Below are 103,588 nucleotides of genomic sequence, written 5' to 3'. Positions count from 1 at the left end.
GGGTCTTCGCCATAATATGGACTCAAAACACATGCCAGAGGACATATTAATATAATCTCCAGAAGGGAGGTCCATCCTGTCTGTAGCTTGCAACCTCTTTGGGCTCGAATCAAAGAAAGTGGTGGCTCTCCTTTGGTGCTAGGACATATAGCTGCATGCAGAAGGGGCCTGAGCAAGGAAAAGAAGGAATTCCCAACAGGAGAAAATGGTGATTCAGTATAAAGGGATGGGTAAAAGCTCCATGATATCACCCCACTCAAACCAGCCCCAAATTCAGAGACATACCTCAGGTAAAGGCCTCATTGTATATTATATCCTTGCTTAGTTGGGGAAGGGTGATGAGAGCAAGAGAAGAGCAAAGCATTTCATTTCCGTTACCAGGACACTCATGCCGGAGTGAGAATCCTTTGTCTTTAAGTTTACTGTCTCTACAGCGGGTCCTGCCATTTGGGCCCAAACAAGAGCCGAGCTGTGTATAGTGCTGAAGAGTCAAGAAAGGGCTTTGTTACTGCAAGGACAGTGGCCACTGTCAAGAGGATTAAAGTTAGCGAGTGAGAGGATTGGGAAATGGAGCAGAGGCAGCCTTGTGAGAACAGAAGCCCCATGGGTGAGCAGTGCCCCTTGTTGAGATGGCGAGTGAAGAGGACTATGCAGTGCACTTGCTGGTCTCTTTACAGACAAAACATATTTCTACATATATTCACCCCTTCCAAACAGCTAAAGCTATTTAGTTAAAGACTTAAGTGGCGCGTTGTTGTCCTTAGGAGCCATCTCCAGCGTTCTCCCTTACCCCTTAAGGGCTGTTATTTAGAGTTAATGGTGCAGTAACTTTTCCTCTGAGCTAACATAGGTCCAGGTATGTAACTATGGTGGCTGTACACTGAAAGATGGATGACTGGCCAGGTCAGCTGGGGGTGTTATTCCATTATGCATCCCTTCCCATTCCATTCCTGGACACATGCGGTCACATGACACTGATTAGCTGTGTTCATTCACATAAGAACCAGCCTCGCTCTAAGGGGGACATCCTTGGTGAAAGCAGGAGACAAACACGAAGCTCAGAGACATTATCTAAACCGACGCTCTTTGGGGTTGGGCCTGGAAGGTTGTATTACTTTACAGTGCATTTGTTCATGTTAACTTTTAAAAAAAATCCCCCCCGCCCTTCCCAAGGGAATATTAGTTTTAATAAAAAATAATAAAACAGTTTATATGAAGGGAGCTGGACCTCCTATGAATATGTACCATTGATGCTTTGAGAAATATAGTAAATCAAGCACACTCTGGTCCGTGTCTTTTATAAGCTTTCCTTGTTTGTGCTCTGCATTCAACTGTCTTGTTTCTTTCTTCCTTCGTCTGAAGTATTGCTCCATATCATGAAACTAACAGCATCATAATCCCCTCTCAGCTGGAACCAAAATGGATGGAAACTTTTTTGCTTGAGTGGGGAGAGAAATTCTGGTACAAAATGGAGAAAAATGACCACCATGCTCCTGCTTCTCTACTCTGTTACTCCAGCTTGCACTAGTGTAACTCCCCTTTACTTCAGGAAGGCGCTTTGTGATGTACACCAGTGTGAGAGAGTTTACAGTTTAGCCCAGAGGTCCCCAAACTTTTTTTGTCCACACTTCCCCAATTAGCCAGGGGCTGGAACTCCAGGCTGGGAGTGGGGCCAGGAGAGCAGCAGTGGCCTGGAGATAGAGGGAGGTTGGGTAATGCCCCCTCCCTGCCCCACATGGGGCTGGCCTGGGTTCTGCCATGCCCCCCACATGTTCTTCCCCACACACCCTAAGGGGGTGCACCCCACAGTTTGGGGACCACTGGTTTAGCCCAATTAGTCTAATTCTCATCTCACATGAATAGTAAATCAAATGAAATCAATGGAACTATGGTGCTTTAAACCCAGTTTAAGGCACATGGAAGACGGTAAAAAAAGACGGAAGAGTGTTCCCGTCTCAAAGAGATTTTAGAGGCTCCATTTACTTCTAAATTAGTTTTAAGTGGAACTCAGGGAATCTTCAGTATTTTACTCATCAAACGATGCTGAAAGAAAGAAAGTAAGTTGTCCTCTTTATAACATAAGACCAATAAAGATATGGTGGATACAGGCAGGGAGAAAGCCTTTCAAACATCTGTCTTGTAGATTAGGAATACAATGGTGCCTGGAACCCCTGGTCAAAATCAGGGCTTCATGGTTCTAGGTGCTGAACATACACCTAGATAGTCTCTGCTCCCCATGGCTTATACTATAAATAAGACAGTCAGAAGGTGGGACAGAGGAAGCATTTCTAGGTAAAATTTTCATCTAAAAGTCAACGAAGTGACTTGGGTCTTACCTTTGAGGATCTGGGCATAAGTTCCTATTTTCAAAAAGGGCTTAGTTTCTTATTTCCCTTACGTGCTTTTGGAAGTGATACCTATTATCACATTTTCGGGATGGAGAACTGAGAGATACAGATGTGTCACTTGCCCAAGGTCATTTTTTGATTTCAGTTCTCAGTGGATCAAACCCTCAGTACATCCACAGCCTTACTCACCACATATTAAGTTGTTTCAAGCAGTGGCAACCAATACTGTTGATGCAAATGCAAGTCAAGAATGGGAAGCAGTTATGCATACTAAGTACAAACAGGTCAGTCTGTGTGCACACATCCCAGCCATTAATGAGAATTGTCTTCATAGATCAAAAGTCGGCATATAGTCCCATTTTACTTCAGAAACCCTAAATCTTCTATGTCCGCCACCTATGTAGCTTTAGTTTACTCAGAACAGGAGTAATGTAAGAAAGTTACTATAATTTTTTTCTTTAATTGAGGGGCCTAGCAGCATCATTTTAATTAAGACTATGTCAGTATTTTTTCTATAAGCCATGTTTCTAATAGCTTATAACACAGCTATTTTATTTTACATTAGGGTGAAAGAATACAAGAAAAGTAATGAACCTAGAAGCAATAATAAGAGACTGATTTAAAATGTGTTGGTTATTAGAAACATGAATTCCACACAATTCTAGAAGAGGGAAGATGTTTGTAACTTTTTAGAAAGTAAACACTATACGGGGATATTGATTTAGTAGGTCATGTTCTTCAGGGATCTCATGTGTCATCATTTGTGCCAATGCACAGTGAATGTTAAGAGTCAGAAGGGTACCATTTTATGCCCACTTTGCAGTTGAGTGCACATGGTGCAGGGCAGTAAAGAATCTGGTCCATAACTGTTTAGCCCCAATTCTACAAGTTGGTCTGCCCAGGCAGACCCCTGTGCCCACATAAGACCCCTGACTTAAATGTTGACAGGTGGATGAAGCACTGGATTGGAACACAGGACGCCTGGGTTCTAGTCTTAGGCCTACCAGTGGCCTGATGTGTAACCTTGGGCAAGTCACGTCCCCTTCTTGGGCCTCAGTTTCCACAGCTGTAAAATGGAGATCGTGAAAGTGTAAAGCACTTTGAAATCTACTGATGACTGTTGTTATAAATCTGTACCCACGCTGTGAGGCAGCTTGCAGAATCAGGTCTTTACAGTGTAATGATTCCACTCACGGTTCAAGGCTAAGAGGAGATAAGAACAGTGGGTTCTATTCTTGTTTATACTCCAGGCCTGATTCTCATTGACACTAAAGCCCCTTTACAACTCTCTGGCAACATAAAAGTTGTGCAGTAATACATAAAACATAAAAGGCCAGTAAGTTGTGACCCATCCATGCCTGAAAATGGCACCTGAAAATGCCAAGGTCAGGGCAGGCTGCACAAGGATTGCAGATTCTCCCGGGACTGGTGGGTGACACTGAAGGTAGATTCCCAGACCAGTCACAGACAAAGCTCCTGATTTCCCACATTGATTATCAAGAAGCTACAAGAAATATATAGCCCAATTTATGGCATTTCAGTCTCTGGCTCCCAGTCAGGAACTGGGTCCAGTAAAGAGAAGTTATTTAAACTAGTCCCTTTACCAAAAAGGTTTCTCCTGATCCCCAGAAGGTCAGCCACACTGCCGGATCAATATAAGTTTGGATCTTAACCAAACCACTAAAGGATTGTCTGGCAGTAGGGTAACTAAAACTAAATGTTTATTATAAAATGAAAGAAACGTACAAGAAGAGTGATGTTAAATGGTCAAAGCAATCAGATACATGCAAATGACTTCACAGTCCCTATAGATCAGATTCTCAGCAGAATTGTGGAGTTTGTAGGTTTGTATAGTTCCTCTGGTGTACATCAAGTACCTGGATGGATCTCAGTCCTTTGTCTCACAGCTTCAGGTATAGAATAGTTGATCCAGAGGTAGGAAGCAGGAATGAAGACAAGATGGAGATGGTGCTGCTGCATTTTATAGTTTCTGCCATGAGGCTTGTACTTCCTTTGTCCCAAACACAGCCACACAGCACTTGGCATGGAAAAGCTGCCGAGTCCCCTGAGCATGTTCCTACATGTCCTGGTGACCCATAAGGTGCAGCCCCTGGATTCATGAATTTTTCACTGGATTCATTGTACATTTGAGTTCCCTTGATGGGCCATTAAGCAGGCTTAATGCTGCTGCCAACCTGTCGGGGGTGTCACCGAGAAGTTTGAAATTCAAATAGATCATATGTATTTAGAATTTATAATACAAAACTGATACATACATATAAATGTGTTTATCAATCTTAGCGAATCATTACTTTTCCCATCAGGACCTTGCGTGGCATAGCCTATACGATATTTCTTGCAATTCTGTAATAGTGGTATCAGTAATATTATAAATGGTCATTCCTAATCCAGACAGTATCACATAAATTGCCAAAGGAAGTTTTGAAGATTGGAGGTGAGTGGGTGGGATTGTTTGTTTTAAAAAACACTGTGGTCTTTATTTTCAATATTTTCCCCATGATTTTGCTACCACTAACAAAGCAAAGAAAAAAGTCACGTCAATTTTTGCACAAATGTATATGTAGTATAAATATTTAGGTGCACCGGATAAATTATTTGGGTATGAAGTAGGAACTTTCATTTTGGATTTTTCCCCTTTATCATTGGTTGAAGTCACACATGAAGAGGCAAAATCATCACTGAAGTACCCAAATGAAAGTTTGGGCACCCACTGATAACTACCTGTTTGGGCATCAATATATGGGATTTACTCATTAAACTTCAGCCCCCAACCATACAAAACTTGTGCTCAGAGGACTACTCATGTGTATAAAGTTACTTATATGTGTAAGCAGTTGCCGATTCCGGGTTAACATAGTGATGGCCTAATTTTCCAAATATTTTAACATCAGGTGTGAAGTTAAATTTTAGTGGATTCCTTCTCTAGCTGTGCATATTTAAAAAAACTGAAAAGCATTTGGATCATTTCAATTCTGTGCAAGTAAGGAAGAATAATAGGACAGTTCAAAAACTCTTAGAAGAAAGCTGTTCAATTTGTGAGCATCTTGTAATGAAGTTTGAAGCTGACTAAAATTAGATCTTAAAGAGTATGAACATGCAGTAGCGTCTTGCCTGCCAAAGTGGGTTTGTTTTCTAAAAGTAACACTAGCTAACTGAGGACTTGTCTATACAGGGAGCTGTTCCGGATTAACTATATGTGAATACTCTTTGAAAGTGGGTTAAACGGATTCAGAGTAAGGCACTTTTCCAAAATAAGAGCATCCACACACATCAGTCACAAATAGTTAATCCTCTTTAAATTAACACCATACCTTATTCTGGTTTAATTTTCCTGTGTAGACAAGCTCTAAATCTTACTAAGAGGCAGATATAATGCATTCTGCATATTTCTTATCACACAATGTTTAAATTAATTTATGCAGAATATGAGTTAAGAACATTTGGAAAGATAAAGGACTGATCCTGCAAAAAAATACATTAGCACCTTGCACCATAATGCACTATTTCACACGTGCAGCCAGAATGTTATTTGCCAGAGACTCCAACTAAAATTTATGAGTTAGTGAAGCTGAAAGGACCCAGAGACCCCGTTTTTTGTTTTTTGTTTTTTTTAAATATAATTAGCAGCAACCAGGGATTTCTCAAGCTTTATAATGGGTTGATGCATTCATGCATCTCAGACAGTGTTGTACAAGGGTATCATGCACTTGTATTTTTCAGATAGCATTATGTGCTATGAAATTACTCACAACTATTAAGACTGCTCTGTAGAATCTGACAACCACCATTTCTAATGAACAAGACCCAGCTGGTGCACCTTCCTTCATTTCTCCAGTAAACTCTAGCAAGCCTAGGCATGCCTAAGACTCAAAAGAAAAAGCACGGGCTTGATTCTCCTCTAACTCAGGTGTGAATCAGAAGTAGCTCTGTGGAATTAAGTAGGCCCAATTCACTATTGCCCTGCACTTTTTGCAGTCATGTACACCAGTGCAGAGTATAAAACACTATCAGATTAGCATGCTGGCATTTTGCACTGATGTGAATGACTACCCAGCCTGCGGGGCAACAGAGAATTGAGCCCAACCAGGTTATGCTGGCATAAAACTGGTGTAAAAATCAGAAGAGATTAATAAAGCCTTCAGGTTAACCTGGCCTTCCTCCCTTTGATCTAGGGTTACAGTTTTCTCTGACTGTGTTGGTAGAGTTTTTGTTTTTTTTAAATCAGTAAGGCCAGCAATTGAGAAAGACACTAACAAGTGGGATAGGTGATCAATAAGCCAGACAACTTTTTACTCGAGTAACATTAATGCATAACATACATAGGTGTAAATACCATCAGAATTCAACAACTCAGTGTACACTACCAGAAAGGATCCATTCTGGGGGAGGGGAATGATCCAGGCAATGGAAAAACTCCCATTGACTTCAACGGGCTTTGGATCAGGACTTATAGGACTCAGACCAAATGGCTGCATCATATGCAGTTGTCTCCTGTATTGCTTCTCACCACCACGCCCCAACCACGCACAGACTTGGCTCAAGGGTCATCGATAAAGTTCAGAGAGCCCTCTCAAAGGTGATACGAGTATTACCAAAAAGGGATGGGGGTTCTGAAAACCTTGCATATGCAACTCTCAGTTTGCCATCAGGAATGCAAAATAATGCACTAAAACCTAAACTCAGCAACCAGAATCCATTCACCCGTACAAATACACCCTGCATTCCTAAATAATTGCCGATTCCATAGGTTTGTTCTATCCCAAAACTTGAAGCTCTGAATGTAGGTCCAGACTCACTAGTGCACTCTGCCTGCTGGAGTGATGCAAAGCAGCCGGAGTATTTTGGTGCTTTGGACCTGCATTTGAATCACTTGATTGTCAGGTTCATGAAGGAAAACAAAGAAGAACTGTCGGTTCTATTTTAAAAAGCAGGAAGCAACCCTACAAGGCAGGTTCTCCCATTCTTTCCAAGCTCTAGGCTTATCGTGTTGGGCCTTAATTACACAGGATGTTTTAGTCAGAAAACTATGTGATTATGCCATTAAAAACCATGCTGATGTTCACGACGCATATTCTTTCCTATTATGCATTCAAAAGCAGCATATTAGAAATAGCAACATGCATGCAATTCCCCAAGCTCTCAATTTTCTTCAGGAAGTTGAAGCTATGATGATTCATAAGCAGAAAAGTAAACAGAAGCTTTATTTGAAAGGAAAAAGTTTAAATTTTAATTTAAATCAGAAGTTACAGCCATAAAGGCTTTCACATTAAGCTTCCTCAGTCAATTTACACCATTTTGCCCATTCCCCTGCTAAGATTCAGTTTAGTGTGGAAGTAGAGGAGTGAAGGGTTTGGGTCACATCTGTTTTCTGAGTGTTTTCATTTCACATGGGATCATAGTTTCCCTATTTTCATCACTATTTCAGATTCAGATGGACCCAAAACTCCACCCAAAACTACTAAGGTTTACATGGCCTTACACAAGTTTCTCATGATTTAGGCTTTGTCTAGGCAGCACATTGGCCCCAATTACAGCCATTGCTGGCCAGTCACACGTTAACAGAGACCAGGGATGTCTGTAACCAGAGATGTCTGTAACTTCCCCTAAAGGACCAGCACTCTCTGCCACAGTTCTATGGAAGGAAAGCCAGGTCAATTTTGCAATGTCGTTTTTGGACAACGCTAACCTGGCTATGACAAAGCTGCCGAGGAGGCAGAGAAAGGAGAGCACTCTTGTTCCATTCTGAAATATCGGTCTTAAAATGTCTGTATGATGCTAGTTGCATCCTGCCGTGGACTCTGGTGCAAGCTGTTGGAAACCACCTGAGAAATGTGACCTTTGGGAAGAGACAGCACACTGAGCTTCGAGACTTTCTCCTCACTGTGCTCATCACCAGCCTTCATATTTAATTCCAACTGCTCCGTGCTGCCTTATTAATTTTCCATTAAACTCCTTTCTATTGAAATCTATTATTCACTGTTAAGACCAAGCTTCTACTCCACTATAGCCACATTAACCTCCATAAAATAATTAAAGGCTGGATTTTCAGCAGGAGACCTTGTGTCACCTCTCTGGAACCTAATATGTCTTTCAATGGCATGGATTATAATGAGATGTTCAAATATAGAAAATTGAGTTACTGCTTGTTTCAGTTATGACATTTATCCAGCTAGAATGATCCTTTACTTTTAACCTTGGTAGTTGAGAGTAGTCTTTAAAAGGAAGCTATCCTTTTAGTCTCCCTTATTTTATTAGCATTTAATTACTGTAACAAATTTTCAGACATACAAATTCTAAAAGGATTTTAATTCAATTTCCTCCCCCCTCAAAATACAATATGACAAAGGCCAATATACCTGTTTGAACCTTCTTCACATTCAGGATTAGCAAAGCATTTATATCTGCACATTTGTTCTCCCCCGCGTCCCCTTATGGCACCTGTAAAATATATTCTATTTATTTTTAATTAAATGGTTTCTAGCATCAGGACTTGTTCAAAGCTCAGTACTCATGTCTGGATTTACGCAGTTCTATTAAGTTTCTCTCTAATGCCATTTTACTAATAGAGTAACTTTCAGAGTAACAGTATGGGTCCAGGAAAGTGAGAGAATACCACATCAGAAGTTAAATGTGTGGCATGATCACTGTTCCTGGATCCTTATTTTTGTCCAAGGCATATTACATCTATCCCTAAAAGCAGCAAATAGAAGAATTTTTCACATAAAGGGGGTTAAAGACTCCCATAAATGAAAAGATAGGCAATTAAAGTGCATTTTTAAAATGAAATGTTTTATGTAACAGAACTGTTACAGATCTAAAGATTTTTTAAAAAATATTTGAATTAATATGATCCTCCCCCCCCACTCATTCTTTTTTCACATCTTATTTAAACCTTTAAGACTTGCCTGTTCTCTTATTTGAACTATGTGCTGCTCTACTTTATGCAGAACAAAGGAAGACAGGCAACATGAGACTGAAAATTTCATATGAGTAGAATTAATCCCTGTTCAAAGGAGCAACACAAAGGTGCATGCAACACTTTGGCATCCAAAGTAGGCCTTGCATTAAGTGCAAAGGCTTTTGTGCTTTGCACTGGGATGCATTTCCCCTCATGTGAGGAGGGAATCACATGCCATTCTGTAAGGGGAGGAAGAAAGCCAAAAGATTAAACCAACCCAACTATGTGCATCAAAGCAGCTAATGTGATGTTCCCATAAGGGATTCATGCCAGACAGACAGCGAAAGCTACAGATTCACAAGTGTTCCATGGACTTGGTAAAGGGAACTGTGCACAAGTTAGAGCTGAATGAATCATGGGTTTTTTCCAATTTGGGGAGCGAACCAAGAAAATCAAAAAACAAAGTGGTTTGTTTCAACCTAAAACAGAGTTTCCCGTTTCTTGCCACAACAAAACATTTTGTTGTGGATAAAATAGTAGAAGTTAACTTTTTTCCATTGTGATTGAATCTTTGTGAGGGATTAAGTTAAAGATAGATAAATGTCTAAATGTTTAATTTCAAAATAGTTTAAATTTTTAGGAGGAAAGAAAAAACCCCAAAAAACAAAAGGCCACCACACACTTTTTTTGGCCAAAACTACTCATCAAATTTGACCGGACTCCATAAAGAGTTTTGGTCCACCCAAAAGACTGTTTGTGAATTTACTATTCACCAAAATAATTTTTTTTGCCCAGCTCCATTGTTAATTGGGAGGAAGCCTTTAAATTTGTAGCTCTAATGCATTATGAAGCACACACAAGAAGTCACCATTCCTATTTGAACACTTGCATATACCCACCTGGTAAATACTGAAAACATTTGAGTTATTTTATATCACTCATATAGCAAATTCAAAGAGAAACCAGTTTAAATTTAAACTAGTTATTGACAGATTGTGCAGTTTGTATGGACTTAAAAAGCCTAAGAACAATTTGTCAGATTGTTCTAAACTCAGCTGTTATGTTCAGTAAAACCTAACCTGGAACAACTCAGTCCTAGGGGCAGTGGAGAAGAAGTGGTAAATGAACTTTTGTTCAACATTATATCTGCTGGGTATGAAAATCCAGACTTCCTGGAATCTACTTAATATCACTGGAAAGTCAAGAGCCCTTCAGCCACCTAAGTCCCCTGTGGTTTACTGTACTGGCAGGAGGAATGGTATTTTTTCAGATGAAACCTTGAAAGCACAAAGGTATTATTTTGATCTGCTGTAAGTCAGAAGTAACTTCACTGGAATCAATGGAGTTCTGCTCCTGTAAAATCAATGTAAGGTGAGAATCAGGCTCCCAGTTCCTGTTCACTTTGGGTAGGTTGATACAAAAGACCACATGATAGTTTTATGAAAACTAAAACCTTGCCAATGTGCAGAACTTCTCCTCCCATGCCACTACAGTATGATTGCATCTGGTTGTCCACCTGGTTGCAGCTGCGTTTTGGTGGTCGTGTTTGGAAAGCACTTAGCACCTTTCATCCTGAAGACTGCTATGTTATTGTAAACTTATTGAAAGGGAGCAAAATTGTTTCATGCAAACCTAAGTGAAAAGAACTTTCATAGTCACTCTTCCATCAGTGTGGTATGTGAGAAGAAATACTCCAGAACTGGGGCACTTTTTATAGAAGGACTGGATTATAGCCAGTTACCATAAAACCACTGCAAAGATGAAGAAACAATCCTAGTTTCTTTTCTCTCTCTCTCTCTCTTTTTTTTTTTTTTTTTTGGCGCATTAACCTATAATGCTTCTAAAATGAAGCACTTAGCATTTTCTTAGTCAAATTATACAGCTCATTTGATAGCAAAAAACGTTCATGTCACAATGGATAAGAAAACAGATAGGGAAATGATTTAAAGGAAGCACCTTACCAATGACAAGAACATTTCATTGACATGAAGTAAAACTCCATCCTTCATGAAGCATCAAATATGCCGGAAAATAAACCGGATCGTGCATGCTGGCCTACTGTATTAAAATGACATTCTGGAAAATTTTTAAAGGCATGTGTGTGCACACATTTTCTTTAACTATCTTTATCCCTTGTGAAAGGGACTGACATTATGAGCCACATTCATTCCTGGTGTAACAACTTCAATAAATGGATTTACACCTGTGATGAATCTTGCCCTATAATGATACAGGGTTGTAATTTGTAGACCCAGCCCATTCCCGAACCTGGCAGAACAATCTAGCCCTTCCTGTCCATTAGAACAGGGGCCACAGCTCCTGGTACTGAGTGTAAGGATTAGCAGCAGAGCTGGGCCGAATGTGGGGGACTGTTCGCTTACAGAACGCTGTGTCCCGTCCATGCCTAGAATAGCCACCTGAAAATGCCAAGGGCAGGGCATGCTGCAAAAAAAGGAGAGCAGATTCTTCCAAAAGCTAGTGGCTAACACTGAAGTTAGATTCACCACGCAATCACAAACAGTGCTCCTGATTCCCCACACTGGTTATCAAGAAGCTAAAGCAAGAAATACTCAGCCCCCTGTATTGCATTTCAGTCTCTGAAATGCATTTAATTTAAAAACTCCATTCACTTTACGAAAAGGTTCTCCTGCTCCCTAGAGGGTCAGCCACATTGCCAGGTCAATATTGGTATGGATCTGATCCAAAAGACCCTACTGCCAGCCAATCCTTTGGAAACTAAAACTAAAGGTTTATTATGAAGGGAAAGAAAAACAGGATGAGAGATATTAAATGTCAAAGCAATCAGATACATATGAATTGTGAAGTTCATTTGTATGTATCAGATTCTTAGCAGTATGGGAGTTTGCAGGCTTGTACAGTGCCTCTGGAGTATATCCAGTACCTGGATGGGCCTCAGTCCTTTGTTTCACAGCTTCCATTGTAGAGCAGTTGATTCAAAGGTAGGAAGCAGGAATGAAGACAAAGTGGAGGGTGAAGCAGCCTTTTATAGTTTCTGCCATGAGGCCTGTACTTCCTTTGTCCTAAACACAGCCACACAGCACATGGCATGGAAAAGCACTTGCAGTTCCCTAACCACAGGCATGTCCTGATGATTCATAGGCATGACCCCTGACGTCTCTTCCCTGCACTCACTGTATAGACGGTGGCCCGTGACTAGCCCTCAATCAGGCTGGACAGTGCTGGTGCTAATCTCTTGGGGGTGCCACCCAGTAGCACAGCACAAGTTATTGATACAGAAATATCACACATATTCATAGCTTACAATACAGAGATAATGCACACATACAGATGAGTAAGCCAGAACTTCTCCAAGGATACCTTACATGGCCTATTTCATGAGATGTGTTGTAATTTTGCAATATTGATAACATTATAAATGGTCACTCATATACCAGACAGCATCACACACACCATGCCCAATGAACTGGGGTCCGAATCTGACAGAAGGATCAATCTTCCAAAGTCATTCCACAGGCCAATGGCAAAACAGAGAAGTGGATTCTATTCCCATGCCCTAAATTGAAGGCTTCGGATATGTGGTTTCTTAAGTCCCTAGTCATTCATCAATACCAGAAAATTCAGGGTGCCTTCCCCATAGGAGAGAGATGTTTTCCATCTCTATCAATTCCTCACCCCCTTATCTCAAGCACATTGGTCAGCCTTGTTTTCAGAGCTTGCATAATCCAAAAGGTCTCCAAACAATTCTGCTGAGAAGAGGACATACGGATTGCTGTATTTTAGCAATGGTTACGCTGCACAATGATTTTGAGGAGGGTTTTTTTTTGGTAATACTTTGCTATGCAGAACATTTGTTTTCTTAGAAATTGTATCTGTTTTGCAGTCAATCATTTAAATGGATTCCACTGTGCCTGTTTTATGCTTATTTTCATTCCAACAGAGTCTAAACTAAGTTTTGAAGTTTGTTGAGAAATCCCGTTGGCATAAAACTTCAGTGATATTTCCTGAATGTAGGGATTTTAAAAAAGAAAAAGAAAAACAGCTCCTCTTTTCTTACTTTGTTTTCGACAGCCTGATCCCAAAATGTCTGACTTTGAAAATAACCTTAGTACCTAACTTTATGCATTATTCATGCTAGTACAACATGTAAATATGGTTTCTAAAAGGTTAAAGTAAAAACTCCTTTCCTTCACAGGTCACAATTATTTAATATTCTGACACTGAATCTTACTTCGTGAATATTAATGACAAAAGTGACCTAAAAAGCATATTTCCCCCCATATCAAAGATATAAAAACTGCTTGAAAAACCTGGAGCTATAAATCTGTGTAAGATTTGTTTAAAAAAAAAGTGTGAAGTGTGTGGGGGGGAACAAAACATTAAAAATCCATTAAAATTTTGTACAGCAGTTGGATTACCATTTAATAAATATTTAGGCTGCTAAAAAGATCAGTTGGTTATATTTTTCCTGTCATGGTTACAGTCTGAGGGGATTGGGAAGAAGTAGGTTTTAGCCTTCAAGGGGAATCGTTGCAATTTGTACAAATTATAAAAATGAGAGTTTTTTGGGTTTTTTTATGACAACAACCACCAAGATGCACCTGGGAAATATCTTACATTCATGAGCCTAGACTAATTTAAGTTTGCTTTTCCATATACTGTAGACGTGGTGCGTGTGCCAACTACCTTCCACAGAGAAACAGGAGATTCATTTAAGCTTCCGAGTATGGCTACGGGTTCATCAACAAATAGATGAAACAATAGACTTACTTGACATTGGGGCAGTAGAAATAAATGATACAAGAGTGCATTGGGTTATTTGTAGGTAGATTTATTCTCTCCTCTCTCTAGGTATAGCTATCGAGAGGAAAATGAATTAGCACATTGAAATTCAATACTGCAGATCCTTAGGTCCTCAGTTAGTTGTTCAATTGAAGTCAACAGTTCATTGGCAGGCACTTAGACACCATGGTGATGGACACAGTATTAGAATCTGAACAGAATAGCAAGAACCAGTCACATGAGTAACACTTTGCAGGAATAGGCTTGTGTTGCTTCCATGAGGTAGCCAAAAACGAGTGTTATGTGCCATATAGCCCAAGTCACTCAGTCATACTTCATGATGATCATAATATATTGTGGTGGAAGATGTGACAGCATATCTTAGTGATTCAACATGTCTTGAAACAAAATGAATGTATCTATTTACTCAACAGTAGAGACGGAGGGGTGAACAAAGTATTCGTTACTTGAGTAATATATCTTGCTGGGTATCATTCTAGATGATATCTTTTTCAGCCACTTGCAGTGACAGTAAACTGAGTTTAATATTCTGGAGTTTGGTAAGTATTACAGAACAGACAATATACAGTCAAATGTATGCTTAACTTCCCCAATTCTCTGTTTGACACAAAGAAAACACTGCAAATACAAAAGGAAAAAAGCAAATGCAAACATTTTATGCACACCGGGTTTGATCCAAATCAATGGTAGTCCTTTCACAGATTTTAACTGTTATTGGATTACCCACAGTCTAATCCCTTTGGTGCATTAAAGTTATAGGACCCAAGTCTTCTCTTGATTATGTTAGTGTAAATCAGCGTGACTGTATAAGAAGTCAGTTGAAGAACCCAAGTGTAAAATCAAGGGCTTGTCTTCACTTACCTCAGAGATTTGGCGGCAGTTGACCGGAATTATGCAAGCTACGCAAAAAAGCTTGTGTAACTCCTGTCGACTTCTCTTCTTCTGTTCTGCGTGCTGTCTTCACTGCCCTGCGCCGACGGGAACTGCGTTCCTGTCAATGCAGCGCTACGCCACTTGAGAAGGTGGTCTTAATACATCGATTTCTGGATCTACTGAGCAGGTCTTCACTGACCGCTCAGTCGATCCAGAGAAGTCAATCTGACGGCGGCGAATTTGCCCCGTCAGTGAAGACATAGCCCAAATGTGAGAGGAGGAGACTCACCTTCTGACCGATGCTCTCAAGGTGTATCTTTTAATCATGCTTTGAAGGCCATAATGCTCCATTGCAAGCTGAAAGAGAAAAAGCAAACTCTCAGCTACAAACTATAAACAGAAACGTCCAACTCCCTGGACAATGACTTTTTTATAGTCTCTAGAATGCACAGTTTAGTGAGGTTAGCATAAGAGAATGATAAAAGTTATAGCAATACTTGGATCATATTTTGATTCTACCAGAGACATCATGTACTTTGAGGGGAGGAGGGGGAAGAAGAGGCAGAAAAAGAAACAAAAGAAAACCACCACCAAATCAGACCATTAGTTAGAAAACGGACGAAGAGAGGGATAAGCTAAGAAATACATTACTGATCAGAGCCTCAATTGTGCAAATCAGAACAGCTCCATTGATTTCAATAGAGTTATGCTGAGGCTTTATGTAGTAAATTGTAAGGGATGAAATTCACCCGCAAGCAGAACAAGTCCCAATTAAGCACTATTCTGAAGATTAACGTGCTGCAGAGGGCCAGCAAAATTCTACTGACAAGAGTAGATTTCATTTGTAATGCATTAGAGTCCAGCACAAAAAAAATTCTCCCTACCACACTGCAGTCACAAAAAACCTTGCAGCAGTAACCCAAGTTATCAAGAGACCCATTGCTGTTGGGAAGAGAGGGCTCAGTAGCATGTCAAGTGGAATTTAGGCAGTACAGCACTTCAACCTGCAGTAACATTTACAGGTAAAATCCTTCTGAAAGCACACGGTACAAGATTTACAATCCAGTTGGCACACTCACTTTCCTTTCTAGATATTTAGGGAGATCTTCCCTGCCTTCCTTTTTTAAATAGTCTCTTCCTACCGTCTTCATTTGTCTATATCTTGATGTGAGTTTTCATGTGTAAGGGACCTCCTGCCTGGGTCAATAGGATTTGAAGCTGCCATCAGAGCCAAAGGAACAACTCCATTAGCTGACAGCAATAGTAAATTGCTATTCCTAAGCTGGACCATGTGACACATGCTGTGCCAGTATGTACATGTAAACCGTATTAATATCAAAAGCCAGGCCAGCTCACCTTGGACAAGATGGATTTGATTAACTCATTGTAAACACCTCTCGAGAAATTTTTGCCCTTTAAGCGCAAGGGTCTCTGCTCCTATATAACATGGCTCAGACTAGACAGTGATTTTTAATATCATGTGAAAGATCATTCATTAGAAACAAGAGAAAGATGAAGGTAAGTGTAGCTCCTCTACCTACTGGGGAAGGAGAGCTAATAATGGATATCAAGACAACTGAGGTATTTAATGCCTATTTTGCTTCAGCCTTCACTAAAAAGTGAAATCGTGACCAGATACTCAATACAATTAATATTAACAACAATGGGGAAGGAATGAAAGCCAAAATAGGAAAAGAATAGGTTAAAGTATATTTATATAAGTGAGATGTATTCAAGTGAGCATAGCCTGATGAAATCCACCCTTGGGTACTCAAAGAACTAGGTGACGCGATCTCAGAAGCATTAGTGATTATCTTTGAAAACTCATGGAAGACAGGTGAGGTCCTGGAAGACTGGAGAAGGACAAACATTGTTCCTTGTTTTAGAGACAGGTACTAAGAGTACCCAGGGAACTATAGACCAGTCAGCCTAACTTCAATATCTGGGAAGATATTGGAAAAAAATATTAAATACAATTTGTAATCCCCTAGAGGATAGTAGGGTGATAAGTGATAGCCAATGTGGATTTGTAAAGAACAAATCATACCAAACCAACCTAAATTCTTTTTTTCCACGAGGTTACTGGCCTACTGGACACAGTGACATGATACCTCGATTTTATCAAAGGTTTTGACACAGTCCCATATGACATTTTCATAAGCAAACCAGAGAAATGTAGTCTAAATGAAGTTACTGTAACGTAGGTGTTAAACTGATTGAAACACCATACTTGAAGATTAGTTATAATTGGTTTGCTGTCAAACTAGGTGGTGGGGGAAACATACCTAGTGAGGTTCCATAGGGATTTGTCCTGGAACTGATACTATTCAATACTTTTAATAGTTACTTGAATGGAGAATATGCATATAAAATTTGCAGAGAAGCTGGGGAGTGGGGGGCAGGGGAGGTACTGCTAGCACTTTGGATGACAGGATTAGAGTGCAACACAGCCTTGACAAATTGGAGAACTGGTCCAAAAATCAAAAAGAGGACATTCAACAGAGATATGTACAAAGTACTACACTTAGGGAGGAAAAACAACAAATGCACAAGTACAAAATAGGGAATGATTTGCTAGGCTGTGGTACTGCAGAAAGGGATCTGGGGATTATAGTGGATCATAAATTGAATGAGTCAACAACTGATGCTGTTTCAAAAAAGGCTAATATTATAAGGTGTGTTAACAGGAGTCTTGTATGTAAGACACAAGAGGCAATTGTGTTGCTCTATTCAGATGGTGTACTATGTCCAGTGCTGGGCACCACACTAAGATTTGGAGAGAGAAAAACTGGAGATTGTCCAGAGAAGATCAATAAAAATGATAAAAGGTTTAGAAAACCAGACCTCTGAGAAAAGGTTAAAAACAAAGCATATTTAGTCTTGAGAAAAGAAAAATGAGGGGGCCCTTGATAACAATCTTCAAATACTTTAAGTGCTGGTACAAAAATGGATGGTGATCAATTATTCTCCATATCCACTGAAGGTAGGACAAGTAGTAATTGGCTTAATCTGCAGCATGGGAGATTTAGGTTAGGTATTAGGAAAAACTTTCTAACTACAAGATAAGTTAAACACTGGAATAGGCTTCCAAAGGTTGTGGAACTCCCTCACTGGACAGTTTTAAGAACAGATTACACAAATATCTGTCAGGGTGGCCTAGGTGTACTTGGTCCTACCTCAGTGTGTGTGGGGAGGGGGCAGAGGATGGACTAGATGTCTTGTTGAGGACCCTTCCAGCCCTACAATTCTATTATTCTGTGCCTTGCTGGTAAGGAAGTGGGAGGTTTCTGAGAGAGATTTAACTCATGAACTGCTTGACTGGGGAGTTTACAGTGAGATTATGTTAAAATTAAACATGATGAATTTCCAACTTACAGGATGAAATGTAGCACACATTTCCTAATACATTCTCTCCACAGCAGCTTGAGTTCTCACCTAATGGCCATTCTGAGTAGTTTAAAAAAAAAAAAAAAAGGCTCAGCAAACAAAGTGGTACAAACATCTTCCTATTAAAATTTTAATGGTTTGTGAGTAAAAATAAGCACAGGAATACTCTGTATGTAATGTGAAAGTAGTGCCCATATTCTCAGCTTTACCTACACAAGCCAGAATTAGGGCAGGACAGCAAAATAATAATTACAGACATGTACAGTTTCAGGAGTTCTAATTGGGCTCCGGGGGGGCTCCCAACCGTAGATCGGACTAGAACAGTCTCGCTCTTAAACATACACACAGTAGAAAAACTGCATTAAAATGATATGGAAGGACCTCAGGAAACTCCCATCCTCAAGCACTACAAGAAAATAAGGTGAGGTAGGACAGCACTGGCCCTCCTCCTGTTAAAAAAAACCAAAAACACAGTCTTCGTTTTGGCACTGACATGTGAAACTATGGCAGTACGGTAAGTGCTAACATTTCATTGCAGAGTTCCACTTACATCGTACAATGTTAAACTCATCAGTCCTGGTTCATAATTATTTTATATATATCAGACTCCAAACAGGGCGCAATTATACTAGGGATTGTCCAAGCACACAGGGCCAGATTTCAGTGTCTTTTTTCAAGTTCAATCCAGTGGGTTGTGAAACCAACGGGACCACTCATGGAATAAGAGGCTAATCAACATGAGTAAAAACCTGTCATAAATAAACAATCCCTGCCACAAAAAAGTTTGCTAGATTGAATGTACAAAAACACAAAGTGAGTTAGGGCCAAGATTTAACCTGATAAGAAACTTGTGTAGCTGTGGAGAACCTTCTCTTTGTGAGGGACTCATCATGAAGTCGTTACCTGGGCACGTCTCCCTGCCCAGCAAGAAATTCACTTCCAGGGTCTAAATACATCATATTTAGATGTATATAGACATGAGAGTTCCTTTGACAAATATCCAAGAATTCAAGCTGAGAATAAGATTTGCTGGGGATGGACATCCTGATAGACCATCTAGTACAGTAACTTGATAATGCAAGATGTTCCCCTTAGCTGACAGGATATTTTCTAGTGCTTTGTGCAATTTATCTTAAGGTTTTGTGTTGGTGCCCTTCACGAATATCTGAATGCTGCCCCAGTTAATGAGATTGGCATAGCGTGGTCTCTTATAGACATCATGGCAACTTCAGTTCTCCCTGCTCTAGTTCAGTCTCTTTTTAAATGTACCAATCGAACAGGTAGGTAATGAAGATTAGAGCTAGCCCGAAGTCTTGAACCATGTTTTTGTTGAGGGAGGCGGGGTGCACACGGGGTGCTAATCGGAAAAAATACCTATTTGTTGAAATCAAAATGGTTTGTGCAAAAGGGCCACTTTCAATAGGTCTGCTGATTTGGAGAATTTTTTTAAAAAGTTGCCTCACCATCCTATTTCAGGATTGTCTAAGCAAACGTGTTCATTATTCAGCTAGAAATGATTAGTTTAAAAGTTTTAGTTCATTAAAAATGAAATATCAACATCAGAATGAAATATTTTGATTAACCCACTCTGGAGAGAGGGGGGGAGAGAGAGAGAGAGAGAGAGATTGATTATCAGATCATGAAAAAATTTTATTTTTTCCATCTTGAAAATCTCACAGGACAGGACAGATCTCCCTACCCAGCTCTGCTGAAGATAATTTCACAGATGAGTATGTATCTTCATCTTCTAGGTTTGTCACAATCCCCTTCCATTATTTTTGTTTCCTTTTCAAATATAATTTAGGCCAACATTTCCCTGTTGATATTATCTGCTGCCCAGCAGGCTCTACATCTAAATGATCATTTTCAGTGTTGTTACTGCATAATTTGTGGGGACAATTACTGAAATAAGACTAGGCTGCTGGGCTGTTTCCCCAGCCCACAAAAGGCTAATATCACACCCACTTCTCTTTCAGGCTCTTTTCTCAGGGCACACTCCAGTCTCTAAACATAAAACTCAGACAAATCATTCAAATAAAACAGCTCCTCTGCTCACCAGCTCCCAAAGACTTTCCCCCAGCCTTTGAACAGAGAGACACCCCCTTCCTTTCCCAAGTCTTCAGCACCCACTGCAGGCAAGCAAACACCCACTCCCCTTTAGCTGAGTTACTTGTTGGCTTTTATAATCACTTAATCCCTTCCCAGCTGGGTCTGATAACTGAATGGAGCTGACTGGCCCCAAATCCTTAATGGGGCAGACCTCCGTGTTACAAAACCACAGATAAAAGTGAAAGGCATGTGGGGATTCTCTGTTATCTGCACCTGCCTCTCTACCACAATACTAATATAGGAGATGACTGTGTGGGGACTTATATGGGTCAAAGGGCATGAATCAGGGATTTTGGATGTTGACCTAAAGAAAAGTTTCTGCACTCTCAGAAACCTGCTAACCTGATGGTAGCCTACCATTCCTGTGGATGGGTGGTTATGTTCACGAGGAGACAGCTGGCACCCTGCAGCAGAGGCTTAGCTTGGAGTACATGGAAGGTTTGTCATGGACACAGTTTGAATCATACAGCCATAAGTAAGTTCTGACAAGGAGTGAGATGGTTTCCCCACTTCTGGATAACTGGGCAGCAGTGGGGTCTGTGTCAGGGACAGGTGACTCAGAGATTTAACTGGCTTGAATAAACTCAGCAACTTTATCCGTAGCTTATGGCCACAAATCTTACAAGCACAGACCATGTCACTAAACTTCTGGCAGGTCTTGTTTCCAATCAGCCCTCACTGATAGCTGTGTAATGGTGGACTTCTTAAACTGCAGTAATTTATTGCTATCTATTGTATTTGATTAGGTATAAATTATGAGGTAAGGACCCAAACCTTCAATCCCAATGAAGTTAATTTCGTGGTCCACAAAAGAGCTTGTATTTGATGGTTAAGGGTCTCTATGCTTCTGTATACCTGGCTACATATTTCAGCTGGAGTACAATGAAGTCAGTGAAGCTACAGTGATTTACAGCAGCTGGAAAGCTGCACCAGTATCTTCGGTGTTTATTTTATTAGAAGGGGAAAGCAAGCACATTTTCTGGAACAACTTGAGCAATGCAGACCAGGTATTATTCATGTCTAATCTATCCAAAGGTAGAAGTGAAAGTTGAACCCATAATAACTTCCTAAACTATCTTGCAAGTTATATGTAAAATCTTATTCGATTTCTGAAATTTTCCACTGAAAGCATACTCATCTGAGGTGATATGTTTAGATGAAAACAGAATGCTATTAAATTCCTCCTGGGGCTGGTTAATCATATAATCATAAAAACATAAGGCTGGAAGGGACTGTAAGAGGGTATATAGTCCATCCCCCTCATGTTGAAGCAGGACCAAATCCATGACTGGTGTTTGTCTAACCTGTTCTCTAAAACCTCCAATGATATGGATTTCACAATCGGTGTTGGTAACCTATGCCAGTATTTAACTATCCTTGGAGTAGAAAATCTAACTATAACCTAAATCTTCCTTGCTGGAGATTAATCTGATTGTGTCTTATCCTACCTTCTGTGAACATCAAGAGCAATTGATCACTCTCCTGGTTATAACAGCCGTTAACATAGCTGAAGACCATTATCAGATCCCACCTCAATCTTTTTTTCTCAAGCCTAGACCTGCCTGTTTTTTAACTTTTCCTCCGTGGTCATGTTTTCTAAAGGTTACTTTTGTTGCTCTGGGCTGGAGACTCTCCAATTTGTCCACATCTTTCTTAAATGTGTGGTACTCACAGCTAGACATACTGCTCCAGTTTGAGGGGTGGGTGGGGTGGACTTAAAATAACATTGGATAAATTTGGGGAAAGATGGATACTTCTGAGACCAGGACCATTATGCTGGAGTGAGGTTACTTCTACATGTGGTTTGGCTGGGATTATAGGTAGGAGGTTTAAGATCTGGCCATGCTTCCTGGACTGATACAGAAACACTGGGAATGCAATTTTGTTTACTCAGTGTTGGTGTTATGGCTCCAATCACCAGGCAATTCCAAACAACTTAATTTTCCCACTTTACACATGGAGAACTGAGGCATAGAGAGATTCAGTGATTTGCCTAGGGCTACATGGGAAGTCTGTGCCAGAGCTGGTAATTAGTCTCAGATTGCCTTAGGCCCAGTGGAGTGTCTTAAACCCAAGGTCATCTTCACAGGTTAGTAATGTGCAGTTAATTCATACATTTGCTATTTCTAGGGAGGACAGTGGCACTTATGGTGATGACAAAGGGCATGATAGACATGACAAAGGAGATGTCATTTCCCAAAGCCAGGATCCTCTGAGTTACAGAGGATGAAAGGGGGGGGGGGGGGATTCAGTGTTACCTAGAAAAAACATGGCATGACTCTCACTAGAGTCAGCATATTTCTTCAAACTAAAATGCAGAATTTCAGCTTTCATACCATAGGACATATTCTATATTTACATATTAGCAAAGTAGAAATCACTAGATCATTTGCATACTTTCAAATTTAATCCAAGCCGTGAAAAATAGAAATGTAATGATGTCTTGGAAAGTACTATGACTTCCTATTGCATTTCATACAATACCAATTCATTTCATTTTTATTGGTAGTAGTGAACCGGCTACAGGGAAAAAAACCAAAGCATTTCAGTGGGGAAAAGTTGTAAGCAATAAACTTTAAAGTATTAGAATATAAATGTCTGGTAACCCTACCAATTTAATCTGTACAGACGGGAAAAAATCTACAGCAAAAAATATGAATAGCTTCTATTTAACTAATATCTCAAATATTAGCTACAGATTAGCTAGCAGTCAAGGATAACAGAACACAAAATTATCCTAATAATGGCTTTCATTGCATTATTTTGCGGCTAGAATGCAATATTGATTAGAAACTCTTGGAATGGAACTAATTGAATATTTGAACAAATTTAGCAGCAACTGCTTAGTTAGAAATGTAGACACAATGTTAATGCTGAAATCATTCTAGAGGTGAGTTCTGGATGCTGACAGAAAAGGCCCAGTGCTATCACATATTTGATTAAACATTTGGTGTGGCTGATTTTGGACCATTTTTAACCATGTAAATATCTGACTGAGTTCAGCTCAGTTCTACAAGAGGCTGAGCTCCCACAGGAAGCAATAGTTCTAATAGTGACACTCTTGCTCATAGTGGGATGGTGCGGAAGGGGTGACATTTGGCTGTGCTCCACAGTCTTATTGATGAGAAAAACTGACCAGGCATAAGGTTAGAACGATAAAGGTGTGCCGAAGGCTCCAGCCTAGTCATTTACTTCTCCCAGGCAGCAAGAAAGGAACTGAGCTGAGTCACATTCCTTCCTGGGGCTGTTCCTTGGTCGGAGCAGTTATACACTGCCCCTTATTTAGCCTAATTCTTGCTCTAGGTCTAGGATATGTTCACTTTGGTATTTGATGTCCATATGTTTAACAGAACTCTTTTACCTGTGTTGGTCAGCTGTGGCATAGCTCTTGTCAAAAATGACCCACTTGACTCATTCATTTTGCCAATGAAAAGTCATCAGTAAATATGAGGCAGGGAAAAGACCTAGCTCACTGTCATGCTAAGAGACATTTAAACAAATAAGACTGACTGATAACAGCAATGATGCTGACTTAAAACCAAAGAAGTGGACACAAGAATACAGCACAGCAAAGGAGTATATGTTCTGCATAGTGCTGGACATACAATCAAACATGCCTCACCCTTAAGTCTAACATCCACAGATGACGTTAGCGGACTTCAAGCTTATGAACATCTTCATTCAGTAGAAGACTGTATTGGTTTCTGAAAATGGTACCCAGAAAACTAAAGAACCTGCAAAGTGCTACTTAATCTGGGGATATTAAATCGATATCAGGATGGGATAAAAGGCTTAAACAATTCCATATTCTTCATCTGTTGAGATCTCGGAGAATCACTCGCAGTCTCGTATTTTACCTTGTAATGAGTTAATTTTAAGAAACTAATATAAGTAACAACCACGAAGAGTACATATGAAGTCTAACTATCTTAAAGGATTATAAAAAAAAAAAGAGAGAGAGAGAGAGAGATAGGTAGTTCTAACAATGGAACAAAATAAAACTTGTACAGAGTTTCCATTCTAAATCTAGGACCTGATTCACCACTGTGTTACTGAAGTTGTACGGCAGTTGAAGATATGCCAATGCAAAATTGGCGATTTAGGATAATACATTAGTGAATCAGACACCAATTTATTAAGCATATATTGTCTCATTTACCGTTGGCACCATTTGACAGTTTATCATTTCAGCTTCATCTTAGGAATTATCATGGCTATTTGGCAGCTTTATTAAATGAGTTTGAAAGGTCTCATTCCAGTTTCTAAGGGGTAAGAGTCCACATCACAAAAACAGCCACCAGTTCACTTAGCACTGACCACGTAGACAGTCTCAGATGGAAGGTCAAGGACCCAAAAAAGGACATGGAAACTACATTTTCCTTTCCCTGCAAGTAGTGGTCCCATAATGTCAGGATAGAGGCATGTTCATGAGGCAAGTTGAAAGAGTTGGATAAGGAACTCCAGTCTCATGGTGTCTCTCAATGCCACACAGCATTTCTCATCCATCCGGCCTCTTCAGTAGTATCAACTCAGATGAACCAGGCTAGATTTTCAGCTTGTGCAAGTCAGCATAGCTCAGTTGGAATCAACTACTTGAAGCAAATTTATACCAGCTGAGAATCTAGCTTGTCTTCTCTCCTTATTTGTCATAACACTGTTAGCATCCTGTACTGTTAAACAAAAACATGTCAAGTAGCCAAATATTTGGTCCTTAGATTGGCATTTTGTTGGCTAAGGTCTTCACCCATTCACTTCTCTGCTTTGTTCCCCTTTAATCACCCAATACAAACAAAAATCCAGTTTAATTGGCCAGTTAAACTAGGTTTATGGCTGCTTTGCATCTCCAAAAGTAGCACAAAGCACCCCTCTGCTTTCCAATGAGCCTATTTCTAGATCTTCAAATGGCTCACACATTTAAATTAGAAACAAAAATATCATGCACATGCTCATTAGATAGTTTTCAGTGTATTGGCACCATGCTGAAATTTTCAAATGCCATAAAAAGCCCCTGATAAAATATTCAAAGTTACTGTGATTTCGTATCTTTATCTATAGGCTAAAAATCTAAAATTCTCTAAACCATATAAGATTGCTTATTAGATTCAAAGGTTTAAGTAAAAAAGAAACAATACAGCATTGCAGTGGGATGGCACCATTACCTACAAAACTCATCGAGAATCTCTTGTAAATGTGGCCAGAAATAGTGAAAAATTCATTAAAATGAATTCACCTCTTAACAACATGCAGAACTTGAAAAATCACTCCAAAGGAATGCTTGGCCTGATCCAAAACCTACTGAAAATCAATAAAATTTTTTCCACTGATTTCAACATTATAATTTTAAATTGTTCCTATTGTGGTTGCACCTAGGAAACCTAGTCATAGACCAGGATCCCAGTGTGCTAGGCCCGGAACAAAGACAGTCCCTGCACAATTTAAACTATAAGATCAGAGACAATAGCTTAATATAGCTAGACAGATGGGGAAGCGTAAGGAAACTATCATTATTAGTCAACTTTTTTTTTTTTTTTTAAGATTTAGAAACTTGAAATATTTATTAACTTTTCCTCATTTATTGTAAGATAAAATGGTAAAGAACAATTTTAACGGTAAGACTTCTGGTAGCGTGCACGGGCACCAGGTCCACCAAACTTCTTGGACTCACAATGACGAGGATCTGCAACCAGCAGAGTCCTATCATACTGGATTAAGATGTCCTTGATTTCCTTCTTGGAAGCTTCATGAACATATTTCTGATAGTAAGCCACCAATGCTTTGGAAATAGATTGACGAATTGTGTAGATTTGTGCTACATGGCCACCACCCTTAACACAGATTCTGTCGTCAACACCAGCAAAGCGTTCCTTGCCCAGCAGAAGAACAGGTTCAAGCAGTTTGCACTGAAGAGTTCTAGGCTTAATCATTTCCAGGGGTCTTCCGTTCACTTTAATGAGACCATTTCCTCTTTTGCAGTGAACTACAGCAGTAGCTGTTTTCTTCTGCCCAAAGACCTGGATGCTCCGCAGGGGCCCCTTGGCCAGCATGGCTCCTCCTACCTTCCGCCAGTGGTCTTCACACACCAACTGCCTAGCTATTGTCAAATATTTTGTAGGCATCACCTCAGAAGGAGATTTTTAAGAATGGATCTGAAGAAGGACCATGAGGTATCTTCGCAAATGTTTTACAAGACGCTGCTCCCACACGTGAGGAGCAGCGAGAAGGTGCTAGTTTGAAATTTTTGGCTTTAGATCAGGCATAAAATCCTTTAATTGCCTTTTCCAGCTACAGTAACTTAGTCTACAAACAATGAATATATTTCTTTACAAAATTCCTGTTCTTATTAGAAATCAAGGAAGAAGAGTGAACAGGTTTTTAATGGTAATTTATCTCAATGTAGGCTTTAAACCCTCCATTTATCTTTGTCACTGCCAACATTTGGATTAATCTGTTGCTCTGTGTTTCTCTCACTGCTGCAAGTCCCAGAAGGTTAAGGAGGAATAGATATACATAGAGAACTGAATCTCAATTAATGCAGGCTCTTGCTAATTTTCCAATACGTAAGTAAGAAACATTTTAATTTGCCACTGTTTTCTCATTGCCAATCCTCAAGGGGAAATACTTCTACATATTTATTTTTTCCTCAAGTCGGTATTTATCACTAAGGGTAGTTGTGTCTATGCCATGTAGATTGCAAGCAATGCCTGGTTTTCTCACCTTCCCCAAAGTAAATATATCAATTAAAATAGGAGGCAATTTAAATATTAGCATGAGGCTTCCAAAGGGATATAAATAATGCCCCAGCAGGTTCTCAGTCAACATTTTTAAAGGGGAACATACAAAATGAATCAAACAAACCCAAGATAGATACTGAAATTATGCACTTAATTGTACAGTAAGCCATGCACCAATATTATTTCCTTCCATTTCAAATAGACTTAGCATATTTTTAAATACAGATATAAAGAACTGATTAAATTCATACTCATCATAACAGTGCTGGCCTGCTAATCACATTATAAACATCCTCAATATTTGTGAAGGGTATAAAATTGATCCACACTGCTATACTGTACTCCTTAAGAAATATTAACAATAAATTTCACCACTGTGTAGAAGGCAGCGCATATACATCAGGACAGCTTTCCCAAGTACCCTGATAAATTATTCCAAATGATGTAGACCAATCACTGAATACAGTCCCTCAAGAAGATGCAATTCTGATGGCCTACTTTTTTAGCAAGCAGGGCTTGCACTTTTCAACAGGGACTATTGACTTACTGTCCTCAGCATTAAAATCAACGGCCAGCAAATCATGTGACTGAGCCAGCCCCAAGAGAGAGTTAAAGGCAGTTTTTAATTTCTTTTTCTAAAATAACCATCTCTAAGCATTGATTTCTTGGCACCAAAGATTATTTAAAAGTTTGTTATCCTTCCCTATTAAGTCTTGACCTCTGTTCCAGCTACAAGCTTTCCTTCAGTTAAAAGTCAAACCAAACGAGAATGCTTTGCTCACAGATTCTTTGGGACGCTTCATTGATTAAATGTGAGATATGGTGTTCTTGTATTTCTTGTTTAGTGGGGGTCTCATTTATCAAACTATTTACTCTTGTTTCCTGAGTTAGGACATTCAGGGAGCCTCACATCTTGGAATGATTAGAATAGGAAAAAAAAAAAGAACCATTTGTGGCTCTCCATTGACTTCAGCAGAGCTATACTGATTTACACCAGCTGAGGATCCAGCCTGTGGTTTTGGCAGCTAAATTAAGATGACATTGTTTAGGGAGGGAGGACCTGCCCTACTGTATAAAGATCATTGGTTTGTATATCAAGTCTACAGATCTTGTGTCTGCCATTGCAAGTTCCTGATGCTTCAGAAGAAGGGGAAAGCCTCCTAAAACGAACATGTTGGAGAATACTGTATGTAAGGAAGAAAAAAATATCTTCCTTATGGCAATCAGTTTACATCTGAAGGCTTGAGATTCTTAGCATCCAGAATTACATCTATATTGTTCTATTGCCTTTGATTATAAAATTACCCAGCTTGCTTTTAAAAACAGCCATGATACTTGATTTAGTAACTTCCAGTGATTGTATGGGCTAAATTAAGCCCAGGGATATGACTGCTTCTACCAGCCAGAAAGATTCAGGGCAGAGGGCCTGCTCACAGGGGCACCAAGGCACCTGTAACTCTTCCATAGGGATCCAGCCATAGTTTGAAGTGACGGGAGGAAACATGATTAGTCCAGCTAGCAGATGTGCTGGCTCAAGAGATACAGCCTTCACCTAACAGTCTGCTTTATGTGGTCTTGAGCACAAGATGAAGCAGGAACTCCCAACTGGAGCTGGTCTGAAAACGAGAGAGGTGGTTCCATGAAAAATTTTGACTTTGCGATGAAAAATCTAAAATTGCAAATCTTTCAGTTCTGAAGTGCTACCACAGTGCCTCAAGAGAACTGTAATTCCTCATGGTACCCATTCTCCTCCTTAGGCAGGTCTCGCTGGTAAGACTGTATCTCCCATGATGCCATTATGGATCTCCCTGCTCCATGTTGGTGGGAGGGGGACAGGCAATGCACCCTGGCGACTCCTGGGAGAGGACTTCCAGCCAATGGAGCTTAGCACATAGGCCAGAATGGGGATGCAAGGTGCTCCAATTATAGCTTCCATGAGGCACTTTGCTGGCATAGCATTTGGAGGCAAAATATTCCTGCTTTTTGATAAAAAAATCTAGATTTTTCCACAGAAAGCAGATGCTTTGTAAAATAAATTGCTTAGTTGAAAACCCAATTTTCCATTGAAAGATAGTTTTGACAGATCAGGGAGTGCCATTAGCTCTCTTTTAACTTGGGGGGAGGGGGAAAAATCACAAGATCACACACTCTTATGGATTACAGATGAGATTATCAAAAGCATCTAAATAACTTGAAAGTTCAAGTCCCACTGAATGTCACATTGGGTGCTGAGCTTATATGAAAATCTGGCCTTATCTGGGAGTGCTCACAATTCATGTTTCAACAGAACTTGTGGGAAGAATTTTCTATATTACCTAAGTGAGTTAGGAGATTAAGTCTCATTGGAAGTCGATAAGATCTATGAGACAGAACTGAAACCTAAAATTTTGGATTTGAATCCCCAGATCAGAATTCAACCTGATATCTTCCATCGTGGGCCAACTCCAAAAACTAGAACAAGCTCCCCCTCCGGCCACCACATACAAGTTGCAATTTTCAGTTTCAGGATACAATTTTCAACTAGAAAACTTTGAAATTTTCATATTAGGACGTATTGAAAAATGCACTTTGGATCTGAAAGAGAAATCCCTTGTAGTTCTGAGCCAACCTCAATGAAAATTATTGAGGTGGATTCTGATCTAGGAGTTCAAATTCAAAATTTGAGTTTCCATTCTGGCCCATTTCTAATAATGACGCACTCTATGTGAACCAAAACAGCTGTGACTAAGGAAAAGAAGAAAACATTTAAACTTTTTTTTAAATAAACGTAAGAGGAGCTGTCACATAGCTGCATTTTCCCTTAAATTAAATATGTCCTTTTGAATTTTCTCATAGTTAACAAATTCATTCTTTTTAGGAAATCACTCTAGAAAGAACCATGTTGTCTCTTTATAAATCTAACAATAAAGGGACTTTCAACCTCTTTCTGGCTTTGGTGCATGTGTTCATTTCTCCATTGTGCTCCTAATTCATTAATCTTCTATAGCTGTGCTCCAGTCAAGAAGTTCTCCTGCTGATTTCCTTACAGAACAATGCTTCGTATCTGATTTGATTGGTGTTTACTGTACAAAATAAAACAAGAAGATTGTACAAACATGATTCATCTTCTTGTGCTTTTGCATCATTTGTTTGGTTGTTTTTTATTTAAATAGAAAGAGTAAAAACAAGCTTTAACCAGGAAACCTGCTATCAAAGATAAAAATAAAGCTCACATGAAAATTGACATCTCCCTGAATTTTGGTCTTTCCAGGACATATTTTCAAAGAATCACGGTAGAGCTGTTTGGGAATTCTTCAATGACTTTTTTTTGTTTTTGTTTTGTTTTTGTTTTTTGTTACTGAAAAATACCAATATGTCAAAACCTAGACTGACTGTTTGCAAAAACAGAGTTGGTTTCAAGACATGTCCCAACTCAAACATTTTTAAGGGGAAAAAGAAAGTTTCAAAGTTGTTGCAATGTCCCTTTTTGGCATTTTTTGAACAGGAAAATGTCAGGGTTTTTTGCACTGAAACAACTTTTTAATTAGAAATTTTAAATTAAGAAGATTAAAAAACAAAAACTCAAAACTGAAACAGTGTTTTGAAGTGATCAAACAAAACATTTTGGATTGACAAACCATTTCTGTTATTTGTCAATTTGTGAAAATATTCAAGATTTCACCTTCTTTTCCCTCCCCAGTCACGTATGGAAAAATTTCAAATTTGCAAAAATTCAAGGGACAGGAAGAACTTTTCCCACCCAGGTCTAGAAAATCTGACCCTAGTCAAGTACCCAGAGCCTACAACTGGCACCCAGAAATCTCATAAGAGCTGAACCCCCAGCATGATGAGCTCATTTGAAAATTCTCAACTTGGTGATTGTTATTGAGGACATGATCCTGCAAGGCATGCTGGGTACTATACCCCAAGTCACTAACATCCGGAAGCACACTGAAGTCAATGATATTATTCAGGTACTTAGAGTATGTGATTAAGGGTATGTCTACTCTGCAATTAAAAGCCTGCCACTAGCCCATGCCAGATATCTCAGGCTCGAGGGTGTAGACGTTCAGACTTAGGCTAGAGCCTGGGCTCTGGATCCTGCAACAGGGGGAGGGTCACTCTTAGGGTAAGTGCTAAGCCCCCTGCTGGATCAAGCCCTTTCCACCCCCGTCTGGCAAAGACTCATGCACAAGCTTAATTTTAAGTACATGGGGAGTCCCGTTGACTTCAGAGGGAATACTGCAAGTATTTAATAACAAAGCACGTGCACAAGTCTTCGTATGATCAGGACTTAGACTGCTTTTCCTTACAGACCCGTGTTATTCTGTGTTTGTACAGTGTGCAGGTACTGAGCAACACTGCAGCACCCTCAGCAATCATTGTCAAAACTTGAATGAAATAACTTTTAATGAGGAACACACAGCTTTCAGAGTCACGAGCATGCTTCTTTAATTAAAAAAAAAAAAACCAATAAAACAAGCTTGAAGTAGCTATGGAAAGACTCCAAACACAGGCGACGATCAAGTTGGATTTCCAACAAGAGTCAGGCGTGTTCACTCTGAATAGGTTTTGGGAAAGAGCCAAGAGGCTTACAAAAAGGTGATTCTATTAGCTCAGATTAGAGGCAATACGGCATGGACTGAGGACCCCAGAGGAAGCAAAAGGACAGGCTGACAATGATCCTAAAAGGGGAAAAGAAGCATTTGAAAATACATTTAAGTATGCTCCTGAGCAGGGAAGCTTTGACGCAAGAACCACTCTGGGACATTAATGGAAACTGAAACAACATAACAACCATTAAGAGGCAACGGCAAAGCAGCAGCAGTACAAACTGACCTTTCTGGGTCTGCAAACGATCACTTCAGTTTTCTCTGAATTTAACTTTCAACTAAAAGCCCATTATCTGCTCCCACTTGAGCTCTGTGGGCTTCAGACTCTATCGGAGGAGGACAATTTGAAGCTTTATTTAGTGCTAGCCAGATGCTTTTGTTTGTTTTGAATTACAGATCCTAACAATTCCTTGCCCAAGGAAATTAGTACCTTCTTGTCATATGTTGACAGCTATGGAACCCTCCTTAAATTCCAGCAAGTCCATGTAGACAAGACAACAAAACCCTAAATTGCAAACACAGTACAGACATATAAGTCACTGCATGAAAATCATCCTTTTATCATATAGAATTCAATATATATTTTGTTTGAGCCATCATTTTTTCTAAGATGGCATTTTAGGCCCCCCCATGAAAATCAGAGGGACTACTTGTAGTAGTAGAGTTAAGTATGTGTCTGTTTGAAGGATCAGGGCCATGTAGTCCAACATATCCACATGCTATTTATTCAGCTGAGGTAGCCGGTGCCTCCCTGTTTAATATAGGCTATATCTGCTCTAGGTCATTATTATACACTATTACTACCACCAAGTCTAATATAATTCTATGTCACTGGCCTGGATTTACAAATAAGAATGTAAAGTTGGCTTCTAAATCCTTATTTAGGATCTGATTCTGCAAGTCCATATGGACAGGTGAAGCCTATGTCTTTGCACTTTTCCTTATTTCCAAATAAAAATCTGTTCTGTATGTAAGAGAAATACTGACTTGCTACTAGATCCTTAAGAAAATCCATGAACTGAATACCCTTTGAGATCCAGTTTTTGAATGTCTTGATCCTTTTTCTATCCTACATGGGCATCATTTCTGAAAGTTCTTCCATTTTGAATAGTTAAAGAATATATGCATGTATAAATGACTTATTTGCATGCAGTAGATGTGTTACAGGATGTATTAATTGTTGCAGTTTCATGTTGCTTGAAGCTAGATATTTAAAGACATGTTTAAAATGTGCCTGTGTTATTGCTGTAATAGCCAAAATGGTAAATGTGAGAGTGAACAGCCTGGCATCAATGGGAGTTTTGCCAATGACTTCAATGGGTCCAAGATTTCACCTAAACCGATTTTAAATGAACACAGTAAACATATCAAATCATATTCCAGGCAATGTACTATAATAAATTATTACTTTTTATTAGCAGAACTTGTTTCAATATTAAAAGAATCATAACATCTGAAAGGTAGCAGATAGCACAGTTTTTTTAAGTATATTTTCCACATCTGAAATCCATCCGTTTTTGTTTTTCTTCTCAATTATTTGTTTTGGCCACTGAATTTTGAACTCACCATACTATCCGGCTCGCATGCTTTTGCTGTTGTTTCTGTAGTTTCTTTGTATTAGGCTCTTAGACCAACTGTTGCCTTTACTCTTGGGGAAATACTAGCTCACTGTGTGCGCTGAGCGACAGTTAGTAGTAAGATAATTAAGGTTTCCCGTCAGCAGTAGTCCGTCACCTCGCCTTATAAGTTTACTTTCCTGTTCCGTTTCCTCGGAGAATTCTACATGAAATTCCACACTTGTCCTTACCAACTTCCACCTAAATGGTCTCTTTTCGTATGCCAATATTGGCAGCCATGGCTGTAGTAAGTTGGAATCAGTCCTAGGTCTAGGGCTGAGATCTGGTACAAAACCAGGGCAAGACAGTGATCTCTCTCCACCTAAGAGAGCCACTCACCACCTACTTTTAGACATTATGGGCTTGATCCCAGCACCCTTCAACTCCACTGGACTTTTCCCCTTTAATTTAAATGGCAACAAGATCAACCCCTGTAAGAATATCCGGTTGCATGTAAGCCCAGCACAAATACACCAAAGAAGAGGTCCCCAAACTGTGGGGCAAGGAGGAATGTTTGGGGGACGAGATAAGGCCCGGGCCAGCCCCACAGGGGGCCAGCGATGAAGCCCACCCAGCCCTGGTCTTTGCCCTGCCCCCAGGCAACATGGACCAGGAAAGGGGGAGCATGACTGAAATTTTGGGGACCAACACACCATAGGGAGGGACCTTGATTCAGCAAAGCACTTTAAGCACATGCTTAAAGTTAAACTTGTGCTTGTGTCCCAAGTAAGTCAAATGAAAAGGGCCAGAATCTTTAGAAGGGAATTCCTCCATACCATGGCTAAGACTTGCTGTTAGAATTTTGGGGAATATTTCATCAAAACCTTTTATTGGAAAATGTCGATTTGTCAAAAGCAAAAAAAAAAACAAAAAAAACTTTTTACTCAAAATGGACCTTTTCATGTAATTGTTTCTACTCAAGTTTTCCTTTAAATGTTTCACTTTGCTGATTTCAAAAAAACTTATGTTTTGAAAGGACGGTTTAGAAAGTAAGCTAATTATAGTAAAAATTTAAAATGATCAAAATCAAAAGAAAAAACACATTTTGTTTGACCCAAATCTTTGTGCGTGGGGTGGGTTTACGCGCGTGAGAGAAAATTTGAGATTTCAACTATGTCTTGATTTGGGATGGGAGCATGTTTTGAAATCTGTAAAATTTTCATAGGATGGGGAAACTGTTTCCCAGCTGTATCTACTACTCTCTTGCTCACAGTAAAAAGCCTAGACCATTTGTCAAATTGTAACAAAGATTCCATATTTGTCTTTGATTATTCCATTTTATTCTAATTTTTCCTTCTGACAAGAGTCCCCAAGTTTGTTTTCTTTAACTTTTCATTTATTTTTTTTTTAATATAGATGTGCTGAAGATGAAACACATGGCTTCTTTATTCCATCTGCACGTATAAAGTTTCAAATGCTTTTCAGAGGTGGCATTGTAATTAGAGTAATTATTATAGGGCTTAATGTAGCTAGAGGCAGAATATCAAAGAGAATATTATAATAGATCCTTTCTTTTTAATGTGGGTTAACAGGTCATTGACAAACCACCACTGATTCCATTAACTGGAAATTCTAATTGGCAAGATAATTATCAGTGAAAATACGGGTAGGAAGAAACAAACAAAGCTTTTATTAGAAATAGGTATTAGCCATTCTCCATATCAGACGATTTGTATATAGGTTCTGGTTATGAATGTAGGCAGGCGAATATATATGAAGACCATTTTAATTGTAGTGCAACTACAGCATCTTCTAACAGGGGGTGAAGTAACCAGGCAGGGGAGGGCAGGTCCCAGGCTATTTGTTTACATGAAGCCAACTTAAAGCACCCATCAATCTTGCAGGCAGGAAGACAGGATGGTAGACCATTAAAGCTAATGCAAAGACACTGAAGCTGAAAAGAAAACTCCTGTCTTGGACAGAAGGGAGTTTTCCCTACAAAAGTGAGCATAATGCCAGGAGAAAAAGGGGGTGGAGGTAGAGGGAAGAGCAAAAACCTTTTAAAAACAGGCTTGGGTTTGGCATCCAGAAACTGAGGGATCAGCATCTAAGTGGAGTCAGGTGCTGTCTGTCTGTGAAGCACTGGATCCCCTCTAGGACAGAGGGTGCACGCTGGGAAACGGTTCAGAGGCAATAGGTAACTTGTATTAGAAAAGGGAATTTAGTGAATATAGAAGGGTACAGCCTGAAATTGCATCTTCATGTTTATTTTCTGTGTAAGTTGCATGAGTTTGCTTTTCCTTACTATTTTTTCTCTGACTCTATGATTATTCTATTAAAGAAGCTTTTTCTTTATTTTTACCCTCAAGCAGGTCTCTCTCTTGAGCAGCCTGCGTGGAGCATGTGCACCAAGGCGAACTGATAATTGGGGGCAGGTTTCATGCCTTCGGGGGTGGAGAACCAGAGGTGGAAAGTCAGTGTCTGGGAGTTAAGAATTCGAAGAGATGGATTTGGAGGGCCACTTGGGCTTAGGGGACACTGTGTGTGTGTGTGGGTGTGTGGAAGTGAGACAACAGCAGGGCACCCTGCATCCAGGTCACTTTTTCCACCTGGGCAATGCTGTGGGGCCAGCATCAGGAGCAGCTACTCTCTGCCCTCCCCTTATGCAGCCCAAGGGGGGGAAGTGACATGGATGCAGGGAGCCCTGACATTGCTTCATGCTTTGCCACTCACAACCCCCTACGGGTGCATGGAGGAGCAGCTGTTGAGGTGGGAGCAAGCAGCAATGCCAACCGCTCCATACATGCAGGTCTGTTTCCCTAGGTGAGCACAGGAGGGGGCAGAGGTGCAGGATGAAGAGGGCACAGTGCAGGAGTTGGGGAAGTGGGGAGCCCACAGGGGCCAGGGCAGGCGCCCACAGGGGCAAAGTGGTCACACTCAGAGGCTTGCTGCATGAAAGGGGTCACCAATACAAAAAACGTCTGAGAACCACTGGCCTGGCCTGACTGCTTATCATCCTCAAGAAGGGCAAGAAGGGGTGTGTGATGAACAGACCAGTGCAGCCTGAAAACACATGACAAATGGTACCTCTCAGCAAAAATTTTAAAGGTGGACATTGGTGCTTTGAATAGATTAAGACCAGAGGTTCTAGTGAAACCATTCACCCCTTTGTCATCTTTAAGGAAGCATAATCTCTAAAGGTCAAAAGATTTTATTACCGAAGGGAAGGGACTCTGAACTCCTCATTTTTAATCAGAGATGTGGATTCAAAACAGTGCATTAGTACATTATCTGTCACGGTGTTTTTTGAAAGCTTAAGGGCACAGAGAGCTTAGAAACACAGGAGCAAACTCTGCACAGTAGCTGTATGGCATGTTATATTTTCAGCAAGCTGCTCCTGAATTTGGTTTTGCCTGGTTATCGGCTACATTACAAAAGCTTCCCACAACTTTCATCCTATTCTGCAAGCTCACAAATGAACACGGACCAGCAGCAAAGGTCACAATAATTGCCAGAGACAAGGAATGCAGGTTCAAGGGCTTAGCAGGCATTTTATTCAATGCTTCCCTTCCAGTAAGTTTGGGAGGCGGAGGGAGAGGTGCATTTGATGCAATGTGTCATTTCCCTGACATTTGCTTTTGCTTAAAGGAGAAGAGATCCCTCTAAAGAGTGGACAGCATTTAGGGCCTATTCCAAAACCCATTGAAGTCAAGGAGCATCTCCATCAGGGCCCTGGTATTGAATTTTACAATTCAGAATAGTAGTATTAAGTGAGAGAATATAAAGGAATTAGTATAGTATGAAATTCAATAATTTGTTTTGTGCTGTGACAATACCAGTCCACTTACTGTACCAACTATGCAGGAATGTAAAGAGAACATTGGATATTGTTAAAGCAGAAAGAAATGAAATTGGATCCTTTACTCAGCTAGCAGGTACCACTGCTGGTGAAGGCACATTTTTAGAAAGCAATGAGCCACATACATCACTGCAGTCTTTTGCACTGCTGTATTTATATATCCACCTCTGACTGTGCTGTGAAAAGTAAGATTATGTTTATCAGCACAAAAGCAGAAAGAACTGTGTTCTGCAGAAAGAGTGCAAGATAAAGTCTGTCTCCCAGTGGAACAAAAGGTAACAGAAGCTCCTGCAACATGCAAGCTTTCTATGTCCTTTAGAGCTAACCCAAGTCAAAACTTGGGGATCCTTTGCTTATGCTTAGAAATGTTCGCATCTACAAATTTCAGACAGCATAGTGATACAGTTCCTTCTAGTCAGGGATTTTTATTAAAAATGTGTTCAAACTGATGGAACAATCACCAGTACCTGCCTCTTCTTCAAGGGGGAGTAGGGGAAGGGGAGCAATCAACAAAGTCATTGTCCTTTGATGCTTCACAATGGCTCATTTGGTTTCAATGGGCCTTCATGAGGGCAAGACCAGCAGTTTACACTAATTGATGCTTCTTTCTTGTTTGGTGAGTTACACAGTTACAGAGATTTACAATGCAAACAAACACTCAATACAACTTTATACCATGGGCTACAGATATTATAAATAGAATCAATACATGCAGCATCCTACAAGCAATTCATCAGGTTTAAAAACTAAACACATTATCAATTTAACATCTCTTTTAAAAATGCCAACACATGGATGAGCCAGACTCGTTTTCAGCTATGCATTGCTCAAAGAGACCTACAGGCCTTGGCATGAGCTGGCACCTGGTCTGCCAGTGTCACATCCCCTTCTAGACATTGAAAGGTACAGGAACAAAAGTCCTCTTTACAGTTTAAAGCCCAGATCACCAGAGCAAGGATCTAAATGTTCTGTTTTTCTCAAAGAGAATGTTAAAGTGGCTCTTGTTCCGTATTTCTTGATGAACTTATTCAGACACTGAGTTAGTGCGAAAAAATCCTCTATTCTGAGAAATATGCACAGCTCATTGTTGGACCAGAATTTGGTAATAGCACCCATTTGAAAATGAGCACTTTTGTATTTTATGATTTTTTGTGGCCCTAAAAGTGTCCCCACAAAAGCGCTTGGTTTTTGATTTTGTAAGTGTCAATGTAAAATTGCCAGATGACACTTACCTATGGCACTAAATGCCCATTCAGACTGGTTGTTATGCGTTCACATCAAACAGAATGCCAGACATCAATGGAGAAAACAAAGACATGTACTGCCTTGATAGCTAGATAGGGCTTACGCCATGTCTACACGAGAGAGCTTACAGTGGCACAGCTGTACCAATGCAGCTGCGCTGCTGTAAGATTGCTTATGTAACTGCTCTATGCTGATGGGAGAGAGTTATCCCGTCAGCACAATAAAACCACCTCCACGAGCGGTTGTAGCTAAGTTGGTGAGAGAGCTTCTCCCACCAACATAGCACTGACCACACTTGCGCTTCTTTCAGTGTAACTTACGTCGCTCAGGGGGGTGGGTTTTTTATATTCCTGAGCGACATAAGTTATATTGACAAAAGTGGTAGAGTAGACATGGCCTTAGAAGGAAACAAAGCCACCCCAACGGCAGATCACTTGGCCTGGGGAAATCTTCTGGCAGAAATAGACTAAGGTATCTGGAGAAGCTACTGACAATCCTTAGGAAAGGCAGTGGGCACCTGCATGGAACTCATTTTGCCAAAGCATACGCCAGCCATATACCAACCATATACTGCAGCCTGTCATACTAAAAAATGTAGCAACTGAACAACATTTTTGAAGTGGCAAAGACAGGGAACAACAGTGTTACTAAGAGGAACATGGAATAATAAAACTAAGTCCGTTTACACCTCTCATTCCTAGCTTTTGTGGAAGTGTCAGTCTAATTACTACCAATAAACGAAAAAAAGGAAAGCGAAAGAAAACCTTTCCTCAGGAAGAGCATCAAGTAAAGGAGGCAATTTTCAACATTTCTGTTCCCCCCCCAATATTCAGATGCAATACAAAATGTGCGACATTGAGACTTGCGTTTCAGCCAAGCATAAGGACAGGACAGACTGCACAGCAGGACCAGCTTACAGAGAAAAATAGATCTGAATGTCATCAGCATAACAGTCATAATTCACACTGTTGCAAGCAAAGAAAAACACCAAAGGAAGCAGTTACTGTAGTGCATAGGGCCTCTATGAGAACCCTGAGGAACTCTAACCAAGACAAGGTCAAATGAGCATTTATTAAAATCCGCAAGAGACCATGGCTGGAATAAATACGATATAGACAGACACCCACTCACTAGATGCAAGGTGGTCCCTGTGAAGCACAAATTCAAAAGCTGCCAGCAAACCTGATAATCCTAAAGCAGGCAACATGCTAGAATGAACTAGACCAAATCCACTACAGATCCCTTAAAGCCAGATCCTCAGTTGATATAAATCAACAGAGGGTCTAGGCCCCAAACCACAATAACGCTGAAACTTCTTGTATAGGTGAAGTCTAGGGTAAGATTATTATAACCAATTCAATATGACCGATTGGTAGAACAGGGTTAATTTCCAATGCTATGAATGAGAATCCCATGGGTGATCCCCCTGAGACTTATTGTGTGCGCTTCCTGGCCCAGTTACTTTCACATAAATGTTCATTTATTGCACCAAGGCCTTGATCCAACAAAGCACTTAACTACATGTTAAAAAACTTAAGCATGAGAGTAGTTCATTGAAGTCCATGAGTTAAGTAAGGAGCTTAAAGTTAAGCACGTGCACAGCTCTGTTGGACTAGACGGTCAGGTGCAGTATATTTAAACGCCTTTTACCTGATAATATCAAAGTCCTCTTCTTTAATCAGCCATCAGTCAACTATTGGAGGAAGGCTTCCTTCACTAAGCATTACTTTCTTGACTCTCGTGACATTCCTATCCAAGCAACTCCCATCTGCTTGTGTGTCCATCTAGCTCACAGATGTCCCATGGATTATAAAACAGAGGGCATTGGGCTAAAACCCTTGTAAATGATGTATAAACTGAGGCATATGTGGTTAAGGACTGACCCAAGGTCACACAGCAAGGCAATGACAGAGCTAAGAATAGAAGATATGCTATAGTGCAAAAAAGTTATAAGCTTGATGCAGAAATTGGGTGAGGATCCATGGTTTGTATTAGGTAGGTCAGATTAGAATACCATCATAATGGTGTCTTCTGACCTTAAGAAAAAAAGAAACACAAAATTCTAAGAATTTTGTAATCAGTGAAATATGCAAATACACCACCAGACCCAAAGTGCATCCTGCAAACTCAAGACTCCAGTGGAGAGATGAGCAAAGAGGTCTGAGTTTACTAATGATCTCACGCATGCATATCTGAAATGAACAGCTGCAATTCAGAATGTGCACCCATAAATGGATTTTATATTGAAGTGAGCAAACTAGAGTGGGTTTAAGGAGGTCAAGAAATAATTAACCAAGAATAAAGAAAGAGAAAAGAGCAAGATGAGATACTCAGATGAGAGACAATGATTCAAAGCAATGTTAGAAGAGAAGATTATGATTAAAATAGCCAGGCCTTGACAGCTGAAAACAGGAGGCAGATAAAAGAAAACTATAGAAAGCCCAAGGACCCAAAACCCAAGAATAGCTACTCATGAAGCCAAGACTTTGTCTAACTGTCCACACTCTGGTCCAACTACAAATCTCTGTCTTAGGTTAAGGTTAGTCATGTGGGAAGCTGTCGCGGGCCCTATTCCCATGTAGGAAGATGCCAGAACACAGAAATGGGGCACTCGCATTGGCAGTCTGCCCAGAGAAGTTTCAGGTGCCCAAGTCTCACTGACCACGTGCACCCTCTCTGTTAACATTAAGAGCAGTTCAAGAACATCTTGGAGTTACAGCAAGGTCCCAAAGAAGTGCTACCATAGTTCGTCCCATTTGTAGTAAACTCTGAAGTTTACTTTGAATTTTTGTTCTCATCTTTTTTCTGTTATGGACCCTTCTTTATCTTTAGATTGCAAACTGCTTGGAGCAGGGACAGTAATCCTCGCGTGTTTAGAAAACGGCTGGCACTATTGTATATAGAATACCATTACTATGGTTAGTGAAGAGTCAGCCAGATCCTCAGCTGGATTCGGTAGGATAGATCCTAAGACAATTGGCACCAACTGAGGATCTACCTCTGACTTCAGAAGAGCCATGCTAGTTTATACCATCTGAAGATATGGCTCTGTATCACTAATGATTGGAGCTGATCAGGAATTTTCTGCTTAAATATTTTTTCATAGGGAAATGGTAATTGGTCAAAATCAAAACTGTTAGCAAAATAGCATTAGGTTGGACAAAACACTTAACTGGAAAAAAAAAGTGTGGTTGAAAAAAAGTTTCAAGATCATTGAAACAAAGTTTCACTTTTTCAAGCTGAACTGACTTTTGACATTTTTGTAAATTTGGACTAAAAAAGTTAAAATTGAAACTTTCAGAACTGATCAAAATGAAATGTCTGACTGTAATCCCAATTTTTTTTTTATATTCAGTATGCAAAAATTTTCCACAATTTCAATTTTTTGTCATGATTCAGAAAAGGAAAACATTCAAAATGTTGAAAGTACCCAAGCTGCTTTTTCTTTACCAGAACATTCACCTAATAAAAGGTGATCAGAATTTTAATAAATGTCTTGTAATCTTCTTGGTGCAATCCATAAACTCCAGCATGATACTCTGAACACTGTATGTTACTGCATATACTGAAGTCTGTTTGTAACGCTTGGGGATTGTATACGATACAGATAGGTATATTTTCTGTAGTGCACACAAAAGCAAAATTACAATACCAACATTTGTGTTTTGAATTCCAAGCAGATAGGTTTAAAAAAACAACCTGATTTTTTGACATTGCCATAGGAACCTATTAGCTTCAAAGGTTTATAGCCCTCCAAATATTTGGTTTCATTTTTCAGGTTCTCAAACGGATATTATATTGCTCCCCAGCATGGTAGCCCTACTAAGCTTTTATTGCTCACTATGCACATTGCTTTTGACATTGTAAAGGTGAATAGAAAATATAAAGTTTTGTTGGATAAAATGCAATTTGTCATTTTATATGGCATATTATATACCTCTCTTTCTGTCATTGCATGATGTATTTGACACTGGGAGACAGCTCCTCAGCTGGGGTAAATCAGCTTAGCTCCATTGACTTATCTGAAATCCGCCTGCTGCGGAGTTTTTAGACCTTGCTCTGAAGTATCCAGTCCATCTGGTCACTGTCAGAAACAGGATACTGGACTAGGTGGACCTTGGGTCTGATCCTATTTTCCTATGTCCCTATGATTTCAGTGGTGTTATGTTGAGTAACACGAATTGAGGATCACGTCCACTGTTTTTTGTTTTACTGGAGTTTTGCCTAATATGTACTCAGGTGAATGGAAGTTAAAACACAGGTGTTTTTTCTCTACAAAATCATCAATATTAGATTATATTTTGTGCATCAGATTTCACAGCACATTGCATTTTTAGGGGGTTTTTTTACACTAGTTTTAAGTGGTCACTTTAGTTCAATTCTACCAACAGCAAGGTTAGCATTACTTTAAAACACACAAACAAACAAAACACCAAGTCAGATAAAAGATTATCTAAACAAACTAACGTGAGAGGAATTCCCATTAAAAAAAATAAATTGCCTTCTTTGTACTTACTTTCATCTGCTTGATCTTAAATTAGTTGGCAGTCTGCCGTAGACTAAGTAGGTCATTTATAGAATTTTTGCAGAATAATAGATATATCACAGAAAGTGAGAATATACATATGTTGAAATAATATGAAGGTCGTGGCACACCATGACAAACGCCAAGTGAAGGAGATATGCTCTTCCCTTGGGATACTATTGAATAAAGACTTTATACTGACTAGGGCTGGATTTAAAAAAAGAAATACTAGTGGTATTGGTCTGTAAATGGAAGGATACAGACTATTGATGCACACCTACTTGAAATTCAACAGTTTTGCATTTTATTAGGTGAAGTCTATGTACCATAGGAAGAACAGGGTCAAGGAAAAAGTGTCCCTTTTTCCAAGTGGAAATAATTAAGTTAAAAAATGGGCCCAACAAACATGCAGAATAGGAACCAAAATATCTCCAGTGCAAATATCTCCGCCTGAGTCCACAGAAAAGCGAAAACAATAGAGTGGTGTGCTGACTTTAACGAATGATCATTTAAAGGTCAGTGTTAACCATTTTGTTGCTGATCAAAGCACAAATCATATTATGAAGATTGCATAGTCTACTGTGAAAGGGATATTGACATTTTGGTATCACAGTAGGTAGAGCTTGGTTTGTAGGTGGAGATTGAGAAAGCACTACTCATTTTTCCCCTGGTTCCTCTGATAAAGAGGAAAATATTAATTTTCATGAAGCATCAGAAGAACTGATTCGGAGCTCAATTACTCTCGTTTCATACTGATGAAACTTTAGTAAAGCTGCTCCTGATTCTCAATGGTGTGAGTTCATAAGAAAGCCATGAGTATAACAAAGGAATCATGAACTCACATGACTTGCAACGGATGACAAATAATGGCAGTGCTAAGACACCAAATATCAGATAAATAGATTTCACTTAATTCATAAGATGAAGGATTTAGTGTCACCTAAACTGTCTGAAGAGGGTGAAGGAGACGTTTAGCCTTAATATTCAAGGGAATTGCTTTTTATTAGGGATTCAGTAAATGTCTCAAGTCTCTGAGTTATCCACCAACCACTGAAGTCAATGGTTCTGTCTATCCGTGATACTACTAACAACAAAAAGCCTTGGCTCACATATAGTCATTTTCATCCGTATATCTCTAAGCACTTTACAAAGTAGATAGGCATCATTATTCCTATTTTTATAGATGAAGAAACTGAGGCACAGGCAGGTGAAGTGACTTGCCCAAGGTAACCAAAAAAGCCAGTGGCTGGGCAGGGAATAGAACCCAGTTCTCTTGGGTCACTGTCCAGTGCTCTATCCATTAGGCAACATTGCCTCCCATTACCATAGTATCTGAGCTCCTTACAATCTTTAATGTCTTTATCCTCAACCCCTTTGTGAGGTGAGAAGTGCTATTATCCCCATTTTACAGATGGTGAGAGGCACAGAGTGGGTGTCTACTCTGCACACTAAGCCTGGAAGCCCCTATTCCGTCAACACACAAATCAGTCTGACTCAGTTCCCATACCGCAGGATCCGGCTGAGGGGTGGATCAGAGCCAGAGTCCCACTGCGACTCAGGTCCAAGCCCTTCATTTTGAAGTACAGCTGCAGATCAAGCCTCAGACCCGAGTCAGAAGGTCTGCATAGTGCAGTGTGGACACGTAACCACGACTGAGCGACTCGGGCCCACCAATTGTAAACCCAGGTTTACGATGCAGTGTGGATGCTCAAGCACAGAACTTAGACATACCCAGTCCACAAGCCTTTGTCCCACACACCCAGACTTAGTGTGCAGCACTGGCTTACCACCTCAGGCTAAGTGACTCTCCCAAACTCTCAGGAATTCTGAGGCACAGCACAGGGAATTACAGGTTGATTTACATTAGCTGAGTAACTGGTTCCATAAGTAGCTTCTCCAGGGATGAAATACAGCTCTGAACACTGAACCTGTCCAAGGCCTATGCACCACTTAAGTCCAATTGAAGCCTTCAATGTAGGATTTAAAAGAGAGACTTAAGTGGAATATTGATTTTATGCTGATCCTCTGCACAGGGATGAATTTCACTGTAGGTGATTTAATTTAGGGTGTCTAGAAAAAAGAAGGGTTGTTTTTCATGTTCTTTAATAGAGTTTTATCAGAGGGAGCTGTGTAAGAAACGCTGGTAAAAACTGAAGGTACAGCCTTACTCGAAAATTAACTAACTGAAATTACAGGTCTTCTACTGGCACAAACTCTGAAGTGATTCTCACAGCTTTATCACATGCTCTACAGAATTATTCTGAGCATGTAACATGCAGAGAGAGACACTGATTTTGTACCCTCAACCCCCCACCCCCACCCCAAAACATTCCACAGAGATCATGTTAAATGGCTTATGATCATGCACCATCATATCAGAAGTGGCTTCCGCGACTGACTTGGTAAAAGGATTAGCAGCTGTGAAATGCATCTGGATGATATGCAAAACCCCACAGGTGATCGTGCCCAATCCAAGTTGTTGCCTCATATTTGACTGCTTAGCTTTTCTCTTTAACATGCACATATATAATCTCTCAGCTATTATATGCATGTAATTAAAATAGTGAAAGCTGAAGAACCTGTCTTTGCCCTTCGGATCAACACCAGCCTTCCTGTCAGGGCCCAGCTGACTCAGACTCTGGGAAAACTTGGCATTCAGCTTATCACTCCTTAAAGACAGCATTTCCGCTCACAAAATGCTGTTCCTTAGGCAACCAATATCTATAGATGCATTGTTCACTGTTTGAAGTGCCGTCCTTACAATGACACATGAATAAAATGATAGTCTTTAAAAAAAACCAAACACACGCATGCAGGGCTCGATTCTCCCTCGCCTCTACCTTCTGCAGTTACTTTACACCCACTCCCCACATGGGGTAACATGCTAATCAGAGTGGCAACATTTTACATGCACTTTGCATTGGGGTAAACGTACGAGGTTCAGGCCAGTGGATTGTCAAGCCTGATCAATGTGGGGCCCAACCCCGCACCCACCTGATGTCAATAGATGTTTTGGTATTGACCGCAGGGAGAGTGGATCGAGATGATGGCAATTCATGCTATAAAATGTGGCTGTGCAACGCCTCAGCCACATGGGCTCCCCCCAGAAAATAATCTCACATTCAAGGTCTCAGAGCCGATTACAGTAAGGACTCTTTAAATCACTCTGGCAATTAAAAGGGACTTTGGTGTAAGTGAGAATCTAGCCCTCAGTCTTTATACTTGAGGCACTTAATGATCTGGGCCCAAGGTACCTCAAACATTTCCTAAAGCTGTTAACAGCTCAATTCTACTGGCACAATGCAACTGTCTCCTGGAAGGGTCAGTTTTATTTATGCAAGAGGGACGGTTCTTTGGGGGGACTAGTCCAAGACAGTGGTTTCTGCAATATCTAAGAACTACAAGAAGCCGCACTCCAGCATGAAATGCAACACCAAGCACCATTCTATGGCTTGTCATTATTCATTCCTTTTCAACTGCTGAAAAAAATCAGCCACACAGAATATTAGTATCTCTGCATATCTATCTCCACACTGAATAATTCTACTAGTAATTATTACGAGTTACCACACGATATTGCTGAACAAAGAAAACAGAGCCAAACCTGCCCCCTGGAAAACCCATAGCACGGGTCTCACCTTCTACCCACTTATGTATTAATCACAAGCTCAGAGCGGATTGAAAAGCTCAGGCAAGTGCTTTCGCTGTGGGTTCCTCTGCTGGGTACATAAAAAATACAAGATTAATTATCACTAACTGGTAAATTCTATCACACCAGCTTACCTGTGTGTGCGTGCAAGAGAGCGAGCGAGAGAGAAACAGGATATAATCAAATTTGTTCTCCAATTATTTTCAAAATTCTCTTTTGCCCCCTCCTTCAGAAACAGAGACTTTAGAACCATTTGGAAAATATAAAAGCTTGTATAATTTTTGCTATTTTTTAATATGCAAAAACAACTCTCTTTAAATGGTTTTAAGTTTTCTAAAACAACACCAGACACATTTTGGCCATTGTTCAGCAAAACACTTAAACACATGTTTAAATCCAACCCTACTCAGCGAAACACTTAAGCATGTGCCTAAAATCAAGCGCTTTGCTGAATGGTGATGGTCTGCTGAACCAAGCCCTTAGCAAAGGGTAGGTGCTGAAGTTTAATACCAAACAGCCAATCAACACCAAATAATCAATAGCTTAGCAATGAGTATTAATTAATTGCATCTACCAACAGCCAATTTGCATTTACCATTTCATTGTTTATTTTAAACAAAGCCCTGTGTACTGTTCGAGTTGGTATTTTCAAAACATTAGACGTGGGGGTCTTTCCACAGACACTGAACTTTGGATCAGATGTTTATGTGGTCACGGCCATAAGGCAGGGATTGAACGCACATCTACATACAAGGTCTTACAACTGGCAGTTGCTTTAGCAGAAGGTGTATTTGAGTTTAGGTTATCAGTTCCCTCCCTGGATCAGGAAGACACAAACTGAAGCCAGTTTAATTAAATGCAAACCCCTCTATGAATATCCTCATTTCAATTTAAAAGTGGCTTCTTTCAGTTTGGCTGAACCCTGCTCCGAATCAACTTAAGCTAAAACTAAAATGTCACTTTTAAACCAAAATAAGATTGTCCACAGAGATGTTTATTCTGGTTTAATTAAATCAGTTTTAAAAATCACATCTTAAATCCTGTTGGTGCAACCTGGAACGTATGTAAGCCTTAAACTAAAACTGAATTAAGACACTCAAACCAAAATAAGCACACAAGTGTATAACGGTTTAACTATGTCAGTTTCCAAACATGCATTAAATTCACTTGGTGCAAGCCTATGTGCAGACGGGCCTGACTCTTTACCAGTACACCAGTGGAGACGTTAGTTTACTCCTTAATAAAAGTGCTCAATGTAAGTATAACTCCACTCTCAGTGAAGCTATATTTGGAATTATTTATTCACCCTGGACAGGAGGCTGGAGTCATTTTATTTTAAAAGTTTGTTCTTTCATCTTGGTTTCAGATACAGCTGCTACAGATTTATCAATGGCATCACGTTTTCCAAGTTTCCAAGGTGCTTGCATTATTCAAAAGATAACCCTTTGTGTAATTCATTCTTTACACTGAACAGGCAGTTTACAAGATTACCCTAAACAAGAAGCAAGAGGGTGACCAGATAGCAACTGTGAAAAATCAGGAGGGGGTGGGGGGTAATAGACACCTATATAAGGAAAAGCCCAGAATATCAGCATCGTCCCTATAAAAATCAGGACACCTGGTCACTGTATGAAGCAATAGTGTATGTATAAGGTGTGTGTGTAGCGTATGTACAAGAGATGACTGCCTGATAACATACTGTGCTAGCCAGCGGAGATGCAGATACAGTAGTACATCTTCAGTCACCAGAAGTACATTAGACTAGGTATTTTGGTAACAGCTTTATGACAGGCCCATAGAACAACGTTGGACAAGATCCTACTCTCTTCTCTCACTGGTTGCATGAGGTTGGGGGGAGGGAGGAGGGGGAGTGAGTGAATGGCAATAGACTCCACACACAACACGCACTAGAGCGGAATCTCTCCCAAGTGAAGGGACCAGCCACTGCACCAATCAGGTCCAAAGTCAACAAGTCTGTCCCATTGTGCGTTCCCTCAGGGTTGCTCCACAGTTCCCTGTCCTGGCCGGCCAGCCAGTTTTCCCCATGTGATGGTTCTGACATTTCTCTTCTAGTCACTGTTCACTGGCAAAGATTTTATTTTTTTTTAAACTATCACTTGTATGCACCAATATACATGTAAAGAAACAAACGGCTAAACGGTCTCAAAGCCCGGGCATTTAAACACGGGGGCACAGTGCAGCAGCACATCAGGAAGGGTTCTACATCAGGAGGCCTAAATCCTGTCTCTGCTCCCCGTTGTGCCAGAAAAGTGAGTGAGCTGCAACGTCCTTCAAGAGGGTACTGCCCGCTCCCGCCTCCACTCCGCCAGCCCCCTCCCTGCCCACTTTGGGATGGATCATACCCCAAATATGCAAAATGGCAGCATCCTCTGTTTCCCATAAGCACAGGGCCTGTGGTTGTCCCTCGCCCTCAGTCAGGGAGTGCAAGGGAGACAGAACATTCCACTGGATTGAGTCACCATTCCTCTGTCCTCTTATTTTGTAGCATTTAACACAAGAGTGAACGGTGCAGGGCAATGGAGAATTAGCCCTTCATACTTTCTCCTTCCTCTTCCACCAGTGGCTTATAAAACCTTGCATACAGTGGAGGAAAATGCCATGTCCTCTATGACGTTTTGAATCTGTGCCTTTACTTGGTACATTTTCTTTACACTGCAATATGACATGTTCCTTTTTATAGCTTGCTCCGTGCAAGAAATAATGGCTTAGGAAAGAGGCTTCTCTTTCTTCATTCTCCACCCTGCCCACCACCCCTCCAGCTTGTTAGATGCTTTTATTAGAAGTAGAGCTCAACTTGATGCTGAATGAGAAATGCATGCTTAAATGCATAATGCACCAAGGTTGAACAAAGATTTAATGATCTCAAAAAGTGCAACAGGGAGCAGAGACAGGATTTAGGCTTCCTGATGTAGAACCCTTCCCAATACTCCCCCTCGTGGCTCCGCTGCACCATACCTCAGTATTTAAATTCCTGGGCTTTATATCTGTTTAACTATTTGTTTCTTTACATGTATATTTGTGCATGCAAGTCGCAGTTAACAAGTTGTAAGTGTATTTTACAAAGCCCCTTTTCTATTTGTAATTGATGCTATTGATGAAAGGCAATCATTATACTGAATAATTTGCCTGTTTACAAAGGTATTTTATTTTTAGTTCTTTCAGAACTGTGCACAAAATACACTTTGCAGGAAGAATGACTTGATATTGACATACGGCAAAACTGCAGAGCATCAAGTTTCCTCATAGGTTCATAGAGTTTATAAAGAGTTACCCCTTTGTGTTCATACATAGATTTTTTTTTTTTTTTTAAATTCACCAGCTGATGCTGGCAATGAACAAGAGTGATCACCAGAAGTGGACCAAACTGATCCTTGGTGTAATGCCATTGAATCTAAGAGTTTCACCAGGGATCAGTTTGGCCCTGTGTGTTTAGTTTTGTCTAAACATAGAATAAAGTTAGGGGGAAGAGGAAGAAAAAATGAATAATTTTTCTGAATGGTAAGAATGACATAACTTCCAAGAGCAGCACTAATAATAAGCATTGTGGTAGCCCCTAGGACTCCCAGCCATAGACCAAGACCCAATTGTGCTAGGCGCTGGACAAACATAGAAGATAGTGGTCCCAAAATGTTTTCAGACAGCATTACATTAAAGCACATTAAGGAACTTTTAGAGCATACCAGCAGGGCCTCCACAGACCGTTAATGTGCAACATGTTAGAAATCACACCTCTATAATGCACATTACCCCACCATGTAGACAAGCGCTAAGAATCAGACTAAGTTGGCCTAATTTTCCCTTGCCCTGCACCTTGTACTGTGCAAAGGGGTGATGAATACTATCATTCTGATTTGGTAGCATTCTGCACTCCATTTACTACAATGGTGCAAGGCAATGGAGAATCAGATCCGCTGTCTGTCCTTTTAGTCTTTATTGAAAATATTTTGTTGTTTATTTCTTCTGTACAATTAAATTAATTGTGATGAATTAGAGTATAAATAGCTCTCTGTGTATATTGTTGTTAAATTGCTGTAGAATTAGCAACATATAGTACTTGGAGCATTTACTATGCTTGATGGTTCTGTCACCATAACCTTATTGTGATCTATAACAAACAAGGATGCAAATTAAAACAATTATATTAGTCACTTTTAAACAGCCGCTGACAGGTTTCCCTCACATTTACAAGCATCGCTTTTACCATGTTCAAGCACATCCATAAACTCAGGCTAATTAGTTTTATTTAACCCCTCTGCTCAGTTTTCTGTTGGTGCAGCAAACAACATCAAGGGACTTTTGAAGGGGGAAAATGGTGCACCTGTTTGATCAGTACATCCTCTGGGCTTGGATTTTTAAAACCCTTGATGCTCAGCTCCCAGTGGGTGAAATCCTGGCCCCATTGAACTCAATGGCAGAACTCCCACTGTAGTTCAATGGGTCCAGGATTTCATTCATTAAATATAAATGAGATTTGCCATTAGTGCCTTTAGAAAAGTGCAGTCCTTACTCAGACAAAAATATCCATCGACGCCAAGGACATTTTTTCCTACAGGCTAGATTTGGGTAGCCATATAAGAAGAAGGGGACGAGGAAATCTTTTTCCACCTTGCTGGACTACCTAGGGTTTATACTGAGTATTGGGGAGCCTGCATCAGGGACTTGTTCTTGCACCATTTAAATGAATGGAAATTTCAATGTCGACATGAATCGGCTTTAGGGAACAAGTGGGCAGGAAGTAAGCAAGGCAAAGCACCGCCATAACTTCCCCCTGCATCCCCTCCTCCCCCCCAGTATGTTGATCTGCAGTGGGGGAGAAGGGGCTGGCTGTTTTTGAGAGGAGCAGGGAGTATGCGGAACCTTGAAGAGGTCTGTAGCAAATAATTTGCTCACATGGCAATGGAAGAACTGTAGCCTCCAGGGGATGTCTCTGATGCTGTCTGCCTCCTGGTCTTCTCCTGGGAGGTGGTACATCCACACATTGCCCCTTGTTCACAGCTGTAGCTAAAGCACAGTCTCACCTTATTAAAGAATGCAAGAGCAGAGCCTCAGAAAACACTGAAGTACAAATCTAGCCACGAGTTTATGCTCCTTAATATTCTTGGACTTAGCAGAATTGTGAGAACTTGTGAAACCCAGCCTGATTAGTAAGTTCACTTTTTGCATTTTAAAGGACACCAGTGGTTCCAGGCTTATCAAGTTAGCAGTTACACTTTGTAATCTTCTCTTCATTTAAATCCCATCCAATCAAACCACCACAAAGTACAAGGAATATTGGGTCTTCCAAAGATGGAGCAGTGGCAGAGAACATAACCACAGACCATGAACCTGGGAACAGCTGGCAAATGAATGGTTTTGCTTGGGGCTTTAACCAGATTTATTTTTCATGAGGATGGAACACCCTACAGCTGCAGGAGAAAGGTGACAAGAGGGTGGGGTTTTCAAAAAACATTTATCACTGGCATACTGCTGCTCCCCCCAAAGCTGATGGGAGCTTGTCAGTAATATCCAAGAGGGCCTAATTGCAGGCAGGTTCCACTGACGTAAATCAGGAGTGACACCTTTGAAGTCAATGGAGTTACCTTGTTATGAAACCAATGTTAGCGGGACCAGAATTAGACCCGCAAAATAAAGTGCTAATATGAATGGCCAAATCCTGAGCCTGTGGAAGTCAATGGAAGTTTTGCCACTACCTGCAGTGAAACTGGGCTATGCCCTTTGCCAACAATATACACAAATGAAGCAGAGCTGTTACACTCATCCATTCCCAGTCTCATGCGCTAATTGATCCTTTCTTTCTTTCTTGATCGTGGCAGAAGGGAATTTGGGCAGCCCATTATTTTGGATGGAGTTGGTTGAGCACAGGTATGATCAGCTGTCTGACAGTCTGCAGGCTTTTAATTCCTCCCTCTGGCTCTTCACCAGTTCAGTTTCTGTCTTTTGGTAGTTTGTTCCTTTACCATAGGTAGGAGACATAGAACCCTGGTGGTAAGGATACAGAGAGAAACACACTGAAACCATTGGCAATAGGAGTGATATAGGTCCGTCCCTTCACCCCTGCTCAAACTGATGCTACATGTAATGTCTCAATAACACTGCAGTTTAAGTTTGCCAAAAACTGGGTCCCACTAGCTCACTCAAAAATCCTACCATTCAACCACTACATTTTGAGGGGTTTCACCATCATTGGTGCCAGCTCTCAAGACAGTTTCCATGCTGTTGCTTTGCTTCAGGTCCCCATGGAGGCCAGAGATAGGGCTTGATCTTGCAGCACTGAAACGAAAGGGAGTTCTTCCACTGACTTGAACAGGAGCAGGATCAAGCCCATATAGAGTAATGAGCAGCAGCAGCGAGAACATCTCACTCAAAGCCTGGTTAATTGCATAGGACAGTAGGAACCAATGAGGATCATTCTGGGGTGGTAGCACCTAAGAAAGCTTGTGCATGGGTGCCCCACGACCTGGCAATGGCGCAATTCCCAGGGCAGAAGGCCTGGATCCAGCCTGTGGTAAGCCTCGATATTCATGCATCTACTGCATACAAGGTGCCTGCAGGATATCCCATTAATATGTCCACCCAGAAATGGATTTCTCAGAGGTCAGGGGTGTGCACAGCATAGCTACTGACCAGACTACAGATGCTTATTAAACCACCACCACCACCGGGAAAACACGCACCCATTTTGCATTGTTCAACAAGTCGGCATGAAGTTTTCAGTCATTACCCAGCCACAGAGACAAGCAAGGTAACATGCATCCATACAACTGCCCAAGAGAACAGAAATCGGTTGTAAAAAAAAAGTCATACAAAAATAAAAATGCCAGCATGTGGGCATTTTCTTCTCATAGTAAGCCTTTCAAGGTTGATAAGGTAAACTCACAGCCACTGAGGCCTGGTCTACACTGGCCGTGGATTTAAGCAGCAGTTGACGGGAGATATGCAAGCTACGTACAGTAACTTGCATATCTCCTGTCAACTTCCTAACATCTACTTACCGGGGCGTCTCCACTGCGCTGCCCCAACAGAAAACGCCCTCCTGTTGACGCAGCACTACGCTACTTGCCGGGGTAGATTTACGGAGTTGACTTTCCAGTTCGTTTGAGCGAGTCTTCACTGCCGCACAATCGAATCCACAGCGTAGACATAGCCTGAGTGTAGTATCCTCCTTCTCTTGAGAGGTCTTATAGTTAGCACCCCCTCAGCAAAAGAAGCTGGAGCTCACATAGCTGGATGTGTGTTCCATATGAGATCCTATTTGCCATTTAGGCTTACAGCCATAAGGACTGGATCCAGCCCATGGTAAGCCTCAATATTTATGCATCTACTGCATACAAGGTGCCTGCAGGATATCCCATTAATGTGTCGTTTAAACACTAAAATTACATTCAGCAAAATGTAATAAAGTCTTCCATTTTTCAAATGGAAAAAGGTAGTTCATTGGAATACGGATTGGCTCGTCTTTCCTTGTAAGCACGGTTCAGATTTGTAGTCAGATATCGAAGAAGGAGAAAGTAAAGTAATGACCTCAGTTTTGACAGCCAAACAATTTTACTAGTTCAAAAGTTATTGGAACTTTTCCAAGAGTAATGCCCAATAATATGCAATCCAAGTACCTTCCTTCTAAACTCTGGATTGTTGACGATTATGTATCTCAGTTTTTATGCCTGTGTCTTTTCCTCAAATTAGTGAGGCAATCAAGCACTGATAAGATCATATTTTTGACTCGGAGCAAAATTCAGGTAACATTCATGAGTTATTTTATCCAGTAGTATTTCTACTTCTGTGGGATTACAGAAGAAAAGGAAATCCCATTAAATTGTATTAGAGAAACTGATATTCAGCCTCCAGCAATATGAATATATTTGATCACTACACAGAGAATGCTGTGAAAAGAAAGGGTATGAAATGAAAATTCAGAAAGAAGAAAAAGGAGTTTAAGCAACTATGGAATATAATCCAAGCCACAATGTAGTGCTGATTATAATTCTAGGTCTTGGACATGAGTGAAGAAGACTGAATGAAGTTTTGGAGGCGATGTATGGATAACATGATTTGAAATTGTTCTTACACGAGCTGAGGATCTGGCCCCATCTGAGTGATCAGCAGGGACTATGATTATGACTATGATTGCCTATGATTTGTAAGTGTCCAAAATGCATTTAGATATTTCTTCCTCCCTCTTACGGGTCAGAATAAATTTACCACAAAATAAAAGGCATGATCAGGATTAATTGTAAGACTTCATGTGCATATGGTATTTCTAGAGAACTGCTGGAAGTATACAGGATGTTGGAAAGTTAACACTTTAAATATACTACATACAGGCTCAAAGAGGTGACAAGAATTTGTGCTGAGATCATTCAAAATCCCAATTCTGTGAGATGCTGAGTTCTCATAATTCCAGACATCCTCACCTTGAAGGATCAGGCCCTATTTGAGACTGTGACTGATGCAGAAGAAATCAGAAGAAATCACTTTAGTTTAGGATAAAAAGAAAGGGTCACAGGGAGCACATTGTGTAATATAGCTCAAATGAAGGAAGAGCTTTTCAATCCTAAAACACCCAAGGAAAGTCAAGTGTCAGCAGAGAAACAGAACAAGTTGGAGGAGGAAAAGCAATCAGAGAAAATGCCCTCCAGACACCATGTTTAAGCAGATTTACTAGGTGTCTCATGTCTAGTTCCCAACAATCCAGGTCACACCACAGTAATGAGAGATGAGATCTAAATTCTTAGCATGTACCCATCACCATGGTACTGGATCCCCTTAACAAGGATATTAAAGCAAACGTACAAAAATCTTCTTATCTTCTCTGTTTCTCTTTCACCAGGATTCCTTCCAGGTAGAATATTTCAGTATGGACTAGTAATAAAAAACAAACGCAAAACGAAGCACAAAGGCAAAAAAGTATTGAGATGCTCAAAAATGTTCAAGTTTAAATTCCCCCCACCCCCAAAAAACCCCAGCAATTTCCTTTTTCATTAATATTTTCACAGAAGTGTTTTCATTTTGCATCCCGCTCTACCAATATCAAATGGAAGAAAATCACTCTCTCATTTTCTTCTAGACAAAGAGATAGCTCTCACAAAAGGCAGGGCTGTGGGATTATCACACAGTCAGTGCACAGCAAACTGGGGTGTAAAGCTACCCCACACTATCCTGCCACACAGTGTCCATGAGTACTGCTATGTGCTAGAAATTCCCTAGTGCGCTTTAATCTACTCCCATTTGGGAGAATAAAGCGCACTATGGAAATGTTAAGTACATAGCAACCGGGTCCACATGGACACTTAAAGTGTGGCAAGCTAGCATGGGGTAGATTTACACCCCAGCTTGCTGTGAACCAAGTCTCAGAACAGACAAGCCCTGTCTGAAGACAAATGACCATGTTTAATCTTAGTTCCAGATCTAACAGTCTGGGTGGATTCCTGCAGCCATATAAAGCCCCACTGGGTCCAGCAGGATTCCATGACAGCACTAGGGATCAGTGCATAGATCGGATTGCAAGTCTGGTACCTTAGAGGTCTCGTTCACGCCACCTGGTGAGCTTCCTCACACCCTATTGGCCAGAATTTTCAGAAAGGCTCAGTACAACCAGTTGGAACCAGATTTTCAAGAGAGATCGGTATCCACTTCAGCACTAAAGTAAATGGCTGGGTTTCCAAAAGAGTTCAGCACCCTGGGGGCAGACTCTTCCAAAAATCTGCCCGTATATGGGAGCTACTGAGCATTTCTGAAAGTCAAGCCCTTATTTAGGAACCCAGTGGGAGCTGAGCCCTTTTAGAACTCTGGACCTAATTTTGAGCACTTGACATTTGGTGTATAGTCACCGAGAGAATGCAGCACGTTGTCTGCTCAAGCCATGGAGTTGGCTTCTTTATTACTGTTGGAAGCTGCTATTTTAACCACAATTGTTCTCCCCTGTTTTGCATTTCATTAGGACTTTCCAAGTTCTTATGACAGCAGCAAGCATAAAATTCCACAGTCCTGCCACGAGTTTGCTTCGCCTGCAATACTTAATTACGCTATTCTACTGCCTAATGGCGCTATGTAAGACAGACTTAGGTTTGACTGAAGAGGAATAAAAACACATCAGGGTCATGTCACAGCTCAAGTAGGGTTTAGGAGTTAAACAAAGCTACACAGGTACAACGAAACGGGCTGGTTTTCATTCTGAAGTTCTCTTCTCACATCTACAGTCAAACTTATAATATTCTGAATGACTATTTGGAAAAGAAGTCCACAAGCGTATTCTGTAAATTGCAGAGCACAGTAACTGTATTTATTTTTCTATAAGTCCTTGATTTAACTTCTCACAGAACAGCAGAGTCTAAGTGATGATAAAATCATAGTAACAATGCACACAGTATTTTTAACAGTTTAATTGCAGAGTCATAGTTTAAGGTGTTAAGTATTACAATCTATAATTTATGAAAACATCTCTTATAAGGTTACTTATAAGCCAGGGTTTATATCTATAAAATCTATTGATTTCCCTTTTAGCTATCTCCATCATCATATTCCATTTCCGTCTAACATGCTTATCACATTTTGATAATTTGTTAGCCCCCCTAACAGAAAGGGCAACCAAATCTTGTACAGGTTAATATTAAAAGAGAGAACCTCTCTCTCTCTTGCATGTTCTCCCCCCAAAAAATCACTACTCAGTGCTAAAAATCTAGGGTACACTTGGAACATGGCAGAACTGAGACATGATGTTAGTGCATGGTACATGCAAGCCAGCAGGATAGCTAACCAGCTCAGGAAGGATCAGTGCTACACCGGAGTCTTGCCTTAGCACCACAATTTATTGGTTAAATGGAAACTTCAGCAACATCCCAAAATAAAGCAGTTCCTGTGTCCCATTCAGCCTGCAGTTCCCAGAGGCTTTTCCCTCACCTGTTTCAGTCAAATGACCTGTCCGAGGGACTCCCACAGGAGCTTTTCTACTGCTTGCCAGTCTCAACCCCCAGGCCAGCTGCCTGGGAGTCATGTAACAACAAGAGTTTTCTCTCACCCAGAAGTTCCTGCAAGAATCTACCTGTTCTCTAGTCCAGCTGACCACTTGCTGGCCTTTATAAGGACTAGGTGCTCCACAAGGTCTCCCCTGACTCCTAACCTCACAGTCTTAGCTGGTAGGCAGGTGATTAGCGATAGATGACTCTGGGCCCATCTCCCTCTGAGACAGTCTAATATGTGAGAGACTAGTATGCTAGAGGAACTGACTCCCAGGTACTTAGGGGGTCGCAGTGCCTGACTTTTAGGCACCTCGCCACCCAGAGGAATCCACAGCCCCGAGTTAAGCATCTAGGCTCCCCTATACAAAGCATGGGGAGAGTTAGGCACCTAAAAATGGGATCAACAAAAACCAGCTCAATGGACCAGGAAATCACCTCAGCCAGCCAGTAGGAAATGCCACCAAGGGGGGTGCAGCCTAATCCCCAACCTTCTCAGGGAGTTGAGCATCTTAGTCCAGACCAGAGGGAAGTGTTTATCTCTGCTTGGGATTCTCCACTGTGAATCCTTTCCTGGAGTTAGGCACCTAAGCTGTTTCTCCCTCCCTTCAAGAAACACCAGAGGAGGAGCCTTCCCTTATATCATCAGCCCACGAGTTAGTGCACGCAGCTGGGATGTAGGAGACCCCAGTTCAATTCCTCCCTTTACCAGGTACAGAGAAGGGATTGGCACATGGGTTTCCCACCTCTCAGGAGAGTGCCCTAACTATTGGGCAACAGTCATTCTTACCCCCTTGTGGCCCACTGCATATTTAATAATTTATAGAGAGTGGAACAGCTTCAACCAGGGCATTTGAGAGAGTCACACCTCTCAGCCCCCCCTTTCTCCTCCAATGCCTAAGAATATCCCATAGCCCCGAGATTAGGTCACACGCCTAAGAGATGGGAAACCCACATTCAAATCCCTTCTCTATATCCAGGAGATGTTGATTACGGATCGCTCGATTTGAGGCCGGAGGTGCTGAGCTAGTATGGTGATGGAAACAGTGCAAAATTTTAAGACTAGAGAGATAGACAAGGCATGCTTGTGTAAGCTGGCAGAGCCTGTTGGCACCAGCAGCAATTTTGGCCTCTGGTGTCTATGCAAAGAGACAGATGAACAACTCATACATATCAGCTGTGATTTTCAAAGGAGCATAAGGGAGTTAGGCACCAAATTCCCTTATGCTCCTTTGAAAATCCCAGCCGGCATTACTGTGTTGAGCAGACTGTTTAAATGATAAAAAAGCAGCTTCCCTCAGCACCACCCAGTGAAAGCCGTTTGCTACCCAAATCTTTGCAAATAGAATTAGCCATTAAAAGCATGTAATTTCTTCACTACTTGTGCATAAAACGGGGAGGCAGGGTTTTCCAATCCACTGCATCTCTGCCATTAGCCTGCTGTTTTTACACAGTGCCTCCACATGCCAAATGATTCAGGCTGTGATTCCCCTGCCCAGATCTTTACAGCTACGCAGTAATTGCAGAGTTGGGAATGAAAACTTTACACAACAACATGCTATGATTGAGGCAACTAGATTAATGCCAAAAAATGTGGGCAAAGCACACACACATGCTACACATACATGCAATTGTCTTTTTTATTTAAAAAATCCACCTTTTAAAAAGTAGAATCTCATTTTATTTTAGCTGCTGATAAAAAAGGATGTGTGAAATAATTGAGGTGATTCATCCAGAGTCTGTGGTCAAATTCAATTCTTAGCATCGCTAAAAAGCACAAGAAAATTTTTTTTTCATTTTTTTCCTAGTTATTTTCTTGCAAATGCTAATCTAAACACACACAAAGATGAGAGAAGGTAGCTGGACAGATAAAAATACATAGCCAGATCCTCAGCTAATATCAATAAGCACAGCCCTAATTCAGGAAAACAATGGACACATAAGGAATAGGGCAGTTATAGATCCAGCATGGATCTTGTATTTGTTTTCTGTTTCCATTGTATTATTTGTGTGAATCTGAGCTCATAACAGACTCAGACATTCTGAAATGTCTGCAAGGGTTTCATCAATATATATTAAATCTTTTTCTGGTGCCAAACCTCCAAATATTACAGCATCATCTCTGGGGAAATGGGTCACTCACTGATCATAGCAGCTTCTTTATTAAGTTGCCTCCAATAAAAGAGTGATGAAGGTATGTACAGGTGCTTATAACTCTACATGTGTATCACCAGCATCTCAGGAATTGTAAGCCCTGAAGGAACTAATCTGGGAGGGGTGGGACCCCTCCTTTCTCTTGAGGATAAAGAGTAACATTGGTAGATGTAATGTAGGAGTATTCATTACCCAGGAGAGTGGGGGCCATTACTGAATAATTGAGATGCTATGCTAGATGTTGCATTAATCTCAGAGGACCCTGTTACAGACATTTTTAATCAGTACTGAGTAAGCATAAGAACTTTTGGAGCATCTCTCTCCACAAGGATTGCAAAAAATGAAATGATGGAAGATAACGGAGTGAATGAATGTATTATTTCATTATTTTTCAAAGCTAAAGTCAGTCGTCGGGCTATAATTCAGATCTATGCCACAAGTACTACAGCAGCAAGCGAGAACACAAATGTTTTTTGAAGTGAATGATAGAACCCCAAGGCAAGATGTAACCATAGTTATTGGAGACTTCAGCACAAGAGTTGGAGCTGAGGCATATAATAGAAGATCCCTGGACAATATGGACAGTGGTTGTAGTTCTTACTTATAGCATATTAAGATCATAATTCTCAGAGCTTCTCACACCGACATCAAGTACAGTGCATATAAAAATCAGTGACCAGGAATATCTAGTGCCCACAGACAATCTTAGTAAGAATGATTGCTGTATACATTTGTGGTACTTTGATGAGTAAGGTCATGTATATTTGACGAATTTACATACCAACCAAGATAGATTAAATTATTTGCCTCATTTCAATTCCCCTCAAACTGTCTGTGTTCAAAATTCATGTCTTGTTTCAGGGAGTTTGTGAAAAGGGAAAGGTGAGGAAAAAAATCCAGTGTAAAATTAAGCAGACAGGAAAAAAGAGGAAGTTTAATAAAAATAGATATTGTCCAAAATTTTCAAAAGTGACTGTCAGTGCCTTTCATTTATACACTATAAGACGCCTGATTTTCAACAAGCAGATGCTCTAACATCAATGAAAATGAAGATTCGTTTAAAGGTATCTCAGTTTGGGTACCCCCCCCAAAAAATCTAGACACCCAAAATTACTAGCTACTTATGGAAATTTAGGGCAATATATATATATATATATATACACACACACACCATATATGGGCTACTAGGGATGCTAAATACTGTGTCAAAACTTTGACATTTGAAAATTCTCCCTGTGTTGCTTTAATAGTTTGCCAAACAGCTCTACAGGTGCACTTAAGGAGAGGTGTGACATTCTGTCTCCTTCCATTCATCCAGGGTCTGAACATGCTGCCTCATCAGCCCCTGCTAACCTGTGGAGTAGATACTTTGTGAAACAGAATCTAAGTCCCTGCTTGGAGAATGAGAGAAAATACAAATAGTCTGCTCTGAGACTTGTCTGTGTCTTTGACATGATGGCAACCTTTATCATCACTAACTGGATCTGTGTCAAACTTTCACTCTCCGTTTGGTATGTACGGTCCTCCGAGAGAAATAGAATTATAGCTAGGTAGAGACATTTAAAAAATACGAACACTCTTTGCCTGTTAAGCATGTTCAATATTAAAAGATGGGGCAGGTAGAGTGGTATGAAAGAGAATGTTATTAAAACTGAGAGATCAGTCTTGTGTGCTGAAGCTTTATTATTTGTCCAGTAGCATCCTAGCACTAACTTGCATTCCTGAGCCACTTATCCTTCACTAATCTAGGTCCCTCCTGAAGCCTGTCCCTTTTACTCCAGTGCCACTTATCCTATGCTCATGAATAGTCTCACTAAAGTCAAAAGGGAATTCCCACACGCTTGAAGTTGACTTCAGTGGGATTATTCGTGCTTTAGGCTACACAGGTGCTTAAGTACCTTGGGGTCTAATTCACAAAATTGAAAATCTTCGTACATAGCTGAGGGCCATATTCAATTAGAAGAATCACACGTAAGGTCATATGAGCCCCTGAAGCATCAATTTTGATTTGGTGGTGCGGGGAAGAAGCTCACAGAAAATGGAAAATGAACCAAATCTTCACTGAATAGGTCTGTATTTATCCATTCTTACTAGGTTTTGTTTTTGTTGGTGACCATAATATGCTGAAGGGTCCTTGTCCTCTCTGAATTAAAACTCCCTAATACCTATTCCATAAAAACTTCATTGTTAGATGTCCCAGTTTTGTACTGAGGAAGGAGCTATACATAAAACCAAATAATTAGATAGCCTTGCATGATAATAGTTATTCCAGTATCCGTGTAGCTGAGGAGGTTAGAGAATTGCAGGGGACGGTCAGAAAAGTAAAGTACACCCCGTAGAGGATTAGAAAAAGATTAGGATTTGATTTATACCATTAATAAAGTGTAGTTTCCACAGTTTCATGATGTGCACAAATGCTAGGTGGAATAAGAAAGTGAGGACTTCAGCTATGACGTTTACAGAATGTGAAAGAGAACAAACTCATAACTCAAGCAAGCCAAAATATATTACTACTGTCCTTAATTCTATAACTGGGAAAATAGCTTGATGCAGTGGAAGACACTTGCCAAAGTAGGTGCAACCTTCAGCTAAACCAAGGCTGGGTGAGGTCAGTAGGTGTGTATTAGCCCATTAGCTTTTAAAACTTTGAAGGACTAGCATTCATATTTTCTTTAGGCCACATATGAACATAAATTTGGTAGTCTTACTCTAATATCTTGGGAACATTGGGCCAGAGAAAAAGAAAACATACAATGGAAGAAGGCACTGCCTGAAATTCCAGCTAAAAAATAGTAGGCAGGGTCACTTCTGAACAGTGCTACTTTGTCCCTCAATGATGTCCAGATCAGATGTGCTTAGTTTACAAGTTCTTACTAAGCGCCATCCCTGCAAGATCTACCTGGGTTCTGAGGGTTTCCTTCATCCATGGCTTCTCAAATGAAGTATAGATTGCACAGAACTTCAAACCTGTTTAAAATTGGGATTACATGAACCCCACCCAGATTTTTGGATTAAAACTAGCCTGTTTTGGATTAAACCATTTTGCCTCAGTTAAAAGGCTCTAAAATTGGAGGAAGGCAGATAATACTTCATGGCTCGTCACTTTTCCTTCCCTCTTCCTCTCCATACTTTACTTGAAAAGAATTACTCCTAATTTAGGCCCTAATTCAGCAAAGCATTTGAGATTAACTTGAACCATTGGGACTATTCACATGCTGAAAGTTAAACATATTTCAGTGATCTGCTGAACAGGGCTGGATTTACTCCCATGCTTAAAGTTATGAATGTGCTTAAGTTCTTTGGACTTGTGCATAATAGAGAGGCAAATCAGGCTTGCTGTCTGTGAGGGTTCAATTATTTTAATAAACCTAGGGCCTCTTGCCTATACATTTACATAACTTGGTCTCAGTCGTCACTGATCCTTGGCTCTACGCAAGGTTGTAATTTCACATACTCAATTTTCAGAGGAAAAACTACTTTAAACAAAGGATTGAAATAAAAGGAGTGAAAAACCACTGATTTTATCAGATCAGTACAGCTCCAACGGCAACTTGCTATATTTCCAGATGTCTACTACATATTTATAGAGATAACACTTAAGTATAAATGTTGCACTGCTTTTAGAAAACAATCACTGCAAGCCATTAAGTTTCATAACCTGTTATGTAGGGCAACTATCTATCTCCAGTCTAGGGGAGTCCAGACCAAAGCAGAGTCACACCAAGAAAATGAGAGCAATATTTTTCCTTCATTACTTATTGTTGTAAATGGCTGACCTTTCTAAAAGTGAAGGATAATTTGATTTTCTCCTTTCACTGTTTGCTTGTATTTTCTGAAATTAGCTTATCCAATATTAACGATCCAAGATTCCCTCTTCCTTCCCCCCCCCAACCCGAAAAACTTACCCAGCAGGTGTAATGTGTTAAATATGTACATTTTTTTAAAGGGAAAGAGAAAGAAAAATCAGTTATTTGTTGTTCTAAGAATTAACTGTGAGGAGAATCACAAATAGACAAATGCTTTTTTTCTTCTAGACAGCAAGTCCTGAAGCAATAAAGAGGAGAAACTTCCATTAATTTCAGATTGGAAAGATCAATACTAGTGACACCAACTAAAACAGATCCTTTTCTCTTAAGATCCAATCAAAAGCTGAGCAAAAACACTGTCACTGGAAACAAAGCTGTAAAAACATTTAAACCCCTCTTTGTAATTATTTTCTCTTCTACTGGAGCCAAGAGATAGCTGGTATCAGGATGCAACTGGACATCAACTTCTGTCATGACAAAGACCCTGGTTCTGAAAGGTTGTATTGATTTTGTTGTGAAGTGTTGATGCTGTGTTTTGGCCCTGTGAGGCTTCTTGTGGGGTTCCTGTTCGCTTACTCAGCCCAGGCCAAGGGAAAGCATCAGAGAAACAGAAGTTGGCAGGCATTTAGCCTCTGCTTCCCAGGATACTGACCAAATCTTTAACCCTTTGAATGCTAAAAAGGAAAAAAATCTCTCAAAATATTCTCCTTTACATTTCCTGGAAACTAAAAATAAAAATTATTTACCATTTGTCAAATTCCAGGGTGCAATCTAACCCAGTGATAGGTGGTGTCACTGCCTGCCCTGCCAGCTGGGTGCCTCACAATGCTTTGCTTCTGTAGCTCCCAACCTGGGTCACTCACAAACACCTGCGAACATTCAGGTCACCCCGAGTGTCTGTGTGTAGCTACAGCTTTGGTCCAGCAACTCTGACTTCAGCAGCCTGTCAGTAACACCACCCAGCTTTGATTGGGCGAATATTGTTCTACTGTACAAGTTCTAGTGTAGTGGCAGTTAGGTGTGCCAGACATGGATCAAGACATTGTATTAGGTGTCATGCAAAAAAACAGAACAAAAAGACAGGACCTGCCCCAGAGACGATACCATCTAAGTAGACAGAATCATATATGATCCTTTAACTACAGACCAAGGCTGTTGTGGGATGTATTTGTTAAATCTTAAAACAGTAATTCAGAACCTGAAAGGTACTATAGAAAAGCATGGTTAGTGTGGGCCAAATTTGCAGCTGGTATAAACACGCTCTGTGTGATGCAAGAGGCCATGGAGGAAGTGCGTTCCTCCACATAAGGAAAGAACTCATCCCTCTTTGTGCAATATTTCCTCCCTTTACCTCAGCATGCAGAATGATCTGCTCCCTGTTTTCATCCATTGCTTATTAATTTTAGGGCTATATTTTTGGTCATTTATACTTAGGAAAATGTATGTGTGCTTAGTACGTGGCTTATAGTCACTTTATATATTCAGCTCCTTTCCACTTCGATTACGAAAGGCTTCCATGACCAATCAAGGGAAAGGCACTTGTGTGGATCCAACCCAACCCCCTTTGTCATGCTTATTACATTAATTGGAATTGATGCAGAGGTGTTGTCAGAGCTGATTTCCACCGCTCTTTATGACGCCCATTGCTCAAATGAGAGCTGATCTGCTTTGAAAATGCTTTCCCCTTAATGCGGCTAGTGATGTTTTGTTAAAGGACAGACATCCATTATTTAATGCTCTTCATCTTTCAAACGTGAGCAAATACTTGCAATTAATTTCATTATGGTAATCATGCGGGAATAGCGTGCTCTGAAAGATGTATTTTGATTTTCAAGATACAACCTTCTAAGAGGGAATAGAGGATTCCCTTGAGAGTGGAAAGACAATGAATTACAGATACTGCTATTATTTATTAATGAATATTGCACTGCTGGGACGGCAGGGTGTGCTCTCACCAGGCATTGATTCTGCTGGGAAAGCGTTCCAGAGGCTCACTGTGGTTGCTGGCTCATTGCCCTTCCTAGTTGTAAAAGAAGTGGGAGTAGAGCTCTGAACAGAAAGGCTCTCCTGTGTATGGACTGCAGTGCTCAGCCAGCACGGAAGTCCCAAGAGCAGAGACTCAGATCCGAATTAGAACCTGTGTGGGAACCTGAATTTCCATGTTGAGGGAAATGCTGCATTTTTTTGAAAATTTGTTTTTTTGTTTAAACTGAAACAAAATTCAATGCTGAAAATGTCCCACAAAAGCACAATTTTCAACCCCCCAAAATCATTTCAAATCAAAGTGTTTTGATTGGCTAAAAACGTTTAACTTTGTAATATAATATAAATTTCAAAGCAACTTTGTTTTGGAATGAAGAATTGAAACGTTCCATTCTGCTGAGATCAAACAACATTTTGACATTAGTGAAACATTTCATTTGGAATCTTTTTCAAATGAAATGTAATAAATGTTGGTGAAGTGGCATTTTCCAATGCAAAAAGGTTTTGTCACCCAGTGTTTCACCCATTCTCATGAGAATGCAGATATTTTGACTGACTGGCAACTAGAGAGATTGAATGGTATTACCACAGGGATTTCCTTGTGGACAGCTCTAATGTCACTGGGACTCACATCCTAATTTCACATCCATTAAGGCAAAGTGCTAGTTAATACAGATTCTGTTGTCCCAACAGTCAGAGAGAATGGGACTGGGAATTACTGTCTATAGTTCCACTCAGGATGCTGGATGTTTATTGCATGTGCTGTCTAATGTTAGTGGGAGGAACCATATGGTGCAATTGTAAATGGTCTTGCTAGTTATGTTTCTCTGAATGTATATTCAGGTAGAGCTAAGAGAAATGCTTAATGGTGCCATTCTCTTTCCATGTTTTGGGTATCACCAAAGTCTGTACAGCTGATATCTCTCTCTAAGGAAGAATACATTTTAGGTATAGCTAGTATCTACAAGTTACACCATACATGGTGCCATAACCATGATATGGTGTCAGAAGCACTGTAAGGTCTTGATACTGCAAGTTTACAGGGGCATTTTAGCAACCAGCTAAGTGTCCAAGCCTCTGCCAGTTATTGGGATTGATTATTATTCGGTTTGTTGCTTTTAGCCATTTTCAGACCTTTGCAAAAAACTTAGCATAACCAAGGCAAACTGTGTTGGGGGGAGGGAGGGTACACTCTGACCCAATCATACCACTGTTCCATACCCTTGAAGAATGGACACTGCTCCCCTTTGCTTGCAATAGGAATAGGAGACTAGCAGATTTGAGGCTCAACTGGGGAAAAAACCAGCAAGAGCAGATGAACACGGATGCCTCCTGGGAGTAACCAGGGTTGCAAGGCACCTCACTACCATGTGCCCTTAGCATGAGGAAGTCTCATCTCGGCCACTTGTTGTCAGTTCCCCAGCACCACCTGCCTCTGGCAATACAAGCCTGACCTTCCAGGTCCCGCTCTCTTTACAGGTTAAGGATAGGCACACTCCAACTCCAGTGTCTGCTGAGCCTCGCCCCAGAGTACCAACCCCCTGAGGCATTGGACGCACTCAGAATCCCCAGATCTTCTGCTCCCAAAGGAACAGCACACTCCCAGTTTACTAGCGACATCTTAAATCACAGCTCCACTTAGCACACAGCACTTAGAGGTGTTAACTATAAACAAGAAGTTGCTTTTACAGAGATCCTTATGCACCCAGGCCCTTTGCCAGTGGGAACCAGGAGGTCCCTAGGCAACAAATGCCTAAGCAACAAAAATCCTGACGGTGCACAAATATTTCTCATAATAAAACCAGGAATACCTGCACTCCTCTCTCTTCCCCCCCCCCCCTGTGAAGTGGGATAAAGGTCACTTCTCAAAGAGGATGTTTTTCTAAATTTTGCAGGAAGTGTCAATAGACAGGATGTCTGGGCAGTGGTGTAAAGTGTTAGTTTCACTGCCTTTGGGATCAGAGACTAGGATCCTGTTTTTGGACTTTATGCGTTAAAGACGTTATGAGCGGGCACCCTGTCAACCTATTAAGGAGGAAGTTTGAGCTCTTCCAGGCTTATACACACCTGCAAAACTTGCAGTGCCTAGAGGGAGGAAGCTTGAAAAGGAATGCCTGTCACAGGAAGAGGCAATAACTGGGGAAGGCTGCTGTGCTTCGGAGATGGCTGATCTGTCCCTGAAATCAGCAAAGAGGGAGATAGTCGCTGACCCAGCCACCCCAAGACTGCCTGGACTAGGCATTAGCAAAAAGTGGGAGGGGACTAACTCTGATCAGGACATTAAAAAAAAAAATCCTACAGAAAAACCAGGACCCAGAGGGGTGACAGGAAAACTGAGCACCTCCCCACTTTATTCCTCCTTGCCCTCAGAGGGGAAAAGAGATGCTTTTCTGAGAGACAGACTCTTGACAGACCCTGAGCAAGGGGAAGGACTCAGCATCAGAGAGGGAAGCAATCCAAAACCGTGCTCTGGTGGGGCCTCAAGGCCCCACCCCCACAGATACTGTCCCTTCAACTGTTCATTTCCTGACCTTCTTAAGTTCTCTCCTATATCTCTCCCCCCCCACCCCACCTCTCTCCCCCCTACCGCCTTTGGGACTTCTCACCCATGGCCATTTGCTAAGCTGCCCAAAGAGTGGTGTGTTCAGGATTTAGTTGACCGTCTTATGCTTTACTTCCTCACTTATTGTGAAAGAAGGTCAGAAAGGTTTGGAGAGCTCTTCTCCACCTCCTTTTTACAGTTAAAGACAAAAAAAGCCACCACTTTGCAAACTTGTGTTGACGCCCTCAAGGAGGAGGAAGTAAAATGGACATTCAATTAAAGAATGCCAAACCTGACTGGATTACTGAGCTGTGAAAGAAAATAAGTGGACCATAAAACATGGTAGCATTACACCATCCCATACTACTTAGCTTTAATTTCTGAATTAAGAAATAGATTTTCAATTGTTACTCACAATGACTAATTGTTACCGTCTGGTAGTCCCATAAAGGTACCCAGTAGCCAAATTATTGCTCCTTTATATTTCAGTAATAGCCAGTCTCTTTAAACAAAGACCTCAGATCACGGGGAGCTCATCAAGGAGTTTAATGCTACATTAAATGATGCTGAATTACATCGGAATTTGCATGGATTTGCATTTTACATTCATATTAATGCCAGATGAGTTCATTATGATTAATGTAACAATAATGAACGCTAAAGGAATAAGTAATGATCATTATGTTACAACTGTGTCAGAATCCTGTCTCTGCAGTTTCTTTTTGTTTTGGAGACTAAAAAGAGCCTGAAAGAAAAAAGGAAGAATTGGTTACTGTTGCTCTGAGCATTGTAATGATGTTCTACTATTATTGCGGTGTTGGCTCAGATCTCTCTTCCAGAGGTTTACTAGCTGATGGCTAAATTTTTAAAACCTTTATCAGTTTGCTGTGTACATTACCTCAAAATTGCTGGACAAACAAACAATCCAGGCAATTTTTTTCCTTCTTGTTCTACACCATTTAACCATAAGTAGGATGAGGTCCTTGACATGCTCTTCTCACTATTTTCATTCCCAGATTTTAAGCCTGCAGTAAGCTTTATTGTTGCCCAGCACTACTCTTGATGATATTTTGAACTGGACTGCCTGGGTTGTTAGTTGCCAGTACATTTTAGATCATTCATGAGTGTTTTGGGCCTCTCCCTAAGCAACAATACAACAGGAATAAAAAAAAGTGTCAGATAATGACTAGTGTACTTTCCCTGTACAAATTTCTGAATAAAATAATTCATGGTAAAGATCCATGAAACCACTAGGATTTGCAAATACGTATGAAAATCCAAGCAATTTGCCAAATAGTCTAGATCCTAATGAAAGAGTCCTATAATTAATAAAGGAAGATAATTTTTCCATAGGTCTTTTGGCGCACCCTCCTTACAAAAAGGATAGCATTTCTATAGAATTATAGAAGGTGTGAGGGGGGAGAGGGGGAAGCAAGAGAAAAGCTCTTAGGATATTTTATAGGATTTTCCATAAGTGGAAAAGGGGAAATCCTGGCTCTACTAAAGTCAATTGGAGTCTTGCCATCGGCTTTAACAGAGCTAGGACTTCAACATAGGAAGTCCCAGTGGAGTGGTCCATTTGTTACTAGGTTATTTTTAACATCCAACCAGCTCTAACTACAGGGATACTCCTTAAGGGCCCAATTCAAAGATATTTACTCATGGATATCTTACTCCACCCAGAGCCCCAATGGGTGTCATTGGGCTCTTTGAGGGATACTATTCAACATAATTAAGTGGATCAGAATCTGGCAAAATCACTGCCTTTGGTTCACATTGGTAATGTCTTGCTCAGGGAATTGCACGATTAACATACATATCTATGTATCATTAGTTAAAATTTTATTATATACGCACACAAGCAGACGTAGAGCATATATATACACGTACAAATATCCAGAAGAAAAGAAACCACCTCACTAGTTCTCCCCAGCAAACCACACAAGTAATGGAGCAGAAAGACAGAAAACAATTGCCATTTAGCAAGACATCAGACCGGATTTCTCAGCAGGTGTCAAAGGAAGCCAGTCCTAAAAAATCTGTTTTTCTCTCCCAGAAACACATTCTAGCGTGCATGTTGATTCTAAAAACTTTATTTTTAGTTCAACTGTGTCAATTCAGAGCCAAATACCTCTCTCTAAGTCATCTTCCTAACTGCCGACATCCCTAATTATATAGATCGTAATTTTCTAAAGATAGGAGTGCTGACTGTAATATCAAAGGTAAAATATTAATGATGCTGAACTTTAAATTAAGACATGTTTCTGTCAGAATTCTTCATTGAAACACATTCTTACTCCCAGAAGTACAACTATTTCCTGGCGGTGTATAAAGTACTGCCATGTATCTGTCAAGATTTACCTGGGGGGAAAAAAAACTTGGAAGCAAGTCTTAAAGCATTGTTTTATGGTGGATCAACGAAATTACTTGTTTGCAACAAAATTATGGCCAAGTGTTTGCTACTTATGTTGATACATATAAAAAGAGCCAAGACCAAAAAGATGCTAAGCATTTTGAGCATTTGCAACTCATTTGCTCTGGGTGTTCAGCCTCCCTCAGGATTCAACCCAAAAAGGTGAAATCCTTGGCAAAATTCCCATGGATTTCTTGGTCAGAATTTCACCCAACATGTTCATACAGAATGGGATGGGAAATAACAGCAGATAAGATCTGGTGCATTGTGAACAGGAAAAAACCCCTCTGCATTCAAGATCTATATTGAAACTTCTGGCCCAGAATCCATCAGAAAAATGAGAGGACCTTTTGCTGCTAGACTTCACACAATGGTATCTCCTGAGGAGCATTATGGGAGAAAGTGGAATGGGTGGAAGGACTGATTTGGCAATGAGAGAGGGCAGTCTTTTGGGGAAGTTGATGGAAAGACAGCGAGGCACTGAAAAGAAAGATGTGCAGGTCAGTGGAGGGAAGGACGTGACTTCCCAATAGTGTTGCACATTCATATAATGGTGTAATTAGTAATGATTATTTACAGGAATTACTTTGGAATTTAGCATGCACCCATTGAAGTCAGGAAGAATTTTGTCACTTACTTCAAAGAGGGAAGGATCAGACCCATATTTTACTGCTCAAAATGAGTACAAAGGACCCAATTCTGACCTCATTACACCTGTTTTAGAATGGAGTAAATCCATTGACTTCCTGTCTTGCACTAAGGTGAGTGAGATAAAACTCAGGCCAAAAGATTATGGTTGTCCCCAGGGCTAAAATTCACTTTAAAACGAGTCTTAAAAAAATGTTATATTAAATATTGGCCATATTCTACAACTAATCCAATGAATTGTCCCAGTGGGTGCAAAATACCAGATTGAGAGGACTGGAAACAGAAGCCCTAGTTTTAAAAAAGGAAATTTTGTAAAGACTTTACAAGCACATCATTAATGCAGGATTTAAGAGAAAATGCTAGATTTTCACTTTTATAAAATGTGGGCTGGTAATGGAATTAAATAGAACCATTTCTTCTGATCTTCCTTAGCGATTCCTCCGGACAGTAATTTATCTTTCTTGAAATGCAGTCAGCCTGGGTGAAGATTTAAGCATTATTCCAACACAGTGCAAACTTGGAAGCCAATGGAATTACTCTCGAGAGAGTCTGTGTGAAGAAAGGTTGAGGGACCGGGCCCCATGTTTGGCATATGGTTGGTGAGGAGGGAGAGAACTGTCACAGGCTTAGCTGAGAATGTCCTCTTGGCCACTCTCAAGACTGCTGAGAGGGATCCAGCTGCTAAATTCCCCAAAAAATATCTATAAAGTGGCAAATAATCTTAAACAATCTGCCAGGAAGCTCATCATACATCCTGTTTCCTTGAATAATGTGTGCCTAACATGCTTGATAGCAATGCTGACTTCTTTTGTTTCATAGAATTAGACATTGTGTTGTCTCGGAATGAATTTTGGAAGATTAGATTATTTTGCTCTCTGCTGGCCCTTTGGGGTGGCTTATGGTTGAATGGATTTACAAGTTGACATTGCCCTAGGTTTCCATCAGGCTGAGTGTGTCTAAATGTCACTCAGCTGGTGGAAGCTGGGAGAAATGAAAAGCCTCATGCGTTTTTCCTCTGGGGTGCTAACTAAAGGTTGATGTCAGTATAAAGGTCTTATATTAATGTCTTATATTAATGTTGAGTATTTCTGCATGGGAAGGGAATAATCAATAATGGTATAAAGCACTTTTATTCTGGGAAAACTGCACCCACATTAGGGGCTGTATTTGTATAACAATGACACCCCTACTTGACATCGTTTTACAAGTGCCAAAACTGTAAAGGGACCAGGACTCAGTCTTTGTCATGGAAGCCAATGGAAATTTAACCCAGGTAGTGCCACTGGGGAGAAGACTGCATACTTTGGACTTATGGGTATGAAAGCAACCCTTTAGAAACATAGGGAATAAGTTGGCTACAATTCCTGTTCATAGTGGTAGACAAGGCAGACGCCCATCCCACAAGACACTGGTGTAAGTGCCAAAGCACTTCAGTCATGGTGTCATGCTGCAGTTTCGTAAGTGGCTAAAGAGTCCCATTTTTGACAGTCCTTGCTACAAATAGGGCCGGCATAGAGTGCAAGGCCAGAGGATGAAGCAGGCACAATATTAGCCCTTCAGGCCTGCTGTACCTTCCCTTTCATTCTCAACCTCTTCTCTCTCAGCCTCTTGGACGCTCTGGTGCGGTGTAGCCCTCCAGCGGGGCCTGTTCCTAGCTGCATCTTCCCAGGTGCAGTGCTGATGCTGAAAATTTTCAAGTGTCCTTGAATCTGAGCTTAGGTTGGGCCCAGTGGCCTTGGAACATCCACTGGGATCCTTCCAAAGGATCTGAGTGAAACCAGAATAATCATAGGAATGTAGGCCTGATGACCTCTCAAGGTCCCTTTCAAGCCCAGGCCCCTGTGCTGAAGTAGGACCAAATAAATATAGATTACCTGTTCTTGAAAACCTCCAATGATGGGGATTCCACAACCCCTTGGAAGCCTCTTTCAGAGGCTAACTATCTTTAGAATAGAAAGATTTCCTTAATATTTAAATTAAATCTCCCTTGCTGAAGATTAAGCCTTCTACTTCTTGTCCTACCTTCAGTGGGCATAGAGAACAACTGATCATGGTCCACTTTGTGACAGCCCTTAATGTAGTTGAAGATTTATGTACTCCTTCAGTCTTCCTTTTCAAGACTAAACATGCCCTAATGTAGATTTAGGGTGGAATTCTCACTCTGCAGAGGCCTGGCACAAGATCTCTGAAGACATAAGTGCTTCATATGAGGATACAGGTGGTGCTTTGGCCTTACGTGGATTCTCCGCACATGGAGGTAAATTTCAGCCTTAGTGTCCCCGTTCTGCCTGGAAGACTAAAATAAGTGCAAAACACTAGTAGTCTTTCCAGGCCAGGTACTCAGTTGGTGTCAGTGTATTTCTATTGATATGAATGCAGCTGCACAAGTTTCCACCAGCCCTGAATATCAAACTAACAGAAATTATGAAGGATTATAGTCTTCATTATGATTATGAACCAAGACCTACATTGGCAACACCTGTAATAAATAACCACTTCTTTAGCATCTTTCATCGGAGAGTCCCCTTCCCATTAATGATAGTGGGACTTGTATTGCTAACATCTGGGCTATATTAAAAACCTGTCCTAAGTTTCCTAATGTTTAGACTTATTTTGTTCCTGGATGTCGCTATTATTTCAGATCCCAGTCAGGAATAGGGCCCCACTGTGCAGAGCACTGCATGGGCACACAGTACAGTCCTTGTTCCTTAGAGATTATATAAACTAAGGCCCTTATCTTCTGTTCCAAACTATTCTTGTGTTCACATTGAACTGAAGACTAAAGTAAGATAAGATGCAACAAGAAGGTATACAAAAACTTGGGGTGAGAGGCTGAGAGTCTGAGTGGAGAAAGTAGTTACAAGGGCTCGTTATGGGTAGCCAGTCAGGTTATTTGGAAATGTTATATAAAATGAATTTATTCTTTAGGAAAGACCATGTAAGTCGTCTGTCACCTCAGGCCAGGTTTTTTTGGTCAAGTTATAAACTTCTGAAGATATTGGCTTATACTGGAATCTCCAAATTCATGACAGTGTTAGCCTACAGATGTTAAATATATTTATCAGCGTTTGCCTCCTCCTACTACACTTCCCTAGGTAAAGATCTCTTTTCAGTAGCAGTAAATGAAGACAGAAGCACTGTATTGCAGTTTCTCATTGATCCATTCTGTATCTATTTCTGCCTAGGGCCTGAATGCCAAAGATGATTCCTGAACTCATGTGTCAGAGCAGACACTCTGCTGGAGACTCAGGAAAAATCTTTTCCTCAATGTCTCAGTCCGCTTGCGTTCCTAATATGGTAGGTATAGTTGCTCTGAAAGCTCTCAGCAGTAGTGTTGTCAAGAAGTATTTCAATACATTCTTCACGTCCTCTCTCTCTTTGGTATAACAGCGAAAGTCCTGTGGCACCTTAAAGACTAACCGATTTCTTTGGACATAAGCTTTTGTGGGCAGAAACCCACTTTGTCATGATGATATGAAATCTGACATCAGGTAGGTAGAGGAAATCTGATCCGACAAGTGATTAATAAATAGAGGCATCTCCCAGGAAGCGGTACTAGGACCAGTGTGGTTAAATAGAAATTACACATTGAAGACTTGGAAGAGGAACTGAAGGGAGTGGGGGGCAACATTTGCTGAGGACCCAAATTAAAGATTAGAGAAGACTAGGATAACTGTGAGGAACTCCAAAAGTTAAGTAATGTGGCCGCAGATGGGAAGATGCTCTGATTTACTGTATGCTCAGTTCTTGGACTCACACCAGCTTTATAAGCAAAGCCACCCACTGTTGGCTTCTCAGGTCCTCCTTTTGGAAATGATTCTGCAGCATTCTCACTGTCAGGTCTAATGTGGCTCAGAAAAGCCAGAGGCCAGTTGCTAGTTAGAAGATAGAAAGTCTTCTATCATTTCTGACAGCCCCTGAGTGCCTAGCTTGTTGGTATTCTGATGCTGCCAGAAAATGAGGATAAAGCCTTTCACTTGCCCAAATACTCACATTGTGTCTCAGTCAGCATAAAGCAAGTTATCTTTCTTACCAGAAATTAGCAGAGGCACTTTTGTTTGTTTCTTCTGGACAGCTGTTTTCTGGGTTGTGACACTTACCACACACCTCATGTAAACAACCATGGCTTTCCGCTCCAAGGGCCAGATATTCCAGCTATCCAGGCAGGTTGACATCTTCACACAAGATCTCTCACCATTTCAGCTTTATTTTGAGGGCTTAAGTGGATCTTGTTTACCTTTTGTATTACACTAGGACTTAGAGTTGCAGAGTGAGGATAATGAAGACAGTTCTTCCAGGGAGCTTACAATCTAAACAGAGGGGAAATGACTTGGTCTTGGTCATACAGAAGGTAAGCCGCAAAAGCTGGGACTTGAACCCAGATATTCTGATCCGTGGTCTAGTACCCCATCCACTAGTCCTTAAAAAGGAGGAAACAGGAGCTATATGAGCTCTTTGGACAGGAGTGAATTTCACCCAAAAGGATCTGTTGGTTTGACTGTCCTGTAATGGTTCATCCTGTCCCTAGGAAAAGGAGTAACTTGTTATAACTTTCCTTCCTGATGGAATATACTTAGAAACAGCCTTCCAAAGGCAAAGACTCTTTCTTGAGTATTCCCTCTGATGTCTTGCCCTTTAAATGGTTGGCTACTCTGTACACACTGCAGAGCCTCACTTTCATTTGTTCCTGTTTGTTGCCAGAACAATAAAGTTTCCACAGCAAATAGGTATGTTTAAATCATCTCCTTCTTCTCAATCTGATTTTTCAAAGGGTGTCTTCAAAAAGTTCATGGGGAATAGAGGGAGGGTTTAAAAAAAAAAAAGAGAGAGAAGAGGAGGAAACAAACTAAGTTTATCCTTTGAGAATCATTTCCCCATTCCCCACATGTATGTATTGCTTGAAGATTCATTCATTGCAGTCATTCACTAAAAACCCACCTTAAGCTTCAGTTATTAGTGATTTAATGAGAAGTCTTTTAATTATAACATCTGTTGTTTTAATTACCAAAGGAATTATAATTAGACTCCCTGTAGAATCCTGCTGCTAAACCAGAGGCTCAGAAAATATTCTTGACATCAGTAGAACATATCAGGTACTCAGTATGTCTGCTGCTATGGAGTGCTGCCTGTCATTTAGACTAGTCAATCTTAATTTTAATTAATCTTTTGGGGAAAGAAAAAAATAGTGAGGCAAAGCTGCTAGAATTACAGATAAGTGAACTCAACATTTTGAACTCTGAAACATTCCTTACATGAATAAATATTAGGCTTAGTGGTTTGTTGAAACAAACAAAATACACTACTACTTAAAGACTATTTTCCCCCTCCATGCAAATACCTAGTGATTTTATAAATGACTATTCATCTCACTTCTTAATCAGAAAGGGAAATGTAGAGCTATATTGACTATAAATCAGTATGTACATTTCTACATCAGACCTTTCTTTACACAATGGCGTGAAGACAAACTGTCTTATTTAAGACCACTTTGAGTAGAGCTAAGCAACTTTCAGAATTTCCATCCTGTGTGAAACTGACATTTCAACGTTTGTTTTCATTTCAAACTAGAATGAAAAGTTGACATAGCCAAATTTTTCTCTCTCCGAATTTCTGTATGAAAGAACTTACTGGGGAACGATGAAACATTGTTTTGACTTTTTTTGCTTACAACCAACCATTTCAGCATTCCCCAAACCAAAGGGTTTCATTTTGATTTGTTGAAATGATCCAGAAAATTCCCATTTGGCAAAACCTGCCTTTTCTGTCAGAACATCCCAATGGGAAAACCCAGCCCACTCTATTTCTGAGGGGGTCATTCACATTGTGCAGAGTGCCACCATAAGGACCATGCAGCACTAAATCCAATTTTTAAAGGCTGTAGTGGGATTTAAGTGATACATAGGCATTTTTCTCTGCACGGGGTGAATTATCCCGCTCTACCTACCCACCCCCAGGTAAATGAAATGCTGTTTGACATGAAGGAGAGATTTTAACCCTGTAATGTCAACTGGAGACCGTGTTCTTCCCTTCTTACCATAAACTGTTCTACTATGAGGCAGTGCACGATCAGAAAAAAGTTTCCTTATTCCTCCATGTCAGTGGTAGATAGTGAAATGATTCCTGTATAAAAATGGTCTTTTAGGCCCTATGTAAGATAGTACGGTGCAGCAGCTAGGTCACTGATCTAAGCAGCAGGAGATATGGATTCTCTTCCCAGCTCAGCCACTGACATGCAGTGCGACTTGGGCAGGTCCCTTCACCTTCCTGTGCCTCTGATCTGAGATATGTACCCTAATTTGTAAAGCACTTGGACATTGGTAGATGAACTTTGTTATAACGAGAAGTATTTAATGGAAAAAAACTATAATTAAGTTATGTCCTAGAATGCCCAGTTATTTCAGCTAAGGCAGATTTTAAAAAAGCCTCTTGATTTCCACTCTTAGGCAACACTTCCAATAGGTTATTTGTTGAAAACTGTCTGGTCTCTCTTCTCTTGGCTGTTGCTCCCATGTATTTTATGGATTGTGTGTCTTGTTCTCCCTTTTAACACTAGGAGAACGTGTGTTAAACCAAAGAGTTCTTGCATTCTTAACTTCAAAATCCAACTAAGAGCATCAATGAGCCAGAGTCTGCTGCTAGCTATAAACGTACAATTTTGTTCTGATTAGAACCTTGTAAGGAGTGACTCAATGAACCACACCCAAACACCCAGACATAACATTAGCACCTCCTAAACATGATGACTGGGAAACAGGATTACACCAACCATATTTTTGTGTGCAACTCAGAATTATATTTAAGTCAGTTTACATCTCAATGTTGGACGGATGTTGCTTTAAAGCAGTTTTTGTTGAATGCAGTGAGTTGCACTTGGCAGGTTATTGACTTTCTGTACCACACTTTATTAAAAGGCAGAGCACCAGTTTGTCCCTTCATTCCGTATTAAGGTGCAGACTTGTTAGAAGAATTTAGTGATATGAAAACTATTATGGTATCCAGAAGAAGTGGTCCTTCTGAGAGATTCAAAACAGCAAAAGGTTAAATGAGAACCACTACAGCATAGTCAGGGGACAGCCAGATACTGGCCATGCTTTATTATACTGTGCACACTTCTTAAAATTAGCAGAGTGGAGTGGATTTTTTTTAAAGTGACATGAAGATATAACACACATGGACCCAGTTGCTCTTGCCAAGTGGATTTCTTGTCCATTTCTGAATAGTCATTGAAATATAGTCAGCAATATGGTCCTGAACCAAAGCTCACTGAAGTCAGTGGCCTTTGGATTGGGCCCTACATGGCCATCTGTGCTAATATCGGTCTGTGGAATGTTGGCAAAATATTAGGAAATAAAAATGCCAAATAGCCAAGAGATTTTAAAGCCTTCATAAAAAGTAGTTTATAGAGAACTCGAATGGAGAGTGAGCACAATGCATGGGGCTGAGGCATCACCACCAAACAACAGGATGGGCAATCTATTTACAGATTGGAAGCCATGGCCACAGTTCTCAAAATACTACCCCAAAATACTATGTATTTAACATTGTGGGTCATGGGGGGGGGTGGGGGGGTGGACACGGACGGACAGAACCTGAAGCACCAAGCTTCTATCTTTGAGCTACAGAGAGTCACATGGCTCGCACATTAGAGATAGATGTGAGACAGACACAGCATTCTATATGGATTATCTGTATGGAGGATATTTATTATGGTTCTGTAAGACCAGACAAGAGATTAGGTAGGGTCATAAACATAGGAGATAGCCCTGCTGTCAAACTAGAAACAGGGAGCATGTTTTCACCATCAGAGTGCAAGCCCCTCAGAGACCTCATTCTGTGAAGCAGCTCAATCTGAAGATTTGTTTAACCCCAGCATGAGCTGAACAATGTCAATAAACAATTAACATTCCCCACGCCCCCACCATGCAATTAAATCAATAGTAAATGGGGAATCCCAGCAGATAATGCCATTATTGCATTAATGACAAAAAACTGTTTGTAACTACTATAGAGAAACACTAACTGGCAAATTCCTGGCTTTTTGTTATTCAGCCCATACACCTCCTGTCTTTAGAGGTAGAAGAACCTTTTAGTCAGAGTTAAGGAGTGTTTTGCTCAATTCTGAATTTCCATCTTATCGTTACATTTGTTATATATAATTTATTTACAGTAGTGCTTGGTATGTATCAGGGGTTTTCTATACACCCCAAGACCACCAATGTTTCAAGGAGCTCAGGGTCTCTGGACAGACATTTTATTTACAAGTCAGTTTGATTTGCTGTAAATAGAAGTGGGTTATTAAAGGGGTTTTTAATCTGGACAAGGTAAGGGTCATGGAAGGGAACAAATTATGGAATGCATCTCCCAGAGAGCATGTCCTCCCATTGAAGCCAATTGAAGGGGGTGGATCTCTTTGGAACACATCTCCTGATCCCAATTGGGTAGCATTTCCTACAGACAGGCACTATCTTTGATAGCCAGGACCTCAAATTATTGAAAGTTCAAGGGTGTGCTAACAGGGATAAATAAGGGAGGAGAAGTTTGGGCTAGTTGGATCTCTTCATAGACACATAGTAGGGTCTCCACTGGCAGACAGAATATGGGCCAATCAGAAGGCTGCTGGTGTCTCACTTGAGAGCCGCATCAAACTTCGGTACTTGAGGGTTGGGTGATGTTTTACTGACTTGTTGCTGACGTGTTTAAGTGCTTGAGACTAAATAAAGTGTAGCTTAAGTGAGAGCACTCTTGTATTGTACTGTTTGTGCCAGCCACCTATCAGAGGGCCATGTCTTCATTGATTTCTTTCCAACACCACCTTGCACAGAGTAAAGTTACCAAGAGCTTTGGTTGAAAGAACTCCAGGTAACATTAGAAGACCCATATATTCTATGAATTGGGCACAGAAAGACATAAAACACTACCCAGGGGGTTACAGTGGCATGGGAGTCAGTGTTTAAGGATGCTCAGCACAATATTTGAGATGGGGAAGGATGAAGATTTGGATAAATATGAACCTTTTTCAGTTGGTCGCAACCACTGTGCCTCTTACACATCTCTCATTAACAGCCACCCTCCACATGCTTTTTAAACTAAGAACAAATGTCAGCGCTCTGAAAATTCAGAATCCATCCGTTCATTATGATAGATGAAATGGCTTTCATTTCATATGAAGACTACATGAAGCCTAGAAAAAGAGCACATCTATGAAACATTTTTTGATCCATGATTTGCTAGTTATATCAGCACCTCTCAGGAGATGAGACATTAGCCAAGAAATTATTTCCAAAGTTAATTCAAGCTGTGTTTTGCAATGCTGATGGAGGTGGAAGGTGACAGTAACAATCGCTAAATATCAGTAATTTCATGTACACAATTAAAAGGCAGCCAAGAGTCCTTTCATATAAATAAAATGAGGTTGTGAGCAAGTGAAGGGATTCAATTGTATTTAGGTTAAATCTCTATCAATTCAATAAATGAAAGTTTCTTTCTTACCCTCAATCCATTTTAATATTCACAGCTGGTTTCTTTGCCAGATGTTTCCAGTTCTTGAAATGTTGTTTGAGCTGAATAGCTATGGATTATCTCTGATAAAGCACTGGCTCTATAGACATGTTCATTATATGGCTCTGATACCTTAATAAATTAAATGTTTTCTATATCAAAACAAAAAAACTTGATGGTACAGTGTTTCAGTCATGTCTAGCACTAGATGTGTGTAGTCATTCGGAAAGGAAAACTATTAAGAGTCCCAGACAAGCTCTTGCCGTCTTCGCTTGCTTCAGTATTAAAATTGATCTGCGTATACCACGTGATTTTTCCATGAGGAAGATCTTTGGACGGTAAAGAAGTTGAACAAAAATGAGGAGACAGGCTAAAGAACCCTCTGTCACCTGAGTCAACTCATCTGTCAAGGAGGCAAGTCAGGTGTCCACTGAAGGTCTGAGCAGCAGGGGAAAGATACTGGGGAGGATAAAACATAACTTAAAGATGGACACTCTGCTACATAAGGAAGACAGTTGATGCTGACAAGTAGAAGGCCCGGACAGAATGGCCCGGACAGAAAGGACTGCTGACACATTAGCGATGATAGATCCATGTGATCTGCAAGGATCACATGGAATTTTCAGACATTAGATGGATGGCAACGGGTTTCTTGTTTAAATTAAACAGACTGAACTAGGGTGAAATTCACCATTGCCCACCCCAGGGCGAAAATAGGTTTGTGTAGAGCACTTTGCTGAGAGCGTAGGAAATGAATTGGTCCTCAAATCCCTGGGCTAGGTACAGAAGTCCTGCAAACCCTCTGGGGCTCCTCTGCTGTCTGAGCTAGACTAGTGGGATGGAGCACCTGCACAGCCTATAAAGCATTGGCTGAACTTACGCCCATTGGCTGAACTTACGTTCCCTTTAGGCGGAACCCAGCTTCACGGAACACAGGTAGTGTTGAACAGTGCTTCACAGCTCAGTGGGACACTTGCTTCACAGACTTCCACCCTGATCTGGCAGATTGGAGAACTCCTTATACGCCCCTGTAACAGACTCCCTTCTCCACCCTTTGAATCACAAAAGAGGCTCAACACTTCCAGGTTTATAACCACCAGTGGGTTATTTACTGAGAGCCATTCACCAGTACAGCAACATACAATGGGACGTAAACTTCCCCCTTCATTTACACTCCAGGGAGGGAGAAGACAAAGATCTCCTTATCCTAAAACCCAACATCCCCTGGCCTCTGCCAGCCCCTCCCCCTGCTCATCCTCCTTGTCCTTTAACTATTCCCAGAGGAAGGGCTGATTGTTCTAAATAGCTCATCAGCCTTCTGCCTAATTAAGTCATTGAGCACCCATCCCCCCCAATTAAATCCACTCCAGGGGGAAATAGCCAGTGCAAGTGCTGGGTCAACTCTAGGCGCCTTGCCCTGTCACAGGACCCTATAGGCTGATGAATGAATGTCCCCTTTAGGGGGAAATTCTGAACTCCAATTGACCTCAGCGACAGTTTGCTTCAAAAAGGACTTCAGCATTTGGCTCTCAATAAATAAATAGTCTACCTCTCAATTGCACAGCTGTATTTCATTGGTGGCCCTGCTTTGAAACTTCAGCAATTGGTCCAAGGACAACAGTTAGGCTGGGAAAGATTCGATTTTTATCAGTGAGTGTCAAGAAGCCCCCACCCACGCCCCACACAGGCCTGCTTGCGGACTTGTACAAAGTACACAGCCTTAAATCAAACCCTAATCTTTTGACATGTGATGTCGACAATTGGTTTCAACCATTACAAAACAACGTTTTGAATCTCAATATCTACTCACTAAATAATTCTGGTTTGACTCCCCTCACTGTCTGTCCTCCCCATAACTTCCTGTGACTGTAAAAATGGAGAATAGAAAATTATTTAAACAAACATTGATGTTAGCATAAAAAAAATCATAAAATAAAAACTTAACTCTGCCAAACCTAACTGCTCTGCAGCAGCTAGACTCATACGCAGCATTGACCAAGTTTGTGCTACAGTTTGTACAAAGGGTCACGTTCAGTCACTCAAACTATACCAGTAACAGATGAGGGAAATGCATTGAGTCAGCAGGTCTTCCACTGCCCAGTTACCCGACTTTTCAGTGATCAGCCCACTTGTTTTCATACACTGTTTTATAGTCTTTTTTTTTTTGCCCCCATAGGGGAGCCACAACAGGGCTCTATAGGCAAAGAGTCACTATCAAGCCAAAACTAGGGTGACCAGATAGCAAATTAGAAAAATCAGGATGGGGGTGAATAGGTACCCATATAAGAAAAAAGCCCTGAATATTGGGACTGTCCCTATAAAATCATGACATCTGGTCACCCTACCAAAAAAAGATATTTACAGAATACAATGCAACTGGGGCTTTCATTATATGCCTCTCTTTCACGGTCTCAGGAGTTCACTATAATTGGGTTCCAATGTACAGCTCCTTCTACCTCTAAAACCTGCTGTGAGCTCCGTGGACCAAATTCTGGCTTATGGGCCTGACCCAACTCCCACTTCAGTGAAAGGAAGAACTTTGATGGATATTGAACAGTCCCTAAGTCTTATTTGTGTATCTCACTGAAGTCAATGGCTTGCACAAATATAATGGAGGCTAGGATTTGCCCTTGTGTATTCTTTGGTGTCTACTCTTCCCCATAGATGCACACATACCGCTAGTGAATTCTAAATGATGTTGGACATTGATATTGAACGTATAAGAGAAACCTAGAACTGGATTCTCTGCTGATGTTGCTACATTAAAGTCAACAGAATTATGCCAGAAGAAAGTTTAACCCTAACAAGGGAGGAGTGTGGTTTAGTGGATAGGACACTGGACTGGAGCTCGGGAGAACTAGATTTTGTCCCACACCACCACTTGCCTGTTGCATAATCTTGAGCAAGTCATTTCCCCTCTGTGCCTCAGTTTCCCTGTCTGTAAGATGGGGATAACACTTTTCTCCTCTGCAAAGTGCTTTGAGATCTTTTGAGATCTTTGGATGATAAGAGCTACGTATTATTAGGGTTTATTTCCCTGTCTTCTAGTGCACAGGAATAAGCCCCGGCAAAACTGCCGTAAGCATGACTGAGAAGTCCAACTTTTGCATACATTTGAGATAACTGCAGCTTGAAATCACTGGGAACTATTGTATGCTCAGTAAGTTTGGAAAAAAAAAAATCAGATCTGTTACTCTGATGCCAAAATAAGAATTTGAAACCTTAATTTAAGGCTCCTGTTTTTCTAACGCTTTGGCCTCAATCTGCTGTTGCAGTGGGATAGGGGGAAAAATGTCGGTTTTGGTTGGATTCTTCTGACATTTTCAATGGCAAAATAAATTTGATTTGCAGAAGCTCTGAAGGAATGGAATAGATTTTACTTGTGCTATTGAATGTGATAAAAGACTGAATATGTCAGTAAATGTAGCAGTTCAGTAGCTATTAAAAAAATCAATCATGCAGTAAGACCTACAGTGCTGGAAAAAGGAAGATGTAGCAAGCCTGCTTGGCTGGGAAAATTAACCATTGTTGCTACTGGTCAGAGAAATCATCTCATGTGTATTCAATGAGCCAATGATGGCATGTGTTTACCTGAAAAAAAACAGGGTTACAATGGCTGATCCCTGGGCAGAAGAACAAATATGTAAGGAGATGAGGGCCATGTTACCATTTTTTGGAATGTATGAATTGCCATAACAGAGGCGACCGGTTGTTGACCTATTCCAATATCCTGTCCCCAACAGTGACCAATAGTCAGTGCTTCAGAGGAGGAAGCAGAAAGCCCTATAAACAGATCACTAAAGGAATAATTTTTTAGGGGAAGTTTTATCCTAATTCCATCCAGTTAGGATATGCCGACACGGCACAGTTAACTCACATTCCTATGCGAGTCTTAGCCAAAAGCACCCTACTGTCCACACTGAAAAACCTCTCATCTGGATTTGTAGGTGTTTTAAACTCATACTAACTGGCCAGTTTGGGGTGTGTGTTAGGACCTAGGCTCTGCTTTAGCTAGGGCTAGAACCCACCTAGTTTTCCCAGGAGGATGCAGGTTAAATCACTTAGTGTTGATAATCCTCCACAATCCACCCCCACCCGACCAACAGTCAAGGTCTCCCACTATTAACAAGAGGCCTTAGACACAAATGGGCGAATGCAGAAACACCGAGGACACATTCACACTGATAGGGCACTGCAGTGGGGATGCTCACACACAGGCTTGATGTCCAGGTTAGCCTATTACCTTATTTAAAATGTGCAGTATAGACATAGCATTAGTGACTGGCAAGAGGATTTGAAACCCTGGTAATTTTGTATCTAATCTTATGCAACCGTATATGTTCTCTGTATACATGTGTCTGATCCTTATTTAAATCCTAAACTTTTGAACTCATTGATAAAGCGTGTGGTGCGTAAAAAAAAAATAAATTCACCCAGTAGCAGACTGAGGTAGTGCCCTCACAATTCCCTTCCCTCCCCCTCCACCCCATCTCACGATTAAGGATCTAAGTTTTATTTCGTACCTGGGCGGACACACCACCCATTGATAGCAAAGGGAATTGTCAATATTTTACCATGAAAAGAATTTGATCTTTGGCCTCCTCTTCCTACAGCTGAGTCTTTCCCTGCTACATTTAATTACACACATGGGGGAAAATGACCAGCTTCATAATTTGCAAGATTCCAAGCTGCTAGAGAGATGGATAAGTTAGTTAACTCCCTTCTCCAGAGAGGGAAATCTAAAATTCCCTCTTCCAACCAGAAGCAAATAGAAAGACCTTAAGCTTTACCTTGGATCCAGCTCAATAAAAGACTATACTCTTTGGCCTGGTTACTACAAAGACTTATTCATGTGCTCAAAGTTAAATTCATGCATACGGGACTACTCAGCTGTGCAAAGTTAATTACCTGTCTGAGCCTTTGCTGGTTTGGCACCTTAGACTGCAAGATCCTCAAAGCAAGAACCGTCTCTTACTATGTGCTTAGCGCAATGGGGCTCTGATCCTGATTGGGGCAAATGGGCACTACTCCAGCATAAGAAATAGATAATGTTCGTCTGCTTGGAAACAAGAAATTAAAGCCTATGAAAAAAAGAATACTTAATTGGATATTTCAAGATCTGAGTAATTTGCTTCCACTGTAACTTCAGGCAAATCCTAGCTTCCTTTCATCTCTGTTGTAGTGGCATTTATTATTATTTTCTCTTTCCTGGACAACAAATCACCATTTAAAAAAAAGATTCTATATGCCAGGAAGCATCCAACGGATTGTATCAGGCTGCACTGCAATACGTTAAGACTTTTAATAGCGGATTTGATGACCAGGTAAGGAAAAATATTGTATATATACATCCACACTATGCATTCGCCTTGTTAGATTGTGTCTCATCTCCTATATTACTGCTTTATTTAAAACACTGTTGACCTCACTGGACATGATTGGGCCTAATGAGAGGCCTTTGGAAGGAAAGGAGAAGAGACTTCATGTTCTTGTCTGCAAGCTGATATAAATGAGAAATAAATAAAAAAAGCAAAGCTGTGTTTGCGTTACATGGGATCTTAGAACTTCCTCTCTGTTACCTGCCTGATTGCTGGAGAGTTGGCACTAATTCAGCCTGTTACTGGGTGAATAATTCATACCTAATACTTCAGTAAAGGAATGGGTCTTTCTGTTTATAAGCTACCCATTAACAGGGTTGTGATTTTTCCTCAATTGTTATTCAAAATCATTCACCAAATTTCTGTGAATAATTCTTGGTTAGCAGCTCACATGACTATTCAATATTCAACATTCAAGCTGCTCCTATTAAGCAAGAGGAACACGCGAAGCAACCTGGGTGCCTGATTGGATGGAGGGTGACACTTACCCTCCGGCGCCTAGTACAGAATCACAATTTCAAACTCTGCTCTCCTCAGATATTCTGGAATATTCATTGAGGAGCAGGTTGCGGTACACCCATGTGCAGCTGTGTTGAAGGATGCGGGGGCTGAAGTGTCAAGAAGCCACTTACCCTTGTCTGACCTACATGGAACCCCCTCACAGTTGTCCTTCTGCTCAGGATTGACTCAAGCCTACTGTCTGTTTTTCACATCACCCCTTCTCTGCTCCTATTTTTTGCATTCCCTTTTCTAAGTGAAATGCAATCCCAACAACGTGGGAGGTAGAATTGAACTTTCAAACTCACAACGTTTGCATGGTTTCAACATGAGGCAAACATCCCTTACCAGAGCTAAAATAGCATGTTAGAAGATTAGTATTGTTTACTATTTACACTCCATAATATTAAAGCAACCAGAATGTCATCTGTTTATCTGCATAATACAGACCTCTTCAGCATGCAGATTAGCCTGGAAATCCCATGAGGATAGAAATTTCTATCAGAGATCCTAATACTAAATCAGGTCAGAAATGCTACTACAAGAACAGCTTCTGATTATTTTCAGCCCATCCAACATTTGGTCCCAAAATTAAGTGCAGAGGCAGTTGCAGAAAAAAGAAAATCACTGATCCTCAATGAACCAGAGAAAGTGTTGGATTCAAGTTCAGTTTGAGTGACAGGTAGAAGTTCAGGCCAGTTCTAATTTTATCCAAATCTCCTCACCCATATTTTCAGATCTATACCCCCACCATGGTTACTTGTTTTAAAAAATAGCTTCCGTAGCACCTGCCACAAAGCGTAGGCTAAATGCATGTTGCTTTTGCGCCACACATTGCACAAGATTTGTGTAACCCACAGCATGGCTCTCTGCCTTCCTCTAGTGACTGATCAACATGCAGGTTAACGAGTTGGCGACTGGCTATGAGCTAATAGAGCCGGGCCTCACAGTTCAAGCAGCAGAGTCTCCAGGTTGCAGGTCTAGAGAGGCTTGATCCTCATGACCAACAACTCACCCAGAGGCATCACATTACAGATGGCGGCACGTCTTGGGATTTCAGTTGCAATGGACCTTCCAAGCTCAGGACAAGCATCCCCTGCCAGGGCAAACATGTAACCCCCGCTCACACATGGTGGCTCAATCCAGACTTCCTACAGAATTTACAGAGCCGTGAACAAATATTGATTTAGACTAGCTGGTGCCTTTAGGCGCAGCCATGAACAAGAGGTGCTGTGCAAGCTGCACCATCCCATGTGTGGCTCCAGGAGGTGCTGTGCATCAGACATACGCTCCTGAGGCACAATCCCCTTGCTCAGAGTGAGGCAGCTGATAATTTGCTGCCGGCCTATGTGGACAGCGAGTTACAACACCCCCTTCTCCCCCTCTCACCAGCTTAACTGCACTATCCAACAGCTTGTGAGGGATGGGGACAAGGCTCTGTCCGTTTTACTCCACCCCCAGTGTGCAGGCACCGCGCTCATTTACTTCGGCATTGCCCATCCGTAGGCCTAGGTAGCTTGTTCAGGGGTATTGGGAATGTTCTCTTTGCACAGGCCAAACCGCAATCTAGCCCACTGTTAAATTCTAAGGATATTCTGCCTCCCGGCAGCACAAAAAAAAAGAAAAGCCTATAACGACAAACTATGGCAGAATGATCTGACTCAGAGCTAAGCTTCTAAGTTGCTTAATTTGTTTCAAAAGCAGCTGAAATCTGTGCGTGGTTATTATACTGGTAAGTGCAAAATAGAATCGGAAAGGCGGATGTTATCATGACCCCTGCTTACAGGAGCCTGAGAGCTGATTTTTGGTTTTGGCTCACTATCCCAACACGTGCATCAGAGGGAGGGGAATGAGAGAGAAGGACAGCAAAAGCAAGAGCAGCTGTACAAAGGAGTTACTCTTTTGCTTACGTGAGTCATAAACATACAGAAGAAAACAGGAAAATGACCTTGGGTTCCTTCCACCTATTTTTATATTTGTTTTCCTCATTTCAGTGTTTCTAGCCTCTTAGAGAGACACCCTACTAAGGCACTGCTTTCAAGCCGTCTGTCTGTACTACCTGCAGCTGCCGTTCTGGTTTTCAGTGACTCACAGGGGTGAACGGCGTCCCTTCCTGTCTGGCGCAGCACTAGCATCAGATATCACAAGTTAAGCAGAGCTTGGTCAGGTAAACAAGCCCCAAGTCCCATGGCACTCAAGAGAGAGAGGAAAGGAAAAACAAACTGCTTATAGCAAAGACGAGGCGGAGATTTCTGTCTTGGGAGCATAACTGAGGTCTAAATTAGGAAAAATAATAGGAACCAGTATTATAGAGCAATAAGTACAAGCCTTTCCTTCAGATTGTGCCTACCCACCTGACCAAATGAACTGGAGCTAGCCAGGAAGTGAAAAACACAAGGAAAGCCCCCCCACCACCACCACCACCATTTTGAAACAACCCCTTCCCCATCATTCCAAATGGGACCCGAGTAAAATCAGGTTTTTTAAATGGGAAAGGGTTTTCCAGAAAAATCCTGTTTCCAGGTATGTCCGAGTGCTTTACTCACCGCCGGGTGGTACCACCTCCTGGAGGTTCTGGGCATGAGTTTTGCAAGGTCAACACACCTCCCCACAGCCGCACACGGTCTCTCTGCCTCTCTTGGACTCCAGCCCCTCTCTCTCACTCCAGGAGCTGCTGCTGTCTTTTCAGGACTCAGCCCTCCAGCCAGGTCACTATACATGTTTCCTCCTTCAGGGGTATCAAGGTCTCTTCAGCAGCCTTTCCATTCACCACTTCACTGCCACTTCCTCAGCCTTGGGCGGTTTTCCTACTTACTGCCCCATATGGGGGCTGGCAGGGGAACCTAGGCCTGGCCGCCTTTACTCCCTGTCCTGGCTAGGAGATCCACTAGTGAGCAGCTAAGCGCTGTTCCCTTTCTCTGAGCCCTTTCCTTACCAGCTGGCACTCACCCCCCACTCTGGGTTTGCCCTTCTCCCAGGGAGTAACTGAGAGCTACTTCCCTGTCTTTTCTCCTCAGCTGGGCTCCCTCCATACCTCAGGGGATTGCTTAGCCACCTGACCTGATTCCTCTCAGCTGTGATCAGTCTGGCTAATTATCCCACTCCTCAATCTACATTAACCCCCTCACAGCCAGTCTGGGATGAACACCCCGTCACAGAGTAACTGAAAGTGAATGTTCCTCTTTGCTGGCCGCCTGCCCGGGAGGCTCTTGTCCATGTCTCTTTTTCCTTGCAGGTGAAAGTGAAAAATTGCCAACAAGCCTTGTAAGGGGCAGGCATTTGATTTTTCCCCCCCCAACAGGAAATCAAAATTTTTCAAAGTTGAAATTTTCCCCTCAGAAAATGTTGGGCATTTTCCATCCGAAAACCATTGTGACAGAAAATTCCCAACCAGCTCTAGTACTAAAACAGGTTAGTTCAACTACGGTTGCTCTGGCCTTGCCCTCAGGTAGAACAACTCTCGTCCATCCCTCGCAATGAAAGGGCGACGCTGATTTGAGCAATCCATGTGCACTGTCCTTTTTGCTCTTTGAGGCTCAGACTTCATTTTTTGTGCATTTCACAACACTGGCCCATTACGTGTAATAAATAAATAAGGACTCGGTTCTACAACTGACTCAGACTGCGTACAACGTGGGTTCCCAAGCTGGGGGTCCCAAGTTTCAAGGGCTCACAATCACGTGATCCTCCCCTATGTTGCTAAATGGCTTCCCAGTCAGATGGATGTCCTGATAACCTCAAAAAAGGGCATGTGGGTGTAGAAAAGTGGTGTAATAACCACTGATGTATCTCACCTGCACAGCCTGATAGGAGAGGGAAAGCTGACAGATTATAATAATGATTGCCTATAAAATCTGTTCTAAGGATCTTTTCTCTGTGGGTGAGTTAAAGAGCGGTTTAAAAAGGAAACTGGAAAAACAGAAACCTCTGTAGCCCTACCATAGGAGTCAAACAAGTATTATTCACACCATGTTACAGACCAAGTAGCACTGAGGTTTCAGGAGATCACTTCAGAAAGAAGCAACAATTTTTCTAAGGTGGTAGAACCAAGACTCTGCGTTTAGCCGCATTGGCTTTCAGAATGGATCAGCCATATCTACGTGGCTGACTATCTTTGTAACTGCTGCTATAATCCTTCCTGCCTTAATCCGGGAGTAGATTCCAGGAGTTCTGGTTCCCAGCATTTCTATTGCTTTCTAACTAATATTGGACACAACTATTGTGTTTCACCGCTACAGAAGCCATGCACTGTAAGGCACAGGCAACTGCTCCAGGAGGCAAACAAAACTTGTGGGAACCTCCTCCAAAATAGTTACCTGGATTTATTTGGATGCTTGTATTAAGGCAAATTTACAATAAAATGTGAATATGCTACATCGTACATTATTTATTCCTTATTCAGGATCAGGTTAATATTCAAAGAACCTGGCTAAAGATTCTGACTTGCTGACTGGGGAGCCCTCATCTTCCCTGTACACTACAAAGGGTGACCAAAATTCTAATTACCTACCCTCCTGGGTGTTGCTATAGAGTACATACCAGGCGTGTGGGGAGGGCTGGGATGGTAAAAAGAGAAGAGTTGTGCAACCTACATTACAAAGAAAAGATTGTATAGTGATGGGTAAGTGGAGCAAAAAACAGATGGCGATCCTTATGGTGCCAAAGAAACAGTAAGTAAGTGGGTTGTAAGTCTATGTACATGTCAGTCTTCCTGCGAGTTCCAAAGTGATGCATTGGGGATCGCGCACTATAGACAGAATACTTTAATAAAAAAAAAAAAAATCACAAGACAGACAAAGAATGAACGAACTTTAAATAATAGAGGAGGCATCGACTGATAATGACAAGCTTAACTGTGTATAGCAATCATCCAGCCAATCTCATGCTGACACTTGGGTCTCCCAGCTTTCTTTACACCATAACCACAGATGTACACTAGCAGGGGAAGCAAAAGGGAGATCTTACAAATAAGGGAACCATGTACTAAAAGTACCAGCTCTAAAAATACCCTTTAAAATATATATATATATAATTCATGTATATAGCATGGGGCAAAGGCAACCTTTTAGCTATATAAAAGCAGCCTCTGGATCTGGCTCACCATATTTGTGCATTCAGTTGTAAATTCAATTCAATGAGACTTTTGTTCCACACTTGCATAGCTTGTCATGTCAGTAATGACAGACCCCTCAGGTCTCTGTCAGCAGCAGAAATGACCTACGCAGCACAAAGTTGCACGCTGTATTGGGGGTTTGATCCTCTGTTCTGTCCAGCCCTCATCCAGTGGCAGGGTGCGCCGTGCCACCTCTCTGAACTCTGACACAGTTCTGCCTTTTTGCTTTTTCAATTAGACTTAGTTTATGATTCCTGATAATGTGAGGAAATATGTCTCCTCATCCTCGTATGTGGGACACTGGAGTAGACAGAGTGTGTTTCTTTGTTTTAACCTCTCCTATCACATCAAGGGCACCGTTGTCTCTCTTTGACTTTAGACCATGCAATGTCTCAGAGGAGTTTAGGGAGGATTTAGACGATGCTATGTCAAGGCGAGGTAGTGTGGCCAAGCAGACAGAGCACTAACCTGGGACTCAGGAGTTCTGGATTCTATTCCTTGTTCTGGCTTATGGGGTGACCTTGGACAAGTCATTTTACCTCTCTATGCCTCAGTTCTCCCTTCTGTAGAATGGGGATAATGTGACTGCCTTCCTCTGTAAATTGCTTTGAGATCTACTGATGAAAAGTGCTACATAAAGGCTAGGTTTTATTATGCTGTGCCTCCTGGTTGCCATCTCTAGTTTGTGATCACTGATTCTGCATTTGAAGAGAATCTGACAGTTTTGCACGTCACTATGGTGAGAGATCTGCTAATGTAGTAGCCCATCATGTTGCTGTTTTGGATTTGCTCCTCCTAGTGGCTTGTATATTAGTATTTAGGGCGTGGTCTAGTATCCAGAACATCTCGTTTGCAGAATGGATGGTCTAGCTATTTGATGGGGAGTAACAGGTAAAGAGAATGCAAAGCAGCTTGAACCAAGCTAACAGCATTAAATCGTGTAAACAGATAGCCATTTGAATTCTAAAAATCAACGGGAGCTGGTAGAAATACTCCAAAATTAGACTTTTTAAAAGAGAAAATGGATTTTTGAGTGTTTCCAACCAACTATTGAACTGACCAACATGTTTCAAATTTCAATAATTATTGACATTTTGAATTTTGACACGCAAAGGAAGAAGTGTCAGTGGAGTTTTTGCAATTGCTTTCCACATTCAAGTTGACGCCTTTGAGCTTTACTAGTCCAATAATGACAAACAAATTTTTCAAGTCAGATATTTACCAAAAAACAATTCCAGATTCTACCCGATTGGAAAGCTTACAATTTGCAAATCTCACTCTGTTTCATTAGTTGCATAAGTCATCCAAACATGGAAGAGAAAGAGGACCCCATAACATTTTTAACCAAGCCACCCACTCAGGACTTAAGTGAATTCACCCACAGTGAATATTTACAATAAACTATGAATAATCTATAGACCAAGCACTATTTTCAAGTGAGAATACATTGGAGAAATGCCCAATATAATTATAGAAAAATCATAAACAGTAGAAAATTGTGAGAAGACAGCATGAATTATTGGCTCAGCTCTACAAGTCACTCACCAAACTGGGAACCCTTTGACGGATATTTTCAATTTCAATTCTGATGCATTTAGCAACAACTCACAATTACTATTGTACGAATGAGAGGCACTTAGTAATACCTTCAATTAAAGATTTCAATTGTCTCAAATAAGCTCCCTAATATGCATTTAATAAGATTGCCTATGTTAATTATATATCAATTTGTTGCTAAAAGAGCACTGAAGATTAATAAGAGATAAATCTATCTGTCATGTAATTAACTCAAAGCTACATAGGAATCAGGATGAGATTCACCTCTGTGCAGAGGGTAAGCATTAGCCCCGTGCACCACTTCACTTCCTCTCAATCCTTAAAGGGTTAAGCAGTGCATCAGTCTTGTAGTGACCTTTCTGGACAACAGTGAATTTCACCCTAAATGCAGAATGATTTTCCGATCCATACGAGATACTCGCAAAGAGGGTTTTTTTTAATGTATTTAATGCTTTCCATGAAACGCAATACCATGATAATTAGATAACAATGCACATTTAAATATTATGCAATTCAACCGTCGCTACTTTGTTACATGGCAATTAAAAAGAAAAACACACATTCCTTTAGAACAGGCGTATGTTCATTAGGATCTAAGTGCTCTTTGGCGCTAAAGTAATAGCAGCCCAGGTTTAGAAGTATATTTCCATTTCACATGCTGCCAGCTGCGAGGCCAGCTTCACCTGAATCATGCAAGATCAAGTGCTGTCTAAGGCTGGGTCTACACTTGGCGCTTGGGATGTGATTCCCAGTTCTTGTAGATATACTCATGCTATCGCTCATTGAGCTGGCACGCTAAAAATAGTCCCATAGCCACAGGAGCAAAGGCCTGCCTGGGATCCCACGGGTGAATGCTCAGGATGGCTATCCCATGCTGCTACTCACCACTGCCCATGGCTCTCTTACTACTTACAGCATGCTAGCTTGAGGATAGCTAACACAAGTATGTCTACAAGAGCAGGGAGCCAGTGCCCAAGTGTAATGTTGCCTTAGGGCCAGATTACATTACATGTCCCCACAAGGGGGTAAGAAAAACCCAATTTTACATCCTGTGTGGAATATCCAGGTGCATAGAAAGCGACTCTCTTGTTTAACACCCCTTCAGAAGAAGGTGGATAGTAGGAGGAGCACGGAACAGATGTAGTTTTGGCTCCACTTCTGTACCAGCTGGGTAAAATAGCTCAACTAGTATGGGAGCAAGATAGAGATATAGGCCCTGATTCACTTAATCATGTCCATCCCTGTTCAGGAAATCTCTTTGATGGAACTTAAGCTCACACAGTTAAAGTTCCATTAAATTCCATGGGACATAAGCCCATGCTTTTCTCAATCAGGCCTTGCTGCAGGCCTGTAGCAGTACATTCATGCCCCCTGGTGCAAAGGAGAACAGGAAGCATTGTCCCTCAGAGGGGTATTACAATGTCTCCAGGGAGCTTTTTCTAGGTGATGCAATTTTCACCTCTCCCTGTGTTCAGAGCTGTGTCTCAAGAGAAACTCTAGCCTTACATTTTTCCATTCATGTAGCATCCCACTGCGGAATGAAGAATCAATGCATTGCTACAGATGCACTATCATTTTAATTCTCTCTTTCCTTATAATTAATTGCACCACTCTGTAACTGTCTCAGTACAGACCGATATGAGCAAGATTATTCTAATCGCTGCAAACATCCCCCTCATAAATATTATTAATATGCTCAATTGTCCGAGGCAAGAGAATAGCTATCACTTAACACATGCAGAAACATAAAAAAACCATCATTGATTTGCTGGATCAATTTTTGACAATAACTAATCTTGATAATTAATCTTAATAAGATTGCTTCAGAAAAAAAAAAGAGGAGGGGGAAAGTGTTTAAGCAGCATTACATGATTAACACTGTCATTTTCATGCATAAGGGGTGCCTGATTGACAATGAATTTGGGTGGAGGAGATCTGTGAGGAGATGGCTATTTGCCCACACTAACAGGCTGGCTATCCAGGATTGGAAGAAAGACAGAAAAGAGAAGCTTCTTCTAGTATAATTAATGAGTGGAACTAGTTATAATAAGGAAGTGTCATGTAATACTTTTGCGATATAAGATGCTTGCTGCAGTGATAACAATGGGACATCCATTATTCTTTTAAGTTTCTTTACATCTGATAGAGGCAAGAAAGCGGAGAAAATTAACCTGTTTAAAATTTATTTGCATGAATTTTGTGCTCATGGGAGGGATTAATGGTCCTGCTTAGCTGTTAGAATCCTCTGTTTACTAACACACACAATACATACAAGCTTCTCACACTGTGTTGCTCAATCCTCACCTAGAGGGGCCCCATCTAAAGGCTAGATGATAGGCAAAGTATGGAATAGAGCATGGAGATGGAACTATCAGCTGAGAAAGTCAGCTACAGGCTTAATCCAAGTCAGTGGGAGTCTATCCCCTGACTTCAATAAGTTTCAGAGTAGGTCTGAGGCGACTGACTAGTATCAGTCGTTTGATGACATTTTCAGCTATGTGGACAAAGGCCTAGGTCCCCATCACATTTTTATATAGGCCATCAAATAGTCATGTATTGTTTAACACTACTAACATACTTATAAGACCCACCATTAACACAGTATATGAATGCGTCAAAACTTTAATGTATTCATCCTCAATGTATTCATCCTCCTGTGAGATGAGGAAGTACTATTATCCCCATTTTATAGATGGGGAACTGAGGCAGAGAGAGATTTAGGGCCAGATTTTTAAAGGGATTTGAGTGCCTAAAGATCACCAACGAGATGCCTACCTGCATTGGCAAAAGTGCCTAGGTGCCTAACTCCCAAGGAAATGGACTTTCAATGAGAATTTGACTCCTATGACCCCAAATCATTTTTAAAGATGGCACTTCAAAGCCTCAGTCACTTAGCCCACAAGGAAGGTTGCCCTGCCTCACTTAAATGTACACAGTGAGGAATCCTAAGTAGAAAAGATTAGGCTAACCTAAATCTAAACACAGGTGAATGCACTTAGACCACAGCTAAATAGAGCTGCTTACGAGTTTTTCAACTACATTTTTTCCCCCATTGAAAAATGCTGATTTGTCAAAACTGAACCTTTTTTTTTGCGGAAAATGGTTGGTTTTGACAAGTTTCTAAACATCAAAAAATGTTCGGGGGGGGGGGGGGGGAGTGAAGCTTCAAATTTGCCCTAATATCTTGTTTGACATTTTTTAAATTTAAAATGACTCGATTTCAAAATTTAAGTTGAGGGGGGACGGGGGGGGACGTTAAAAATAAAAAGTGATTGAAATGGAAGCCATAGGTGTTGACTCTGTGGGTGCTCCAGGGCTCAAGCCCTAACTGAAAAAAATAGGGGGTGCTCAGAACCCACAAGCCACAGCATGAGCAGCGGGTATAAGAGGTTGGGGGAGGCTAAGTTTGGAGTTGTGCTGGCCTGCCGCTTTTGGAGAGCCGCTGCCGGAAGCTCAGTATAAGTGTGGGAGGGGGCCTGGGCTCTGGACCATGGCCCCAAATATGCTCCACCCCCAGGCCCCACTCCTGCTCGGCCTCTACCCTGCCAAGGCCTCACCATTGCTCCTCCTCTTCTCGCCCCTGACCCTTCCCCAAGCCTGCTCCTCTCTGCCTGCTCTCCTCCCCCATCGCTCACCCTTAAGGCAAGAGGGGGCAGAAAGGAGTAAGTCGCAGGTGAGGGCCGCCTCGTGCAGGAGGAGCCCCCACCAGCAAAAAACAAAAGTCAGAGCCTACGATGGAAACAAAAAAATTTGAAATTCTTAAAATGAAACATTTTGACTGACCCAAACCAAAAATGTTTAGTAATCTTTTGGCTTGCAAAAACTAGGGGGAGGGTTGACTTTTTATTGTGATTCAAGAAGGGAACATTTTTTGAAATCTTGAAAATGTTCAGAGGATTGGAAAGCAGTTTCCTGCCCATTTCTATGTTTAAGCAAACCTCATTCAAGTTACTCCAACCATGCACGGACCAGAGAACAGAATTTAGCCTTCCATGATTTGAAACATCAAGAGACAGCACACTTTAAACAAAATACTACTCAGAATAAAATGAGCCCACGTTATTGTAAAAGGAACCCACAGAAAAAAAAATAAAGAAAACCTGATATAAATCAAACCCAAACGTGCCACTGATCATCAGCTCTCTAACTCAAGAAATCTGGCAGATTCTCCAACCAAGAATCAATCTTCCTGTCTCTCTAGTAAATCCTGTAATACTTTTTCCAGTTTGGGTTGGAAAATGTGACTGCCATGCTGAAGATTTATTGCAAAATATTTTGCCACATTTTTTGAATGTGATGATTCACAGTGTTTTTAAACAGCAGGTCAAAACAGCTGAAGCTGTACTTGTTTCTAGTGGAAGTGGATAGGATTAGTTTGTTCTTTTTACATAACAGCACGAGTCTCAAGTTAACTTTCTTATTTTTAAATATTTATATTTAATGTTAGCTGGAAGCCTTAGTGCCAGATAAAACTGTGCAGAAATGTCAACCTTGCATTGCATCCATCAGTGCTATGCTGGCAAGCCAGTGCTATAGCACAAGGGGTATATTGGCCCTATGCTAATGTAACTCAGCACAAGTGTCCTCTCGAGTGGCTGGTCCACATAAGAGTCTGATACGGCTTACAGCTAGGTGATTTAAGGCACAATCCAATGCCCACGGAATTCACAGGAAAAATTGTAGAGGCTCAAGCCCTCAGACAGCAAAGGTTCGTGCTTTTAGAGCTAAATATCAAGCTGTCTGGGTCCAGCACCATCTTCCAGCACACAATTGCACAGAAGGTAGATGGAAAATTAAGAAGAGTCGAAGCCTCTGGAGACTTTGTTCTGGTTATTCATGAACCTCAGGAGACTCAGTGTAGCATCTGGGCTGTATCACAAATTAGTAACAAATCCCAAAAACAACAGTGTCACCTTATTCCAGTGTGCACAGCTCTCCTCTTTCACAGCTCATTGTCTTGTTTCCATCATTAATTGAGTTACTCGAAGTCCAACCCCAGAGCTTGGTGGGGGTTTCTCCCCTCCCTTCTGACTTATAACTAACTTATTTTGCTAAGACACTAGTTATTCATGGTTCGGTTTCATCTTCACCCTCCAGGTAAGTCTACACTGCACGCTCCTCTCACTGGCGTGTACAATTACATGCCCTCCGCACAAGTATAAATAGCAGTGTAGATGGCGGGGCACTGTTTAGGTGAATACAGTAGGGACACATCTGAACCCTGTGTGTATGTACCCTACCCGACAAGCAGCGGTGTAGAAGTGGGAGGCACTATTTTTAGTAGTGTAATATCCTACTGCCTCCCCACTGCCAGAGCCTTTTCCCACTGCAGTGAAATGGTCCACGAGTACAGAAAAGCTCTGGCCACTCCCTGAAGTGTGGAAAGCTCCAGCAGCTGTCTGCTTCCAAGCCTTTCCCTGCCAGAGTCTTTCACTGATACGTGTAGCTACGGTGTGGATGCAGACTGCTTTCCACTTCGACGTGTCGCTACCCATATCCCACATGCCAGTGGTGTATAGTGTGTCAACATAACCTAAGGAACACGCCTTTCTCCCTACACTGACTCCAGGGTTCTTTGTAAATTGTAACACGTTACCTACCATAAAGAACAATCCCTTCCATGGGCCAGCAAACATATTTTCGCTTTCATCTATTAGAGCTTATTGAAAAATGTATTATTTTTCTCAGGATACAGTCAATTTTTTATGTTGCTGACCTTTTTCAGGTTTTCCCTGGAAAAAAAATTTCAGGGGGGGGAGGGAATTTAGTTTTTGAAAACTGAAAAATTTGGGAGTTTTTGGATGTTAGTAAATTAAACATTTTCAGACTAGATTTTAAAAAAAATCTTAAAACACATTTTTGATTAAAACACTCTGTGGACTGGGGGAGAGGGGTTGTTTTTATTTTAGAGAGATATTTTGAAAATTTGAACTTTTGATAAAATAATTCAAAGTTTTTCATGTAGATTGTTTGTCTCTTTTCAACCAGCTTACAGAGGGGTCAAAATTTTCCAAAATATATGTAAGTTTTCAATCAAAATTATTGTTTGGTTTTTTTTAAACCCTGTAATGGGGTGGCACTCACATCTCTCAAGCACTCCCTGATTGAGTGCACAAGCCTGCACTCTCTTAGTCTGTGGTGACCTCTGTTGGTGGCTTTCTGGCTGAGTCTTACTCACACACAATCTGTATGCTTGGGCTCAGTCAGTCAGCAGCCAGTCAAAAGCTCCATCTTGTTCCAACCAGCAACTGATCTGTCCATGGTCCTGCTTTTCCTTCAGCCAGCCAGCCAGCCAGCCAGCCAGCCAGCCAGGAACACTTTCCTCCAGCTACAGGCAACGACTGACTGCCCCTAGTATTGAGGCTACTTTTATATGGCCTTGCTGGGCCCTGATTGACTGCTCCATGCTACCTCTCTCCAATTGGCTGCTTCCCCCCATAGCCTCTCCAGGCAGCCTGGAGGAATTCTCTACTGCTCCTTTCTGGGATGGGTGTGGCAGGACACTGAGGCCTCCACTAGAGGGCCTCTGGGCCTAGTCCAACCTGTCACATACCCACCGTAGTAATTTTACACTGCCAAGCTCAGTGGATCCCCAAACCTGAACAGGACCTTTTAGTGCCACAATAATAATAGGGTTTTATAAAGTACATATATCCTTAGTTTATAAGCATTTTACACTCCCATCATTCATTTCAGATCAGGCTGACAAAGCCCTTTACAGACACTAAGCCTCATACCACACCTGGGGTGAGGTAAATGTGAGAATACCCGCTTCTGAGATGGGCAAACAGAGGGCATAAGTTACTGCTGAATGCCACACACAGGAAGCCAATGCGAATGAAGTACACTGAGCAGATTTCCAGAGGGGTAGCCTTGTTAGTCTGTATACAGCAAAAACAATGAGAGTCCTGTAGCACTTTAAAGACTAACACATTTAATTTCTGCAGGCATAAGCTTTCCTGGGCTGCAACCCACTTCGTCAGATTGATAACACAGAGTCTTGTCATTAAGACACTGGACTAGGACTCAGCACATTAGGATTCAATTCCCAGCTCTGTCACAGACTCCCTGTGTGACCTTGGACAAGTCACTTAATTTCTCCCTGCCTCAGTTCCCCCTTCACCAAACCCATGGATAGTAACACTTCCCACTGTTTGTCTTGTCTAATTAGATTGTAAACTCTTCAGGCCAGGTGTGTCTCTTACTATATATTTGTACAATGCCTCTCAGAATGAAGCTCTGATCTGAGCTGGGGTGTCCTGGTGCCTTCAGTAATACAATAATTCATAACAACACACTGTTCGCTTTGGATGTAGGATCCAAAATCCTATTTCTCTTACGTTTTGAGTGGTGTGTTTATGCAAGGACAGAATGTATTTAGGACTGGCTATTGAGTGTGTATGAAAGGACAAGATCTAGTCAATGTTTACAAAAGGATAGGTTTTATGTAGGTTGCCTGCTTCCCTTCAATTCTTTTGCACAGCTCTCCAGAGTAGAACATAGTAGATGCTCCAGTGCTCACCTTAGACTCCAAGTGTCCAATACCCAAATGTTTCACATCTCAAACAAGTAGGGAGCATTTACTTAAATGAGACTGAGAAATTCTGGCTAAGGCAGAGCAACCCGCAGCAAAGTTAGAACTTGCAGCTTTTTTTCCCCCTCTTCTTCTCATGGTCCTTTGACAAATGGAACTTTAATGCTGAAGTGAACTTTGCAACAGCAGCAGCAGCAGCCGGCAGAGTCCTCCAGGAGATATAAACGGTCATGCACATGTTCACACTAGCAGGTGATATACGTTTCCAGAGCCCGAGGAAGTGCACCTGCCAGCTCGTCTGACATCCTGTCACCTCCTAGGGAACTGTAAAGATGCTGCTGAAAGCACAGAAAAGGTCAGTTCAGGGAAGAATATCAGAAAGGCATGTGAAATGACACAAGGAAGAACCCAAGGCTAAATAACACCCCTTCTTCCTCTCCTCCCCCATTAGTTTCAGAGCTGTGCATTGAAAGCCCAAAGCTCCGAGAACTCGGTTGGGATAGGGAAGTGTATAAATTACAGTAGAGATCATTGGAAGGTTTTTCTCGTACTTCATGGCAAATTGTGGTAAATCCATAACACCGACAAAGCAAGGTTCAACAAGGAACTTCCAGAAGTGATCCCGAAGCATCAGAAAAAGCGAGAGTGCGGGTTGGGGAAGAGAATGCACTATTGGGATTAAGAAACTATTTAAAACAATAAGGGTAATTTGAACAGTTCTGTTTTACTCCAGTTCTCACTCATCAGCTCTCATAAACCAAGCAAGGTCAAGTCTGGTTAGTATTCTGATGAGTGAGCCTCCTAACCGTAGGAAGTGATGGTGAATCCATAACAAGTAATCGTCTCTTTGAAGCCCTAATTCAGCAAAGCACTTGAAAGCAAACATTTAACTTTAAGTATACGAGTAATCTCATTGCTATTCAGCAAAGCATTTACATGTTTAACTTCAATGGGAGGGATTTAGGCATGTGCTTAAAATTAAGCATGCCTAAATGCAGCAATGCCCCAGCATCGTTAGTGCTTTTTAATGAAGAGGTAAAAGTGAGGTTCTCTGACTACTTGTGGTGATTAAAGAGCTGTTGGAATATTTGAGGTTGACAGTTTTTGTTCATCCTGGTGCCCTGGCCAAACTCCAGGCTGGTTAAATGTATTCTAACTTTCCAGAATTCTCCCCTGCATTGTTAGTTGGCTAGTTCCTGTGTGAAACTGATCTGTCATCTTGCTCTGCACAGCTGAACAGGTGCGGCATTCAATCCCAGGGGTGGCTGCATTTCACTGGTGGGTGAAATGATCGCTATATATCATTTGTTTACCCATTAAGATTTTTTTAAGTGCATCTTTCAGGATAAAAGGCTGTATAAATGCAAGATTTATATTGGTATGCTATTATACGCAGTAAGAAAAGGGATGGTCCTAAATATTAATATAAGGAAGAGGCACTGTTAAGCGCATGGATTTCAGCCTTGAAAATTCCTTTATGTTGAATGAACAATTTAATTTTTGAGCTGATTCTGAGGGTTGTTGAGCTGTCTCTCTTTTTAAAGTGAACATTTTCTCTAGACCTCAGCAGGGGAGAATTGATTTCACTGACACGTTGAAAAGGTACAGTACGTTTGTTGGCGTGGAGAAGAGGTACCGAGTTGTTTCCTTAATAGTGTACTTTGAAATTCTCCTCCCTGTAATTGCCTTTCATTAGGTTTGGGTTCAGTTTGGATTTTAATGAGAAATATTGGGTGCTTGCCAGGAGAGTTGGATTTGGTTTCTGTTTCAAAACACATATAAATATAACAACAGCGACAGTGTCTGCAAAGCTAGAGCATGTAAGCATAACAGTATCACACTGAATCTCCTTATTTCATGAACAGGCATGGCAATTCTTCTGCAAAAGGGCTGTTTACATTAATAATTACAGTCATACCCCCACAACTGGTGGCTTAGTGCTTTATCCACAATAATGTGGTAGGGCAATGAATTACAACATCGTGCAGCTACTCTGGTTGCATTCATTAAGACCTGATAATAAAAAAAATGTTTTCCCCCTATGGAAAGTTTGGACAAAAATGGGAAAAAAAACTAAAAAGCTTTTTCATATACGTTTTCTACAGACTTTTTGATTTTTTTCAGCCAAAAGCTTACATATTTCAATTTGAAAACGTTGCTGCAGTGCCTCATGATCCCATTCTCCTCTAATGGCTGGTCTCTCTGATCAGATTACATCTCCCATGATGCACCACAGTCTCTCTTCTTGGAGGTGGAACGCAGTGCATCATGGGAGTTCCTGGCCAGGATGTATCATGGCAGATGAAGTCCGGACAGGGAGTTACAGGTGAACGGGGGCATAAAGCAACCAAACTACAACTCTCTTGAGGCACATGGCAGCACTTCCAAATTAAAATGTTTTGATATTTGACTGAAATATTTTGGGTTTTTTTATATTTAGAAATGTCAACATTTTAGGCAGAAACTGGACCCTTTTTAACCAAAAAAATAATAAAATAAAATAAATAAAAATTTAAAAAAATTGTTGTAAACCCAATTTTCCATCAAAAACAGGTTCAATGAAAAATTTTCAGCTCGCTCAACACACAGCATCAAGTAGGGCTACATCCTCACAGGTACTTACTCAGCCATACAGGGGAAGGATGGCCCCTTACTTTTCTGCTTGGTCCTGCTCAGATTGTGATCCTGGCCAGAGAAAATCTGGAGAGAAAGTTGGGGCTACTTGCTTATACTTACCTGCTGTAAGGAAGTGGGTGGAAGGGGGAACCGGAAAAGGAGAGTGATTGGCCAGTTACATCAAAAAAGATCAACACGATCACAGAAGTCCACCGTGGACTATGGAGCAGGTTGCAGGATTGGTGCCTTAGACTATTAAAACATCTACTGAAGACTTGCATCTGTCTCTTTGGATGAACA

At 41.0% G+C, this 103,588-nt stretch overlaps 1 protein-coding gene and 1 long non-coding RNA gene across 3 annotated transcripts; both read right to left on the bottom strand.

The window, feature by feature from the left end:
• Positions 1 to 14,081: 14,081 nt before the first annotated feature.
• Positions 14,082 to 89,124, bottom strand: LOC137146436 (uncharacterized). Of its 2 annotated transcripts, none has more exons than XR_010917935.1 (3): positions 89,015 to 89,124; positions 15,212 to 15,279; positions 14,082 to 14,239 (listed from the first exon to the last, which is right to left on the bottom strand). It is a non-coding gene; the product is annotated as an uncharacterized lncRNA (long non-coding RNA). The 2 variants fall into 2 exon arrangements; XR_010917934.1 differs by lacking the exon at positions 89,015 to 89,124 and adding an exon at positions 20,366 to 20,430.
• On the bottom strand, positions 25,955 to 26,477 carry LOC137146434 (small ribosomal subunit protein uS9-like). Its single transcript, XM_067537696.1, has one exon. It carries the CDS (start codon positions 26,460 to 26,462, stop codon positions 26,022 to 26,024), a length of 441 nt encoding a protein of 146 aa, XP_067393797.1. The 5' UTR covers positions 26,463 to 26,477; the 3' UTR covers positions 25,955 to 26,021.
• Positions 89,125 to 103,588: the final 14,464 nt, after the last annotated feature.

The sequence above is a fragment of the Emydura macquarii genome, unplaced genomic scaffold (assembly GCF_026122565.2).
Source record: "Emydura macquarii macquarii isolate MOO-44397 ecotype Brisbane River unplaced genomic scaffold, CSIRO-AGI_Emac_v2 contig_450, whole genome shotgun sequence".
Taxonomy (NCBI): Eukaryota; Metazoa; Chordata; order Testudines; family Chelidae; genus Emydura; species Emydura macquarii.
Note: the sequence above shows the minus strand (reverse complement) of the source record. Positions and strands in the feature narration are given on the sequence as shown.

Bases quoted from the DNA above. Each gene is read 5' to 3' on its own strand.
- LOC137146434 (XM_067537696.1), bottom strand. From the start codon at position 26,462: ATGCTGGCCAAGGGGCCCCTGCGGAGCATCCAGGTCTTTGGGCAGAAG.